The sequence below is a fragment of the Micromys minutus genome (assembly GCF_963924665.1).
Source record: "Micromys minutus genome assembly, chromosome: 18".
Taxonomy (NCBI): Eukaryota; Metazoa; Chordata; class Mammalia; order Rodentia; family Muridae; genus Micromys; species Micromys minutus.
The window spans coordinates 1,711,536-1,817,417 of record NC_137953.1 but is presented as its reverse complement, the minus strand read 5'-3'; the positions used below and the strand labels follow the sequence as shown (position 1 = coordinate 1,817,417).

Genomic DNA, 105,882 nt, shown 5'->3' with positions numbered 1-105,882 from the left:
GTAAGCCAACTGCTCCCCTCCTCTCCATTTATACTTCTGAACCTGTTTTTTTAGTATAAAAAGCCTACCCTGAGAGACTGTACTGTAATTAGCACCCCTTCCCTCTCCCCAAGTCCTTTATCTGGTTCTGGATGTCCAGTATTATGGTGTGCCTTCAATAAACTATTCTTGCTCAACTGAGATCAGTGTTTGTTTGGCTTGGGTGGTGATTCCTGGACCCCCAGCAATACTGTAAGGTGTAGTATGAAAAAGACAAAGGGAGCCTGGACAGATGGCTCCCAATTTCAACTCCCAGCAACCACATGTTGGCTCACAACCATCTATAACTCTAAAATCTGATACCCTTTTCCTGCCTCTGTAGGGAGCAGACAAACAAAAACATATACACAAAAGATAATAAACAGTTTTTTAAAAAAAGAAGTGCATTGGACCGTTCTGAGACCTCCCCTTCCTTCAGAGGGCTAACGTGTGAATCTCCTCTGCATCTCTGCCTCCTCTTCAAGTGTATTTACGCATCTCTGCATCCGGTCAGTTTCTTTACTCCCACATTTTGGCTTTATTCTTGTAGCTCCGGGTAGAACGAGCAAGTCAGGTCCGGAGTGAACAAGCTGGACCCAAGGCCACAAACTCAGCTGCTTTGGTGCCTGAGGCAGCTCCAAGTGCCAAGCTACAGAAAAGCTTGGGTGAGGGCAGGAAGCTATCCTGTAACAGCCCAAAGGGGTCAGTCTCTCTGAGCCCTCACTACCCACTACTATGCCTTCCAGCTGCGGGCGTTCCCCATGACACCAGCCAACACCTGTGATCCTCCTCCTAGCATCTGGACTGAGACTCTCCCTGGGAACTTTTCTGGCCCACTCTTTATAACACGAGCTGTGCTTACTGGGAGAAGGTTGTCAATATTCACTATCTTTCCTCTTCGAAGAATGAGCATGCTCAGTAGGTTACATCCCTCCTCCCCCATTCTGTTTTTTTTTTTTTTTTTTTTTTTTGGAAACAGGTGTTCACACTTAAGGAGGTACTTATCTATTATTATTACTACTATTATTATTATAGACAAGGTCTCAGTGTGTTGCCCTGGCTGACCTGAAACTCATGATGTAGACCAGGATAACTTTGCATTCACAGAGATCCACCTGCCTCTATATTGAACTTAAAGAGATTTGTTTGTCTCCCAAGTGCCAGGATTAAAGGCATGTGCCACTATGAGAAAGATTTTTCTCAATTTTCTTAATTTACATGAATGTGTACTTTGCCTGCAGCTCTAAATCACTGAGACAATTCTCTGGCCCACCAGCTGAGATGGCTCAGCGGTTAAGAGCACTGACTACACTTCCAGAGGTCCTGAGTTCAACTTCCAGCAACCACATGGAGGCTTACAACCATCTGTAATGGGATCTGGTGCCCTCTTAAGGCCTGTAGGCATACATAATAGGTAAAGCTTTAAAGAAAGAAAAGCCTACATATATCCTATTGCAAACCAAGTCCTCGAATGTTAGAAAGCCAGTTATCTACGATGTCCCCGCATCTGCGGCAGACCTCCCAGAGCTACGCTTGCTTTTTGCTGATCTGAAAATACTCATTGGAAAATACCAGAAAGAGCTGGTGGATGAGGGCACACACCTTTAATCCCAGGACACGGAGGCAGAAGCAGGCTGACTTCATGACTTGAGGCCTGCCAAAAAAGAAAAAATGAAAGAAAAAAGGAAAGGGCCAGAAATAAGTTGTCAGTTTTAATTGACTTCCATTATGATGAATTGTTACAATTCTTCTATTTTATAATCATTGTTGTTAATCTCTTACTGTGCCAAATTTATAAATTAAGACTTTATCACAGGTCTTTTGTACATATGGAAAATAGAATGTTGTGGGACTCACTGCTTCCCAGTTCCGGGTGCCCACAGGGGGTCATGAAACACACACCCCTCAGCTGAGGAGCCACAGTACCAAATCCACAGCAGTGTTATATTCTTAACAAACCACATTCATTAATACCACAACAGGAAAAAAATACAAATTAGAAAAAGCCAACCTTTTGATTAAACTATGGATTTAATTTGTCACTATAGCAAATATATCATGGCTGCCTTCTCCACACAGTAATTCCCACAGCCATAGCTGGGAGAAATGATTTTTAAGAATCGGGTTTTGATTTGTTTTGTTTTTTAGACCACTTTATTGAAGCAATGCTATAATCTGGTGAAGAGAGCTGGTTTTTATTCCTTGAGCTAGGGTGCCACAAGCCCAGGCTGGGTTTGAACTCTTGACCCTCTTGCTTTGTTACAAAAGTACAGATAACAGGCATGTACCACCAAAGCAGGCAAAATTGCTTTTTTTCCTCTTAATACTAGCGGCTATGACAGTCACTGGTGACCTCTCAGCGGTGGAAGAAACAGTAGATTTCCTGAGCTTGTCTACATAGGAGAAACCTGACTCCCATGTGCAGCCACATCTGAGAACCACTGTCGTAAGAGCGCAGCAAAGGCCCCTCACTGCGCATGCCCAGCATCGGCTCTAGTGCTTGTTCCCATGGAGACCACAGTTGAGTAACCACTGAGCCGGATCTGCTACGGTCATTTGTGTTGCTTTTAAGGCACTCAAAGCCCTCTATGGATGGTTTAACCCTGACACTCAGGACTTGCTCACCCTTGGCTGCATGTGAGGAACCTGACTTGACAAAGCTATAGAGTCAAGACCCCCATCCTCAACCTAGGAAATCCTATTTTCTGGACGTCGGTCCTGAAGCGCTTGAGGACCGCAATGTGGCTCAGTGGTAGAGCATTTGTCTGGGATACTCAGGGTCCTGGGTTAAGTATAGAAAAACACAGACGTGCTTGTATGAGGGCCTCGTATTACAATGCCAGTTTCTTGATTTAATAGCTTGTATTTGGTTCCCGACCACAGGATATCTCAGTTTCTATCTCTGAATCTATCTCCGATAAAACCAAGACAGAAGCAATCAAAATGTCACATTCTTAAAGTCGTGACTTCAAAAAAGTGTAAACTGCCAGGAACTGGGAAACACCTATATCCCAGCACATGGGAGGCTGAGACAGAAGGACTGCTGTGATTTAAAGACCAGCCTGGGCTAATTAGTGAGCTCCGGCCTGGGGTGCAAACTAAGACCTAGTTCTAACATCCCTCAAACAAGAAAAGAAGAATGGACTACAATCTAAGCAAACCCAGACCGACACCAGCCCATTGACCCCAACCCGGGTGTTTATCACAAGCCTGGGAAGCACTCCAACGTTTTTCCAAAAAGTTAACAGCCAGGTCTAATATGTAATCCCAGGCCCTCCGGAGGCTGAGGCAGGAGGATTCCACCTGGACAACTTAGTGAGACCCAGTCTCAAAAGAAAAAAACCACAGAAGAGGGCTCAGTAGCAGAGCTTGCCTGGCATGCACGGGGCCTTCGGTTCAATTCTCCTGCACCCCTCCCCCAAAGGAAAGCGTAAAGAACGAGTTCTCCGAGGACCGGGAAGGTTGCGTTTTCCCTGCTGACTCAGTCCTTGCAGAGCAGGGCTGCTCGGGGAGCGGCGGTGCTCGGCTACAGTTCCGTCTTCAGCTTTTCGTACAGGTCGTCCTGATCGATCATGTCCTGGTTGCCGTGCCAGCGGTGGTAGGCAAGGAGAGCTGCGTTGTAGCCGGCGATGGCGCTCATCTCCATGCAGCTGGCGGCGAACTCGATGCCGTTGAGGTAATAAAGCCGGTCGTGGAGGACGATAGAGGGACACTTCTGAGGGGGCTCGTAGTGAGGATAGGACAGCCACTGCTTCCGCACGGCATAATCGTAGGACAGGAAGAGCTTGGAAATTTGCTCTTTGGTGAGAGTGTCCCTGGAGAAGGTCTTCCACACGTGCATGCCATCCACGGCCGGCGGGGGACCCTCCTTGTGTCTTACTGAGGCCACAATGGACAGGCTGTTAATAAACATGTTTGAGTCATCAGTGACAAGAATATCAGAGAGACCAAACTGGTCCTTGGGTCTGGAGCTGAAGAGAGTAGAATTAAGTTCTCCTCTGATCAAAGTTGTCACCAGGTGCTGATACGGGGCGTTGAATTCCTCGATGGGGGGATCAAAATTTCGGAACGTTATGTTGGCCATCTTCCGGTTCAGTGGAGCAGCCACGAGGACAATGTCGTAGAAGTCAGAACGGGTCTCAGATCCTGTCTTATAAACCACCTCGTACATCTTCGTGGGGTTTCCTGGAGGGCACGGGAAAGTATGCGTTTCTTAGTGCTTCTAACACTCGACTTCAGGCCTTCTACAAACCACTCTGGAGCGGTTTTGGTCTTCTTTGTGTACATGTACAAATGTGTGAGTGTGTGTGTTGAGCACACAGGTATATGTGCGCACCTATGTATGTATGTGTATACATCTGGGTATGCACACAAAGGTTAGGGGAGTCCAATTGCTTTTTGCCTTATTCCCTTGAGACAGGGTCTCTCATTAACATGTAGCTACAGCAAGCCCCAGCATTACTCCTCTATACTCTTTACAGTACAGGGATTACAGGCACACACAAGGGACCCCTAGCTCTTCTTTAAGCATGGACACCAAGGATTTGAACTCGGGTCCTCGTGTTTGTGTAACAAGTGCTCTTACCAACGGAGCCATCTTCCCCAGGCCAGAAAAACCTTTGCTTCTGGCCTCTTCTACCAAGTTCCAAAACAGTGGAACGGTGGGAACACCATGCAGAGATATTCCCAGCTGTGTTAAAGGGCAAGGCCACAGCTCATGGGATATGGAAAACACCTTATTCTCAGAGGGAATGTTCCACATTTCATTCTTACTGATATAAACTGTGGGACTTGAGTTCAAATCCCCACTACCCATGCTTTTCTTTTCTTGGTTTGGTTTTGGTAGTGACAACTTTAATCCCAGCATTCAAGAGGCAGAGGCAGGTGGATTTCTGTAAGTTTGAGGACAATCTGGTCTACATGATGAATTCTAGGACAGCCAGATCTACTTTAGATAGAAAAGCCCTATCTTTAAAAAAAAACAAAAAGGTGTGTGGGGTGGAAGTGGGGGGTGGAGAGATGGTTCAGTGGTTAAGAGCACTGATGTCCTGGCAGAGGGCCTAAGTTTGATTTCCAGTATGTGTACGGTGGTTCATAACCATCTGTAACTCCAGTTCCAAAGCATCAGATGCCCTCTTCTGTCCTCTGAGGGTACCATAAGCCTAAGCATATACTGTAGACACATACATACAACAAACACACCCATACACACGACATGAGTTTTGGAAAGTGTGTGTCTGCATGACATGTCTTCTCCCTGATCTATCGTTGTTTGGCAGAAAAAAATGGAAGAATCAAAGTGCAGCCTCACCTGTCTGCTTGGTCCTTGTCTTCTCCTCTACTGACATTACAGAGCCAGATATGAGATTGCTGTCGGAGGCCTGAAGGAGCCCTGAGCAAACAACCTTATTACCGCCTTCCACGGCCCAAAGGTTGGAGTCAGCACCTGTCATTGATACTGCTCCTGTCAGGAAGGAGCAAAAACGTGCTTTAATTCTGTCTTGGTCAGGTCTCCTGACCACATAGAAATTCTGTCCCAGACACTGTCAGATGAGCCACAGGGGCAAAGGTCTTGCCCAGGTGAAAGCCACTGGATCTAAGAGACGCACAGGACCCTCTACTGCTAACAACTCACAGATAGAAATAAAATAAGCTGGTAAAAATGCCCGATACACTACACAGACTCCCCACCAGTGGCTAAGTCCCTTAGCCATTGGCTATCCCTGATCTCTTCCAATTCTGGCTTACCCACAAAGGCGTTGAGATCAGTGCTTTGGCCAAAATTGACCTTCATGACAGGAGCAATCATCTCGTGCAGGAACGACTCAGAGAAGCCTGCTTTCTTCAGGTTGTCACGGAGAGTTTGGTTAAGCAGTCTGAGGTAGTCATCCCCTCCGATGGCATGCATCAACTTTTCTACACTACTGAAGGCGTAGTCATGGGACTGGTAACGGTAGATCCTTGCAAAAAAAAGAGAGAGAGAGAGAGAAATGTTCATTAAACGCCACTCAGGACATGGAGCTACAAAGAGCAACAGAATGAAAGGGATACCAGGCTTTGCAAACTGTAGGACACCTTGGGATACGAAGTGAGATTCAATCTCATCATCATCACCATCACCACCATCACCACCATCACCACCATCATCATCATCACCACCATCATCATAATCATCACCACCATCATCATCACCACCATCACCACCATCATCATCATCACCACCATCACCACCATCATCATCATCACCACCATCACCATCATCATCACCATCATCACCACCATCATCACCATCATCACCATCATCATCATCACCACCATCATCATCATCACCACCATCATCACCATCATCATCACCACCACCATCATCATCATCATCATCATCATCACCATCATCACTACCATCATCACCATCATCACCATCATCACCACCATCATCACCATCATCACCATCACCACCATCATCACCATCATCACCATCATCACCATCATCATCACCACCACCATCATCATCATCATCATCGCCATCATCACCATCATCATCACCACCATCATCACCATCATCATCATCATCACCATCATCATCACCATCATCACCATCATCACCATCATCACCATCACCACCATCATCACCATCATCATCATCACCACCATCATCACCATCATCATCATCACCACCACCATCATCACCATCATCATCATCATCATCATCACCATCACCATCATCATCATCATCATCATCATCACCATCATCACCACCATCATCACCATCACCATCATCACCACCATCATCACCATCATCACCACCACCATCATCATCACCATCATCATCATCATCACCATCATCACCACCATCACCACCACCATCATCACCATCATCACCACCATCATCACCATCATCACCACCATCATCACCATCATCACCACCACCATCACCATCATCATCATCATCACCATCATCATCATCACCACCATCATCATCATCACCACCATCATCACCATCATCATCACCACCACCATCATCACCATCATCATCATCATCACCATCATCACCACCATCATCACCACCATCATCACCACCACCATCACTATCATCATCATCACCACCATCATCACCATATCATCACCACCATCACCATCACCATCACCACCATCATCACCATCATCATCATCATCACCACCATCATCACCATCATCACCATCACCACCATCATCACCACCATCATCACCATCATCATCACCACCATCATCATCATCACCACCATCATCATCATCACCACCATCACCACCATCATCACCACCATCATCACCATCATCACCATCATCATCATCACCACCATTATGGGGCTAGAAATATGGCTCAGCCAGTTAAGAGCACTTACTGCTCTTGCAGAGGACTTGGGTTCTTGCTTTGTTCTGTTTGAGACAAGAGTTTCTCTGTGTATCCCTGGATGTTCTAGAACTCCCTCTGTAGACCAAACTAGCCCCAATCTCAGAGATCGGCCTGCCTCTGCCCCCCAAGTGATAGGATTAAAGGTTTGTGCCGCCACCTCCTGATTTAGGACTAGGTTCTGTTCCCAGCACCCACATGGCAGCTCACAATCTTCTGTAACTTTTTTTTCCCCAAGAGATCTGATGCCATCTTCTGACCTCTTGGGACACTAGGCATGCATGTGATCATGGACGCACATACAGACTAAGTGCACACACAATGTTTTCTATTTTTAATCACGTTTCCTTTTGTTGAGTTCCTACTAGTCGGGTGAGGCACCGCTCAATCCCCTCTTTCTCAGCCCTCTGCCCTCCCCTCTGCCCTCCCCTCTGCCCTCCCCTCTGCCCCCCCCCAAGACATCCATGATCTTAAACATGCCCAATGGGACATTTTCAAAGAGATGTACATGTCTTGGGAATATAACTCAGCTGACAGTGCTCACCTAGCTCACACAGCATCCTGGGAGTGAAAGCCCCCCTCCCCCAGCACCACACAAAACTGCACACCTGTAATCCCTCCAGTCAGAGGAGGTGCAGATAGGACAGTCAGAAGTTTATGGTCAGCCTCGGCTACACCCAAAACTCAAGGTCAGCCTGGGCTAATGCAAGGGATACGCCTTGTTTCTATTCTTCATTCTTTATTTCTATCAGCATCAGGCCCAATCTTTTCTGTCCATCCCTCCCTACCACTGCCAAACATCACCCTCCTTGTTAGCTGCCTTCTCCCGCCAGAAGGAAAGCCTGTGGGTCTTCCTGAAGTCTGTTACTCCATTCCCAGTCCCATGATGGAAGACAGGATTTACCCCAGGCTAGTAAAGTGAATAACTGACCTATCTACCTGTTTTATTTTGTCAAAATTTTAAAAAATTTAGTGCCCTTAAGCCCTGAAAAGTTTGTCTTTGTTTTTTTTTCTATTTATAATATTAATACCAAAGATAGTTATTTCTCACTTACAAGTCTAGAATATTAACTTGACATTAAAAGAAAGATAGAGGAATGGCAAGATGGCTCAGCAAGTAAAAAAATCACTTTGCCTCACAACTTTGATGACTCGAGTTTAATGCCCAAAGCCATTGTGGAAAGAGAACAGACTCACAAAAGCCGCCTCTGGTCTCCACATGCATTCTGGGCACAAGTGTACCCACATTCCCATCAAATACAACAAACAAAAATACTAAAATTTAGAAGAAATACTTTTGTTGTACTGGGGGTCAAACTGCATCTCCAGCGTGAAAGCTCCCTAACTGTCAACTTGGGGCTCATTGGGAGTACTGACACCGAGTCTCAAGCTCACTAGGAGCTGAGGCTAGCCTTGAACTCATGATGCTCCTCCTTCCATGCCCAAGCACTGTGATTACAGGCACGAGCCACACCAGCCTCCCCAGTCAGTTTCTACTTCTTCTTAGCTGTCTAGCTTGACCTTGTCCTCGATGTTGCCCACATCACTTTGCGATGGCATCCTTAGGCCTCGGCCACCAAAGTGTCCAGGATTACAGGCCTGTGCTACTAGACCCAGCATGAGTAATAACATTTTTTTTTTCATTTCATTTTTTTTTTTTAAAGTCTCACTATGCAACCCTTGCTGGCCTGGAACTCACTATATAGACAATAACAAAGCCTCTGGAGAGGTGGTTCGCTGGTTAAGAGCACTTGCGGCTCTTGCAGAGAACCAGGGCTTGGTTCCCAGTACCTACACAGTGGTTCATGACCTTCCATAACTCCAGCCACGAGATCACACTCCCTCTTCTGAACTCTAAGGCATCGTGCACGTGATGTACATATATACATGCAGGCAAAACACTCACACGCATAAAATAAATAAACTTTCAAAACTAAAAACCCAAACTGGCCATGCTAGGTAGACCATGCCTAGAATCCCAGCACTCAGGAGCTGGCCAGCCTGAGAGTGACCACTTTCAGGTCTAGGTGATCTGATGCTCTCTCCAGGCCTCTGGGGGCTCCTGCACACACCTGTGCAAATATGCACACATGGGCTCACACATAAATCTGAAAATAAAAGAAAATCTTTTAAAAACTTTTACCAAAAGACCTTACTCTAGGAGGTGGCTCAGTGGCTGACGGTGTTGGCTATGCAAGTCTGCATACTTAAGCTCACTCCCCTGTGTGTGTGTGTGTGTGTATGTGTGTGTGTGTGTGTGCCTCTTCACACACAGAAGTGATTGAGGAAAGCAACGTATGCTGACTCCTGTGTGCACACTTATACAAAGAGGGAAATGTATGTATACATAGAAGAAATGCACACTGCACACACGCCAAAACCCACAGCCAAACTTCAGTTCACACGTCCTCTAAGCTCTTGTGCTCAGGATCTTGTTCCCCAGCATGAAGCGGGCACCGAGAAGGAGACTCCAGTCAGCCTGGTGGGAACGCCAGCTTTCACACTCCCTAGGTGGGTGGCCTTCCACACTTAGAACTTGGACATCCTCTCTGTCTTCCATATGTGCAGAAAGCAGCCAACAGCACTGGCTTTTTTTTTTTTTTTTTGTGGTTGTTCAAACTCAAACTTCCGAATCATGCTTTGCCAGTGTTTCCTTGGTGTTGCCAGACACTCTTAAATTCCCTGACAACGTCAGCTCCTTAAATGAGATGGTCGGGCACGGCAGGCAAGTGCTCTACCATCGAGCCACATCTTAGCCCACAACCGAGAAGCAAACACACAGGACATGTCCAGCTCCCAGATGGAAGGATGACCTGTATGCTTTCTGTGAAAACGTTTTGCCTAACCAGGGGGTGATGAGGGAGAGCTGGCCCAGGAAACTAATGTTCTAATGCTCCCTGACAGATCTTACGTCCAACAGAAGCTGGATAGTTACCTCATGAACTTGTCTAGCAAGTCTTCTACCCACATGTGCATTCTCAGGGACTGAAATCCGTAGCGCCACACCAGCTTAATCATGTTGACTATAAACCAGCTGCTCTCCTCAAACACCAGAGACTTCCCATTGTATACTCCCACCAGGCCACCCGAAGTGGGAACACTGGAGAGACCTGCCAAAACAGAGGAAGGGGCTTGAGAGACGGTGCGGTGGTTAAGAGCCTTTGCTGCTCTAATAGAGGACCTGGGTTCAGTTCCAAGCATCAAGTCAGGCAGCTCATAACCACCTGTAACTCTTACATGGGCATACTCCCCGCCACACACAGAGATACATAATTTAAAAAATAAAATAAATCTTAAAATGATACCAGACAAAACTAGAGGAAAGGTACCTGGTAATTTCTACATTGGCCCAATGAAAAGCGAATTTGGGAGGCCTGTCAGGGACTTTTTGGAGTGAGTGACTTAGGGGTCATTCCCAGGTCTCAGGAGACACATTAGAGTTCTACTTTTAGAACAGTGTGGACACAGTACCGACTGCTCAGTCTATAAACATACACAGTAGGAGATGTATGTACCAAGTTAAACTCAGTCGTCTTAGTCACGGAGAGGGAAGCATCTGCCAGGGTTGCTAAGGGCAACTGAGGAGTAAGGTGCATCCCATTCCTACTCAAACCTCACTTTGCAAAACTGGGAAATTCAGGTAAATGGGAAAAGGCCCAAGTTACCCAACCTTCCCTAAGAGGCTTGCAGAGGCCTGTCAGGCTTCCCCAGGACATGCCCTGCTCCTCTGCTGCCAGTGGATCAGCCACGTGTCCCTGTGAGTACGTGGCTCTGTACCCTGTTGGAATGACTTCAAGCCAAGTGCTGGAAGCTCATGGTCCTCATTTTCTCAGCAGCAGAACAAGCTAAGGTTTCTGCTAGCTCAGAACACTCTGGTTCCTTAACCAAAGTCCAGGGTCTAACAGTGGGCCAGCAAGATGGCTCAGCTCCAAATGGTACTGCTTCCAAGCCTGACCACCTGATTCAATTCCTGAGACTCACACAGGAGAAGGAAAGAACTGACTGGATCGGTTGCCCTCTGACCTCCATACACACCCTGTGGCACTCAGACCAACACCCCACCCCTCAGGTACACAAAATAAATAGCTAAAATATAACTTTTTAAAATTCAAATACACACACACACACACACACACACACATATATATATATATATATATATATATATATATATAATTTTTTTTTTAAAGAATTGACATCAACAGCCACCCTCACTCCACCCCATGGCTGTAATTCCAGAGAGCTGATACCACACAGATAGCCAGAGTCTCATTACAGGAGAGTGGCTCAAAGCTGGGACCAACTGCTAAACCCCACACACAGCAAGAAAAACAGTTTCATTAACTTCTCTGTAGAAGACAAAGCAGAAACACATCAGTTCTCTGTGTTAGCTGCTTAGTGCTATGAAATCACATACCCAGCTCTTTGACAAATCGCTTCATGTGCAAATTTAGGGGGTGAATGACTGAACCCCCTGCCTCATAGTCATGACCTTGCACCTTCAAAGTAGCCAAACGGCCCCCGACCTCTTCTCTTTCAAACACGTCAATCTTCACGTCCTTCCCAAATTTCTTCCGAAGATAATAGGCCGAGGAAGTACCACCGATTCCAGCACCGACTATTGCTATACGGAGGGGAAAAGAGGAACCGTTTGTTTCCCCTCTTAGCAGTTTTTGAAAAGCCATTAACCAATAATAGACATTGCTCAAGACTAAAACTAACAACTTGGGGAGACCTGAGGGCAGGGTTCTCTATAAAGACACACTCCCTGAATGTAGACAGGCGTTATAAATGAAGTTACAAACTGACTGTAGATCAAAAGATGCCCAAAGACCCTCACAGGTTTGCGGAGGTACCACCTGACCCACGGACCCTCCTGTGGCCAATTCCTGGGGAAGTAGAAATGGACCCCTCCAGCACGCATTTTAAATAAAGTAGCCGCCATCTTCGCTCAGCTTTGTTCTTTGTCTCTCTAAGGCCCCAACACCGTGAACGATCCCGAAAGACACGGCTTCAGAGGAGGACAGACACCCGGGAATGAAAAAACCGAGGCAACCAAAGCCACGAAGAGCCCCGGTTCTCTGGTTAGCTGCAGCAGTTGCAGCCTCGGAAGCAGAGCGCAGGTGCGGAGAGGCGGTCTCAGCCCTTCTCGGGGGAGGGGATCTGGGGGTGGGGGAGACAGACTGGTCCCTGTGCTGTGTCTGCGTGCCTCGATCTGCCGGACAGACTCCACTCCGGGGACAGCTAGAGGCGGGCTCCTATAGCCGAGGGCCTTCCAGACTGGAGCTGCACGGATATCGAGTCCCTAACTAGCACACGCCTCCAGTGCCACCGCTCCATGCTCCGGAGCGCACGGCCCGGACCCAGGCATCGCCGCGCCTCCACATTCCCCGCACCTACCGATTCTGTCCGGCGGGGCCCGGGGCTCGGCGCTCGCCAGACTGCCCAGACCACACAGCAGCAGCCCCAGCCCGAACAGCGAGCCCACCAGCGCAGCGGCGGTGCGCACCATGGTCTCCCGCAGCTGCAGACTGGCCGCGGGTCCGCTGGCAGACCCTGCTCTGTGCGTCTGCGCGCGTTCGCCCCGCCCAGGCCCCGCCCCATGGCCCCACGACCACACCCACCCTCCCCACCCAGGTTCGGGACCTTGTGAATCTCCCCGGGCCGCTGTGTGTCCACCCACCCAGCCCTGGAGGACCACTCTGGGGTCCCAGAAGCCCACGTCCAAGGCGCAGGTTGAGGCCCACCTCAGCTCTACTTTCCCGCCTCTCCTGAAAACGCATCCTTCTTCACAAATGCCCTCTCCAGTCCCGCAAACCCCATGCTTGCAGAGAATGCACTTGGCCTATCTCAGTCTAAACCAGGCAAGTCGGCCGCCGACATTTCTGAAGTGAGCACTTAGTTCCAGGGACTCAGCTGCGTGATAAGAAAAAGAAGAGAGATGGGGTATTGTGAAGTAAGGGGAGCAGAACACGGGACCCACGTTCATACGAATAGCGTTAGAACACCAAAGGGGCCTCTCACAGAAGGTCTGTTTCCAAGTTGAAGCCGACTGAGAGGACACAAAAACAAGAAATGCTGCCCACCTACCTCCAATTACCTAAAAACAAAACACTAGGTGTGGGGAGGACAGAGGGGGGGGAGGGTAGTGTGGAGACATGGCTTCGTGGTTAAGAGCACTTCCTGCTATTTTTTTCCAACAGACCTTCTTCTGGCGCACTTGTAAGCGTAACAAACATTTAAACACTGGAGAGATGACTCGGTGCCTAAGAGTGCTACTGAGTTCGCTCTCTGGGGTTGACCAACTGCTGGTAACAGCAGTGCCAGGGAGATTGTCACCCACTTTTGACCTTCCAGGGCACCAGAACACACAAACACATACATAAAAATAAGCATGCACACAAAAGCAAAGGGATCTTTCCTCCCTTCTCGACCTGGAAGGGATGTGGGTTTATCACCAAAGGCAATTTCAGACATCTTAAGTAAAATTCCTAGGAAGGCATTGGTTTGGCCTGAGCTACTGAACTGGGTGGATGAACAGCATGTCAGAATCAAAGGGGAAATCCTCATCAGAAGTTTCTGGGTACCGAGGTGAGACTAAATTTCCTGGTTGACCTTCACAGGAAAGGAAGCTGGTGGTGATACCAGAGCCAATGCCTGTTATTAGATCAGATAACAATGTCCCCTCTTCAGCCTTCCCAAAGAAAGTAACTTCGAAAGCAGCCAGCTCTTTGTTCCCAGCCTCTGCTTGCCTCTGCTCTGGGCAGTCTGGAGAGCCTGGCTTCTCCTCCAGATGTGGGAAGAGCTTCTATATGTTATAGAACAGGTGTCCCCATTCTAACTACCTGAGACCTGTCCATACCTTGTAGTTTTGGTTTTTCCACAGATTTTGTTTTCAAACAGAATCTTAAGTAACTCTTTCTACCTCCTGTGTGCTGGGATTTGACAAACGTTCATCAGCTAGAGATTCACGTAACAAGCTTGGCCCTGGGGCCTTTCTCCTGCCATGTATCCGGCTTTCCGTGGTTTCCAGCCCTAGGATTCAAACTCTTCTTCACCGTCATACACCTTATCATTTCTCTAAAACCTGACCATTCTTTGAAGACATATTGTATCCCAGGCCAGTTTCATTTCCCAGGAGCATCTTTCAATGTTCTGTTTGTTTTTCTCTTACATAATAAGACAGGGTCTTACTATGTAGCCTTGGCTGGGCTTGAACTCAAAGAGATCTGCGTGCCTCTTGTCTCCTGAGTGCTGAGATTAAAGGGCTACACCACCATTTGGGTTATTTTTTCTCTTGTTGACATAGTTTTGTTACAGAGGTCTGTCCTAAACAAGGAATCATAAAAATGAAGACAATTTATTTTTTCCTCTCCCCTAAACTGATGTGATATCACACACACACACACACACACACACACTCAAACACACACTCACACACACACACACTCACACACACACACACACTCACACACACACACACTCAAACACACACTCACACACACACACACTCACACACACACACACACTCACACACACACTCACACACACACACACTCACACATACAGTGTGTACACAGAATGGGTATTGAGGAAATGCTGCGCTCTGTAAAATACCAGGTTTGCAAGCATGAGAACCTGAGTTCAGATCCCCAGAGCCCAAGCCAAAACCTGGATTTGGAAGCGTGTAATCCTTGTGCAGGAAGACAGGATGATCCCTAGGACCTGCTGGCCCGGCAACCTAGCCAAACAGGCAAGCATCCAGTTCAGTGGGAGACCCTATCTCAAAACCTAAGGTGAAAGCTGGCTAGCTGGGGCCGTGGTGGTTCAAGCCTTTAGTCCCAGCACGTGGGAGACAGAGACAAGCAGATTTGAGTTCGAGGCTTACCTGGTCTGTTGGGACACAGTCCAGGAATGGAGCCCTGTGAAGAGAATTCTGAGTGCAGGTGAGAACGCTCCAAGAAAACGAGGCCTTGTGACCTCAGTTTCTTCAACACATGAAGTTGTTCTTGGAATGTTTTCATGCTCCTCCCAGACGTAGCAGACAGGAGTATGTGTCAGTTACTCAGTGTTGCCTGTTGTTGTTCAATTAAATGTTTAAACAGCCTTCCTATGCCTCTGTGGGAAACCATGGTTTTGCTACACGTGACTTGTCCTTGAGATTATATACGGTTTGAATTAATGAGAACTTTACTTGTATGAATTTTTTCTTAACCCTCATACGAAGTGTTGATGTTCCAAATAAAGTTAGCTATTGCATGAGACTTTAGTCTGCCTTGTTTATCAGCTCCGGTCTCTTAGGTTGTACAATGTTAGATCTGTGACACTGATCTAAAGAATGAGTTGTTCCAGGACATCTAGGGCTACATAGAGAAGCCTTGTTTCAAAAAGCCAAAAGATAAATAGATAGATAGATAGATAGATTGATTGATTGATTGATTGATGATAGGTAGATAGAGATAAGTTGAAGATGCATTTGAGGAAGATACTCAGTGTTGACTTCTGTGAGAAAAGCTATAAGCTCTAACCTGATCCCATTTTCTCTTGCCGCCCCCCCAACAAACACAAAAGAAACAGTATACGAGCATAAAGAACAGTATTAATGGAAGGACACTGAGCTGGATACAAAGTAAGATTAAACTTGGGGCTAGCAAGAGAGTTCAGCCAGTAAGGGTGCTTGTGGTCCAACCCTGGTGACCAGAGATCTATATTCTGAATCCACATAAAGATGGGAGAGAACCAACCACTTCCACAAGCGCTCTGTGGCCTGTATCTCACAGGTCTCATTGATTCTGTGGTATTTGGGCAAAAGCTGATAGGAAGTGAGGGAGCAGGCCTGTGTAGGTAATAGGGGAAAAGCAGGGAGAAAGAATGTGTGGCATGTTTGACAGGTTGGTGGGCCATTTCTAGAATGTGGGCGCGGAAGTGCTTAGAGACCAATATGCAAGATCTGCACTTAGGAGCACAGACCTCGGACTGTCTGCTCATCGCCAAGGAAACAGGGGTAAAAGCTGCGGCTGTTCCTTCACTTTCCAATGCACATTATGCCACAGGAGTTCAGTGCATTAAATGCAAATAAGCCCTTGGTAAATATTTGTTGTTTGATCAGACTTGGTCCTGTTACTGACCTTGAGCCTAGTGTCACATTTGGAAACTGACTCCCACTATCAAAGTCATGAGAAAGACTGTACAGGAAGTTCCGGGGGAGGCGGTTGAGGTGATCTGCAAAGTGGGAGCCCAGGTGTTTCCATTCGGCACCCTGGTCCTTTCAGAAGAACAATCCAGATAATAGACTGAAAAGAAAAACAACAGTGGAAAGGGCAGGCGAAGTTGTGCACCTCTGTAGTCACAGGACTTGGAAGGCCAAGAGTTCAAGTGAGTCTGTATTACATAAGAATCTGTTTTTAAAAATAACAACAGAGAGCTGGAGAGATGGCTCAGTGGTTAAGAGCACTGACTGATCTTCCAGAGGTCCTGAGTTCAATTCCCAACAACCACATGGTGGCTCACAGCCATCTGTAATGGGATTTGATGCTCCCTTCTGGTGTGTCTGAAGACAGCTACAGTGAACTCACATACATCATAAATAAACCTTTAAAAAAATAACAGAACAAATCAAAGTAACAATAAAAACAAAACTAACAGAGAAAATGTTACTGTATGCATGAAGTATAATTTTTGTTTGTTTTGGGGGTAGGGTCTCCCAATGCAACCTAAACATGCAGGCCTCAAACTTTGAATCCTCCTGCCTGAACCCAGAGAGGACTAGGGTTACTAGCACGCACCAGCATTTCCAGCCTATTACATGTAATTGTAAGGTAGCATAGCACACATCTCCTCAAAGGAATGTTGTCTGAAAAAGCAGTCTCTTTCAGAAAACACAGGACCACCAAGAATTCCCTAAAAAGATGGCTCAGTGGTTAAGAGCCTTTGTTGCTTTTCCAGAGGACGGGGTTTGATTCCTAGTACTTACATTGCAACTGTCCGTAACTCCAGTTCCAGGGGATCTGACATGCTCTTCCGGTCTCCTCAGAGACCAGGCACTTATAAAATTAGGTAATGAAAACTTAAAATTTTTAAAAAGATCCTACAGAGGCTGGGAAGGGTTACTTTAGGGCAGTTTACTCCACAGAAAGGACATTAGCAAGCACAGACAGGTTGCACGTGGACTGACTTCCTGCTTTCTCTGAGTTTCTGAATACCCTTGCCCTACTGAGCGCCTGCTCAGCTCCTCCTTCCCTGTTACCTCATTCTTGCCCTAAAATATTCCATCACCTTTATCCAAATTACGTCCAAATTGCTGGAATTTTCCCTATTGCAATAGTATCTTACTGATTAAAATCTGTCTCTATTAGTTTGTGTACTGCCATGCTTGTCTTTGAGAACACAGAGAACAAAACGTCTGCCACTGATCATAGAGACGCCTCTGCCTTTGCTATGCTGAGATTTAGCACCACACCCAGCCAAGAGTAGAATTTTAAAACTTGAAAGCATTAATAATTAGGAACAAATAAGTATTTTCTTATACTAGGACAATCATTAGGATTGTCGTTACTTTTACCCAAAAATGCAAAAGAGCTCTATCAATTGACAGGAAGCGGTAAATTGCTTCATCTTTTTGCAAATTTTTGTCCAAACATTTGTAACTACAATAGCAAGTTGGCTGCTGCAACTTGAGCAGCATGGCGCAGGTGCACAGAGTTCTGCCTTGCAGAAGATGTAGCCCTTTGAAAAAAAAAGGAAGCCCAGCCTAAATCCTCATACCTGGCTCTGAAGATCTAGGGCCTTGGTAGCATACTTCGCTATAGTGTAGACTGAGCGCCATCTGGAGGTTTCTTTTTATTAGAGCAACTCCCCCTTCAAGGGCCTCTGGCAGAGGGCAGAAACCCTTCCAGAACCTCACCCCCCAACACTGGGCATGCCTAACCATAAAGAGGCCCGCCAAACAACAGCAGCTATGGAATACGTGAAACTCATCATTTCCATCAAAATTTGAATTTTGTTGAAGCGAAGTAGCTAAAGTTAGGACACTTAGGTTGTATATATCATGAAAAAACTGTATAAGAAAATGCTGCCAGGAATGAGGCACATGCTTGCATTACAATCCCCAGCCCTTTGGTGGCAGAGACAGAGGCGGGTGGATCTCTGTGACTGGGAAGCTAGCTTGGTAGATCTACATAGCATGCCCCAGGCTAGCCAAGCTACATGTGAGACATATTTCAACATGAGGGTGAGGAAGACAGAAAGCATATGGGTGTGTGTGGGAGCACTTTTCATCTCTTATATAGCAGAAACAAATCAAATTAATAATATATCAGTATAAGACAAACAGAGGGAGTAAGGAGGCAGCTTATGACCTGACCTTGAACCACTCTTGGAGGAACCTGAATGATGACCACAACTTCTGCCTTTGTTGCTACAGATTGGTTGGTTTGATTTGTGTTTTCTGTTATTTATTTATGTGTTTATTTATTTTTGAAGTAAGATCTTAAACTGTAGCCCAGGCTGATCATAAACTCAAAATAACTCTCTCAGAACTGGAGAGGTGACTCAGTGGTTTAGAGCACCCAGCTGCTCTTCCAGAGGTCCTGAGTTCAATTCCCGGCAGCCACATGGTGGCCCACAACCATCTCTAATGGGATCTGATGCCCTCTTCTGATGTGTTGAAGATAGCGACAGTGTACTCACATATATAAAATATATCTTAAAAAAAATTATCCTCTCACCCTAATCCTTAGAATGCTGGAATTACATGTGTGAGTCCCCACAAAGGACAAGACTTTTGCCTACTATGATTTGTATACACATATGTAATACAATAATCCTATGTTTAAGAATCTATCCTGAAGAAAGTTTAAGAAAAGAAAAGGAAACAAAGAAACAACAACAACAACAACAACAACAAAAAGGAAACTAACTTTGGCCTGGTATAATGGTTGACACATGCAATCCCAAAATTTAGGAGGTTGAGGCAGGAAGGTTGGACTATGAGGAAAGTCTAGTCTACATGTCAGGGTGTCTCAAAAAATATTCCAATGTGTAAGAATATCTATACTTGGGCGGGTGGGGGAGCAGTAGAGGGGGGATGGGATAGGGCACTTCTGGAGGGGAAAACGGGAAAGGGGATAACATTTGAAATGTAAATTTAAAATATCCAATAAAAATATATCTGTACTGAAAATTTGACACTAGATGTAATTTTTTTAAAGTTGCCAGTCAGAGGAACAAGCCTTTAATCCCTGCACTCTGGAAGTAGAGGCAGGCAGATCTCTGTTGGTTCGAGGCTAGCCTGGTCTACAGTGCGAGTTCCAGGACAGCCAGAGCTACACCATAAGACCTGGTCTCCAAAAAGAGAAGACAACTGTTTCAAGAAGACACAGATTGTATGATTCTGTTTGTATGAAACACTCAGGAAGCAAAACCATAGACTCAGAAAGACCACTGGGCTGGTAATGGGTAAAGCTTATCATAGTTGAACACCTTTGTTGATAAACTAAAAGCCATTTTAAATAGATTCCCGTCTCTCCCCCAAAGGGTTCAAAATGCTTAAAACATTTAAACATTTGCCATTCTCATCCTTAAAATTACTATTTGTTTGTTTATTTATTTGAAGGGAGGAGGGTGTCCCTAAGTAGCATTGGCTGGCTTTTGAACTCTTGAATGTCCTATACCTACTTCTGCATTCAGAAATGTGGACAGATAATATTTGTTATCTGTCTATAATAGAGACTCTATATATTCTGAAAATATGACATACTCTAGAGGTAATTATAGAAATAAAAATCTCAAATATGGGGTGGTGGTGGCTCATGCTTTTAATCCCAGCATTAGGGAAGCAGAGGCAAAGAGGATCTTTGGAGTTTGAAGCTAGCTTAGTCTACAGGGCTAATTCCAGGTCAGACAGTTCTGCAGAGAACGCGTCTTGAAAAACAGAAAAGAGGAAGAAAAAGAAGAAAGGAAAGGAAGGAGGGGGGAAGGAAGGACGAAAGGAAAAAAGAAAGGGAAGGAGGGAATCCCAAATGAGGCAGAGCAAACAATTGGTTCTCAAACTGTGGGTCGCGACCCCCTCGACACCCCCCCCCCCCCCCCATCGCCGAAAGTATCTATGTTACAATTCATAACAGGAACAAAATTACAGTTGTGAAGCAGCAACAAACATAATGCTATGGTTAGGGCCACGACTGTATTAAATGGCGACTTTAGGAAGGTTGAAAACCACTAATGTAAATGAACGACATTGGATACATAAACTTTCACGTCTTTAATAAATGCTTCACATGTGTAAAGTGTAATAAGAAAGAACAAGGAGAGCGGGAGCCACATTCCAGAGCCACAATTCTGACCCTTAATCAAAGGCTGACTGTTGAGAATATTCTCACCAAATTGCAACAGTAACTGTTTCTTACAAGCTTTTCAATAACATTGAGGGCATAAAAGAAATCCAGACATAAATACGGTTCCTGCTTGCGAAGTATTGTTTATTGTCAAGTAGACATTCTTGCCTTACCGCAACTTCTAAATAATAAACAAAAATGAAAATCGAGATTTTTCCCAAATACCCACTCAACAGCACTAGGATGAGGAAGAACAAATCGTTTCATAAGGCAATCAAAAAGATACAAGTATTAATTAGTTCTTACTATCACTTCCCATCAATTAAGAATCCAGCAGTCAGAGATACACATGTACCTCCTATGAGTTTCTGGAAGCTCAGGATCTCAACAGCGCCGCTGGTGTAGTGGTATCATGCAAGATTCCCATTCTTGCGACCCGGGTTCGATTCCCGGGCGGCGCATGCTCTTTTGTTCCTTCTTAAAATAAGTAGTTTGCAAAAAAAAATTTTTTTCCCTTGCTATCTTAGTTCTATAACCTCCTCGATACTTTTTTAATCTCACTATATAATTCATAAATGAAATACTTCGCTCTGGAGCTACACAAATTCTAAACTATTGGCATTGCGCCTGCGCAGTCTGAGCTATCCCTTGCCTGGCGGAAGCGCGGCTGCTCAACAAGTAAACCCGGGACGTGAAGCCCAGCAGCTAGGAAGGTCAGCTCGCTGGCTGGCTCCGCGCATGCGCGGCGCGGGTCACTCGACTGAAGCTCTTGGGCGTCCGGCTCGCCGCCATCTTGGATCAGGGTTTCATTGTTCGCGGTGGTTTCATTTTTTTCTGTGTGTGTGTGTGTGTGTGTGTGTGTGTTTGGGTGTGTGTTTGGGTGTGTTTGTGTGTGTGTGTATAATCGCCGCCAAAGAAGAAAACGAAGTAGCCTCCAGTCAAGCGAGGAGGCCGGCTCTTCCGCAGCCATAGCTACCTCAACGATTTGGGAGGTAGCGAAGGGCAGGGAGCTGGACCCTGAGGTGCCGCCGCGACCGCAGCAGCCATGGAGGACGAGATGCCCAAGACTCTGTGAGTCTGGAGCAGCGTTGAGGGAGGCGGGATGGTGGTCGCCCCGGAGGGAGGCCGCGGCCCTGCGCCTCTCTGCAGACTATTGTTCTCCGTGGACGCCGCGCTGTGGTGGTTCCTCCCTCCCGCGCGCACGCCAGGATGCTTAGAGCCGAGACGGGCCGAGAGGACGATGGCGCAGAGGGGCTCGACCCCTGTCAGCCCTCGGCTCGCCGCACCCGCGGCCCCCAGACCTGGAGGAAGGATTTCATTCAAAGCTCTCCTCAGGACTCGGCACATCCTCCCCTAGTCCCATGCTTGCGTCCCTTTTTTCCCCGCCCCCTCTTTTCGATGAATCTTTTCCAGCTTTCCGTCAGGAACTTCCTTTCTCTTTCTCTTTTGGTGGGATTTTTCTCATTTTTAAATCTTGAGGCTGAGGTAAAAACTTTATACTTGCAGTTGAGAACTGGAAGAAAAAAAAAACAAAACAAAAAAAGCCAGACATCTTTCTCGAAGGTCTTCGGCTTTCCCTCTGTAGCACTACCCTGACCCTCGACCAAAAACCTAACTGGACACCCAAGGATGTTGAAATCGTTCTTTAAGAAAATGGAAATCTCACTCGGAGGGATGCATCTACTGAGGGAAAGTGGGTTTAATTAAAACATTTACCACCATTTGTTACTAGTGGTTGACATTTTTATTAATGGAACAACTGTAGTCAGTCAAGTCTAAGCATCTTAAGTGAGTATTTAGTAACTCGAGTTTAGGATGTTGTCTTTGTCATGTAAACTTCCCCTTGCATTCTTTGTTTTCCAATGCACGCCCTGGATGAGGTGGTCCTGCCTTTGTTGGATTTCACAGAGCAAAAAGGGAAAGCTCAAGGAATTGTGGGTTCTCGGTTTTGTTTTTGTGTTTTCCCAGTATATTTGAAGATTGCAACTTGATGCATGGTGCACACAGTTCATATAAAGGAAGTAGAGTTAACATGTGTCATGTCACACAGCTTAGCACCTCGTTCCTGACATGTCTTTTTGTTTTTAGTTTTAGAATCCTGGTACTTTTAGAGCTATGTACATTTAAGGTTCTTTTAGAAAATTTCTAGATATTAAAATTGTTATGAAGTACAGATAAATTATTATTTTTCTCCTCCCCAGTTTTCAATTTTTTTTTTTGTTTTGTTTTATTGAGACAGGGTGTCACTGTGTCCCAGATTCACTATGGCAGACCAGGTTGGCCTAGAACTCACACTTTTGCCTGCCTTTGCCTTCTGAACAGTGTGATTAAAGTCTGTGCCAAACCCTTTGCCCCAATTGAAATTTCAGGTTGCCATTTTTAATGCATATGGGAAATATAGTTTTTTTGTTGTTTTTGGAACAAGGTCTTATATGTAGCCCAGGTTATCCTTGAACTAAACCTATAATGGCTCAGAACTGTTAGTTCTGTCTCAGTCCCAAGTGCTAGAATTAAAATCTTCCATACCCAGTTTACATTTTTGTTTCTTCCTCCCTCCCAAGCTGACTGGCCTCTTGCACCACCACACCACATTTACACTTTTCTTGATATATTAAATATCTCGCTGGTTTATGGGACCGTGAAGTAGCTTTTTGGTAAGGATGCAGTACTTAGGGCATGGCCATTTGTTTTTGGGAAAATTGTTATAAGTGAATACTCCCTGAAATCTATAAAACACATATTTGTAGGAAAATTTCCCTTTTCCATCTTAGCATTTTGGAATTCACGCTGCTGTGCTTTTTGGTGTCTTTATAAGATACTTGAAAACTTCTTAAAGCTTCATTTCTGTTGTAAGAGTATTTTGCCTGCGTGTGTGTGTGTGTGTGTGTGTGTGTGTGTGTGTGTGTGTGTGTGTCTTCAGAAGTCAAAAGAAGGCATTGGATCTCCTGGAACTAGAGTGGGGGTGGTGGGTATGTGTGTGGGTACTGGGAACCAAACCAAGGCCCTCTACAAGAACAAGTGCTATTAACTGCTAAGCCATCTCTCCAGCCATGCTTTATAAAAATCTTACTTTTTTAATTTTAAAAATTTGCAGAAATATATGGATGGTAACATAACCTTTTAAGTACAATACTTGGAAATACTAATAAGGAGATGTTATCATTTCCAATGCTGGCACTTAAATAGCACTATATTGAGACCAGGAAGGTATTGATTAGAGTCGGTTCTTTTACAAAGTTGAATAAATCCTCAGTTTGTGCCAGATGCTTAACATGCTCATTTAGTCTTTATTGTAACTAAGGGAGAGGCACTTTACAATCAGGAGAGCTACGCTTACCGTTCCAACAACTTACTCGAAAGTCCTTGCCAGGTGGAACATCTTTAATTTCAGCAATGCTGAGGCAGAGAGGCCAGTCTCTGGTACAGAGTGCAGACCGGCAGGTGTACATGAGGGGAACCCTGCGACTGTGCTGTTACAGCAGTGACTATGTTCTCTGCGTTCTCCGTAAAGCATCCCATTCAGGAGTTTCCTTTGGAACGTAGTCCATGATTTAAAATTCCCCCTTATCCCTCCCCTGCTGCTCTTACCTCCTTCAGTCAAACTTCCATCCTTCCCCTCAGCCAGTATTGATTAATTATTGGTAGGTACTAACTCTAAAAATGTTCCCAATAGTGTTTTTAAGTTCTAAAACTTAAAAACTTAGTGACTCCAGAAATCAGGGTTTTGTATTTTAATGCATAGTCTTAGCCACATAGTAAGTAATCAATCACACTTGTTTTTAAAATCTGGTATAGTTCAAGAAGTCAATATTTTACTTTGAGAGTCGCCTGAACTCTCACCTGTGTTCCTAATGACTCAGGAAGCTTCGTTTGCTTAGTTTTCGGCGACAATGCCTTGTTAAGTTAGAGATTATCAGCAATACTCTGAAAATATAGTGTAAGAAAAATTAAATGTTTATTCAGCAAGATAATTTTCAGGAATATTTAAGGTATAGTTTAGAGATTTGTAGTGAGTGGTTGAATTATGCTCACATATTCTTCCCATGTATAAGTTTGAATTTGTTTATAAAAAAATAAAAATATGTACAGTAAGTTTGCATTGGCTTTGGTCACTTTAAAACTTTAAAAAGCTGTACACTAAAGTAGAAAAATATAGTGTTAGTGTTAGTGTTAGCTGATGGATTTCCTCAGATCCACCCTAACATCTTTTGTGTGATTTACTGTCAAATGCAGATGGTACTCTCTTCAGACTGCTGTGTGGTTATTGCATGGCCTTTATAGCTGCTGGGATTGTAGGTCTGTAAATCTTACCGCATCACTAACAGCCTGCAGCTAAATACCGAATGCTGATCTGGACTCTGTTTCTACCACGCTGCTGTGTTTGTAACTATCCACCCTCACTTTTCTCCAGACAGTCCGACCTTACAGTTTCTGTGAAACGGCATCTCTTTCTCTTTTTGGTTAAGTTCTATTTTCTTGTCTTTTCTCATCTCCCCCCTCTTTTGTTGAGACTGTAGCCTAGCTTGACCTTGTGCTTGTTTATTCTTAATTAAAGATTAGATTGACACCAGACAAGGTAGTTTATGCCTAATCCCAGCACTGGAAAGGCAAAGCCCATAGTATCATTGAGTTTGAGGACAGCCTTGCCTACAGAGTGAGTTCCAGGAGAACCAAGCTACACAGAGAAACTGTCTCGGGAAACCAAACCAATCCAAATAAAACCTTACATTCAAGTCTATGGTATTTTAGTTTCTTTTCTTTTGAGACAAAAATCTCACTTTTCTTTTGAAGGCTGCCTCAAACTTGTGATAGTCTTGCCTAGGCCTAAAGATGTTTTATTTGGGGTGGGAGATGGAAGTCAGAGTAGGTTCTCTAGTTCTTAAAGAAAAGAAAACTAAAAATGTCTTAAAGTTTAGTAATCAGGCAAAATAAAAAGTTCTCTAGAAAACTGCAAATGTTCAAGCATCATCAGTCCAAGGATTAAAAGTATCAGGCCCTGTTTTTCTTCCTCAGCCCTGTTTAGATAACCAAGCTTGGTGACACACTCAAACTTGGGAAGGTGGAGGGTTCAAGGCCTGCCTTGGCTACAAGAGACTTTGTCTTAAAACAATCACACGGAATTTACAAAGAACTAATAAAAATTTTAAAAGTCTTGGAGAGGGAATGATTGATATTGATCTCTTTAACACACATTTTTTACTTTATTACTTTATATGTATGGATGTTTTGCCTGAGGGTACATGTTCACATCACTAGCAGGCTTGGTGTCTCCAGAGTTCAGATGAGGACATTGGATCCCTAGAGTCTAGAGCTACAAATAATTATGAGCCACCATGTGTGTGCTGAGAATTGAACAAGTAAGTGCTTTTAACTTCTGAGCCATCTCTCTAGCTCCTCATTAGGGCTTGATATATTCCAATTAGAGTTCTTCTAGACCAGTGGTTCTCAACCTTCCTAATGCCACTACCTTTAAATGAGCCCCTCATGTTAAGGCGGCCCCCAATCATAAAATTGTTTTCATTACTACTTCAAAACTGATTTTGTTACTGTTATGAATTGTAATTAAATATCTGATGTTCAGGATATTTGGTGTTGGACCCCTATGAAAGGGTTGTTCTGTCACGAAAGGGTCATGACCCACAGGTTGAGAATCAACGTTCTAGACAGTAGTTACCCATCGCATTTTTCAAAATCTGTGCTTTTAAAGAATTTATTATTGAAGTCTACTTTTCCCTCAGAATTTCAGTTTTTCCATTATAAAATAACACATTTTAATATAATGTAGCAAAAGATAAGTCCAGTTTAATGCTCTGCTTTGTAAATTCTTTTTTAAGTTATTTTAACTAGCGCTGTATAAATAAAAACGAATATTTCAAGAGTTTTGGATTCTATTTTTATAACTCGGCCGTTAGGCATGAGTGGGGAGTGTTGAGATGGTGCCGTGTAGCTGGCGTTGTCCGTGAACTCTGGTCTTCCTGCCTCAGCCTCCCAAATGATGGGATGACAGAGTGTCCCACACTACACTGATCTTTACAGCTATCTGAAAACTTAGCTTCCCACGTCAGAACTCCATATTGCTCAGGGGATAAAGTTGCTTGTCTATCACATCCTAGCTTCAGTTGTAGTTCATTGAGTTGAACTCTGTTCTGACAGATCTGTCATGTTGTCACTTAGTATTGGTGCCCTTAGCCAAATCTAGCTTGTTAGGTGATAGTCATTTAGAAAAGCTACAGAAAAATCACAAGAAAGGTCTTTTCTGTGGAATTACCAGTTAGTTCCCATTTAGCCAGCTGTGTGCTATTTACATTTCCACATGGGTTTCCTTCTGGTTGTTTTCTTAGATTTCGTTCATTTATATGTTTGTGTGCGTGACTTGGTATGTGTTGGGTGGGGGGTGTCAAAGCACACTGGCTTGGGTCTGCTCATCATGTGGGTCCCAGGAATCAAACTTGGGCCAGACTTTATATTAGTGCCATAACTCACTGAGCCATCTTGCTAGCTCAGGTTTGGTTTTTTGAGATAGTCCTTTGTATAGCTCAGGCTGGCTTTGAAGTTCTAGAATTACTGGCATGTGCTCCCATAATCAGGCAACCATGTTTTTGTTTTATTTTCTCTCTTCCTTCCCTCCCCCTTCCTTCCTTTTTCTGTGTGTGTTTCTGTCTCTCCTTCCATCTTTCCTTTTTAACAAGAGTGTTTGTGTTAATTCAAAATGGTAACACTTAACTCTCAAATACTGTATAAGAACAAGAACATTCTCTTAGGTAACCATAGGTGACCATAATATGCTTTCACCTTGAGGTTACTTTCATACACTGGTGTGTGCATGTATGTTGTATGTATTGGTAACACTCAAAAGCAGGGGTTCCGGTATTACCTACTTTCCCAGCTTGGTTATATCTTCAGCTCTGGATACAGTGGTACCTAATACATTGTATTTTTTTATTTTTACCTAACTTACAAAGAAGATTGTGTGTGTGTGTTTTCCTCCCCTCAAAAACTTCATGCCCTGGAAGCTTGGGCGGTTGTATGATTGTGTTAGGAGATTGTAGACCTTTAAGAGGTGAGACCTATATGTGTAGGTTTAACTCCAGCACTTCAGAGGTAGAAGTAGGAAGATGAGGAATTCCAGACTAGTCTGAACTATGTCTAGCAAAACTTCGTTTCAAAAAATCAATACAAAAGAAGTGAGTCCTAGTTAAAGGTTGTGAAGTCATAGGAACACTATCTTGGGAAAATATGCCAGTGTCATGTTTGGACTTTCCAGACATCAGAATCATAGGCCAAACCAGCCGGTGGGTGTTGCCCAACCTTACATAGTTGTTATAACAGCAGAGCAGACCAAAGAGAACAATTTTCATCTCACTAACATTGGTAATTAACTTTTTCTACCCTGACTTGACTTTACAAGATTGGTGTATGATTCCAAAAGGTTACAGTAAATGCCAATGTGGCGTTTGGAGGGTGTGGAGCCAGGCCTGGTGAACAGCCAGTAGTCTTGGCTACTCTGGAAAGTGAGTTAGGGGATTGCAGGTTCAAGGCCTGCCTCTGCAACTTAACAAGACCCATCTCACGTATCAATGAAATAGTTTTAAAAGACTGGGGATGGTAAAAGCCCAGGTCCAGTTCTCATAGATAGTGGAATTGGCTTGTCACTGCTCCAGTACAGTTTTGTTGGGATAGTAAGTACAAGTCACAAGAGAAAAAAACAAGTAGTGTAATCACATGAGAAATTTGTTTAAAAGTGTCTTGAAATCAGGTATGAGGGCACCCCCACTTTAATCCCATACTTGGAAGCAGAGGTAGACAGATCTCATGCGAGTTTGAGGCTAGCTTGAGTTCCAGGACAGCTAGGGCTATATAGGGAGACCCTGTCTAACATACACACACACACACACACACACACACACACACACACACGCATAGTAAAAATAAATATGCCTATATTCACATATACAGTGTTCTGCAGGAAGAGTGTGGAACTTTGCTTAGGAAATATTTTGGAAAGAGACAACTTTTAGCCTACATTCAGAATCAAGTGATATTCTGCCTCATCCCCTCCCTGGAAGGATACTGTACCACATCTACCTCAGCACTGCTCCTGTTGTTACTTATATCCCATTGATAACTTGCCACCAGATATATTTTCTCCAGGCTTTGTTTCTGTCTCCGTTCAGGGTCTCACTAAGTAGCCCAGCCTGAGCTTTTCTCACTGTTCTCCTGCCTCAGCCTCATTAGCGCTAGGATTACAGATCTGTGCTGTTACAGCTGGCTTACGGAAACTTTTGTAAGTAAAAATTAAGAAAACATGTAAACTAAATTTTATCAAAGGCCAGGATGATAGGGCATGCCTTTCATCCTGGAAGCTTGCACACAGAAGGCTGAGGCAGGAGAATTAATAGCAGCTTGAGGACACCGTGGTCCACATTATTATAACCCTATCTTAACAAAGAAAAATGAAAAGAAAGCCAAACAAAGAACTTACTTTTTCACTCCAGCACAGGAGGGGTCTGCAGATTGCACATTTGTTTCCACTTTCTGTTGAGAGCTAGTATTTATTCAGCTAATAGACTTGAAACAGCAAACAGCATTGTTTCCAAAGTTTTGAGGGCAACTTTAGCAACTAAGCTTATTGAGACAATTGGTTTAGTCCTCAGGATGTTTGCAAAAGGAAGATTTGCCCTTTGATTTCATTGCTTTCCCTGTCCCCACATTTGAGACAGTGTTTCCTTATGTGTTCCGGACTGGCTTTGAGCATCAGCCTCACAGGGCTGAGAGTACAGGCATGTGCCGGTACATCTGGCTGCCTGCCTCCTTCCCTTCCCTTCCTCTCTTTTTCTTCCTCTCTTCTTCCCTCTCTGAAGCAAGACCTTGTATATCCCAGACTGACCTCAAATTGTGTAGACAAGGAATTTCAGATCTTTTGGCAAAAGTGGCCCTTCGGTCTCCAAGGCTTATTACCTCAACTGTTCTGAGCTCCCGCTCAAAGGCAGGAAGTGCTTCACTTTTCCCTTATAGGTCTCATTTTTGGAGTAGTCGGCTCCAGCATGACAAAATTGCCGTTAGATCTGTGGTCTCCTTCCAAGTCCACCTTCTCTACCACTTCTTAGTGTTGCTTCTCACTGCTTCTCTTTACCCTCTTCCTCCAGCATCCTCATAGTCTCAGTGGCTCTGTCCTGAACACTGGGAAAAGGGAAACCATTTTTACATTTTGCGAACATGTAGAGGTACTTGTTTTATCTTGAAAGAGTCAAAGATGTGCCTATGGCTGCCCTCAAAATTTATTTTTCAACAAGCAGAATCCAAGGGACAGGAGCTCACTCTGTAATTCTAACAGCTCAGCATGTGGACTAGACTGGCCTTGAACCTGTGCAGGTTGGGATTACAGCTATGAGGCACCATGCTTAGCAAAAAGAAAATCTAAAATGGTAAATGTCTCCCTGTGTTCCAGGTACGTTGGAAACTTGTCTCGAGATGTGACAGAGGCTCTCACCCTCCAGCTCTTCAGCCAGATTGGACCTTGTAAAAACTGCAAAATGATTATGGACGTAAGGGTGCTTTACTCGGTCACTGTTCTTCCTCCCTCCCTTCTTATACTAATGAGGCTGCTGTCACTGCAGGACTTTTTCAGCGATGTCTAGATTCATAGGGGTCTCAGTGAAATTGTAATTAACCTGTTTAGTAGGCAACCAAGCTTGTTTTGTTAAGTGAATGGTGCATGTATGTGTTGTGTGTGTGTGTGTGTGTGTGTGTGTGCTCCTGCGCTCTTAAAAGTTTTATTGAGGCATCACAATAAATTTTGGCTTCATTTTTAAAGGTTTTCTTGGATGTCTATCAGACCTTAATGTTTAGAAAAATGTAATCATATGGTTGGTGTTAACTACGAATAATATCTAGTTTGTAAAACAAAGTTGGTTGTATATGTGAGCAGGTGAGCAGACATGTATGTGAAGGCCAGACATCAGTATTGGTGGTTCTCTGTGTATACATAGTAGACAGGGTCTTATACGGTAATCCCAGATGACTTGGAACTTGCTGTGTAAGCTGTGGTCTTCCTGACTTGGCTTCTCAAATGCTAAAATTGCAATATACTATCACAGCCTAGCAATTATATGTTTGGTTTTGAGACATGGTCTATGCAATTAATTCAGACTGCCCTGAAACTTGAAATAGAATAAGAGAGTGTTTACTATATTTTATCTACATGCTTATCTCTATGCTCTGAAATTTTTAATTAGTTTCCTTTAATAATTTTTTAAAGGCGGGCTGGAGAGATGGCTCAGTGGTTAAGAGCACTGACTGCTCTTCCAGAGGACCTGAGTTCAATTCTCAGCAACCACATGGTGGCTCACAACCATCTGTAATGGAATCTGGTGCCCTTTTCTGGTGTGTCTGAAGACAGCTACAGTGTACATATATAAATATAATAAATCTTTTAAAAAAATTCTTTAAAGGCTTAGAATGAATAACATGCATTATAAAGTCATTTATTATTCTACACTGGTAAATCCAGATTATTAGAAGTATTTCTGCTTTAATTTATCATAAAATATATTGAGGCTAGGTGCCATGGTGCATGCCTGTGCTCTCAGAACTCGGTAAACAGGGAACAGAAGATCCCTGTTGGAGGCCACTCTAATCTTTATCATAAGTTCTAGACCGGCCAGGGCTCCGTAGAAAAACTGTTAATAAACACATAAACGAACAAAGAACATCTTGCTTTTTAAGCTAAAGGTTTCCTCACTGGTTGAGTACTTTCTTAGCATGTACAAGGCCCAACATTTTGGGATCCAACACTAGGGGGAGAAAAATCCAGGTTTTGTTTATTGCATCTTAGTCACCCACAGAAAAGGGTAGGTTTTTGTCTTTTGAGAAAGTCTTACTGTGCTCGCTTTGGCAGCACATATACTAAAATAGGAGCAGTACAGAGAAGATTAGCATGGCCCTGTGCGAGGAGGACATGCCGATTCATGAAGTGTTCCATATGAACTGGGATTACAGAGAGAAATTTTTTTTCCTCTCAGATTTAAATTTTTTATTTTGTATGAGTGTTTTGCATGCCTCAGCCCATAGAAGTAAGAATATGGTATCAGATCCCCTTAAATTGGAGTTTATGGATGTTTCTGAGCCACTGTAAGTACTGGGGAACAAACATTGGTCCTCTGCAAGAGCAACAAGTACTCAGTCTCTGAGCCAACTCCCTAGCTCCCAAGTGAAGACCTTCTGCAATGCGTCTTAGTAGGCAAAGAATTCTTAAACCTACTGTAAATATAACAGAACCTGTTAGAGTCCAGAGCCTAGTTTGAGAACAGTGTGGAGAAGATTAGTTAAGAGTTTCTATTGTTCCACAGATAAGAAGCAGTAAGATGTCTAAGTCTGTAGCAACAGAAAGCAGCATCAGAGTGGGAGTGTACTGTGTGGTACAGTGGAGCTGTGGCTTAACCACACTTGGTGCTTTCTTTCTTCTTCTTCTTCTTCTTCTTTTTTTTTTTTTTTGGAGATGGTTTTTCTGTGTAGCCTTGGCTGTCATGAACTCTGTAAACTACGTTGGCCTCAAACTCAGAGATCTGTCTGCCTTTGCTTCCTGAGTGTTAGGATTAAAGAACTATGCTAAATACTGGCTCTAGTATTTATTTCTAGTATTTAATCTGAAAATATACTTATAAAATGAGCGAGTCCTTCTCCATACCTTGCTAACTATAGAAATTTATATGGTGAAGGGAAATTTTTTATTTTAAATGGGAGAATAGGATCAAAATTGATTTCTGAATTTCTTCTCCAACAGACGGCAGGAAATGACCCATACTGTTTTGTGGAGTTCCATGAGCACCGTCACGCAGCTGCAGCCCTGGCTGCTATGAATGGGCGGAAGATAATGGGTAAGGTAAGCTGTCAGAATTACAGAAGGTGACTTGTGCTGGAAAAACATTTTTCTTTCTCATCTTTCTGCTTCTGCCTCCCAGGTGGGACTGCAAGTGTATGCTACCACATACAGTTTTATGCAGTGTGGGGTGGAACCAGGGCTTCAAAAAGCACTCTACAACAGAGCTACATACCCAGGTCTTGGAATAGAAAGTTTTAAATTGGATTACCTTTTAGGACCATTATATTCTCTTTGTGGCAAAGGGTCAGCTGTTTGTATTTGTATTAGAGGTAAAATAGGGCTGGAGAGATGACTTGACATTAAGAACATGTGGCTATTCCAGAGGTCTTGGGTTTGAGCCTTGCACCTGCATGGTAGCTCACAATCATCTGTAACACCAGTCATATGAGATCTAATGTCTTCTTGCCTTGAGGATAGTGCACACACATGATACATAGGTGTACATGTAGTCAAACATCCATACATAAATTAATAAAAATTTAAATTAAAAAAAGGATCTCAGCATATTGGCATGTATGGTTTTTGATTCTTTGTGAATTTCATATCATGTGCCCCAATCCCACTCACTACCCCTGTCCCTCCACACACCTTTCATACACCATACTACCCTTAGAACCTTCCCCCCAAAAGAAAACAAAACAAAAACATTAAAAGAAAGAAAATCTTGCTATGGAAGCTATGGTGTGTCACTTTTGCCCAAACTGCTTTGCTTGCAAATATTCGTTACAATGAGTCATGGGTGTGGCTCGAGGGCGCTGGCCTCTGCTATACTCTCAGTACTGGATCCTCACTGGGACTCCTGGGAGGCTCTGTTGTTGGAGATTCTGCAGCTTTGGCTCTACAGAACCAGCCCATTCGTGTCCTCGCCATGCATAGATGAGATGGGTGTGGGAGTGGGCCAACTCAAGGCTCCTAGCTAAGCCTGGTGCTGGCTATATTGTTCACCCTACCGTGTCTCCTTCACCAGGACCACCAGGGCCAGCTCTTCAGCTTGGCATGGATGAGGGGCAAGGCCAGCTCTCCTGCTTGTGGCCAATAGTCAGGACTGGCTCCCTGCTCTCACATGCTCAGGGCTGGCTCTCAGGGCCAGCTTGCCTTCCAGGTGAGGTTTGGGGCCCAGCCTTTTAATCACACAGTGAGGAAGCATAGGAAGGCAGATTTCTGAGTTCAAGGCCAGCCAATCAATGCTACATAGTGTAGCATCAAAGAAGCAAGGCTAAAGCCTCTAGAAATCAGAGACCTATGTTAAGTCCTTTTCTCCATGGTTCTGTGCACATGCTGAGTACTAGATAGTTATAGAACTATTCAAATTTAAATAAACCATAACAGTAATATGAAATACTTTACAGGAACCCATGGGGAAATGGATGGATAACGTAAATTGTGGCTGAGAGTAGTGGTGCACACCCTAATCCAGCACTAGGGAAGCAAGAGGCAGTGGATCTCTGAGTTCCAGGCCAGCTTGGTCTACAGAGAATTATAGGACTACACAGAAAAGCCCTGTCTCAAAAACAACAATAAAAATCAAAACCAAACAGGAAAACAAAGTGAAAGGTGAGCACAGTGGTGCACACCTTTAATCGAAGATTCGGGAGGCCAAGGCAGGTGGATCTCAGTGAGTTGGAAGCCAGTCTGGTCTACATAGTGAGTTTCATGACAGTAAGAACTACATAATGAGACCATGTCTCAAAAAAACAAAAACCAAAACAGAACCAAAAGGTTAAAAGTTATTTGTACATTAATAGAACTGTGCAAAGGTTAGTTGTCAGATATCCCTGAATTATCTGGCCTTGCATACTTAGGCAACAGAATTGCTGCTCAAGATTTGCTTAGGCTCTTGAGTGAATTGAAGCTTAGCCTTGCTGACTTGGTCACTCATCTTGGAGTAATATGCAGAGAGGAGCAGAGTCAAAAATGCTGCTCAGTGGCGATTGCTTACTTGTACACTATTTGTGAGGCTTTAGGGTTAGTCCCCAGACCTAGCCCACTCCCCCAAAAAAGAAAAGATGAAAAACATGTTGGTTATATCGAGAACTCCATAATTAAGAACACACTTGGTGCTCTTCCAGAGAGTGTGTATATCTCTACAGATATGTCTGTCTGGTAGTTGATACAAATGTCCATAGACATAGATTAAGGCAAACCGCCTAACACATAAATAAAATAAATCTAAAAAAGAACAGAAAGGTCTGTATTTACCAGTTAGAATTTGTCAGCTAGGCCAGAAGAATGTTGAGACTGTAGTGTGCACAGGTGTTTCCTACACTGTCTCTTTGCCGTGTCACAGGAAAATGTGATTTTGAGCTTTATCTTTATGGAATTTTTTTTTTTTTTTTTTAAGGAAGTGAAAGTGAATTGGGCAACAACCCCTAGCAGTCAAAAGAAAGATACAAGCAGTAAGTACATTTGATGTGCTGTGGGCATTTGTTGTCTTGTACCCCATAGTTCTATTGTAAAACATATAGCATCATACATGTTTGCAGTAATATTGTGATCATTATCCTGATATGATTTAATGTGTTTGTGTTAATAAATTTAAGAACAAATCTAATCTTTGTCATCAGGTAGTACCGTTGTCAGCACACAGCGTTCACAAGGTAATTGTATCTTCTTAAACATAAAATGAACTCTCTTGAAAGGGTATTCACTAACCACCTCAAGTTTTTAATTTGCTATTTGTTGGGGGGAGCGGGGAGGAAATATATAGTATTTTTATTTGTTTTTGGCAGTATTTTTTTCTTCTTCCCATTGTTGACCAAGTGTGGCTTGTCCACGACTTTGTTGCTAGTTCAAGGTCTCTGCCCACCTTGGTAGCAGCTGATGCCTTAGAAATACTTTCACTACCTAAAGGGCAAGATACCCCACTTCCCTGAGGTCACCTGGGCTTCACACCCAGATCTTCCAGTGCTCAAGTTGCTCCTGAAACAGTGTTTCCAGAAGAGCAACCCAGTGTGTTGCTTAAGGCCTGCAAATAGGGGTAACTTCCCTTTCCACATCTACTTTGTCACAGTTGATGTATGTGTCCATTGTAAAGTGTTCCCGGCAGGTTTGGCTTTTCAGAACTTCACATGTGGGATGGTTATTTCTCTCCAGTGCTTTCTTAGTGGTGCCGATGTAAAGCGAGGGATCACTGTTTGCCTTCTGTTGCCTTCAGTCTTAGTTCTCTTGCACATGGAGTCACATAAACTGAATGGTGTAATGTCTGGGCAACCAAATCTGTTGGCTTTTGAGAAAACTGTCAAATACTTTAACATCAAACTGTTGCAATGCAAGGTATTTCTTTGATTGTTCTTCCCAAAATAATGGCTAAACCAAGTATTTCATGTAGCTAGCTTCAGTAAGTTGCCTTAAATGAGGCAACTGTAGTCTTCATAACTCTCAGTACTAGTAGTTAATTGTAATTTATGAAGTCTAGCTGTAGTAATAAAATGAGTAACATTAAATAATTACTATTAGAATGGTAACTAAGTCTTAAAATTTTTTTTGCAGAACTGAAAATTGTTACTAGTTTGTTTCCTAGAGCCTTGTAATAATTGCAGTGACCGTAAATAGACCGTGACTGCCAGCTCCTCGTAGCTCTCAGTCCTTTTGGAGACTCTGTCGTTAACTTTGATTTGTTACGTTTAAGACTGATAGGATTTTATAGCGAGGATAGTACTTGATTTTAAAGTCTGTGCATTATTTTAAGAATACTTTATTAGATCAGTTGTAGTATTTAAGTTCTGAAGTTGTATTTTTCTTTTCACTCCCCGCCTTCCTTTGTAAGATCATTTCCATGTGTTTGTTGGTGACCTCAGTCCAGAAATCACAACTGAAGACATTAAAGCAGCTTTTGCACCATTTGGAAGAATTTCGTAAGTAACAAAAGATAAATATAACAATTAGCAGTGTTTTTTATGTAATAATAACTGTGACTTTGTTATGACTGTGAACCTAAACTTTAACACTTTAAATATAGCATATTCCATTGTTTAGAGATCACCCAAGGGTCTGAAAGCAAGAGTAGTCCCACTAATGAGTAATGGTTTCCATTGGTGACCTTGACCTTCCTCAGACTGCTTTAATACACATCTCAACCTCCTGTAGGCGCTGTGCTATCCTCAGAGTAGTCACAAGAAGACAGAAGGCTTAAGAGTTCTTTTCTGACCCCGGTGCTTGCTTAGATGATTCCATGCATTTTATGTTAATTTAGCAGCACAAAACCTGAGCAGTTTTGATTATAAAAAAGACGTTAAATATTAATTTCCTTGCCATTTAACCCCTCTTCCCTTTTAAAAACTTAACAATAGTGTTTTGTACTATTTTGTGAAATAAGTTATCTTCCTTAAATTTGATAGTAGTCATGCATTTTAGGCCTTTTGTCAGTATTTATTCAGGGTAGCATTTGCCACAGAAGAACTTGGAAAGTCTGAAAAGCCATGTCACAGAAAGAATGACAAGATTTTAGGACTTACTCAGGATCCGCTGCTAAGTTTAGGGAAAGTATTGTAGAGTTTCTAATTCTTTTCTTACTATGTCACTAAAACAGAAATAAGAAGGAATTCTAGCTATAGCTGTTTGAACAAAGCAGTAGATAAAGGTGAGGAGGTTGTAAAGTAGATGCTCCTAGCATTGTGGTGAGTTTTCAGTTGAGCAGTTGGCTGGTGACAGTCACCTTGAGGGTAGGACAGCTTACAAATGGCCTCTTCTGTTACAATGACATTTTTCTTTGTGAGAACTGGGTAAGAAAACAGCGAGGCTTGAATTTCCTGATTGTTTTTTATAATCTGTAGGATTTCAGTAGTGATTGGTTGCTTTCAAGTATCTAGAGTGGGCAGGTCTGACTGACTTTGTGAGAGTTCCGCTCTGCAGAATCTTGTGTGTTTTCAGTTTGGTATAGAGAGTCTTGATCAGTTTCATCCTATCCTCAGAGTAGTCACAAGAAGACAGAAGGCTTAAGAGTTCTTTTCTGACCCGTGCTGCTGCTTTCTGTGGGAGTCATTTTAGAAAGAAGCAGCGACTATACGTGAGGGCTGACACGTCAGAGGCATTGGAAAGAAACAACTTTTTATAATGTTGTGAACAGATGAAGTAACTATTTTGGTGGATTTTTAAATTTTTATTGAATTAGCCTTTTCTAATGAGAATTTTAGTTTAAGATTTAGATAAAGATTTTTGTGGACTGGAGAGATGGCCCAGAGGTTAAGAGCACTGGTTGTTCTTCCAGAGGTCCTGAGTTCAGTTCCCAGCAACCACATGGTGGTTCACAACCATCTATAATGGGATCTGATGCCCTCTTCTGGTCTGTCTTCTATGACAGTCTAGTGTGTCATAGAAGACACTGTAATGTCTTCATACATAAAATAAATACACTTTTTAAAAAAGATTGTTTAATAATTATTGAAGTTCTAATAAAGTGGTTCAGCCGATAAAGGTGTTGCTTCCAAACCTGATGACCTGAGTTCAATCCTCAAACTACATGTGGTAGGAGAAAATTGACTCCTTAAAATTGTCCTCTGACCCCTACAACACACACACATGTTTAAAACAGGGCGGGGGGACAGAGGTGGTGGCACACATCTTTAATCCCATCACTTAGGAGGCAGAGGCAGGTGGATCTCTTTACATAGTGAGTTCCAGGGTAGCCAGGGCTCCACAGAAGAAATCCTGTTTCAAAATAAAACACATCAAAAATAAAGATTAGCAAATACTTTTAGAAAGAGCCTCCATCAGTAAGATTAGAACAAAAGATGTTCAGAAAGTTCACAGGGGTTGAGGCTCACACCTTTAATGCCAGCAGGCAAAAAGAAATAGGTAAAGTTAAATGACATTCAGATTTAGCAGTTTCATGACTTTATAAACTAGTCTTTTTGTTAATATAACTACATATTTTTAGTCTGGATTTTTTTTGTACATGTGTGTGTTTTTACGTATGTGTAAGTGTATGTGTGCTCGTGTTAGACAAGAGGTTGATATCAAGTATTTTCATCTATTACTTTCCACCTAATACATTGAGGCAGAGTTTCTCCCTAGAACCTAGAGCTTGCCAGTTCTACTAGTCTAGCCAGCCTACCCTGAGTAGCCCCTGCCGCTGCTTCCCAAGCGTCCTTGCTGTCCTGGCAGTTCTGTGGGTCGTGGAGATCTGAACTTGGGTCCTTTCACTTTGCATGATGGCGCATTTTATCTGCTGAGCCATGTTCCTAGCTCCAGCATTTGGGTTTTCTTATGGGTTCAGGATTGTTAGTATATTTATTGTTTCCTTGATAAGGCCTTTTTGTTGAGTTAATATGTGTTTGAATGTTAGATTATACAGGTAATTAGCTTTCCTAATTTTAACAGAACTATTTGGCAATTGGTAACATATAACATGTTTCTAATTTGTTTGTGTGGTTGTTTCTCGTCTCTACAAAGTTTCTACAGTAGATAACTCTATAGGTGGTTTACACCATGCTTGATTTGTAGAAGGTGTGGGGTAAATGGTGGTCTATTAATTATTTAATATGAAATTAAAAATATTTTTCCTAATTGATGTAGCTTAAACCCTTTCTGTTTGAGTTTAGGGTCATATAGCAAATTTTGATACAGAAATAAATCAACTACCAAATTTAATGCATGTTTGCCATGTAGGTAATAGTTACTGAGAAGTGACTTATTGTAGCTTTACCTAATCATCAGAATCTTTTATTACACTTAATAAATCACTTCTAAACAGATCTAAAATATGCTTGTGTATACTTAAAATTACATTGCATGGATTTCTGACTTGGGTTCTTGTAAACATGCCTGTTTGGTTCATGTGTCTTGAGATAGCAAGCATTGTGACATATACTCGGCTAATTTAAAATAGATTGCCTGTGAAACGCAATTTGAGTCCAGTTCTTTTGTTTTTTGTTTTTGAGGTATGGAGTTTTAGCTATCGTGGCTGGGATTTTACTCAATCTCAAATAATAGGGCTCTGGTTATTTTGCAGAGTGTCTCTGAAGAATGGACAGAGTTGCCCTGGCTAACTACAAGCTACGGTTCACAGTGGATAAATGTTGGCGTGCTTTTTTACTTTCTGACTTTTTAAAACTTTGTTTCATATCTTGTAGTTTCCAATCAATCTTAATATGAATGCTGTTATGAAATTCAGTATAAAATCTTTTCTTACATAGTTTAAAAGTAAAATGTATTTGTGTATCCTTCAATAATTTAGCATTTCTAAAAATGTCAAATTCTCAAAATATACCCCAGTCCAGAATGGGGGTATATAGTCATCTTAGAAAAATGAAGTAATTAGCTTAGGGAATATACAGCTTTTTAATCCTTTAGTTTTCAGTTTTGTATTTTAATTTTTTTAAATGATTATGTAGCATATGGTGCCAAATAGCGAATTATAAACTGCATGGTTAAAGAAAGCCAAAGTACCTAAAAACTTTGTAATTACTGAGTGCTTCATAAGAGCATCTGCTTTCACCATGCTTAATATTTAATGTTCATAAAACATTTTGAAATGGAAAACTCTTTATAATATAGATTTATATTTAAGACATTGATTTGCATGTATATAAAATTAACCCTCATTAGCCAATAAATATGTTTAATAGAATAGAAGGTGAATTTTTATTAACGGTTTACTGTTAGTGAAGGTGAAATGTAAAAATGAATTGTATTTGGCTCTCATTTTATGCCCAGAGGACAGTTTCCAAAACTCAGTTTCTGGTGGCTTCTATTTCAGAGATGCTCGTGTGGTAAAAGACATGGCTACTGGGAAGTCTAAGGGATATGGCTTTGTCTCCTTTTTCAACAAATGGGTGAGCACGATCAGATGCATGTACAGGGCCGTAGAGGAGAATGGAAGCACTCAGGTCCTTATTCACTCCTTCACTAGAAAACAGTCTTTTATTCTGGTTGGTTCTTTAGTTATTCAGCACCAACACTTGCAACATACTGATACTATGTTTCATACTGTGCAAAATAAAAAAATCACCCCCCCCAAAAAAAACCCCAAACTGTTTTGTCAAGATATTTGGCCGTTTGTAATTGCTCAATGATGCCCAGAACTGTGAGAGCTGTGCAGCGCTGCACCCCTGTTCTCACCTCCTTAGCACCCCACACCTGTCACCCCGGAGTGAGCATTGCAGTCTGGGAAGCAGTTAGATACTGTTACACCTTCAGAAAGCATCTTTATGTAAGTTGTTGGTAATGTCAACTAATTGGACTTTCCTTGTTGTCTCTGATATGTGGAACAGGATGCAGAAAATGCCATTCAGCAGATGGGTGGCCAGTGGCTTGGTGGAAGACAAATCAGAACTAACTGGGCAACCAGAAAGCCTCCAGCTCCAAAGAGTACATATGAGTGTAGGTGCACTGGAGAAGAGAAGCAGTGTGCAATGTGGAGAGAAAATACACTAGATTTTAAATGTTAGAGCTGTTCCCGGAGACTTATTGCAGAAATAGATGAGAAGCAGATCAAGACCACTGTTCAAAATGTACTTAGTTTTCATTTTTGTGAGTTTTAATAATTATCTATCATGTCAAGTCTCCTGTTACGTAGAGCATATGGGATAATGTTTGTGCATTTTTGGGGGTGGGGGCTTAATCCTAAAGTAAAATGTAATGTATTTTATAGGCATCTCGATGAAGGAAAATGGCTATCATAGTAGTGTAGTTAATGAGTAACGAACGATTAATGGGTGATGATTTGAAGATGAAACATTAGAAAATGTTCTCTCTCCCCAGCGAACACCAAACAGTTGTCATATGATGAGGTTGTGGGTCAGTCTAGTCCCAGCAACTGCACTGTGTACTGTGGAGGGGTGACATCGGGACTGACAGGTAGGGCAGTTTGCCTGGGTAGCACCTTGAAACTCGCTTAAACTGAAAAGCTTCATATTTATAGGTTTTAACAGTGTGAATTCTTTTCATGTTCTTTGTTTTTGTTTTCTAACAGAACAACTAATGCGTCAGACTTTTTCTCCATTTGGACAGATAATGGAAATTCGAGTCTTCCCAGATAAAGGATATTCATTTGTTCGGTAGGGGTAGTCTCTTTCAAAGCTTTTCTTTTCCTTCAGAAATAATTTTGAACATTTAATATAGTGGTTTTCTTAAGAATTTGTCTTGATCACTTGAGACCCAGCTCAGGTATACACACCTGGGTACCACTAAAACCTAAGGGGGTCCGGGGGTGTCTCTAGCAGACAGCTGTGTACTCATTTTTACTATTCACTCTTATTAACAGGGTCTCACTGCTGCCCAGGCTGGCCTTGAACCCAATATCAACAAAACATACCCACTATTAAGACAAATTTCCTATGCCAGGTGTGGCGGTTCAGAGCTATAATCACAGTACTTGAGAAACTGATGATCAGAAGAAGTTCATGATCATCCTTGGCTTCATTAAAGAAGTGAAGGTCAGCTTGGACTACATGAGACCCTGTCTTTTTATTTAAAAAAAAAAAAAAGAAGAAGAAGAAGAAGAAAAAAAGAAAATTCTCCAATCTCTACAGCTGTAAGGTCGTTGTAAAAACATAGCAAAGGAAATAGGCCATTTTTTTGGTGGGTAGGTTGAGATTATTTCAGAATCCTCTATTTCTTCCATGTTTGCTTTGCTTTTTTTTTCTCCCGAAATGGGCCAATTAATTTGTCTTGATTTTTAAAATCGTGTTCATAAATAAATAAAAGAGAATTTACATTGGTAATTCTTAATATTGTTTCCAATAGGTTCGGTTCCCATGAAAGTGCAGCACACGCGATTGTGTCTGTTAACGGTACTACCATTGAAGGGCATGTGGTGAAATGCTACTGGGGCAAAGAGACTCTTGATATGATAAACCCCGTGCAGCAGGTGAGCAGGTCCTTGACGGTGGGACGGAATTGTGAGCTTCACAGTGCCCCTCACTGCTAATCCTCGTTAGCGAGTGTCGAGCTTACTTCATGGTCTAAGGGCTCTTCCTGCGTGGGTCATGGTTCCAAGTGGAGTGTCATGGACTGCGGTGGTGACGTGGTGAGATAACCACCTCAGTTGACCCATGCTCCGCCAAACCTGATAGGGTATCAGACATTTTCTTAACACTTGGTAGATATATCCACACTGACTTTCAAAGACTATCCCACGTAGTTACAGTAGCATAATGGCCCCTTTTTCAGTCGTCTTTCTCTGTGGGATGCCGCGCTCCTCAGGCCTGTCCTGTTATGTCAGTTGTGGGAATGGCCCTGTGCTCTGGCCGTGTGGTGTATTAAGACTGTATATAAAAAGGACTTCAAGTAATACTAAATTATCTGTTGTAATTTTAATTGATAGCAAAGTCAAGTTGGATACCCACCAGCATATGGCCAGTGGGGCCAGTGGTATGGAAATGCACAGCAGATTGGCCAGTATGTGCCTAATGGTTGGCAAGTGCCTGCCTATGGGATGTATGGCCAGCCGTGGAGCCAGCAGGGATTCAAGTAAGCACATTTGCTCTTTGCCTTCCTTAACCTTGGGGAACATTAGAAAGAAACTTGTAAGCATTGAGCAGATCACGTGGCCCAGCATTAAGCTATGATAGCTTTGAAGAACTTTACCTAAGGTTTACCTCTGACCTCCACATCTTTTGTTGTGCTTGCACATCTTCCCCTACACAGCCCACACCCACGCAAACAAAATAAGATATTTTGCCTAGAAATATTTTGCCTTAAAATGTCATTACAACAGTACAGATTTTGGTAAATGATAATAATAAATTAACTTTTTAAAGATTACATTTTATTTATTTGTGTGGCACACACTGTATATTCACAGTGGCCAGGGGAAAACTTGTGGGAGTTCTTTCCTTCATCATATGAGGACTGAGTGTCAAGCTCAGGTTGTCAGCCTTAATGGAACCTTGACCCAGTGAACCATCTTACCCAGTCCCCATTTTTGTTTTCTGAGGCAGATGAAGCCCATGCTGGCCTTGAACTCTTAATCCTCCTGCTTCTACTTCCGTCCCAGTGCTAGGGGTTCAGTACCACATCACACTTCAGTCAACTTTCTAGTGAAAGGTACTTGATAGTTTCTTTTTTTCTTTTTTTTTTTTTTCTTTTTTTTTTTTTTCTTCAGAGCTGAGGACCGAACCCAGGGCCTCTCGATTGCTAGGCAAGCACTCTACCACTGAGCTAAATCCCCAACCTGATAGTTTCTTTTTACGTAGCCGTACCTGCTTATTGTCTATGAGTTTCTTTCCTGCATGTATGTTTTTCACCCTGGTACCTTGCAGTGGTCAGGAGGGGACGTCAAACCCCTTGGATCTGGAGTTACAGATGGTTGTGAGCCACCATGTGGTTCCTGAGAATTGAACCTGGTCTTCTAGAGAAGAAAAAAAAAAGTAGAAAAGAAAGAAAAACATTGTGTAGGTGTCCTGTTAAAGATAGTTTGTAAGGGAGCGGAGAGGATGGCTAAGTAGTTAACGTCACTGGCTGTCCTACAGAGGACCAGGCTTCGGTTCTCAGCACCCACGTGATGGCTGTAGCTCCAGTTCCAGGAGGTCTAGCACCCTTTTCTGCCCTACTTACATACTTACGTATGTACATACAGGCAAACTCATAACACATAAAAATAAATCATAAATAAAAACTAAAAGTAAACCCTTAAATATTCTTTTGAGCTGAAGAGATGCTCAGTGGTTAAGAGCACTGACTGCTCTTCCAGAGGTTCGGAGTTCAATTCCTAGTAACCACATGGCGACTCACAACCATTTGTAATGGGATCTGATGCCCTCTTCTCGTGTGTCTGAAGAGAGCGACAGTGTACTCATATACATAAAATAAATAAATCTTAAAAAAAAGAAAGAAAGAAAAGAAATATTCTTTTTAAAAACTACTTTCTAATTTTTCCTTGGGCATTAGAGATGATAGCTCTCACTATACCTGTGTCCAAGTTTGTGTGTGTGTGTTTAGCTTAGAGACAGGGTCTCAATGAGTCACTCTGAGTGCCTGGAGTTCATTGCCACAAGCTCACAGAGACTGGCTGCCTCTGCTTCCAGAGTGCTGCAAGCAAAGGGAGTGACTTGTCAGTGTGCAGCCAGCCTCAGAGGGATGACAGTTTTCTGAGTCTGAAGAGATGACTTTCTAGTGTTATCTTAGCTATAATTTCTAGAGAAACTACCCAGTGATGTATGGTGTTTGTTTGGTTGGGTTTTTGTTTTTTTTTTTTTTTTTTTTTTAGCTCCCTGTATAGTCCTGGCTCCAGCTTTGTATACCAGGCTGGCCTCCCAGCCTGGACTCAGGAACCTGCCCACCTCTGTCTCTAAGTGTTGTTGTTAAAGGCTTGTGCCAACACTCCTGATTGAGGATCCATTATTTTTAAGAGAAAATACTTTTGTGTTTGTTTTCCCTGTCCTAACAGTTTTCCTCATATTTGGGTTAAGTCAAGTATGTCTTTGCGTATGTGTGTGTTACCCACTTCTAGCCTGACATTGTCTTAACAATGGATTCCCGTCCCCTCTGCTTCTCTTGCTTTCTCCAACAGTCAGACCCAGTCCTCTGCACCGTGGATGGGACCCAATTACAGTGTGCCGCCACCTCAAGGGCAGAATGGCAGCATGCTGCCTACTCAGCCTGCTGGGTATCGAGTGGCAGGGTATGAAACCCAGTGACAACAGATGACAGAATGGAAGCCAGTGGCCAGGAGCCACAGGGAGGGTAGGCAAGCTGTTGTTTACTTAAAGATCATCAAATCAGTCAGTACAAATGTCTGATACAATGTTTTTATTTAAAAGATTCATCTTTTTTAATCATGACATTACTTTTCATCCACATTGTTTTTAACAGGAACAAGATGGTGGATGTCTGCCAATTTTTGCCTTTATTATCTTTTTTGATAAAGTTTCTCAAATCCTTGTTTCAAAGACAAATGCAGGGATTGCTGCCACTTTTTAAAAAGTAAGAGGCAGAAAATTGCAGAATCGAACCTTTTTCCACTGAAATAGTGTGCAGTTTAAGTTTGCATTCCTGATATGATTTAAAACATGTAATATAGATGTAAAAAAAAGCCAAACTTGTGCAAAGTCTAGAAGTTGTTTATGACTTTCAGCGTGTGCACAGTGGTCTTAGGTTTAAAAAGTAGGCATTGCGTGAGCTGTACCATCTCCACTATTATCCCTTTGGAGTTTTTAAATGTAAATGATTAGTTTTTATCATTTTTATCCACATTTTTTCACAAATTTGTCCTGCCTTATGAAAAAGCTGTAAAATATTCTTAAATGGGAAAAAAATGATGTTCACTTAGATTGAAAACTTTTCTCAGATGGACTTATAATTACATTCATCTTGTTTTTATATGAGAAGGTGCCTCAAGGATTTCCTGTTGGATTTGTTTAAAAGGACTTTTTATCTTCTGTAATAACCTTTGCCATGTACCAGGAACTAGGAAAACAAGAAACTTGTTACTAAAGAGAACCTGCAATGTGATAAGTTCTAACCCACATCAGTTCCGAGTGTCCACGTCCACGTTTACATGTGTTGTTTTCTAAGATAATATTTTGCAGTTAGCAACTTTGTATGTCATTTTCTTCCTACAGGTGTCATGAAGAGTTGAAGTAAGACAGATTTTACATTTGCATGTGAATACCACATATATACTTTGGCAGTCTTTGATACAAACTTATTTGCTCTTGTTTTTCAAGAACTTTGAGACACAAAGTTGTATGTACTGGAATATATTAATTAGATGTTTTTAGTTAGATTTACTTAAAAACTGAGTCTACTTTGGTATGTAAGATGATGGCTGTGAAACTGTGGACTGTCCCTCTGTCTGGCTCAGGGTCCGTTCAGAACTCAAAACTAGCCTGAAGGACCAGCCAGCAAGACAGTTCTAACTATTCACAGGCCAAAATATGAACAAACAAAAACCCTTAAAAGTCCTACCTCCTTAAATAGCCTTCAAGGAAAAAGCTCCTCAGCACAGGTGTGACTTTGGGTCTTTGGTACCAGATCTCTTGGAGCTCTCATATTACAGTTTTTGAGGTTTGCTGTATGCTGGCATTGTTCTAGCCTTGGGGTTTCTAATATATTTCAAAGTCTCTTGGTTTGGTGTGGTTTCAGTGATGACCACAACCTTCTCCTTGACAGCAGAGAGGAAGGAGCCCCTGTGCACTGTGGGTTTTGAGACCTGTGGAGAGCTCCCGGCATTTTACTTAGGCCTGTGGAATTGGGAGCATTCCCTGGCCTGTATCTTTCAGGTAGGAGCACACAACTCTAACCTGTTTTCTAAGCCAGTCTCAACTGTGTGCTTCTCTGCAGCTCAGCTCTATGCAGTTGTGCTAATGTTTCATTAAGTCACTGTGTATTTTTAAGTACTAAAACATTGAAACATTACTTTATGGAAGATGAATAAATTTTTTAAATACTTGGAAATTTTATTTCTTTCTAAACTTCTACAGATCGGGACAGGTAATAAAAGCAGCTTAAATAAAATAGTAAAAACAAAAAGACATCACACATCAAGAAGCTATTTTCAGTTTTTTTCTGGATTTGTCTCTATTTTAGCATCCTCAATATATCTGTTTAAGAATTTTGCTTCCTTTGTAACTACACTGCAGGATCTTTTGGGCACAAGTAATTTATTTTGTGCAAAAGTGTAGTGTTTCTCTCTTTCCCTTCCTCCCTCCCTCCCAACCTCCCTCCCCCCCCCCCCGGTAGCATATTCTTGTTGCACAGATCTTCAAATTCATGTTGATTTGCTGTTGAGAAGGTGGTGGTGCTGTGTTCCTGATGAAAAACTGACATTTCAGGAACATAGCTGTTGTTAGTTTAAATGAGTCATTTAAATAATTTCTCGACCTAAAACACTTCATCCTGGTATAAGTATCAGGTAAGGGAATGGAGGCTTTTAAAGTGAACTTCCTTGCAATATGCATTCAGGTTTTACTCTCTGGTACTGTAAAGAACCTGAGTGAGTCTCAGTGGGTCCTGGAGCCAGTATTCTTTATTCTGACTGTTTGGATATTAAAATTCCTTTATGTTTTATATGACCTGTGGGGTCTTCTTGCAGTGATTATTGTGTGTGAGGTTTTTTCCTCCCTGGCGTATTCATGTTAACACTCAGGCTCACCTTGTCCCAGAGGGTCTGCACTTTGCAGATGTAGGAACTGAAGCCAGAGTTTGGTCCTCCTGGTGAAAATAAGACTCACTGTCTGGCTTTTTCTTCTCTTGTTTTATCCCTGTGCTCATCTTCCTTTTAGGCTTGTGCTAGAGTTCCCCTTTCATTTTCAGAAGACTAGGTTACATCTACAGGAGGAGTAGATAGATTTAATAAGGGCCATCCATGCTGAGATTATACTTTAGTTACATCCACAAAATATGTTCATAGGAAGATTTAAGAAGCAAAACTTTGAAATGAGCACTGATTTCTAAGAACTAATTTTTACTGGTCTGGTGACCTGGTTTAGCAGATAAAGGTGACTGCCACCAAGCCTGATGACCTGCGTATGAACATACTCAGTGGAAGTAGAGAATTAACTCTTAACAGTTATCCTCCTGCCTCCACATGTGTACATCTGCCCACCACAGCCACACACATAAAAGTCTCTAAAGCTGTTGTTTCTTAACGTTCTTTTATATATATATATGTTGTGTGTGTGTGTGTGTGTGTGTGTGCGAGCGCTTGTGGGTGCAGGTGCCTATGGATGCCAGAGAGAGAGTTGAGTTGCTGGAGTTGCAAGTGGTTGGAAGCTACTTGACATTATAGATAAGAACTGAACTATTCAAAAGGAGTATATGCTCTTAACCACTGAGCCTTCTTTCTGACCTCTCTTTTCTGTCTCTAGTTTATTTAGTTTTGAGATGGGCTCTTACTATACATATGAGTCCTGGCTTGCTTGGAATGCAGAACTCTCCCTGCCTCTGCTTCTCAGTGCTGGGACTAAAGGCCTGTCTTAGTTGTTCTGCTGCTGTGAGGAGACTCCATAGCCAAGGCAGTTTACAGCAGAAAACGTTTTATTGGAGCTGCTTCCCAAGCGCTAGGTTCGTTATCACGCCAGACAGTGTGGGGGCCACTGGGCATGCTGCTGGAGCAGTACTGAGAGGAGAGAGCCTAGCATGGGCTTCTGAACATCAGAGCTCATCCTCCAGAGTCACACCTCCAACAAGGCCTCCAGCAAATCCAAACAGCCAGATATGTGCACCTATGGGGGCCAGTCTCATTCCATTTTATTTTTAGGGTTTCACAAGCATCTTCCAAAACCCTGAGTATTCAGTCTTAATAAAATGTTCTTATACTTGCAGTATACTTTCTTCCTGTATACTGTTAATAGAAATCTTTCCATGGTTTCCTCCAAAAGCAGGGAAGTGTCCTTCAGCCCTCACATAAATCTCCATGTCCTGCCCTTTGTAGTCCTGAGAATCCAATGTCTTTGCATGCTAAAAAAGAAGTGAACCAACTGAGCTACGTTCCAGCCAGCCCTTACGGCATGTATCTGTTGGGGTGGTTTCACTGTGCTGCCTGCCATACAGTTGTCAGTGTGTCTCTGTACAAGTGCTCTTCGTTGCCATCTCTTTACTCCTACTTGGAAACTGGCTTACCTTGACCAGGTTCCAGCAGAAGTATGAGTGGGAAGGTGCTGCCATAGCTCTGGGGATTAAAACTTACGGGGTTGCAAGGGAATGAAGAACAGACAAACACACGGATGCACAGAAAAGCTGGTTGTCCTGTGGGCTGGACTTACAAATTAACCTCAGCTCCCCAGAAGCTTGGGTATTTATTATATACAGGTGACCAGAAAGGCATGGTTTATGGCTACAGGGATGTCAAGGAGACAGGTTTAGCTCATATTGGTAGGAGCAGTCTCTATAGGGAACAGATTAAGCAGTGAAGTTGGGGAATAGCTGTGGTGTGTATTTTCTGTGCACCGTTGCACTCACATCCCTGAAGAGAGCTTTGCCATCCTGAACCTCACTGGATTGGGGAGATCGCTCTACCTTTTTTCCATGTGTCTATGGGGCCCTTGGCATTACCATGTCACCAGATTATTTATTCAGGCCTTCCTTCACTCCCTTCGAAGGAGGGGCCTTCTCCAGATTTCACAGTTCCTTCCTTTTAGGGTATAATAATGAATTCTTGCTAGCTGTCCTGGAGCTTAAGCTGTAGACCAGGCTTGCCTCAAACTCAAAAATTGGTCTGTTTTCCCACATGTTGGAATTAAAGGAGTGTATATCACCACCCCATGCTTTCATTAATGAATTCTTAAAGAAGCTAGATGAAGAAGAGAGAGATGGAGAGCTGGCTCAGCAATTAAGAGTACTTGCTGGTTTTGGAGCACCCACAAGGCAGTACACATCAAACCTGTTCTCCCCTGTTTTATGACATCTGGCGGCCTGTGCAGACCTTGCAAGCATGTGTGCTAGTACATGCAGGCAAAGCACTCATAAAATAAGTGATCCTAAAAACCAAGGAGCTGAGTTCACTCCCTAGCAATATGGTATCAGAGATTAACCTCACAGTGTTGTGCCTACTTGGAAAGACTTCTGTGCTAGTCCTGAACTCCCTTTACTCTCTCATATGCTACACAGGGGCTCCAACTCCTGCCTTCCAACTTGCTTCCTAAAATGTGTCTGAACCCCTGGACTGATGTCACACCACCTATCTCTGCTCTTCCGGCCCTCTAACAGGTTTGGGCTACATTTAACTTTTCCCAATGGCACATAACTGAATGGAGATAAACTCCAACAAGCTGTACAGTGTCTGTCCTGGCTTAGGTTTCACCCAGTATCATAGAATCTCATCTCCATTCTGTAAATCCTTCGGTGCCACACTGACTTGTTTCTGCATGAACAATTTATTATCAGGATGGAGACCGATCAAAGGGAAATGTTGGGGCTGGAACAGTAGCTCAGCTGTTAAATAACTTGGTTCCAAGCACTCAAGTAGTAGCTCATATCCATCTGTAATTCCAGTTCCAGCATCTGATGCACTCTGTCCTCCACAAGCACCATGCATGTGCGTGCAGGCATAATACCCGTGTGCATTTTTGACAGTTGTTTAATATTAAGGAAAATGACAAAAGATTTGTTAACTAATAAAGGTTGGGACATTGATTAATGACTAGTAAGTTGACAATAGTCAAAAAGTCCAGTGTACAGAAAGCAGCTACTATGTGTGGACAGAGTAGGGAGAGAAGGAAAGGGGGTAAAGAAAACAAACTTGCAATCACTGCCGAACTCCTGATTCTTAGAAGCAGCCCAGGTCCCAGAGGAACAGGAATATGCAGGCCTGTGAGGAAACACCTAAGGGAGAAGCATTCCAAGTAGGGAGTCAGCTGGTAATGGACGGCTTAGCTCAATACCCTGCATTTTATGTCAGTGAAAGTTGTAGGCTGGCACAGCCTCGGGTTTTTAATATTATGCATATTTGTGAGGATGCAGCTGGCAGGTTCTAAGGACAGGGAGGTGACATCACATGGTCGTTCATGAACCACTGTGCACTAAATGAGAAAGGAGAAAAGCAGTACCCAGAAAAGATGTCCGCATGTCTCTTTACTGGAGGCCTGACATTGAACTGTAGAACAAAGGAGAAACACTTCCCAATGCCAGGCAGAGAAATGAGGATTGGGGCTCTCTGGTCACCACTTGAGCCAATTGTTAGGAACTAGCCATGGAAAAATCCACGGTTTTGTTGGAAGGTGACCATCCAGATGATCCAAGCATAAATATGAATTGACAGCAAATGAAAATTTCAGAGAGGGGGAGTATCTCTTCTTTAATTCCTTCAGTTTCAGAAACAATATTAGAAAATCTGATCCCAGAAAAAGGCCACTAAAGCCAAGAAAAGTAAAATGTGGCCAGAATAAAGCAGTTGTACCTACAGTGCTACTACCAGTAGGTGTCCTAGCTAGACACTCAGGCCTCAGCTAAAGCACCATTGCTTCATGGAGATAACTGAGTGATTCTGAAGATCTGCAGGGCGGTGGTGTCTTTAGTCCCAGCACCTGGGAAGGAAGAGGCTGGAGGAGGATCTGAATTTGAGACCATTCTGGTATACAGAAATACAGAAAGAGTTCCAAGAAAGTGTGTGTGTGTGTGTACAGAAAGAGTTCCAAGAAAACGTGTGTGTTGGGGGGTTACGTTCTAAAGATCAAATCTACAGGAAATCTATTTCGGCTGTTTCCAAGAGAAAAACGTTCAAATAATGTGCGTGTGCGAAGGGAGAGGACCATATAAGCTCAGGCGAGCTTTGCTTCTGTGTCCAGTAGAACTGTTCTCAGCAGAGTTGTTCCGCTTGGAGTACTCGGGACTATCGGGAAGTCCTGCAGGTGTTTTCTGTACCTTTAGCTAAAGCTATGAAGCGACTGCGCCCTGAGAAGTCTGCATTATATTGTCCGAAAGAGAGCACTCTGAAAATACTACAAATCCCATCGTGTCACTTCAGCGGGGGGGGGAGGGGGGGGTGAGCGAGCCCTTGGCGCACGTGGGCGGATCTGACCAATAACGACTGTCGTTACAGCGAACAGTTTGCACGGGTTTGTAAAAGGCCGCGGCAGGCAAAGAGAGACGCGGCGAGGGTAGTCACCAACGAGAAGTCCCTAGAGTTGTGAGGCAGGTAAGGGGCAAGGTGGGAGAGGCGGAGCACCGGCAGGGCACGGCTTAGGGCGGAAATAGAGGCGGAAAACGTGTTCGGGGAACTGTGTGTTGGACAGATGACATTTCTGCTGGGCCCGCACTTGGTGCCGGAAGTGAGCGTCTCGCCGAGGATGCCGGGAAGCGGGTCGCACGGGAAGCGCGTTTTCCAGCCGGCTGTTCCCGGAAGCTGAGCTTAGGCGCGTTCCCCTAAACAACACAGAAGGATTGTGGCCCAGACTGTTATTTGACAGCAACCGAGCCGATTCTACAATCAGTAAATGTCTGCGGGCCGTGACGTTCCGATTTAACCCGACAGTTGTATTCCTAAAATGGGTAAATAGCGCCTCCGCTGGGTCCCTTGAGTGAATGCGTGTACTCGAGTAATTCTTTCTCACTTGGGGCGGTGTTCACTTGCCCAAAACAGCATCCACACACCGACCAGCTCAGCGGCCGGATGGAACCAGGGGGCAACCTATCGCGTCCAGGGTTCCCTCTCCCAGCGCCAGGCGCTGTTCATCCTCGTACTGAGAAGAGATTACCATCGGGAGACCCTTCAGGTTTCCAACGAAGCTCCTTCACAAGTCGTGTTCCTTGTGTATCCTTTTTTAAGACAGAGTCTGCAAGCCGGGCGTGGTGGCGCAGCCTGTCATCCCAGCACTCGGGAGGCGAAGGCAAGAAGAGCTCAAATTCCGGGACAGCTAGGCTACATAACAGACCCTGTATCAGAAAGAAAAGAACAAACTGGGTATGGTGGCGAGCTCCTTTAATTCCAGAACTGGAGGCAGGACAGCCGGGGCTATACAAAGAAACCCTACTCCCCACCTCCCGCCGCACCCCAAAAAAGGAAAATAAGAAAACAGTAATAATTCGTTTTCATGTTTTCAAATTTGAATAGTAAAAAAATGAAATTAAAATCTCCACTTCTCGGGTCTTAAATCACTGCTGAGGGAATTGACATCTATACTGTGTCCTTAAAGTCTTTTTAAAAAAGGATTTGTGTGTATGTGTTCCCAGTGTGTCAAAGAAGTTGGATTTCCCAGAATTAAGAGTTATTGGCAGTTGAGCCCGGGATGTTGGTTCTTGGGACCAAACTTGGATTCTCTATAAGAGTAATACACACTCTTAACCACTAAACCATCTCTCCAGCCCCATTTGCCCTTTTACTTTTCTAAACTAAACATAGCATACATAAAGCACTAAGCTTTTGTCACTCCACCATGTATGTTGAGACTTACTTGTTACTGGTACACAGATCTCAATTCACATTACTCAGCACCCTGTACCTCGTTCTTTAGTGGAAGTCCTTTTCCTAGTCTGCAGTTATAAACTATCACAGGGGGTGTCTCTGTGATTTGGACAGCCAGGTGTACGTAGTAAGACCCTATCCTCAGAAAAGAGGAAGAAGAGGTGGGAGCTGGAAAGATGACCCAGTGGTTAAGAGCACATACTGCTCTTGCAGAGGATCTGAGTTGAGTTCCCAGCACCCATGTCCTGTAGCTCACAAGCACCTGTAACTACAGACCCAGACGGATGCAGTGTGTATCCAATGTGTCTATACCCTATACCCATGCAGACTCTGACACAAGGAATAGGTTCCAGCCCCTTTGGAAACAGTTTTTCAGGTTCTGGAAATGTTAACTGTACAGAGGAAATAGCCATATTTACTATGATGTTTATACACTTATTGAAATATATGGCCCAGCACTATGGTCCATATATGTAGCCCTACCACTTAGGAGGTTGAGACATCAAGAGTTCAAGGCCTACCTCAAGTACATAATAAGTTCCAGGTCACAGAGTAAAACCTTATCTTAAATAAAAGAAATAGTATATGGCACTCAATAAATATATACTTGTGGGGGAGCTCTTACTTAAGATCAAGGGTCTTCTACATGCTAGCGAGTTTTCTACAACTCTGCTCTACTGCCTTCAACCCCATGTAAGTTTATGGGAAGACAGTTGTCTACACAAATACTTGTCCCAATATTATGTTTTACCATTCAGGAAGGTGAATGGGTCCAGTTCTGTACTGTGGCTTCTGTTCCTGTCAGCCTTGTAAAGTGACATTACTGGCACTTTATTACTTTCTTGTTGAAAGTATAAATGTTAAATTTCCACAGCAATATCTGACAAATATTTCTTAATTGTCAAATTTTTAGATATAGACCTCATGGGGGCCTTTGCTTGTGTTGATGCTCTGGCATTGTGGACTGGCCCCAAGTATCTCTCATGGACTAGCATGTCACCAGCTAATGAGCTATCCTAGCTCCTACTCTGCCTGTTTCTAAGCAGAAAGATCCATTTTTGTCATATGACAACTATTTTCTCTTGTTTTACTTTAGGCTGCCAAGAGTTCTACCTAGAGGAGCTGGAATCTGACTGGAACCCTGAGCAAGAGCTTTGTTAGTGGGGATGGAATGTCTGCAATGTTACATCAGAGTTCAGCCTTCAGAGGACTTAGGCCAAGTGGCATACCTCACTGCCGATGAGCATGCCTGACTTTGTGCTGTCTGATCATCACAGACTAATGAGGCGCACAGTAGGTCTTATGGACACAGGCTCCACGGCTCTCCAGGTGCCCTGGCTGCTGGCACAGGTAGGACTGGGAAGGACTGCGCTATGTTTCAGGAGATCAGTAAAAGTGAAGTAACCTGTCTTTCCTGTGCTCTGGTCCTTTCCGAGGCAGGTTCTCATGTAGCCCAGGTTTGCCTTGAATACCTTTGTAGCTGGGAAGGACACTGAATTCATGATTCTTTTGCTTTACCTCCTGAGTGCTGGGGCTGCAGGCATGTACCACAGTCTCCATGCTGAAGCACCATCCTAGTCCTAACAGTTGGGAGCCTAAGGCAGGGGGATCTGTGAGAATTTGAGACTAGCCTGGGCTACTTACTGCTTAGTTATGGTTACTACTGCTATGACAAAATACATGACCAAAAAGCAAGTCAGGAAGAAAAGGGTTTATTTGACTTACACTTCCAGATGACTGTTAATTTTCTGAAGAAAGTCAGGACAGAAATTCAAACAGGGCAGGAACCTGGAGTCAGGAGCTGATACGGAGTTAAGAGAGTGATGCTGCTTGCCCAGCTTGCTCATCCTGCTCTCTTAGCCCCATCAATCACTAATTAAGAAAATGCTTTACAGCCATGTCTTAGGTGTTACTGCTGTGAAGAGACATCGGGACTATGGCAGCTCTTTAAAGGAGGAGATTTAAATAGTTTCAGAGGTTCAGTCCATTTTCATCATGGTGGGAAGCATGGCAGCATGCAGGCAGGTGTGGTGCTGGAGAAGCTGGGAGTTCTACATCTGGATCTGCAGGCCTTTAAGAGAAGACTGACTCAATACAAGGTGTAGCTTTAGCATATACAGCTATATATAAAATTTTATATATATATATGAGAGCTTGAAGCCTGCCTCCACAGTGACACACTTCCTCCAACAAGGCCACGCCTTCTCCAACAAGGCCACATCTAATAGTGCCACTTCCTATGAGCTAAACATTCAAATACGTAAGTCTATTCAAACCACCAGAAGCCACATCTTATAAAGGCATTTTCTCAATTAAGGTTCCCTCTCATCAGATAACTGTAGCTTTCGTCAAACTGACATAAAACTAGCCAGGACAGGTACATTTTTACAATCTAATCTGAACTACAAATTGAAAACCTATTCCAAAATAAGTAAATGCAGATCTGTCCCTCACCTTTTCTTTCTCTGAATGTTAACTCTGTGTGAATGTGTTCTCTTGCTGATGGTCTCATCTTTCTTAGGGGCTGTGAACAATGGAACCAACCTCTCAGAGGACTAAAGTCCCAGCTTTCTTATCTGACTTGGGGAAGGCCACATTGAGGGGAATCAGGAAGTGTCCCCGCTGTGGTACGTACAATGGAACCCGTGGGTTGAGCTGTAAGAACAAGACATGTGGAACCATATTTCGTTATGGTGCCCGAAAGCAGCCTAGCATTGAAGCTGTCAAAATCATCACAGGCTCTGATCTACAGGTCTACTCTGTGCGGCAAAGAGACCGAGGCCCTGACTACCGATGCTTTGTGGAGCTAGGTGTTTCAGAGACCGCGATCCAGACCGTGGATGGTACAATCATCACTCAGCTGAGCTCTGGCCGGTGTTATGTTCCTTCATGCTTGAAAGCTGCCACTCAAGGCCTGGTGGAAAACCAATGTCAACACATCAAGCTAGCGGTGAACTGCCAGGCGGAGGCCACCCCTCTGACTCTGAAGAGTTCAGTCCTGAATGCTATGCAGGCTTCCCCAGAAACCAAACAGACCATATGGCAGTTGGCCACAGAACCTACGGGTCCCCTGGTACAGAGAGTCACTAAAAACATTATGGTAGTGAAATGCAAAGCCAGCCAAAAGCACAACTTGGGCTATTTGCACACGTCCTTCATGCAGAAAATCAGCTCCAGAAGTTTGCCAGAGCGCCGCTTCTTCTGCTCCTGCCAGACTCTGAAGTCACACAAGTCTAGCGTCCCCAAGGCTGAGGCAGCCCCAAAGTGCATCCACGTCTTTGCTTGCCTCTGTGCCTTTGCCAGTGATGAGGCATTGGCTCAGGAATTCTCGGACTTCCTAAATTTCGATGCCAGCGGTATGTGGGGAGATAGACAGTTATTTAGGTGTTCTAAAGTGGCAGTGAAGGCGTTCCGTTGATACATTTGGGAATTGTCCTAATAGCCCTTAGATTCTGGTATCTAGAAACTACAGGTGAAGAGAACTGTCTTTTTATTAATTGTGTGCATGTAGGTGTGTATGTACTGTGTGCATGTACTGTGGCATACATATACACACCTCAGACAATTCTGTGGTGTCACTTCTCGCCATGTGCATTTACAAGGGCTCCAGGGTTTGAACTCTGGTCCACAGCAAGTGCTTTTACCTTCTGAGCCATCACACTAATGCACCTTTAAAAAGCCTGATAGATAGGCGGTGGTGGTGTGAACCTTTAATCCCAGCATTCAAGAGGCAGAGACAGGCAGATCTCAGAGCTTGGGGCCATCCTGCTCTTCAGAGTGAGCTCCAGGACTGACAGAGCTACACAGAGAAACCCTGCCTCCTTAAAAAAAATCCCCAAACATAATATTTTGGTAATATAATCAGCTGACCTCAAAATGAGTCAGTCCTATTGCCTCTCCTACATACTGGGATTACAGCCAGACCACTCCTGACTGGCCTGTCTCCTTTAGATTCAGCACATGTACTGAAAGGTTTGGTTAGATGACCGAAATTAATAATCTAGAGAGATGAACATACTGTTTTAGACATTGAATTTAGTAAGTGTGTGTGTGTGTGTGTGTGTGTGTGTGTTTGAGAGAGAGATCTTTTTGGCACTTGAATGTACGCCCAGCTTTTTACATGAGTTCTGGGTATTTGAACTCAGGGTCTCATCCTTTTATATCAAATGCACTTACCCACATCAGTCTTCTCAGCCTGTAGCTAGATTTTTTTTTCTAAGAGTACAGATAACCTAAGTTGACCAAAATTACACATACACACACACACATAAAAATACTTGATTGTAGCTTTTTTTTTTTATCTCCAAAAATGAAGGTGCCTTGTTTTTTTGTTTTTTTTTTTTTTGTTGTTGTTGTTGTTGACATTTTTAACTTAAGCTAATTTATTTAGTTAGTTGATTTAATGTGTATGTGTGTGTGTTTCGTTGTATATCCGTGCCTTGTCAGAGGTCAGGGAAGGCTTCAGATTTGCTGGAAGTGGAGTTATAGTTGAATGTGAGCTGCCATGTGGTTGCTGGGAGCCAAATCCATATCCTCTGCAAGAGCTTCAGACCTCTGTTGTGAAAATATTTTCATCTGTTTGTTTTTTAAATGTGTTTGTATCTGTGTGGGTGTGCGTGGTGCACATGTGGAGGTCAGAGGCACCCTCAGCTTTCGGTCATTGCCTTACTTCCCCACGACCTAAGGACTGAGCGCAGAAGCTTCACCCCTCGCTTGCTCCTTGTTCCATACTCCATACTCCAAGCATTTCACATAGGCCTTTACATTTTTTAAAAATTATTTTTTATATATGAGTTTTTTGCTTGCATGTACACATGTGCCAGGTAACCCACAGAGGCCAGAAGAATGTATTGGATACCTTTTAATTGAGTTACAGACAGTTGTGAACTGCCGTGTGGGTGCTAGGAATCAAACCCAGGTCCTCTGAAAGAGAAGGCAGTGCTCTGAAGGACTGAGCTATCTCCTTAGCTCCACTGACTTTTCTTAAAATTTGTATTTTCTGTGTGTGAGTGACTGCCTGCACGTATATGTGTATGTGCACCACTGTGTGCCTGCTGCCCATAGGCCTGAGGACTTACAGGGTGGTTTTGAACCACCACGTAGGTGCTGGGAACCAGTTCTGGGTCCTCTGCCAGAACAGTAATTGCTTTAACTGCCCTGCATTCTCTCCGGCCTCGTGTCTAAATGTTTACGTGGGTTTTGGGTGAAGTGTATCTGTGTGGGCATCAGGTTCCTGTAAGGCCAGAGGCATGAAACTAGAGGAGCTCAAGAGCAAGTGGTGATGAGCCAGCCATCATGGATGCTTGTGGCTGTACACACTCAAGTGCATGGATGCTGGTACCCAGGAGGCCAGAGCTGTCAGATATTTCCTTGACCTGTGGTTGCAGGTAGCCGTGACCGATGCATGTGACAGAGCAGCACATGCTCTGAACTCCTGAGCCATCTCTCCAGCCCAGCCCCCAACTTTTATTTCTTAATGATTGTTAGCTGCCAACAGCTACTAGCATTTTAGTTTCCATTTTTCTATATAAGTACAGGTGTGTGTGTGTGTGTGTGCGCATGCTGGAGATAGAACCCAGAGTCTTATGTATTCTAGGCAGGTCCTCTGCTCCCAAACCACTTCCCCATTCCTAACTAGAGCAAAATGTTGGGGGAATATTTTCAAGTAACTTATTTTACATCAAGCAACTGGTCTTTTTTTTTTTTTTTTTTTTTTTCTGGAGTCAGACTTTTATAGATTACTTTTTCTGTAGTTAGGGGTCCAAACTTTCTCTTGAATAGTAGTGGTAACTCAGAAACCTTCTTTTTCTAAGGTCTTAAAGAGATGATTGTGCCCCAGTTAGGCTGCCATGCAGAACCCTCTGTCTCTGCCCGAGAGTCTGCTGCCTCTAAGCCCCGGAAGAGGAAGAAGGATGACATGTCTGGTGAGATGATTTTACTCACTTCTTTAGTGTGTAGTGATTGTCTTTTGTTTTTCACTGAGTCTGAGGAATCATGAGAAAAGACTCTTGTTCCTGAATTTTTAATAACTTTTTTTTTTAAGTAAGAGATAGGTCAGGTGGTGTACTTCAGAAACAGAGGCAGGTTTGAGGTTTAGAACCTAAAGAGTTTAAGCCAGTGAGGATGAAAGAAAGAGGGAGGGGGAGGGAGGGAGGGAGAGAAGGAAAGGGAGAACTTCAGGTCCAGGGAGAAGCCCTATCTTATGGGAACAAGGTAGAGAGCAATACAAGAAGATGCCCAACATCCTGTTCTGGCTCCACCACCACCTCACTTACAGACACACCAAGCAGAGTAAATGAGCTGGCTGTAGAGGTGTGTGCAAGCAAACCCAACACCTGGAGAGCCTGGAGGGTCAGCATCCGAAATCAGTCTTAGCTGCATACCAAGATTGAGGCCATCTTAGGCTGTCCTGTATGAAACACAAAAACAAAAAACCAAACAAATATCATAAAGTTATGCATAAGAAGAAAATGGAAGAGAACTCACAAGAAGGCATGTTGGTTATCAGACAGGTAAAAACAGTGGGCAGCTTTCTTTCTTCCACCTCTGTTTTTCATCCAAATCTCTTATAAACAGCAGAAAAAGTTTAAATGTTATGTTTAATAATTAATACTGGTTTGTTCTAGAAACTAATGCTATCCTGGATATTTCCAAAGACTATTTTTGTTTTAGGAATTGACTATCAAGTCAATTTTTATAATTTTACAGAATTAAAAATGATTATTTTATGTGTGTCTTGTCTATGTATATATGCACATGCATGTATGTATATTCATGTGTGTTTGTGTACCATGTGTGTTCCTAGGGAATATGGAATCCCCCAGAACTGGAGTGACAGGAGGTGTGAGCTACTGTGTGGGTGCTGGGAAACTAAACCCTGCTCCTCTGCAAAGGAGTCAGTGTTCTTAACTGCTAAGCCATTACTCTAGCTCCTGTTTGCAGACTTCTTTTAGGATTATTTATTCTCTGGGCTGGAAAGAGCTCAGTGGGTAGACTCTTGCTGTCAAGTTTGAAGATGTGAGTAATTGGGGACTATCCTGGGACCCCCCCCCCATGGTGGAAAGAAAGAACTAACTCCCACAGATTGTCCTCTGACCTCTGTGTGCCTTGTGGCACACCTACATACACATGAAATGAAAATGTCAGGAGACATGGCCCAGTGGTTAAGAGCACTGAATGCTCTTCCAGAAGACTCTGCTGATTTCAATTCCCTGTAGCCACCTGGCAGCTCACAACTGTCTCTAATGCTAGTTCCAGGGATCTGGCACCCTCACATGTAGGCAAAAACAGTAATAAACATAGTATAAAAATAAATTAAAGTGTAACAACAAAATTACTTTGTCTTATATGTTGGTAAGATTACCTTTAACTCCTGGTCCTGTCTCTACCTCCCATCTGCTAGATTACATGCCAGGCTATAGATACCTCATTTCGTGTTGTGTGTTTTGTCTTGGAGACAGGATCTCCCACACCCCACGCCTGGGGCTCCTTGCTGTGGAGGACAACCATGAACATATTGCACCTCCACTCCCTGCTGGCACTGCAGGCTTGGGCCATTGCCCGTAGTTTATGGGGTGCAGGGCTCAGACATGACAGGCAGCAGCAGAACCATCTCATGCCCTAGGCATGCCTTAAGTGTGGGAACCTATCTGTGATCTAGGTGCACAGGTGAACAGCTCACTGGTGCCACAGGACGCAGTAAGCAGCAATCTAAGGAAGAGTGGCCTGAAAAAGCCTGTGGTTACACCGTCACTGAAAAGGCAGGGTAAGTCTCCCTTCCTAGAAGGGGTTCCAGGGGTGGATACCATCCAGGGTGGTCAGGAGTATTCACAAGAAGTGCTGCATGTGGGTGGAGTCCCGGCAGCTGAGGTCTCTCCTGTTCCCCAGGTTCAGTCATGCTCAGAATTCTGCTAGAACAGCCAGGCAGTGCACAGACACCTGTAACTCCAGCATAAGAAGTAAAACAAATCCAAAAATAAATTGATGGCTCCGTGGTTTAGAGCACTTTCTGCTCTTTCAGGGGACCTGGGTTCAATTCATAGCACCTACATCCAGCAGCTCACAGCTGTAACTCAGTGTGTAGACCTGGCTGTTTTGAACTGTGGCTCAGCTCTGCAGGTAACTCCATCTCTAAGCAATATAGTACCCTCTCTGGCCTTCAGGATCACAGAGAAGACACATGCTACATATACATTCTGGCAAAACACCCATACATACAAAATAAATCAAATGAATCTCTAAATTATTATTTTGTTTGTCTATGTCTGAATACACCTGTTGTTTTGCCTGCATGTATGTCTGTGCACCACTTACATTTTGTGCCCTCAGGCCAAAAGAGGTTTTTGGACCTCCTGAGACTGGAGTTATAGACAGCTGCCGTGTGTAGATTTACGTTAAGGTGGAGAGGTAGCAGGGAAAGAGTCTGGAAGAGCGGAAGAGAGGGAGAGGAGGGGGATTCACAGAGGAAGATGGAGGCAGATGTGTATGTTTCTCTCATCATATCTCTAGCTTGATGAGGTTATGATTATTTCTAAGGGTTTCTAGGTGTCTAATTTATCTCACATAGAAGGGCAGTTTATATATCTTTGTCCATTGGTTGTAAGCTTATTATGTAGAGGGTTTGTGGATTGAGAATTTAACATATAAGCCTGTTTGATAAGTTAATGGATATGGAGTCATGTTTGTACCAGGCGGTGGAGGAACACGCGGGGTGGCCGTATCCACCCGGGACAGAAGCAGCAGGGGCAGTGGAGTGAACCTCACCTGAGTTCTCAGAGGAGGCATGGAACGCCAAGTTGGAGATCCCAGCAGTGCCATATGGTCCCTGGGTGCCAGCACTAGTATGGGTTAAAGGTTTCCACCTTTTCTATGGGTGCTAGGAACTGAACCAGCTCCTTTTGAAGAACAGCCAGTGCTCCTAACTGCAGAGCCATCTGTCCCGCCTCTAAAGTAAAAGCAGACAGTGATGCACCACACTGCCTGTGTCCTGCAGTGCCAGTGCTCAGGAAGCAGAGGCAGAGGCATGACCATGGCCAACAGCCATTGAGTCTGCACACTGCACAGGCCAGGGAGGGCTGCATGCAAGGCCTTGTGTTAAAGAACTGAGATGAAATAAGGACACTGTGTAATCAGAGACAGATCAGAGTAGGGCAGTGTCTTGCAATGGAAGTGTTTCTGTCTCGCCCGTGGCTGCACATATGATAAAACACAGAACTGTGTGCGTGCATGCAAGTATGTGCAAAAGGGGCAAAGGCAAATGGGCCCTTAGGTTGTGTCCATAGCATTTTCCCAGGTGAGTATTTGTTCTGGGTGACTTAAAACTTTCTTCTGGGAAGTCTCGGCAAAGGGTATACAAGTCCTCATTTTATTTTTTGAGATTGGGTCTTACTAGGTAGGTCAGTATGGCTTCAACCTTAGCCTCCTGGGTGAACATTCAGGTTGTTGGCGTTCACTATCACCAGGGAAATTTTGTATTTCATACACCTGTATAAGAATATACATTTATATCAAAAAGTTCTAAATACTCTTTAAAGAAAAGAAACTTTAAAATTACTGAAAACAAAAATTTTAAAGTCCAAAAATTTTTGCATGTTTTGTAATACAAAAAGTTGAACCAGGGCCTCAAGATATCAGGTATGCTCACTACACTGAGTCCCTGCTGTTACATTAGCCTCCATCCCTTGTTACTTTATTTCTCATTAGTTTATTCCAGGGTTTTCAGATTTTTGGCTTTTCTATTTTATTTGATGATAAATCTTCATTCCTTTTGCATTTCTAAATACAAACATTTACAGTTACATGTAAAGATACTATAGCAATTCATAATGGATAACCTCCCTTTTTATTTTTATTTTGTTGTTGTTGTTTTTTTCAAGACAGGGTTTCTCTGTGTATTCCTGGCTGTCCTGGAACTCTGTAGACCAGGCTGGCCTCGAACTCACAGAGACCCACCTGCCTCAGCCTCTTAAGCAGTGGGATTAAAGGCATGCGCCATCACTGCCTAGCCAATATCTCCCTGCCTTTAATTACTAATTATTATAATGTGAAGAGCAGTTTTGCCTGTATGTTTGTCTGTCTACTATATCTTATGCACGCCTCACTGGAACTAGAGTTGTGAGCTGAACAAGTGTGAGCTGCTGTGGTTCTGAAAATCAACCCAGGTCTTCAAGAGAAGCCACTGGCTTTTTAAAATTATTATTATAATTATTAATGAGTACACTGTAGCTGTCTTCAGACACACCAGAAGAGGGCATCAGATCTCATTACAGATGGTTGTGAGCCACCATGTGGTTGCTGGGAATTGAACTCAGGACCTTTGGAAGAGCAGTCAGTGCCCTTAACCACTGAGCCATCTCTCTAGACCCTGTTTTACTGTGCTTTGGTTTGTGTTGCCCTTGGCTGCCCTGGACCTTGATGTGTAGACCAGGGTGGCCTTGAACTCACAGCAGTCCACTAGCTTCTGCCTCCTGACTGCTAGAACTAAAGGCGTGCACCACCACACCTGGCTGTTCAACCTGTCTTTTCCAAAATTCCCTGAGTAGCCACAGATGGCCCTGGACTCCTGCTCCTCCTGCCTCTGTTTCCCAGGTGCTGGCACAGGCAGATGTCCTCCTCTGTGCTACAGACACTGTAGTGTGAGCATGCACCATTACGCTCAGCACACATGGACTTTTAAGTTTTATGAAGCTGGAGAGATGGCTCAGCAGGTAAGAGCTCTTGGTACTCTTGCAGAGGACCCAAGTTCAATACCCAGAATTCACATTGGGTGGCCTTGCTGGCCTCAGAGGCCACTGCATGCACGTGATATATAAGAGAGATATGTAGTTACCTATGTATATATGTAAGTAAAAATTAATATTAAAACACATCTGTTATCACACTGGATATCGTATAATGTATAGTTGTTATATGTCAGTTAAAAAGAAAAACCCTCAAACCTATTTCACTTAGTTTCTTTTCTCTGTATTTAATTTTTATGTTATTTTTTCTGTATAAACTACTTGACTATTTCAAGCTTCAGTTAATTGTTTATTTTGAAAGAAAAGTAAAGTTTATGAAAAAAATTGCTGTGTTTTTTTTTCCTTTTTCTAGTCTGTGGTCAGCTGTTAGATGAGGCACAAGTAACCTTGTCCTTCCAAGATTGGCTGGCCAGTGTCACAGAGCGTATCCACCAAACCATGCACTATCAGTTTGACGGTAAGTCCTGCCGGAAGTGGAGACATCACAGTGGTAGGTAGCAGCTCTGCTCTGATTTGCAGGGAAACTGATCGTGGGTTCCGAGAGCACTGAGCCACAAGAAAGTAAACGTCAAGCTGGTGTGGCAGTACAGAGCTGGAGGATTGCCCTAAGTCAGCCTGGGTTGCAGACAGATTTGTTCTGTTGTTTTAAAGGACACTGACGTAGAGGTGTGGTTCAATGTGAAAGCATGTTTCCTGTGTGCACAAGTCTCCGAGTTCTTTCCCAATACTAAGAAAAAAAATAAGCTAACCAGATGGCTTAGTGGTAAAGGCACTTGCTCTCAAGCCTAACAACCTGATTTTGATCTCCAGGACTGCTAAGGGTAAAGGAGAAAGCCAATTCCCACAAGTTGTCCTTTGACCTATACATGTATGATGTGGCCCATGTTCTTTTCTCCCCCATGAGTAAACAAATGTAATACAAAAACAGCAAACAAGCAAACGAAGAAGAGTTTGGGGGGGGTGGGGGGGTTGAAACTGTAAGCACTGTACCAGCTTTCACCTCTCTGCTTCCTGACACTGGTTGTGATGGAGCCAGCCACTTCACACTCCTGCTGTCCAGGGTTCGAACCTCTCTGACTACAATGCCTTCCCTGTTGCAAACCTATACCCTTAACCTGTGAGACACATAGACCCTTTTATTTTTACACTACTTTCATTAGTATTGTGTCCAGCAGAATTCTTAATACAGGTCTCCTGATTTGTTAGGTGATGAAAAGCTCCATGCTTTTTTGAAGCATTTTGACTATATGACCCCCAGAACCCACCTAAAAATGTTTCACTCTGGGTTTAGGAGATGTGAAACTGTAATCTCAATGCTAAATGGCCCCTTGCTCTCTAGTCTAATTGGCAGGCGTCAAGTTTGGATGAGAGAGCTTGTCTCAGTTGCAGGTGGGCAGTGAGATGTTCAATAAGGAAAGGCACCTTCCCACCAAACCTGATGATCTGAGTGTAATCACTGAACTCATGGTAGACAGACAAAACTGGCTTCTATAGGTTATCCTCTGACACCACACACACACTTTAAATTAAAACAAATCAGGACTGGAGTGATAGCTCAGCAGTTAAGAGCATTTATTGCGTTCAGAGGACCTGAGTTTGGTTCCCAGCATCCACATGATGACTCCATATCCCCAGTTCCACGGGATCTAACCCCTTCTGACTTCTTCATATACATACTTATTTCACATACAAACATGCAGGCAAAATATTGATATACATAAAACAATTCTTATTCTTTTTTAATTAAAATGTTTTAATAAGCAAAAAGTCATGCAAACAACAAAGACAGAAATATAGTCCTAAGAAAGCCTGTAAGTTCACCTCTGACCTCTACACCACTTTCAAATATGTCTGTGTGTACTGTGCACACATGAACCCATAACACATCTGTACACAGTAAGCACTGAGTTTTGACATTCGCATTCTGAATCAATCAAAGTAGGCAAAGCCAGCTGTGTGGGGTGACCTGCACCTAGAATCTCACAGGAGAATCCATTCAAGGTCTCACTCCCAATGAGTGAGGGGCCAGCCAACTACTTAAGAGTATCAGTAACATAGGTGGTGGTGGTGTACATCTCTAATCCTAGGACTAGGAAAACAGGCAGTTGATCTCTGTGTTCCAGGACAGCCAGGGATACACAGAGAAACCCTGACTCAAAACACATTTAAAAAAAAAAAAAAAAAGAGTAACACTTGGACATCTGTGAGTCCCAGGCCAAGGAAAGCTATATATAGTGACTCTGTCTCAAAAACAAGCAAAACAGAAATATCAAGAAAAAGAGAATATAAAGATATAAAGTAGCAGTCTTTTTCTAGTTCTTTAAAAAAAAAGTCTTTATTTATTTTACTTGTTTGGAGTTTCTATTTTTTGTTTTGTTCTGTTTACATGTATCTTTGTGACTGTGTGTGCCTCAGACTCTAAAAATTCTAGGATTATAGAGTGCCCCACCTTGTCTAACAACTTGTTCAATATGTATTATTAAACATTTTAGAAATAAAATAGATTTATTTTATTTGAATGGGTATTTTACCTACAGGTATGTATACATACCACAAGCATCCCTGGTATCTGCAAAAATCAGGAGAGGTAGTCAGACCTCGTGAAACTAGAGTCATGGATGGTTGTGAGCCCCACCCCACCCCACCAGGTCCTCTGTGAGAGCAACAAGCACTGTAACTATTGAACTAATTGTTTGTCAAGTTAACCCATGGCCTTCCTCTCAGAGCCGTGCTCACTGTTACGGTAATGCTAGCACATGGGAAGGAGGAAGACAGCCCTGAGGTTTGAGGTCAGTCTGGTCTACGAACTGACTTAAATCCAGACCCTACCTGGTTACAGAATAAGACTGTGTCTAAAAAATGTCCAAAGCTCTGCGCTTCTCCACGGAGCTCTAGATGTTTCCTTCTACTAGAATGAAGAAAAACCCTGAGCTCAGTTGTCTCCCGTCAAAATTCTGTTGACTTTTTCTTCATCCAAATTACTTTAAGAGATTAGGATGTTTTCTTCTATTTTATGTGCCCTGAAGTCATAGTTAGACTGATGCTGACCGGACCTGCAGCGACCTCATCCTGTAATCTTAGCACTCACGGTCCTGACTGAGCCGGTGAGAGCAGCCTTTCCTTTGCTTAGACATGAATACAGCCAGCAAGTGCCCGGGCACAGAGGCTGGAACTCAGTCAAGTGCCCGGACACGGAGGCCAGTGAGAGGCTCCTTCACTCTGCTTACGTGTTCTCATTACACATGGCCTTCAAGGAGAGACGTCTGCTCTGGTGGTGGTTACACAACTGGGGCTCTGCAATGTCAACCTTGGTGGAGGATAGGGATGAAGGAAGGATCAGATGCCGCCCTTGGCTTGTGAGGTCCCATCAATCTTTTTACCTTTGAGTAAAGAAACCTCGAGGGGTGGTGGTGGTGGTGCTACATCTTATTTTGCTGGGAGAGGGACACCTACATGCCATGGCCAATGTGTGACAGTAGAAAACAACCTGCAGGAATTGGATCTCCCTTTCCTTTCCACCAGACACTTAGGGTCACATCCCCATTCATTCCTTCCCCTTTCCCTGTTTATTTAAATGACGCCCTTCTCTTTTCTGCAGGCAAACCAGAGCCCCTGGTGTTCCACATTCCTCAGTCCTTTTTTGATGCCTTGCAACAGAGAATATCCATAGGAAGTGCAAAAAAGCGGCTCCCCAACTCTACCACAGGTGCGGATCCCCAACTCCACCTCAGGTGCGGGTCCCCAACTCCACCACAGGTGCGGGTCCCCAACTCCGCCACAGGTGCGGGTCCCCAACTCCGCCACAGGTGCGGGTCCCCAACTCCGCCACAGGTGCGGGTCCCCAACTCCGCCACAGGTGCGGGTCCCCAACTCCACCACAGGTGCCGGGGGTCCCCCAGTTGTGACCTAAAGAACTATGTGTAGAAAAATATCTGTGGGACTTTCAGAGTTACCATGTCTGGGTAGGTTATGAGGACATGAAACTTGTGGATATTAACTTTTAGAACAGTGACTATCCCTCCAAAGACAGATAGATACTCCTCGCAGGAAGAGTGAATTGAAACATCCAGGAGGTGTAAACCTGGTAAATGATAGCAAAGACTGTTTAATACTTCTAGGTGTGGTATCGTTTCCACAAAATTAATTACCTGAAGCCCCAGCGGCCATCAGTAGATACACCATCCATCCTGTCGGTATGCAGATGGACTGGGATCACTCTCTCAGCAGAGCCCTAACTCTGATAACAAGACATGATTGTTCGCTAGCATCTTCAAGGATATTTGTGTCAAACTGACTGAAGTCCAGAGGGGGCTTTCCAGAGACTTTGGTCTGGAGGAAGCATTTCCAGCCGTCTTAAGAACACGCTTCCAGCTGGGCAGTGTAGGAGGGACTGGTCACATGGCTTCCACAGGAAGCAGAGGGAGATGAGTGGGGACGCTCATCTTGCTGTCTCCTTTTTGTTCTGTCCAGGTCTCTAATATAGAATGGTACAGCTCATATTTACATGTGGTCTTCACCCCTAGTTAATCTATACATTCCCTGAAAAACATAGACTTGTTTCCGTGGTGATTGTATATCTCATCAAGTTGACAGTATTATCAGTCACAAGACATCCATTGGTAACGTGACGCCAAAGCACATCACTGTAAATCTTGACATTGGTGTCTAGTTCCCATGGGAGCATGGCCCTCTCAAAATACAGAATGCTTTAGGTTCAACATCATAAGTTTCCATAGGCTCTTAACAGCCCCAGGTCTCATCTAAGACTCAAGCCAGTCTTAACTGGGAACACTACAACATGAGAGATAGCCTACACTGAATAGCACAGGGTGAACATCCCTATTCCAAAGTGGAAGAGTTAGGGCCTAGCGAGGGATAATTGGATCAAAGCAAGACTGAAGCTCACCAGGGCAACGCCAAATCCTGTTCTTTCATGTTGGCATCTAGGGCACCAAAGGGCCTAGGGAGCCTCACCCTCCAGCTCTGTTGCCTGAGGACTCAGCCTCTCTTGAGCCAGCCCCACTGCATGTCTGCAGCTTTCCTCCACAAACATTGGATGGCACTGCTGTCAGTGACCTCCTGGGTCTCCTACTGCAGCTCAGGCGTCACCTTCACACCTCTGCTCAGCAGCCTCAGAATACCAGTCATGCCGCGCTTTGCCCCGCAACAGTGCCCTCCGGAACTGTGGCACAAGGCTCCATGATTCCCTCAGTCTCACATCTTAATACCTGCAGAACCAATATCTGTGGACAGTGCTGCTAGCTCAGGCTAGACCTAACGTTCCAATCACAGCTGCGGTGGCTGTTGTGTGCTGACTCTTGGGGAGCACTTCCTAGGCAGGTGTTTGTGAGCAGGGAACCCTTTCCTTGCCATCCTCAGTTTAGACTGTTCTTTCTAGTGAGGTTTTACTTTTACAATTGGAGGCGTTGATGTGTGGGGTCTTCCCTCATCCCTCAGGACCCCTTTCCTGTTATCCCAGTGCAGGGTGCCATGTTTCTCTTAGTGGCTCTAACCTGACCTAACGGTTACAGATGCTTTCAGTCCTGCATTGACTCTAACGTTCAACTTGCTCGTGCTCTTTTGTTTGACAAAGTGCAAACTTTGACACCTTTTCTGCTCCTTTTGTTCTTTCTCCTTGGGACCTGAGTGAGCAGTGAGCCATAGTCGCTGTGTGAGTGCCATGTGTCTTAAGATGAACATGCAGTCCACTCCTTCATAATGCAGCTCTACCCAGGCTCTGGCACAGGCAAAACAGGTCTCCTTTGGATAGCATGAGTCTCTGCCGGCCTGGTTCCTGGGTGCTGTCATTCCTCTCTGAAGGCACATGAACCAGGCCTCTCAGCACTTCGGTCTCCCATGACCTCATCAGCGTGCCCACTGGGCTCTACTTAGAGGACTTTAGGCGTTTCCAGCCCATGGAGCCAAACTCTTCTACGTTCCTCCCATAAACCAGTTCCAAAAGTCCATTAACCAAATAGTCAGGATTATCAGAGCAACCGCCCCACTTAATAATTCTGTGTTAGTTACTTGTTACCGTGATAAAATACCTGACAGGAAGTACCTTACAGAAGGAAGTGTGTGTGTTGGCTCACTGTTGGGATACACATGATAGAGAAGAAAGGACAGCAGGAAAATGAGGCAGCCATTACACAGTCTACAGCTAGGGAGCAAAGAGATGGATCCTGGAACTTAGCTTGAATCCTTTTCATTCAGTTTGGAACCCCAGCCCATGGAGTGATGCCACCCACAGTTAGGATGGGTCTTCCCACCTCAATCTCATACACTTGCCTAGAGATGTGTGTTGTCTTGTTGATTCTAAGTCCAAACAAGTTGATCATCAAGATTAACCATTATGCCAGTCATGATCGCAAATACGCTTAATCAAAGCATTCAGGAGGTAGAGGCAGGTAGAGCTCTGGGTGTTTGTGGCCAGCCTGATCTACAAAATGAGTTCCAGCTCAGTCAAGGATACACAGGGAAACCCCATCTTAAAAGACACCAACAAACATAAAGACTAATCATCACAAATTTTGGAAAAGGGAGATTTTATTTTTAGAGTAACTTTAGAAATAAAGATGGGGGAGGAGAGCCATCAGGTGGCCAACAACCAAAAGTGATTACAACCAGAAAGCAATGGTGTCTTGTCAGTAAGTTGTCAGGTGGTACAACAGTGACTCTGTGAGTTCACAATGCTTTGAGACACGAAGACCTTTCCGTTCATAGCTTATCTGTGTAATTTTGAGACCATCAAACTAGAGGCCTCTCATACAGTAATGTTAATCCTCAGATGAACTGTGAGCCGCTGGTGGAGCTGTTTAATTTCACATGCAGGTGCTGGGTAGGTGTCACTTTAATTCCTTTCAGAATGGAATTCTGTGCACATAGCTCTACCAGACATAGGAACAGTAGCCCAGGGGCCTGGGTTTGCCCTAGCACTACAGAAAAGCAGTGACTACAAGATACGTAAACGAGTCTCCAAGGTCTAAAAAGGACCATTGGAAGGCCTCAGCCTTCTACGTTATACATCCATTTCCTGAGCCCAGGCGGTACCTGCCAGACTGACATGCTTGCAGAGGTGGGAATTGGAGGATGACTGCACTGCAGTGAGCTGGAGCCGGGTAGTGCGCACCCTGGGAGGACACTGCTTCCATACTCACGTTTGTCCTTCTCACCACAGCTTTTGTTCGGAAAGACGCCTTGCCACTGGGAACCTTCTCCAAGTACACCTGGCATATCACTAATATTCTGCAAGTCAAACAAATCTTAGATACCCCAGAGGTAAGGGCTTATTCCTCAGGAGCCGTTTGTGCGTGCCTGTGTGTGTGTACGTGTGTGTGTGTGTGTGTGTGTGTGTGTGTGTGTGTGTAGGCACACGTGCACACTTGTACGTCTGGATGTGAAAGCTAGAGGTTCACATTAGGTATCTTTTTCAACCACCCTTAACCTTATTTTTTGAGACATGGTCTTTTGTCATTGTTTTGTTTTTTTTGAGACAAGAGTTTCTGGCTGTCTTGGAACTTGCTCTGTAGACCAGGCTGGCCTCAAACTCAAAGAGATGCACCTGCTTCGACTCCCAAGTACTGAGATTAAATGCATGTGTCACCACCACCTGGTGTTTCATTGCTCAGTTTAGTCTGACTAACTGGCCAGCAAGCCCAGGACCCAGCTGTCTCTCCTGCACCACTTTGTTTTTGAGGCAGTGTCTGTGTACAGCTCGGCTCCCCCCTTCTGTTGGTTCTCGGGGTTGAACACAGATGGTCACCCTTGCCCAAGCACTGTTACCTACTCAGCCATCTCACAGGCCAACACTATGCATTTTAAAATAATTTGTTGATGTAGATGTGAAGTAGTGTGACAGATCACACCCTTCCTACAGAAGTAGAATATTCCAGAAAACTCAGCAGTGTGACTCTGATACATGGAGGTTAAAGTAACCAAGCTTACCACCTCATGCTAAGGCAGAAATTTGGAATTTCAGGGGTATGCAGTGAGACTGTCTCAGACACAAACACAAAAAGATTAGATTAGAGGCATAGCATCATTGCATTCAGAAGTAAGGTTTAGATGGCTACACATCTTACATGTGAGTCCTAGAAGACAGGGTCAGGGAGAGAACATGTCTTGAGGTTAAGTGTGATAAAGTAGCGCTCTTTGTCCTCCTCTAGTCTCTCTGTGTGCATATATAGGCACATGTATCTGTACACATGTTCACATATACAACACATACATACATGGAATACAAAACTTTTTTAAAGAAAGTTTATTGACTTGCCTGCACTAATATAAGAAGATCATCATGGGGTTGGAGATGTGGATCTGTGATTAAAAGCACTGGTTGTGCTTCCAGAGGACCCAGGTTCAATTCTTAGCACCTCCATGGCCGCTCACAAGTGCCATGTAACTGTAACTACTTCAGCTCCATGGTGTCTAACACTCTTCCTCTGACTTCTCAACACCCACATACATGACAGGCATATATACATACACAGTCAGGTCCCAAAGAAGCCTGGGGCAAGCCTCAATACCTGTGGCTCCTCCCTGCCCCTCCCAGCTCACCCTAAATTCTCCAGCCCAGGGCTGGGATTCTCTTTTCTGTGTAAGGCAGCCATTTAGGCTACAACACTGTTAGTTCTGCTATTGATTCTCTTAGATCTGTGTGCTGTCTGAACCTCATCCCCACACCCTCTTTCTTTTCCTCTCCTGCTCCTCACCCCCTCCTCTCATGGCCTCCTTCAGTCTGTTTGGATTCTTCCAGATGCCTCTGACTGTTCTCTCCCTCATATCTACAGTAAAACCTTCTCAACAGTACCTAGGAGCAGCCGTGTCCTTGTTTTTATTCACACACATGTACATGAGTGATAAAATTAATATTTTGAAAAGGTAGAATCATAAGTGACCTAGTGGCACCCAAGATATATGTGTATCAAGTTTTCTGTGTCCTCTTTCTTACTGTCTGTACCCAGATGCCCCTTGAAATCACACGTAGCTTTATCCAGAACCGGGACGGGACTTATGAGCTGTTTAAATGCCCAAAAGTGGAAGTAGAGAGCATAGCAGAGGCCTACAGCCGCACAGAGAAGCAGCCTGTGCTGAGACCTCTGGAGCTGAAAACCTTCCTCAAAGTTGGTAAGTGACATTCAGAAGTGTCTCTGCCTGAGGGTCACCTGTTCCTGAGGCTCTGGATCTTGTCCTTAATCAAAGCATATGCACTCATTTTGTAAGAAACATGTTTGTCTCTTTTGAACCAGTGTACAGAGACAGGCAGGTAGATCAATGGAATAGAATTGAAGATCTAGAAATGAACCCACACACCTATGATCACTTGATCGTTGACAAAGGAGCTAAAACCATCCAGTGGGGGAAAAAAGACAGCATTTTCAACAAATGGTGCTGGTTCAGCTGTTGGTCAGCATGTAGAAGAAGGCAAATCGATCCATTCTTACTGCCCTGTACAAAGCTCAACTCCAAGTGGATCAAGATCCTCCACATAAAACAGATACACTGAAACTAATAGAAATGAAAGTGGGAAGAGCCTGGAACTCAGAGGCACAGGGAAAATCCTCCTTAACAGAACACAATGGCTTATGCTCTAAGATCAAGAGTTGACAAATGGGACCTCATGAAACTGGTGATTTCTGAACAGTAGCTGAATGTGTGTATGTACGGTGGAGAGATCATGAAAGAATTAGTGAACCCCTCCTCACAGAAACATCACGCCACAATCTCACTGTCTATTCTGACTGGTCTAAAATTCACTGTGTAGACTGAAGAAGGAAGTGTGGGGAAGAGGAGCTAGAGAGATGGCTCAGTGGTTAAGAGCACTGACTGTTCTTCCAAAGGTCCTGAGTTCAGTTCCCAGCAACCATCTGTAATGAGGTCCGATGCCTCTGCTGGTGTGTCTGGAGATAATTACCATGTATCATATGCTTAAAATAAATAAATCTAAAGAAGGAAAAAGGAAGGATGTGACTGCTCCCAAGTATGAAGGTTTATTGTAGATAAGAGGAAGAACATAGCCAGAGGATACTCTGCATATTTTGTCACATGTAAATGTTTGATCCTCTGAAGTTTATTATGTATGTTGTTAATATACCAACCATTTTCTCCTTTCTTCCAGATTGTTATTGGTTGGTGTCCAATATTTGATATAAGAAATTTTTACTAAGTCAGATGAAGTGGGATTTGCTTTTAATCAGATGCATTCAGATGGCAGAGGCAGGCAGACCTGTGAGTTCCGGGACAGCCAATGTTACAGAGACCCTGTCTCAAAAAATAAAACATGCTTGTGTTTTTGTTACTGGTCGGAAACCCCATTCATCTGTATCCTCAGGCCAGTGCCGTGGTGCTGGGGAACCAAATGCAGATTTGGCTTTGTCTAAGCTCGAGCCTCTCTTGCTGGCTTCTCTTCCCAGTGCTGCCCGGCTGTCACTGAGCATTTAGAGAGGGGTCAGAGAGCAAACTGTGGGAGTCGTTCTCCCCTTGTACCATGAGGGTCAGGTCATCAAGCTTGGAAGCAAGTCCTTTAACCTAGCCACCTCACTGGCCCTTGAAGTCTTCTTCTGAATGGTTTCAGCAGCACTGGCTGCTCTGCCTTCATTCCTCTACTCCTCTTATTCTCAGCTTGGTGCAAGTTCCACCTGGGCAGTTAATCCCTGGGCACTTGTTTCTAATTTGTTATTTCCTTTACATTTAATATATTTGGGGGTGGGGTAAAGAGTACTGTGGAACACGGATAGGGGACAGCTTGCAAAGGTCGGCTCTCTCCTTCCACCAAGAGCTCCCTGAAAGTGCCCTCAGCCACTAAAGCACCTTGTTGGCCCTGTTCTGTCTGTTTCTTCTGCAGCATTTGCTTGTGACAGGGTCTCACTTTGTAACCCTGGCTGGTCTCCAGCTCACAGAGATCCATCTGTCTCTGCATCCAAAGACTGCTGGGATTACAGTTGTGGGCTACTAAGCCCAGTCTTGGCTTCTTATTTAAAGCTGATCAGAATAAAATGTTCTGCATTAGAATTTTGGTAACGCTGCCTCCTCCTTTGTTAAGAATGTGTTACAAACTGAGGGTGATGGTAAATGCTTTCAAACCCAGCACTCTAGAAGCAGAGAGGTGAGCCTGGTCCACAGAGGCAGTTCCAGAACAGTGAGGGCAACACAGAAAACAAGTCACAAAAATAGGGGGAAAGGTAAGGGGGTGTCTCAGTCAGGGTCTCTACTCCTGCACAAACATCATGACCAAGAACAAGCTGGGGAGGAAAGGGTTTATTCAGCTTACACTTCCACGTTGCTGTTCATCACCAAAGGAAGTCAGGACTGGAACCCAAGCAGGTCAGGAAGCAGGAGCTGATGCAGAGGCCATGGATGGTTGTTTGTTACTGGCTTGCTTCCCCTGGCTTGCTCAGCTTGCTTTCTTATAGAACCCAGGTCTACCAGCCCAGGGATGGCACCACCCACAATGGGCTGGGCCAGGGATGGCTCCACCCACAATGGGCGGGGCCCTCCCTCCTTGATCACTAGTTGAGAAAATGCCTTCCAGCTGGATCTCATGGAGGCATTTCCTCAACTGAGGCTCCTTTCTCTGTGATAACTCCAGCTTGTGTCAAGTTGACACAAAACCAGTCAGTACAGGGGGGTTACAAAACTCAGACTCCAAGCATGTAGGTTTGTTGGTTCTTCTTATTTTTATTTCATCCATATGGCTTTCCTCATGCAGACTATCTTTCTGAAAGTTCGGGCATTGTTAGTTAGCTTTACCAGGCTTTTTCAGTCATAAGTTGAGCTTTCCCAGTTTTCTGTTTTCACTGATAGTCAAGTGAAGTCCTAGCAGCTCTCTCTCTTGAAGCGGGAGCTGTGATGTCTGTCAAATGAGCCAGGCAGTACCTTGACCACACAGCTCTGCAGCCCCATGTCACAAGCCTCAGGTTCCTGGGACTAGTTCCTTGCTGACCACTAAGAAGAGAATAGTGTGAGGTAGAGGAGTTGCATGTGTGCCACAGCATGTATATAGAGCTCAGAGGACAACTTGGTGGAGTTGATTCTTTATGTAGGTTCGGAAAATTGAACTCAGGTTGCCAGGCTTGCGTTCCCAATGCCTTTTTTTTTATTGAACCATCTTGCCAGCCATATCTAGTGTTATTATATTACTACACAGTAAATATGAGGACATCCTTAGTTCCAGTGAAGACCCTGTCAAAAAAATTTTTTTAAAGCAAACACAAATAGTCAGGTGGACCCATACTAATTGGCCTGCCCCTTTCCCTCTGTAGGTAACACTTCCCCAGATCAAAAGGAACCAACACCCTTTATCATTGAGTGGATCCCAGATATCCTCCCGCAATCCAAGATTGGTGAGCTTCGAATCAAGTTTGAGTATGGTCACCACCGGAATGGACACGTGGCTGACTACCAGGACCCAAGGCCACCCATGGACCAACCCCTGGAGCTGGCCCCTCTAACTACTATCACTTTCCCTTGAGGCAAATCAAGAGTATTTTGCAGAGTTTGCACATCCCAACCCCTGAGGACTGTAAATCCTAATAGCACTTATATGATCCTGCTAATGAACAGCACTTGGCTAAGTAAGATACAGTTACGAAGCCCATGCATGTGTGTTCTGCAGAAGAGACTTTCTAATAGCCCTGTGCACAGTCGTCATTGAACATTGGGCCTGTGTGCACAGTCGTCATTGAACATTGGGCACTGGTTTCTGACCAGGGTTTTAGAAGAAACAAAGTCCAGCTCATTGGCTTCTCATGGATTCATGAATCTGCAGCTTGTTTTTCTGTAACTCTCCAAAAGTTGCAGCACTGGATCTTGGCCAACAGTGTTAGAAAGTTAATGAGGCCCTGGCCAAGCAGAATCCTCTCTCTACCTGAGAGCTCCAATCATACTCTATCCTGATAACAAATAAAGTACAATGTCACTAGTTTTCCCAAATGGTGTCATCGATGTCATGATTTTATATTTAGAACCTTTGGGAGAATTTATCTTGTAGTAAACAGGAAAGAGTGGGCAGTGCCAGGGGATCAGCAACCCGTAGTCACCACCACTTCCACCCACCCACTCCACAAGGTTTCTTGTGTAGCCTTGGCTGTCCTGGAACTCAGTGGACCAGGCTGGTCTCGAACTCAGATTCATCTGTCTCTGCCTTCCTCTGGGATTAAAATCATTTTATTATTATTATTATTGTGTTGTTATTAAAAATTGAGAACAGCTGAGCACTCGGGAGGTAGAGGCAGCCAATCTGAGTTTGAGGCCAGCCTGTTCCACATAGTGAGTTCCCGGACAGCAAGAGCTACAAAATGAGAACCTGTTTGTTGTTATTTTGTTTTTTTTAAGCTGGTAAAATTCAAAACCTAGTTCTGGGTTCACTCATCACAGAACGGAGATGGTGGAGGAAGTGATGATTTGCCTTCTAGGAGAGAAGGAAACATTTCCTGCACACCTTCTGTTTACACTTCGGTTGGTTTTCTCACCGAGTCTTAATTTTTCCCTGGGTTATAGGCAGTCTCACTGGGGCTGTATACAGATTGAGTTCTATATAGTACTAAAATTATGTTTATTTCTATGAGTATATTCTGTCAACTTGAAATACATTGGTTTGATATGCATGATTTTCTTGCATGCTTTGCCTATATGTATGTATGAACACATGGGTGCCTGGTGCCCTGGGAGTACAGAAAAGGTTGGAGCACCTGCAGCTAGAGTTAGGGATGACTGTGAGCCATCATGTAGGTGCTGGGAACCCAGGTTCCTCTGCAAGAGCAGCCAGTACTCTTAACTGCTGAATTATCTCTCTCCGGCCCTTTGATAGGAGTGTCTTATAACTTACAACTCTCTTTTAATTGCAAATGTCAGAAACATACAGCTCCAACCTGCTTGGTTAGGGGGGAAAAAGGAATGCCTTGTGTTTACAGAGATAAGGCTAGAACAGCACCTTCTGAAAGTGGCCAGGCCATACAAGCCCTTGAGGCCAGGCTTGTCAAACTATCCATTCAGTTGGGGGCTCAACTTGGGGCAGGCCTATGGCTCTAATGTTACAGCTTTCACGTTAAGGCCTGATGCACAGTAACCTGCCAAACCAGTATATATAGGACTCACTCGGGGATCTTGTTGAAACATGCATATTGTAGTTGGTCACGATGGTGCAGAGGGCAACCTTGTCTACATAGTACCAGATCCTGTCTCAACGAAAGTGTTTATCTGAACTGTAAGGATCAGGGAAAGGACCAAGACCTGCATTTCTAGGAGGCACCCAGGCACTGGATGAAGTGCTATGTGGAAAACTGCACTTCAAAAAACAAGGTTTGTTCCCAACGGGGTGCATGACTTACTTCCTGCCTGCCTCTCTTGGTATGGGTCCAGCAGCTCTGGCTGTGGCCTGGACTGCGCTCCTGAGGGACTCGGGATACTCTACAAATGGACTAGTTCGTGAATTCTTCGTCTGCATAAAGACACAGAGCGTCACATGCGATCTGCCCATGTTGGAGACGGTGCTTCCCGTACCGTCCTAAGACACGACTTCAGTCGATGACAAAGGCACTGGATGAGTTCGCAGTCGCTGTCTTTATGTTTCCTGGTCCTCAAACTTCCCATGACCCGCAGCGGGACGTGGCCAAGCTGTTCCAGGAGACCAAGTCAAGCTAGGACTGAAGCCACGTTTCCGCCCACACTGGCAGAGGGGAGGCCGAAGCAGCCCGGGGTCACGTGGGCCCGCGTGATGACATCACGCGCTGCTGACGCACGTCGCTTCCAGCTACACCGCCGCCGTTCTTCCACCAGGCGGCGCCGCAGGTTGGACACGCGCCTGGTGCGCAGCCGCGCTGGCGCTCCGTACACGTCACCGCCTTCGCGTCCTTTCTGGAGAGCGCGGGAAGGAGGACGCTGCGGGTGGTGACGTCACCGGGGTTCCCCGCGAAGCTCGCGTGGGCGGGGCTGGGGACGTGGCATCCGCCGAGTGCGGAGCTGGAGGGGAGGAGACGAGGGGGGAGAGGGGGATGGGCAGGGGAGATGGGCCCTAGGGAGTAGGAAGGTGTGGAAGGCTTTAGGGGGAAAGGGGAGTGAGGCAAGTGGCTGGAGATTGGGACGGGGTTAGAAAGTGGGGGTTGGGGAAAGCCGAGAAGGAAGTGTGGAGGCCAGGGGGAGGCCGGAAGAGCTGGGGGAGGGGGATCGTCTTAGGGGAGAGGGTAGGAGAGGGATGGGAGAGAAAGGAGGATATTGTAGGAGGGACTTAGAAGGCCTGCCCTGCTCGCCCCTCCAACACACACCTTACTCCAGGCTCAGCCCTGAGGCCTCCGAGGTGTGTCTGTGGCTCCTTCCTGCAGTGGGGTTTTCACCAGGTCAGCAGCCACGTCCCGCCTTCTTTAACCACTATCACCTCGGGAACAAAAGGCATGGCACCTCACAGACTTGGTAGTACAGTGGGTTTGTTTCTTCTGTTTCGAAGGGCAGTCGTTCCCTAATCTTAACCAAACCCAGGAAGGCTCTGTGTTCTGTTCCCCGGCTGCTGACAGAAGCTTCTCCCCATTACCACCCAAGTAAGCCCCAGCCCTCTGCGTGGCAAAGGGGTTAAAAGTGGGACCTGCTTCAGAACTCAAACACCAGCCTAGTTCTTTGTCCCTAGGTACACAAAACACACGGTGATCTTAAGACACCTTTCTGTCCCACAGTCCTTGACGCGGTCTGGGAACCATCCTTGGAGCTGAGAAAAGTGGATTCTCCTCATGGAGTCGCAGTGAGCTGCGGATGCTTCTCCAGCTCTCTGATTAGGATTTGGGTCTTCTGTAGAGCACCCGGGACCTCCTGGAGGTGTAAGGGATGCTGTGGCCACTCCTGTCATGTTTATTAGGACAAGACTGCTTTCTTAGATGAAAGAACCTAGAGGCAATCCAGTCCTTCCATGGCCTTCAGCAAGGGTGGGCTGATGGAAGGGCTCTGTATTCGAGTCCTTAGTTATTGAGGTTTAGCAGTAGTCACCCTTTCTGTACCTGCTATTCCTACAAACCCACAGTGCCTGTTCTCCATGTACAGAGGTCTCACTAGAGTCAACAGAAGCTACAGGCACGGCTTTTTACCCCTAATTGTCTGGTTTTTAAGACAGGGCCTCATCAGCCCAAGCTAGCCTCAAACACAGGATGCCTGGTCCTTCTAGAACTGGAATTACAGGTATGCACTGTCCTGATCTCCCCCCACTCCACCCCCAGATCAAGAACTTGGCAGAAGTGTGGGGCCAGAGAAAGACCCAGCGTAAGGCAGACAGTTAAATGTGTGGATGTTTTTGTAGTGGTTCTTTGGATCCCAAGCTTTTTAAGTAGATGCTGCCTGACAGGCAGCTTGTTTCATGTCCAGAGACACTCTGAGCCTGGATGGTGGAATCCGTGAGGATAGAAAAGACCTTTCCTCCCACCTTAGCAGGAAAAGCAATGGTTCCTGTCCTAGATCAGCCATCATGCCCTTGAGGCCTATAGGCACGGGCCCACAGCTGCAGACTGGTGAGGGAAGGCCTGGGCAGTGCTCGGGATGCAGCTCAGCTGGTGGAAGGCTTGCCCGACATACACCATGTAAACTGTGCCTCCTGCATGGAATCCCAGCATTCAGGAGATAGAGAAAAGAGCATCAAACTCTTCAGGGTCTGTCCCAGCTACTTAGGCATTTCAATTTCAGAACCAGCCTGAGCTACGGGTAACCCTGGTTTTAAAAATAAAGGGGAGGGTGGGGGGACTACAGAGCTGACTCGGCAGTTAGGAATGCCTAATACCCGCAGCTCTTGCACAGGACCTGACTTCAGTTCCCAGAACCCACATGGTGACTCACAACCATCTGCTTCTCCAATTCCTGGCTTCAGACTCCCTCTTCTGATAGGCACTAGGCACACAGATACAAATGCAAGCAAAACTCCACACAACACTTTTCAGATATTAAAAGGGAACCAGGAAGAACCGAAGGGGGTTTGGTCATCCTGAGACAGAAACAAGTGCTGCCCAGGCCTAACCAGGTGTCTCTCGGAGGTTTGAATTTGACGATTTCCTTTTCTTGGTGGCTTTGCGGCAGGGAAGAGGAGCTCCGGTCCCCTCTCAGTATGTCACCAACAGCCACTGTTTAGTTTACATACTCTCAGCTCTGTGAACCAGCTACTAGATACTTTCTCACCTCAGACCAGCATGAAGGGCCATATGAGGCCCTTCAAATCGGCCCTGGCTGGGGAACTGTGGAAAAGGACGCAGAGGGAAAAGCAGAATGCCTCCCAGGACTAGCCAGTGTCTACTGTCAGCCTCTTGTAGATATGTTCAGGAACATGATAGCACAGGCAGAGGGTAGGAAATTCTAGATGAAGGAACAGGCTGACTTCTCTGGGTCAGGGAGGGAAAGCTGATTGGGGGATGGGCAGGAATTACAGATGAACACAGTACCTTGTGGTGGAGAGCAAACTTTACTGCCACACTGGGAAGGTTGCCCGATACAGACCCGTGGTCATCTGAGCTCTGACTGCTAAGTCCATGGGAAGGCACAACCGTAGTGAGAGAGGGAACATGGCCCTCACTGAGCTTTCCTGCAGCACTGGACTGGACATTGGCTACAGCAAAGAAAACTTTGTTCCCAGAATGTTTCTATCCTTGGTGAGGAGGAAAAGGGGACAGAATTTGAAGGTGAGATGCACTGTGTCAGAAGGTGACAGGTGCTGCTGAGAAAGTTGTACCGTGGGGGCGCAGGTGTAGAGCTGGTTCCCTCGTCTTTGCTTTAAAGCAGGAATGTGGGCCTTCTTAGTGGGCTGGACACCAAAGGGCAGCACACCACAAGCCCTCAGTCTCTTGTCCAGGTAGCTGTGATTGGAGATCCGTTTGGTCCTACCAACTTCTCAGCCACCATGGTTTCAAATTAAGCTGGGTATGACGGCTTACAGATGATCTCAATGCTCTGGAGGCTAGGGCGGGAGAACCAGAGTCCGAGGTCAGCCCAGGCAACAGAGTAGGGGGCAGGGATGTAGCTCAGTCGGCAGTAGTGCTTGCTTGACACACACAGTGCCCTAGGTTAGATTCCCAGCACCCTATAAACTACACAGTGGCACACACCTTTAATCCCCACTCAGAGGGGTCAGAGGCTCAAGGTCATCTTTAGCTTCATCCTTAACCTAGTTTAAAGCAAATCCATCAACATTTGTAAGCCCGTTCTTTTGAAATAAGGATCTTCTAGCCAACAGGAAACCTTTGCCTTTCTTTGCAGTGCTAGAGGATGAACCCAGGCCTCCTACGTGCTCCATACCTGCTCTTCTCAGCCACCTCCCCAGCTCAGGATAGGGAGCTTGGACAGATGCTGAGAACCACAGCTGCAAGCTCCTGGTTCTGCAACTCAATATGGGTAGACATGGTAACATGGCCACAGTATCTTCCAGTTTCTCAAAGGTACCCTGACTGCAGCCTCCGAAAGTCAGAGGCAGACATGGATGTCACCTGGGGAGGGCCAGCTCCCACATGCCTTAAGGCAGCTCCTATAAGCAGCTAGCTGTGTGCAGGACACACACTCAGCTCCTTAGACTTTATTTCAGTTTTTTCTTTTTTGGGGGAGGTGAGGTGGTGGATGGTTCTGGAACTAACACTGTAGACCAGGCTGGCCCCTAACACTCAGAGATCCACCTGCCTCTGGAATGTTGGCATTAGGTGTACCACCACCACTCAACTGATTCCAAACTTCAAATAAATTTTGCTTGAGAAAATATAGAAGTCCCATGGCCTTTGTGAGTTGTGGAGCTGACCATGTTGTCTCTCGAGATAAATTTATAAGGATGACTCACTGAGGAAAAAATAAGCCATGATCTCCAGCTGGAGCTCAATTCTCTGAAAGCTAGGTGTGGTGACAGGAAATGGAGTCTCCACCCTGAGTATAGGAGTGTCACCTGTGGGCTGTGACAGAAGCGAGCAGAAGAGCTCTGAAGCACATTCCCTCCACTGTCCTGCCTACGGCATGGCAATGAGACCGACAGGGAGGGACCGGCAAGATCAACACCAGAGGCTTCCCACCAACATTCACCACCTACTCACCACCAAGGAAGCCATTTGTGGTCAAAGCAGGAAAAGTCAAATACAAGATCATGTGAATCCTAGTGTCAACAGATCCTGTGAGGCACTCCACCAGCAGCGGGTGTCTACACTAACACGCACGGCCTCTGAACAGATGCTCTCCTCAAAGCCGAGGAGACGGAGTGGGCATGAGACTGCACGACACGTTAGGAGTTCTGTCTGCCGAACTCTGCCCAGTAACTTACAATCCTGAGGTATTGGTGACATCCTTATGTAAACAGGACTCCCCTGCTTGCTTCCTGGGGATTCCATGATGTGCAGGAAACTGCAAGTGTGGTGCCTGCCCCCGCCCCTACACGCAGTAACATGCAGGGTAGCTAGTACTTTAAACCAGTGCCCAGGCAGCACTCATTAGAAGCCCTCACACCTATACTTGCCTAAACTAGCATCTGCCCCTCTGTAGCACACTGCCGGCATGACAACGGCCGTGATCCATGTTCTTCCCACTTCCCACTGGCACTACATTTTTAAAGTATGTATGTGAGTACACTGTAGCTGTCTTCAGACACAGCAGAAGAGGGCATCAGATCCCATTACAGATGGTTGTGAGCCACCATGTAGAAATTGAACTCAGGACCTCTGGAAGAGGTTAGTGCTCTTAACCACTGAGCCATCTCCCCAGCCCAACACTGGAACTACCCTAATTCATCAGCTCTATCCTTTTTCTGGACTCGTGTGTAGCTGATAGCTGGTCTTCCTGTGTCCGCCCTTCCCTTACCATAACTATCTACTCCGTAGATCTGAGGTGTTAGACTTTGAACTTACGCTATCCTGTAACCAGATGATGCTCTCTTGCTTAAATTAAACCCCTTTTGGGATAGGGCTGCACCACAGAGTGTTTTCCTAGCCTGCATGAAGCCTAGGAGCTGAGGCAAAAGGACCAGAAGTTTGAGGTCATCCTTAGCTACATAGTGAGTTTGAGGCTGGTCTGAGTAACAGTAGACTGTCTCAGAAACAAGAATGAATCTTTCAAAGGCTCCTCCAGGTTTTACTGATAACAGTACCTGTTACTTTAAAGTTATTGTTGATACACATAAGATCCCAGCTCCTAAGGGATGCAGCTAACAGGTACAGTGCTTGCACTATGTACTCAATAGCCAGGGTTTGAACCCTCACAGCACAAATGAGCACAAACAACTCCTCAGCAGGCTTTACTCCGCTCCTTCTCCAGCCACCCTCCTCACGCCATGCTCCCTTACCTCAGCACTCAGGATGAGGAGGCAGGCAGACCTTTGGGAGTTTGAGGCCAGCTTGATTAATATATTGAGTTCTAGAACAGTCAGAGCTACATAGTGAGGCCCTGTCTCAACAACACACCACCTTTGCATTTCCTATAGAACTCTTTAAGTCTAGGTGTGTTTGCTGGTGTTGTGGTTTGTGACTAGGTAAATCAGTAGGTGAGCCCTGTCTGCTCCTGCACTTCACTGACAAGCCAAAGTAGATGGCCCTTGGTCCCAACACCCCAAGGCTCACTGTATCCTGCATAGCGAATCACCCAGACATGCAGATAGGAAATTACCACTTGTACAGGGAGGCTTGGATCCAGGTTTTCCACATCCTCAGGTCAAATGTGGTCCGTGACTGTTTAGCACAGAGTCGGTTCTAGAATGTACCCAAATGTCACTGTGGAAGCAATTTGGATTGGTTTTTGTTGGTTTCGTTTTATTTTTGCTTTTGTTTTTTGGTTGGTTGTTTGGTTGGTTTAGTTTTTGTTTATTTGATTTTGGGTTAGTTGGCTTGTAGACAGTCTCATTGTGTAGTGCAGCTTGTCCTAGAACTCAGTCCTCCCACCCCGTCTTCCTCAGTGCTGGAATTAGCATTGGATGCCACACCCGAAAAGCCAGAAGGGGTTAGGGATGGAGCTGAGGGTTAACACCTGCTGTTGAACTGTATTTTGCAAACATGACAGTCTCTGTGTCTTAAGGCCACCTTCTGGCATCTTCCAGTCTTTCAAGTGTCTCAAGCCAGGATGTCCTGACAGGAAACCTGAGTAGCACCAGGCTTGCTCTTTCTGTGGGTGAGTTGAGTTGTGTGTGGGTGAGTGCAAGTCATTTCCTTGCTGCTCTGACAGGCTTTGCTAGGCCCTGCACGCGTGCTGGGGAGTGACCAGCCTCCATGGTCGGTCTTCTGCTGTTTGTCCTCAGCAGTCTGGGGCACTCGGGAAGGAAAGGCTGGGTGCATCCTCTCCGGAGAGGAATGGATTGTTCCAGTGTCTGAGGTCTGGCCATACTTAGCGTCTGTGGAAGCAACTTGCTCTCAGACCACATGCATTAGCTGAGGGTTTGTAGCTAAAGAAAGCTAAAAGCTATATGCTATGGTTGTCAGGGATAAGTTAATGAATTACCGAGGTGTGATGTTTTATACTTAAGCCATCTGTGATCTTTTCGGTATAAAAGCTATTTCCCCAAAAATACTTCAGGAGATGTACAGAAGGACAGAGGCAGGCAGATTTCTGTGAGTTCTAGGCCAGCCCTGTCTACATAGTGACAGGCGGAATTGCATAGTGATACTTAGAAAGAGATGGGGGGAGGGGGAGAAAGCAAAGGATTCCGGGCAGTGATAGCCAACGGACAGCCCCCTAACAACCCTCACAGATGTCAGGGCAGGAATCTGGTCTCCTTTTCTGTCCCCACCTCTAGGCCTCAGACAGCTGCAGATACATATTCCATGTAGCTCCAGTCTCTGAAATATCAAGTGGAAATTTACTGGGGCTCTCTACACAACCAAACTCTCACACAAACTGGCCTGCCCCATGGGGCTCTCCACAGGGCCAGATATTTTATGCAAATGGGCATTCCCAGTTGATAGAGTCGACAAACCGAAACCAGGGAACTGTGTCTTAAAACTGATGTATCTTGTTTAATTGTACACAGGGGACACTCCACTCCAAAGCAGGAGTTGGACAAACCTGAGGGAGGCTTTTGAGTAGCCTTGTTTTCTTTAGAGGTGGATGACCAGCTGGCAGGGGGCTGGATGCTGTCCTTTAGAGGAGGACACCAGCAGAGGAGAGAGGGGGAACTGTCCCAGGACTGTGGAGAGCTTTCAGAAGGAGATCCAAGAACAAGCGGCCGGCTGGTAGACTGCTGCCTCAAAAAGGCGGCCAGTGCCTCTGCCTCTGCAGTTTCCCAGGTCAGAGAAGAAAACCCGCTGCTGGTGGTCCTTCAAGTGTGGGCTGTCCTGAAATGGCCATGCTAAGAACAGCAAGAGTTCAGAGACCACCACTGGCTGCATAGAAGGGGCACCCTCCAAGATGTGTGTCTAACAACACAAGAGCTTGCACTAAGTGTGCTTTTGAATGTTTGTGTATGTTCCCATCTTTGTTTACGTGACTCAAAACTTAAAAGCAACAACAACAAACAAATGAGCATATGTCCCCGTCCCCACCTTTCCTTTGGGAATGGTTGGTTATACAGGAAAATTTCCTGTACCACAGCATATTCTGCAGCTACAGATAACGAATGTACTGTGTATTTCGAAAATAGCTCTGAGAAAGATTTTTGGTGTTGTTACTGTGTTTTGAGTCAGGGTCTCACTGTGTATCGCTAGCTGGCCTGGAGCTCACACGATCCTCCTGCTCTTGAACGTCGTGATTAAACCACTGTGCCCAGCAAAGCACAGTGCTGTCGGTGGTTTTGGAGACAGAGTTTCATTATAACTCTGGCTGTCCTAGCCTGGATTTTCAGAGATCTGCCTGCCTTCCCTCTACCCCCCTAGTGTTGGAATAAAAGGAAGCTGTTAGAGACCATGCCTGCCTGGCTTTTGTTTTGTTTTGTTTTGTTTTGTTTTTTGTTTTTTGTTTTTTGTAGCCCAGGCTGACCTTGAACTTAACAGGTAGCTGTGGGTAACCTTGAACCCTTCAAGCCTTCTTCCTTAATCACCTAGGTGTTAGAATAGGTTTGGGCCACCCTTGGTTTATGCGTTTATGGGGGTAGAACTCCAGCTTCCAGTATTAAAGACAAGTATTCTATCAGCCAAGCAACATCTGCTTAAAAGAAAGGAGTCAGGGGCTAGAAAGATGGCTCAGAAGTTATGAGCACTACCAAATGCTCTACCAGAGATCCTGAGTTCAAATCCCAGCAATCACATGATGGCTCACAACCATCTATAACAGGATCCAAACCCTCTGCTGGTGTGTCTGAAGACAGCTACAGTGTACTCATATACATTAAATAAATATATCTGAAGAAGAGGAAGAAGAAGGAAGGAGAAGAAGAAGAGGAGGAGAGTCAGAAAAGTACACTTGGGGGGATAGATATGCTGACCCTGATCTGAACATTATACTCTGTGGGAAGGGGTCCAGGGGTCTCAACAGAACCTGAGTTTATTGACTTGGCTGGCCAGCAAACTACAGAGCTCTGCTGGTCTTTTTTCTCACCAGCACTGGCCTACAGATTCCATACACACCACCCTACATCATTCACATGGGTTGGGTCATAGCCGGGGCCTCCTGCTCCATAGAAAGTACTTTACCAACAGCCATCTCTGATTTTTTTTTTTTTTTTTTTAAGATCTCCCTCTGTAGCATTGGCTGACCTGAAACTGACTTTGGAGGCCACTTAGGCCTTGAACTCCAACTGTCTTCCTACCTCTGCCTCCTAACTGATGAGACTGCAGTATTCACTGCAGGCCACCAGGGTCTGTGTTTGCGTGTCTGTATGTGTATCTGTGTGTTAGAGGCTCACTCTACCTTGTTTTCCTGGATCTATAGGGTAGGAGTCCCCTACCCTGGACTCCTGAGTGCCATTGTGATAATTCTTGAGCCACAATGCCTAGTTAATATGTACAACTTATTTTTTTTTATTTTATTCACTATTTTGTGAATTTGGGAGTGGGATGGTGTGTGTGAACAGGTGTGTTCCTGCTGTGGGATGTGTGCTGATATCCAAGGACAACTCTCGGCAGCTGGTCCTCTCCTCCCATGGGGTCTCCAGGACCAAACTTAAGTTGTCAAACTTACATGGATAGCACTTGCACCTACTGAGCGTCTCACTGGCCCCAATATGTACAAATTTTATGTCTCAACTAAATGTCATAGTCAGGCAGTGGTGGCCCTCACCTTTAGTCCCAGCAGAGGGAGGCAGAGGAAGAAGGATCTCAATGCATTTGAGTTCAACCTGGTCTGCACAACAAGTTCTGGAACATTCTTAGCTATGCAGTAAGACACTGTCTCAAAAAATCACAAACAACAACAAAATACATTGAGTTAATTTTGATGCCCATTACATAATTTGGGGTAGATGATATATTTTTTTTTACAAATGTCATTAATAGCTTGTCTAATATCCCTTACACAATAAGATCTTTACTGACCCTGCAAGCCATGAATGGTGGTGCGAGCCTTCAGTCCCAGCACTTGGGAGGCAGTTTCAGAAAGACCTCTGTAAGTTCAAGGTCAGCCTAGTCTCCAGGCTAGCCAGAGCTACATAGTAAGACCCAGTCTCAAAAAAAAAAAAAAAAAAAAAAAGGTTGAGTTGGACCCTGTCTCAGCGCACATTAGAAGGGGTCCTAATTTAGGCCAACATGCTTATCACGTGGATTTCATTCCTCTAAGTCTTCCCAATGTCTAGGATTCTCAGCCCTTTCTCCCTTTCAGATTTTTTTAGGACTGGGGACTGAACCCTGGGCTTGGATATACAAGGCAAGCACCTTACCAACTCAGTGTTCTTCCAGAAAACCCAGGTTAGACTCCCAGTATAAACATGGAAGCTCACAACTATTTGTAACTCCCGTTCCAGGGGATCAGACCCCCTCACACAGACATATGTGTAAGCAACATACCAGTACATATAAATAAATCATTAAAAATAAAAGGTATTTGATGACTAAGTTGCATTCATTTCATTTACTTCATTGATCTAATTACTTCTTTAATATTAATCCTAAGTTACCAAGACTGCCTTTGACATTACTATGTAGCCCAGGCTGGCCTCTCTCTTGCTATGAACCCCGGGGTCCTTCTGACTGCATCTCCGGAGTGCTGGGATCTCAGGTAGTCATGCAGATTGGGAGTTGAGGCATTCAACCAACTGAGCTATTTCCCCAGCCAAATCCTGCTTTTGAAAACAAAACCACTTCACATGCAGGTCACTTGTTTTGAATTCCCACTCATACTGTAGTATCTGTTCCCTACCTACTAGAAAGAATGGTAGCATTTTGTTGTGTGGCTCTGTGACTGGCAGTCTCCTTGGCTTGTACACTGCCTGCTGACTTGTCTAGGATGTTTCCAAGCTGCCTCATGTGATGGGAATGAGCTGATATAGCTCTAACCTAGTAGCAAAATCTTATTAATCCACCTTAACAACAATTTACTAGTAATCTTGACAATTCACTTGGCATGCACTAAGTGTGTTGGGTGTTACCTTCAGAATTGATTGCCCTATAAAGTGAGTACTATTATTTCTATTTTGTTGATCAAAACATGGAAACAGCTGGGAATGCAACATCCTTGGAAGCATTGGTGGAGCTCACTGCAAAAGCCTGGCATAGTGGTGCACACGAGTAGTCCCAGGACTTTGGAAGTGGAGGCAGGAGGACCAAGAGTTCACAGTCATCCTCAGCTGTGATGGGTTTGAAACTTGTTTGGAATACTTGAGACATTGTCTCAAAAGCAAATCAACAACAGAGTAACAAGAAATGGGCGGGCAGATAGGAATGGTGCTTGCTTCGTTCCCAGTACCATACAAAAAGAAAAAGAGAGGCGAAGAAACGGGGGGAGGGGGGTCCATGGTCCGTCCTCAGACTTACATAGGCAGGGTGGGTAGCTGTGGCCTCTACTGGAGTCTGCACCCAAAGAAACTCCACCAAGGTTTTAGCTCCTGCCACAGCCGTTGAAACTCTCGGGCTGAACGTGCGTTGACAGGGTTTCCACGGGCACTGGAAGGGCAGAGGCTTCATTAAGCTTGAGGAAGACGAAGCCACCTATCTTGATTGGATTATTCGAGACCGTTCACCCAGTAAATGGAGACTGTGCTAGTCTTCAGACACAGAGAGGTAAGGAAAGAGAAAGGAAGAAGAGGAGGGTGTGCCCTGCAGGGTCACAAAACCTAGCAAGGGATAGAGGAATATGTGAGTTAGGACTCCAGATGTGCCCAGCGTCCTCCACATTCTAGCCTCCAGCCCTGTTCAGTCCAGTTCTCACATGTGGCCACTGAGCACTTGAAATTTTACTGAACCAAGCACAAGAAATAACACATAACATGTTGGTTTTGCATTTGGATTAATTACATGTTAAAATAAGTTTGGGGTACCAAGTGAAATATTTTTTAAAACTAATTTTATTTTTACGGTTATTATGATGTGCGGCTGAATGCGTGGGTGCCGCAGCAGGGATGAGAAAGAGGACAACGTCTCGCCTTTTCCCTTTACATGAGCGTCCGGAATCGAGCTCAGGTTGTTTTAGCCTGTAGTTCTGCAAGTTCCTTTACCCACCAAGCCACCTTGGGGGTGCTAAGGGAAAGATTTTATCCTCATCTTTTGTCCTTACATTATTCATTCACTTATTTCTTTTTCCCATACTGGGAATTAAAACCAGGGCCCTTCTTCTCTACCCCCTCAGCCTTCCTTCTTACTCTTTTTGTTTGCCTTTTGAGACAGGGTCTCATGGTAACCAGGGCTGGCCCTCAACTTCTGGAGCAGGAATTTGAACTCTAGGTCTGCCTGTCTCTGCCTCCCAAGTGCTGGAATTTCTGGCCTGTGCCCACATCAGGTTCGCCACTTTTTTTTTTTTTTTTTTTTTAAGGGATGTTCTTATCAAATGTCACAACATAGATAAAACATTAGACTAAGCAAGATGAGCCTGCGCAAGTATTCAAGCTCCTCTTACACATGCTGTGTAGACATTCTAGAGGTCGAGGCAAGAGCAAAAAAGGGAAGTGGGCAACCTATGGTTAAGGAGGAGAGGAGGGGTGCAGGGCTGGGGCGGGCCCGGGAGAGCACAGCGCAGGCGCAAACGTCTTTGTCTGCTTACAGGCGGAGTTGCTGGGTCCCAGACTTAACTCCACAGAACCTGCCTGGCTGGCTTTGTACTAGCCTGTTTACTCAGGGAGCGTTGAGAACCCCACTGCCTCTTCCTCCGCTGTCCCACCGTGAGCACAGTAAACATCAGTGTCTGCACATCTTCTGTGAGACGGAATACACACACGAACACTGCGCACAGGCACACACCACACAGTGCACACAACTCACACACCACCCGGTTTCTCACGCACACCACAGGAACACGCGGTGTTGACGTTAGCTTGCACTCTGCCCACTGCCTTCTGCTCTTAGCTTACCAACTAGCTGTAGAGAGCACGGAGGCCACTGGTGTCCCAATCCTTTTGTTTCCTGGTCTTGCCTGTCTCCAACCCGCTGCCAGAGTACCCCTAGTGCTACTTGGCCAGACACGCTCCCCTGCAGGCTCTGGCCTCACTCTTACAGGAGCACCAACCTGGACCACTTGCTGACCTGCTTGGGCCCTAACCTTCTGCTCTTGCAGAACCTGGGTTAGCTGAGCCTCTCACACTCCAGTTTCGTTCTTGGAGGGTGCCGGAGAGAAGCTCAGCTTCTTCCTAATGCTACACAGTTCAGCAGTCCTTTGTAACTGGTTACTGTGTGCCCAGATGAAGGGAGAGACAGAAGTCCTGTTTGCTAACCACTAGCTTCCCTCCTCAGGGACCGCAGCAGAAAAGATAAAGCTTGCTTGGCAGTGGCTGCAGCGTCGCAGAGGCACCTGCTCTCTCTGGCTGTCCTCTGCAGGTTCTGCTGCCAAACTACCTTGACTAAGGGATCCTTTGGGACTCACGTGTCACCTTGCCAGGTCAAAGCGCCAGCCTGACTGTCCCTCACAAGCTTCTGCCCACCCCTTATCACACCTGTGGTTGTTGAGCAAACAATGTTCTAAGGAAGAGCCCCTAGATTTCAGCAAATGGACTGTTTTTAATATTTATTTTATTTATTTATTACATATGAATACACTGTAGCTGTCTTCAGACACACCAGGAGAGGGCATCAGATCCCATTACAGATGGTTGTGAGTCACCATGTGGTTGCTGGGATTTGAACTCAGGACCTTTGGAAAAGCAGTCAGTTCTCTTAACCACTGAGCCATTGCCCCAGCCCCATATTTCATTTCTGATTTTTGGTTTTGATTTATTTCCTTGTTTTTGTTTTTCATCCTGCTGGGGTTTGTTGAGGTTGCTGTTGTTGATTTTGTTTGTTTGGTTTGGTTTTTTGAGACAGGGTTTCTCTGTGTAACAACCCTGGCTGGCCTCGAACTCACTCTGTAGATCAGACTGGTCTTGACCTCGCAGAGATTTGCCTGCCTCTGCCTCCCAAGTGCTGGGGTTAAAGGCATACACTACCAATGCCTAGTTTAAAAATAAATAATTTTAAATAAGAAAGTAAAACAAAACAGAGGGACAAGGAGGTTCACGCCTTTAACCCCAGCACTCAGAAGGCAGAGAGAGACAGGCAGAGCTCTGAGCTCAAGACCAGCCGACTTTACAGAGTTCCAGCATACCCAGGGCTACACAGAGAAACCCTGTCTTAAAAATAAATAAATAGATAGATACAATAATAAAATTATTTATTATTGCGGGTGGGTACCAATACGGGTGGGGGTCAGAGGATATCTCTGGAGTTGGTTCCCCCGCCTGTGCATTGGTCTGGGGCCTGAGTTCAGTTTTCCAGGCTTGCTCAGCAAGCCCCTTTTACCCACTGAGCCACCTTGCTGGCCCTGCTTTGTTTTGTTATTAATTTCAAGTATCCATTTTTAAAATCACATATTTATTTAGATAGGAATACAATATATGTAGCCCTGACTGACCAGGACTTACTATGCCACCGCGGCTGGTCTTGACCTTAAAGACAAATGCGTGGCTCTGCCTATTTTTCTTTTCTTTTTTCTTTTTTCTGGCTTGGTGTCAGGGTCTTTTACCCAGTGAGTTGTCTTGTCTTCCTCTTCTGCTTTTGGCCTGGTTGTTTAATGCCACCTTCACCAGCCAGCAGGTGTTGAACCAGGGGCTGCCCAACTGTGTAACACTGGTTCCAGGGCTCAGCTGCTAACCAAGCAGCAGGGTCCTTGACTGCACACTTCCTGGGCTCAGCAAGTTCTGCTTCCAAAAGAGGAAGCCTGTCAGAGACCTGAGCCTCTGCCACCCCAGAGAGGGGGAGCTTACCTTGGCCTTCTGTATCTGCTCACTCCTGTGGCACACACCTCTAATCCCAGAGTTTGAGAGGCAGAGACAGGAGGTTTTCTGTGAGGTCAGGACAGACGTAGTGAATATATCGAGTTCCAAGCAAGCCAACATTCATAATCACACACACACACACATACACACACACACACACACACACACACACACACACACATGCCTGTCTTTAAAATCTTTTCCTATTCCTGAGTCAGGAAGCTGGAAGAAGGTGTTAGAACTACCGCAGCTGAACTCACAGATTCTCTCACACTGCAGATCGGGTGTGGAGAACCGGCATTTATGGCACCCAGTGCCGTTAACCACTGAGCTGTCTCTGTAACCCCTGTGGACAGCATTTCTAAGACTCAGTTTGTCCAAAATGGGAAATGCAGGTACTAACCTGCTTAGCAGGGTGTCTGGGCTGATGAAAGGCAATGCCGTCAGGACTGTGTGAATGTTCACCCCACTCACACGTCAACCACTGGAGTCCCACCCCTCCTCCTCCCTCCTGCTGTCCTGATACTCCCACAGTAGGCCAGGCTGGCCTTGAACTCAGATCCACCTGCCCTTGAGCCACCACCAGGCAGCTTTGTTTCTGTTGTTTTTTGAGGCAGCATCTTCCGGAGTAGCGGCTTTTTGCTTTGTTTGGTGGGCTAGATACAAGCCAGGATCATCTCGGAAGATGAAACTTCAGTTGAGAAAATGTCTCAAATGTTAGATTAGCCCGTGGGGTATTTTATTGATGATTGATGTAGGTGGTACCACAGGCAGGTAGTATTAGAAAGCTGCCTGAGGGGGCTGAAGGGATGGTTTAGTGGTTAGAGCACTGACTGCTCTTCCAGAGGTCCTGAGTTCAAATTCCAGTGACCACATGGTGGCTCACAACCATCTGCAATAGAATTTGATGCCCTCTTCTGGTGTGTCTGAGGATAGCTACAGTATACTTATGGATGAAAAAAAACTTTAAAAAAGAAAAAGAAAGCTGCCTGGCAAGCAATGATTCCCCATGGCCTCTGTCTGCTTCCGTTCTTGCCTTGATGGAGTGTATCCTGTGAACCAAATAACCTTCTCCTCCCCAAGGTGTTTTTGGTCATGGTCTTTATTACAGCAATAGAAAGCAAACTAAAATAACCAGCAACGAGTCAGGGCATGCCTTTAATCCCAGCACTGGAAGGCAAGCATGGTGGGTCTCTGTAAGGCTGAGGCCATCCTGGTCTACACAGTAGGCTTCGGGACAGCCAGAGCTACACAGTGAGACCCTGTCTCGAAAAAGCCAAAATAACAAAAAAAAAAAAATTCTACCTGGAGCTGGAGTGGCTCAGAGTTAGTAGCAGTGGTTGTTCCTGCAGCAGACCTGGGTTTGATTCCCAGCATCTACATGGTGGTTCACAACCATCTGTGACTCGTTCTAGGGTGTACAAGTGCTACACAGACATAATGTAGGTCTCTTACACACAAAGTAGATACATGTTTACACAGTAGTACTGACTGTATAGCTCATAGCTGTGCCCTCTGCCTCCTGAGCTGAAACTAAGTGTGGGGATACAGACTCTACTCTTCAGACAGATGCTGTTGTGGTTGAAGCTGGGAAAAGGTGGAGTAAAGAGCTTCCTAATTCCCTGTGCAATACCAAGGTTTGAACTCAGGGTCTGACAAGCTCTGCAGCTAAACTCCAATCCCAGCTCCACCTCTTATTCTGAGCCAAGGTCTGCTGTGTGGCCCTGGTGGGCTTGGAACTCAACAGATCCCCCTGCCTCTGTCTCTCCATGCTGGGGATAAAGGTGCACATACCATGCCCGGCTTTCTCTTTTTTTCTTGCATTTTATTTTGTTATGACAGGGTCTTGTTTGATTCAGGCTGACTCAGATTGCCACGTGTTATGTCACTGAGGAGGCATGCCGGGACTGCAGGTATGGGCCACCATGCCCAGTTTTTATGTAATGCTGAAGATAGAAGCCAGGGCTTCAGGGACCCTCTGTCAGGGTTCCTCCCTGGTTCTAGGATTAAATATGTGGGCCACCACTGCCCAGCTGTAATTTTTAAAGACGAGTTTAATATTTTAATTTTAATTTTATTATATTTTAATTATGTGTTTGCATGTGTGGGTGTGTGCACAAGAGTGCAGGTGTCAGACATACCACAGGCACTGGATTCTTCGGAGCCAGAGGTATAGGCAGTTTTGAACTGTTTAGATCCTCTGTAGTCTGCCCCCACCCCCAGCTTCGAGAGCTCAGCATCATCTGCTTTCTCTGTAGAACTTCTAGTCAGACTCCATGGCGGCACACACCTGTAATCTCAGGCGTCTCAGATCCTGAGGTGAGAGAACCCCAGGCTCCTCTCTCCTCTGAGTTCCAAAAGAGGAAACAAATAACAGAAACCCAACCTTTAGCCAAGTGTGAGAGCTCACGCCTGTTGTCCCAGCATTCGGGAGGCTGCCACAGAAGGGCCAAGAGTTGTAAACCAACGTAGGCTCCAGATTGAGATCCTGGCCCAAAACAAATGAAAAAACACACCTTTAGAGCTGAGGGTGTAGTTCAGTTTCAAAGACCCTGAGTTTGGCCACCATTGCTTCAAAAGCAAAGGCAAGACTGTTACTGAAGTGTGAAAAAGAAAAATAAAGCATTAATTGTAGTGTCCCATGCCTTTAATCCCAGCACTCAGGAGGCAGAGGCAGGAGGATTTCTTTGAATTAGAGGCCAGCCTGGTCTACAGAGTAAGTTCCAGGACAACCAGGGTTACACAGAGCAACCCCTGTCTCAAAAAACAAAAAGAAAAACAGAAGGTAAGAAGGATTAGAATGTGTTCTTCCTTTAACCTCGCAGTCTGCAGCCGTGGTTCTCAGCTTTGGCCACACACACATCAGGGATCTTCCTGGAGCCTCCAAGAAATGTGGCAAACGAGGCTGGAGCTCAGTGGGTACAAAGCAAGCAAGAGACCCTGGGCTCTGACCCCAGCCCAGCACACACCAGGTACAGTGGCAAGTCTGTGATCTCAGCACTCAAGAGCTGGGGTTCCACATGGCACATTGCTGCCTCAGGGCCTTTGCATCTCCTGGTCCCTTTCCTTTCCATCTCTCCCCTCTCCTTCCTCCCTCCTTTCCCTTTCTCCCTCTCTCCCCCTTCACTTATAGTTCCTTTTCTGCCCCTATTCACTCCCCCCACCCCCGGTTTTCTGAAATAGGGTATCACTTCTGTTATCTCAGATGACATCAAGAATACTGTGTAGCCCAGGCTGGCCTCCAATTTGCAGTAATCCTCCTGCCTGAGTGTAGGGATTACAGGCTTTAGATTTCTCATCTTTCCCTCAGATCTCCAAATACTCTTGGTTCCTTGCAGGGTTCCCCAGCAACCCTTGGTAACTCTCCAGAGTTTTCCCAGACTGCATTCCCACACGCTTCCCAGCTATTCTCTTACAGCCACACTCTTGGTTTGTTTGTTTGCTTGGTTTGGTTTTTCAAGACAAACTGTCTTTATGTAGCCCTGGCTGTCTTGGAACCACTATCTAGACCAGGTTGGCCTCGAACTCAGAGATATGCCTGCCTCTGCCTCCTGAGTTCTGGGATTAAGGACATGAGCCACCATGTCTGGTCCCTTTATTTTATTTTTTTAATACTTGCTCATGTGTAGTGTGAGTAGCGAGCATCACAGAACAGCTCATAGGAGCAGCTTCTCTCCTCCCACCATGTAAGTCCTGGAAATTGAACTCAGGTTGCGGACGGCGAGTACCTTTGTCAACTGAGCCATCTTGCCTGTCAGTCATCTATTTTGTGAACCTGAGGCCCAGACTTAGAACCCAAGTCCGCCTCAGTCTCCAGTGTCTTTCCTGATGAGATTAAGCAAACTGGAGTCCCCAGGGACTTCAAGAGGCCTAAGTCCCTGGACTGGCTTTGTGAGAGATCTGCTTAACTTCCCTTTTCTAAAGCTCAGAGGAAACCCTCACATTCCTACAGAGACAGTCAGGGAGTTTCCATGTTTTCACACTGCGGACAGCTGCCTTCTACAGACCACTGATTGTTTCTTCCTGATAATGCATGAGAAGAGGAAGGACTGTCAGGCCGCTTACAGTGGACCAACCGCCCTGCGCTGAACCTTCTGCAACTTTGCAACTTTGACAAACGGGGATTTAAAATACACTGAGAGACCACAAAAAAAAAAAAAAAGTATTTGCTTTTGCTAACAAAACTAAAAAAGTTTAAGAACATGGCTCAGGGATTGTTTCTGCACCTTTTACAATGTTACACTTTCCTCTTGGGTTTGTTTGTTTTTCCAGACAGGGTCTCTCTGTGTAGCCCTGGATACCCCAGAACTTGACTGTAGATCAGGCTGGCCACAAACTCAGAGATCCATCAGCCTTTGCCTCCCAAGTGCTAGGATTAAAACTATGTATCAGGGGCTGCAGAGATGGCTCAGTGGTTAAGAGCACTGACTGCTCTTCCAGAGGTCCTGAGTTCAAGTCCCAGAAAACACATGGTGGCTCACAACCATCTGTAATGGGATCTGAAGCCCTCTTCTGGTGTGTCTGAAGGCAGCTACAGTGTGCTCCTATATATAAAATAAATAAAATCTTAAAAAAAAAAAAAACTATGTATTAATACCTCTTGGCCCTCTGGTTTATTTTTTAGGTTCTTCTTTATTATTACTATCTTTTTTTAATGCCAGCACTCAGGAAGCAGAGGTAGGCAGATCACTGAGTTCAAGGACAGCCAGGTCTACATAGTGAGGCCCTGTCTCAAAAAAATCTAGTGTGTGTGTGTTTTACTTGTATGCGTCATAAGTATACAGTGCCCTCAGAGGCAAGAAAGCATCAGGTCCTTTGAAACTGGAGTTAGAGACAGTTCTGAGCCACCATGTGGGTGCTGGGAATCAAACCAGAGTCCTCTGCAAGGAGACACACACACACACACACACACACACACACACACACACACCACTTCTGTGAGGAGACAGAATCTCTATCTCTTGGGACCTTGCTACTTCCTGTCTTTTCCCCTTTTCGCAGCATATGCATTTCCCATGGCAAAGGGGTGATGGAGAGCTTGGATGTGTAGAGGCACTGGGGGAGCGGGAGGATAAGGCTGAATTAACCTTTGATTGACAGGTAACGGCCAGAAGCCAAGCTGTGGTTTCAATCCTAAAGTTCCCTGTGAGGAGGCAGGGGCAGGGGGCTCTTGCCCCAACCTTGAGTTTGTGTGACCTGAGAGAGAGACTGTCACCATGGGCTCCAGCTTGGGTATTCTTGCAGCCGGAGCTCACTTAAAAGGAACATTATTACCCTGGCCAGAGAAACTAACCTGATACATTCCTTACAAGTACATGAAGGCTGGCTGGAAGCAGGAGGACAGATGGACGGACTGGCAGTAGGCCGAGACTGGAGACTCCTCAGGCGACTTTATCCTCTCACTGAGTACAGGTGACTTTCCTGAGTTCAGGAAAAGGTGACTCAAGGGGAGAGACCCCTGACAGGTTAAGAATGTTTACTGCTCTTCCAGAAGACCCCAGTTCAGTTCCCAGCATGCATGTCAGGTAGCACACAACCTCCTGTAACACCGGCTCCAGATGAACCGATGCCCCCTTCCGACCTCCGAGGGCAACTGGACTCATTTGCATACACATGCACATCGATCGTTTCAAATAAAGTAAAGGGAAGTGATAAATAAAACAGATTGGGGGGCAAACATCTGCAGTCTCAGGACTCACAAGCAGGAGGATAAAGAGTTCAAGGTCTCAGTTGGTGGAGTGCTTGCCTAGCACTAAGCACTGGGCTACATCCCCAGTGCCGACCACATCAAACGGTCATCTTCAGCTACATAGCAAATTCAAGGCCAGCTTGGGATACATGAGATCCTGTCTCAAGACAAGACAAAAATCCCCTCTACCCTGCTCCCATCCTCACCAAAAAGGAAGAAAAGAAGCAGTTAAAACCCATGACAGTAGAAGCAACAGGCTTCCATGTCTACTTTGGTGACCTTCCCGACTTTAAAAGGTTGTTGACCTACTGGCCAGTACATCTGGGCAGTGCTGGATTAACACCTGTGGTTTAACTGGTACCTCTGCTTCTTGTTCACTGGGACTGTCCACACACATGTGCAGTGAGTTGCCAGACACAGCTCCACCAGGTCAAGTGCATGCACTTGGTTTTGTTCTGAATTGTATTTGTGTATTGTGTGTATAGGAAAATGGGGATCGGTTCTGTTTCACCACCAGAGGCCGAGGGATGAATCTGAGGCAGGTTTTGAAGAAGCATCTTCACACAGTAAGCCATCTCAATGGTCTCTGGTGTTGGCTCTTTATTTCCTTTAGGAAGAGCCCTCAGGGTTCTAGAAAGCGGTGCAGCCCCGCCCTGAGCAGCCCCTCACCAACGGGCTACTAGGGTTTGAATTCCTCTGGGACACACTGTGATGGACACTGCAGATTAGTCCGCCTCTTTTGAAACTGCTGACAGTGAGGGGACGCCATGGACAGCCAGAACTCCAGGATGAATCTATAGCCAAGACCCTTCCACTCACCCTCCGGAATGACAGCACACTCCTGTCGACTTTCCCACCAGAAAATATCCTTCTGGAGGATTGCTTTGACCACAAAGGACTTCCCTACAAAGTCTCAGGAGGGCAGAGATCTGGGCTCAGGGCGGAGCTCAGTCTGTGCAACTTGCCTGGCATGTCTGGCTTGCCTAGTTACACAGAAACTGGGCTTGGTGGGACATGCCTATGATCTCAGCTCCAGGGAGGTAGGGGCAGGAGGATCACAAGTTCAAGGTCATCCTGGGCTACTAAGAGAGTAAGGGAAGCTGGTCTGGAATACATTAGAACCAGCAAGTGGGGGAGGGAGGAAGAAAAAGAGAAGGGAGGAGAGGAGGGGAGGGGAGGGAGGGAGGAGAAGAGAAGGCAGGACAGAGGAGATAGAGAGGAGGAGGGGAAGAAAAGAGACAGGGTTGCAGACACCTGACCCAGGCGGACAACTCAGATTCTCTTGGGAATTTGAAACCTGAACGCAAAGACAGCCTAGTGGCTGGTGGTGCGGCGGCGGCGGCGGCGGCAGCCGCATCTAAGCCAGTGTTTTAGAAAGGAGTTCGGGCTGCCCCGTTCCTGCCTGTCTGCTGTAGTAGCTCTTCCCCTTGTCCTCTGTGCCACCCCAGTGTCCTTCCAATACGTTGCTCTTGGTCTTGGTAGGCAGAGTCGCTTCCCAGCCCGAAAATCAAACAAAACACTAAGCCCCAAACAAAGTAAGCCAGAGGAAACCACTCAAAAGGGACTTGGGAGGAGTGGAGGTTGGGGGTGGGAGAAGGCACTTCGGGCTTGAGGTTTTAACTCTTTTTATACCTAAGTAGTGTTTTACACGGCTTGATTTTAGTTTTGGTTTTGACTCAGAGTCTGGCTTTGTAATCCAGGCCAGCCCTAGGTGCAGGTATTACAGGCAGTGCCCCAACTCCAGAGCGCACTCTGTCTTCTCTCTCCCAAACCTTTTTCTGACAGGGACCCATGTAGCTCAGGTTGGGTCTGAACTATTTAGCCAAAGCCAAAGACGACTTTGACTCCTGATCTTCCCGCTTTCATCTCCCACACACTGGGAGATCTCCCACCATGCCTGACTCCTTGTTCCTAAAAAGACAGCCAAGCTAATTCTGAGTTCCCTGTGTAGCTGAGGCTGGCTTTGAACTCTTGACCCTCCCTCCCTCCTGATGCCAGGTTAACAGCGTGGAACTCCATGGCAAACACCAAAGCAATTTTGAATCTTTGTTTTCATGACAAACTGTAGAGCCTTGGAAAAGCTCAACCATAAGCATTAACTTCCTGGACTTTCTTTTTTTTTTTTCTTTTAAGATTTATTTATTATATATATAAGTACACTGTAGCTGTCTTCAGACATATCAGAAGAGGGTATCAGATCCCATTACAGATGGCTGTGAGCCACCATGTGATTGCTGGGATTTGAACTCAGAACCTCAGGAAGAGCAGTCAGTGCTCTTAACCATTGAGCCATCTCTCCAGCTAATTTTCTGGACTTTAACACAGTCATGGCTCGCCCATGAGGCTGGTTTGTTAGTTGTAATTGGCCGGGTTTGGTTTGGTGTTGGTTTAGTTTTTGGCTGTGCTAGGCAGTATCACAGTCTTGCAGGTACTAAGCCAGGACTGACTGGGGTCTAGGCTAAAACACACGCCCGTCCTCCTGCCTCAGCCTCTGCAGTGTGTTGGGATAACAAGAGTGAGCTATCACCCTGAGCTCTTTTTTGGGGGCGTACGGGGGGGGGGACTGGAGGAGGGTGGTGGTGGTAGGGGGTAGGGGTTAAGACAGGGTTTTACTTTGTAGACCAGGCTGGCCTCAACTTCATAGAGATCTGCCCAGTTCTGCCTCCTGAATGCAGGAATTAAAGGCCAGCACTGTTGGCTTTAGGATAGTCCCTTCCCCCTGCGATGGCTCCACCCACAGGTGACAGAAACCTGGCACATTCATCGCCTTGGAAACAGCTGAAGTATTCCCAGAAGACATCAGTTCAAAATCCCACCTTCACCTGGGAGCAAGTGATGTCACTACCCCTACAAAAAACCGAAACCCCTCCTCCTCTTCCCCTTTTTTCTCTTCTCTTCCCTTGACCCTGACCACTGTCCCTTCCCCAATCTATTAAACCTCTCCACGTGGAACCATGTTCCTTTGGTGTAGTTTGTCTGGGCATAAGCCGAGAAACCTAATTAGCAAGCACCACTACCTCTGACAAATTAATTAACTAATATGTGTATGTTTCTATTTGTGCATTCAATCTTAGGGACAAAACCCAGCACCTTATGTATACTGTCGTGAAAAGATGACGTCCAGGGGAAGGATGAAGAGTGGGGGGCATATGGCCCATGGAGGTGCGGCAAGGCCTGGGGGCAAGGGAGATGCCTCTGGGGGGCCCATGTTGGGAACTCCTTCCCCCTGAGGGACCAGTCACACAACGGTATAGTACAGAATAGAGTTTATTTAGGTCATGAGAGAGTTAAGAGGGTGGTAGAGGCAGAGAGAGAAGTAGAGGCCGGCCATGAGCACGTGGAGGGAAGGGGGGAAGGGAAGGGGAAGAGGAGGGATGGGATGGGAGGGCAAGAGAGCCAGGAGGCAAGAGAGGAGGGGGCAAGCAGCCAGCCCCTTTTATAGTGTCAGGTCACTGGGGCAGAGCATGCCTGGCTACTGCCAGGTAATTGAGGGGTGGGGTTTACAGAATCCCAACACATACTACTTAAGTATACTACCATTGAATATACTCTCAGCCCCAGCCAAGTATATATTGAGGGCTAGAGAGATGACTCAGTGAGTAAAAACACTTCTTGCAAGCCAGGCATGGTGGTGCACACTTTTAATCCTATCACTGGGGAGCTGAGGCAGGTGGATCTCTAAGTTGGAGGCCAACCTGGTCTACAGAGAGTGTGTGTGTGTGTGTTCTAAGACAGCCAGGGCTACACAGAGAAATCCTATCTCCAAAAAGAAGTAGAAGAGGAGGAGGAAGAAGAAGGGAAGCAGGGAGAGGAGGAGGGGAAAACGGGAGGGGAGGAAGAGGAGGGGGAAGTGTTGCTGTTCTAGAGGACTTTGGTTCTGTTCTCAACATCGATGCTCACAAGGGTCTGTAACTCTAGTTGTAGGGGAACCTCTTCTGGTGAGCAGACATAGACACCAGCAAAACACCCACATGTATTGAAAAAAGAAAGTTTCCTCTCTATTAGTCTCCTGTATCAGAAACTGACCTTAAACTTTGCCTCTGCCTCTTCAGTGCTGGGATTGTGGGGCTGAGCACAAGCCCTGGGCCTCAGTCAGCTGGGTCCCTCGCCTTAAGGGTCTTTTCACTTACACAGTAAGAAGTGCTCAACCCATGCAGGTTTTTTTTCCTGGGGTGGATTTTTCCAAACCCTTTGTGCTAGTTCCTTCCAAAGACCTTCCCCCAATTCCCACCCCTTGTCATTTTCCCTGCAGCCTTTCTATGGGCAAGGTCCTACTTAGCCGGATAGAAACGTCAGAAAAATGCAGAGCATTCCCAAACACTCCCAAGCACCGAGTTCACAGGCCTCAGGCTCTGCAGGCCCATCTTTCTGCCTTCCAGATAAAGAGATCAAAGTTCCTCAACCACTCACCCTCCAGAAGGCCAGGAGGGGGCGGGGTGTGTGCCAGGAGGGGGCGGGGTGGGGAGGAAGACAGGATGATCCACTAAAAGGCAGGCTGGGAAATTCTGGAAACTGAGGTCTCCTCCCCATACCCAAGCTGGAAGGACCCCCTGAGGTCAGAGCTCTGAGTGGGAGTGGGAGAGTCCCTGGGGGCAGCAGACAAACCTTGCTGTTCAGTTTCTTGCTCTTTCACTATGAGTTTTGTGTGTGTGTTTGTGTGTGTGTGTGTGTGTGTGTGTGTGTGTGTGTGTGTGTGTGTGTAAACAAGGGAAACAGAATGCCCCCTTAAGTACCTCTATTTCTTAAAAAGAAATTAAGAAAAAGCCCACGACTTTTCTTGCAGAGGAACTGGGTTTGGGTCCCAAAACCCACATGGCAATTCATAACTACCCACAACTCTAGTTCCATGGGATCCCAGACCCTCTTCTGGTCTCCTTAGATACGAGGCACATACATGTGCAGATTACATGTAGGCAAACACTCATATACATAAAAAATTTTTAAATAAAGTTAAAAAGAACAAGGTAGTGGTGGCTCATGCCTTTAATCTCAGCACTTGAGAGGCAGAGGCAGGAGGATCTCTGCGAGTTTCAGGGCAGCCAGGGCTACACAGCCTGTCTTGTAAAACAAAACAACAACAACAAAGAATTAAAAAGGAAAGAAATGTTAATGTCTTTAATCCCCACTGGAGGAGGTAGAATCAGTCTGGTCCCCCTGAGTTCCAGGACAGCCAGGGCTATGCAGTGACCTCTCCCCACAACAACAGACATCCACAAGGAGTCAAGCCAGGAATGGTAAGAATATTCGCACTCCCAGCTGTCAGGAGGCTGCCTTCAGAGCCCCTGAAGGCAGGACCATAGGTGGTTGTAAGCAACCATACCAAACCAGAGTCCTCTGGAAGAGGGGGACACCCCTCTTCACCCCCAAGCAGAAGCATGGCTCTTCATTCCCCCTTCCCAGGCTTGACTCCTTGTGGACCACTAACCTTTCTAACCTTTCACTTCCGCCAACCTAGGAAACTGCAGGCATTTGGGAAGGGGAGGACTGCAGTGAACTGTGACAGGTGACCCAACCAGTTGCCTGGGTAAGGCGGATGTCTTTCCAGATGCTGGGAAGATACATCTGCTAGGTTCACAGTCCAAGTCCAGAGCCCTGGCTGCCTGACCTTGTCTGGAGTCTCTGTCCTACACCACGAGTTCAAGGCCACACTAACCAATTTAACAAGATGAGTTTCAAACTAAAAGAGCTGGCTTCAACCTTAGAGAAATCCTCCTGCCTCTGCCTCCTCAGAGCTGGGATTAAAATCACTTGCCACCACCCTGGGCTTCCTGTGCATTATTTGGGGTGTTTCTTTTTTCTTATTTATTTATTTGATTTGATTTTGTGGTTAGATGGCGCTGAGGATCAACCCAGGGCCTAAAAGTGTCAGGTTTGTGTAGCTCCACTAACAGGGTCCCTCAGGTGTTGGCTCATTGTTCATGGCTTCCTTGTTTGGTCTCAAGACAGGGTTTCTCTGTGTAGCTTTGACTACATGCTGTATTCCTGGAACTTTCTCTGTAGACCAGGCTGGCCCTATACTCACAGACATCTGCTCGCCTCTGCCTCCCCAGTGCTTGGATTAAAGGTGAGAGCCACTGCACTTTTACTTACATACTTGTGAAAGACAGGTCCCTGCAGGCCACTGTGGCCATGGACTTGCTATATAGCTGAGGATGTCCTTGTTCTTCTCATGGAGTGCTGGGATTACAGGCATGGTCACCGTGACTAGATTCTTTTGTTGTTGTTTTGACACGAGGTTTCCCTGTGTAGCCCCGGCTATCCTGGAACTCACTCTATAGATCAGGCTGGTTTCAAACTCAGTGATCCTCCTGCCTGAGCCTCCAGAATGCTGGGATGACAGGCGTGTGCCACCATAGCTGGCTTGTTTGGTTATTCCACAGTAAAAGTGAAATCACCTTTGGGCTGTGATGAAGATGGCTGTATGGAGCTCAGACCCAGTATTTGGCTGCCACTGAGGTGTGGGTTCTCCTTGAGACAAGATCACCTGAGGTTTTTTTAGGATAGTCTTGAAGCTACCCAGCACTCAGGAGGAAGAACAGGCAGATCCCTGTGAGTTCAAGGCCAGTCTGGTCTATGGACCGAGTTCTAGGACACCCAAGGCTATACAGAGAAACCCTGTCTTAGAGGGGGAAAAGCAAAACAAACAAAACAGGATAGCGTTCGAATTCTATCATTTGTCAAATATCTAGCATTGATATTCTATAACCCCAGCCTCCTGAGTGCTCCGCTCACAAATGTGACCACCAAGCCCAGTTTAAGGCAATTTTTTGTTTTGTTATTGTTTTATTTTCCTGAACAGAGTCTTATTACCCTCTT

The 105,882-nt window shown here is 45.0% G+C and overlaps 3 protein-coding genes across 14 annotated transcripts; 2 read left to right on the top strand and 1 right to left on the bottom strand.

The window, feature by feature from the left end:
- Positions 1 to 1,717: 1,717 nt before the first annotated feature.
- On the bottom strand, positions 1,718 to 12,956 carry PCYOX1 (prenylcysteine oxidase 1). Its single transcript, XM_080932273.1, has 6 exons — positions 12,806 to 12,956; positions 11,823 to 12,029; positions 10,341 to 10,515; positions 5,767 to 5,978; positions 5,330 to 5,482; positions 1,718 to 4,203 (listed from the first exon to the last, which is right to left on the bottom strand). The coding sequence occupies exons 1-6, from the start codon at positions 12,915 to 12,917 to the stop codon at positions 3,545 to 3,547; spliced, it is 1,518 nt and encodes a 505-aa protein (XP_080788399.1). The 5' UTR covers positions 12,918 to 12,956; the 3' UTR covers positions 1,718 to 3,544.
- Positions 12,957 to 21,571: 8,615 nt separating this feature from the next.
- Positions 21,572 to 47,504, top strand: TIA1 (TIA1 cytotoxic granule associated RNA binding protein). 8 transcript variants are annotated; one of them, XM_080931874.1, is made up of 13 exons: positions 21,572 to 21,810; positions 30,188 to 30,284; positions 32,522 to 32,620; positions 34,962 to 35,016; positions 35,185 to 35,217; positions 36,387 to 36,474; positions 40,317 to 40,392; positions 40,831 to 40,939; positions 41,321 to 41,416; positions 41,532 to 41,616; positions 42,305 to 42,428; positions 42,885 to 43,030; positions 45,076 to 47,504. In XM_080931874.1, exons 1-13 carry the CDS (start codon positions 21,785 to 21,787, stop codon positions 45,206 to 45,208), a joined length of 1,167 nt encoding a protein of 388 aa, XP_080788000.1. In that variant the 5' UTR covers positions 21,572 to 21,784; the 3' UTR covers positions 45,209 to 47,504. The 8 variants fall into 8 exon arrangements, 7 of the variants coding, with proteins under 7 accessions (XP_080788000.1, XP_080787994.1, XP_080787996.1 ...); XM_080931868.1 differs by having other exon boundaries at positions 45,072 to 47,504; XM_080931870.1 differs by lacking the exons at positions 42,305 to 42,428; positions 42,885 to 43,030; positions 45,076 to 47,504 and adding an exon at positions 41,903 to 41,938.
- A 4,549-nt stretch (positions 47,505 to 52,053) lies between these two features.
- On the top strand, positions 52,054 to 77,019 carry LOC308432763 (uncharacterized protein C2orf42 homolog). Of its 5 annotated transcripts, none has more exons than XM_080932559.1 (10): positions 52,054 to 52,136; positions 54,499 to 54,752; positions 55,924 to 56,758; positions 59,216 to 59,326; positions 61,063 to 61,167; positions 64,494 to 64,598; positions 67,740 to 67,847; positions 71,319 to 71,419; positions 73,105 to 73,267; positions 76,402 to 77,019. In XM_080932559.1, the coding sequence occupies exons 3-10, from the start codon at positions 55,936 to 55,938 to the stop codon at positions 76,608 to 76,610; spliced, it is 1,725 nt and encodes a 574-aa protein (XP_080788685.1). In that variant the 5' UTR covers positions 52,054 to 52,136; positions 54,499 to 54,752; positions 55,924 to 55,935; the 3' UTR covers positions 76,611 to 77,019. The 5 variants fall into 5 exon arrangements, with proteins under 5 accessions (XP_080788685.1, XP_080788686.1, XP_080788684.1 ...); XM_080932560.1 differs by lacking the exon at positions 52,054 to 52,136 and adding an exon at positions 52,208 to 52,489; XM_080932558.1 differs by lacking the exon at positions 52,054 to 52,136 and adding an exon at positions 52,208 to 52,901.
- The last annotated feature ends 28,863 nt before the right edge of the window (positions 77,020 to 105,882 follow it).

What these genes read in the sequence shown, in the direction of transcription:
- PCYOX1 (XM_080932273.1), bottom strand. Translation starts at nt 12,917, where the DNA reads ATGGTGCGCACCGCCGCTGCGCTGGTGGGCTCGCTGTTCGGGCTGGGG. An exon ending in TGATCTCAACGCCTTTGTGG is followed by an intron (nt 5,483 to 5,766) that starts GTAAGCCAGAAT and finishes CCTTCCTGACAG; the next exon opens with GAGCAGTATCAATGACAGGT. An exon ending in GACAAGGACCAAGCAGACAG is followed by an intron (nt 4,204 to 5,329) that starts GTGAGGCTGCAC and finishes CGTGCCCTCCAG; the next exon opens with GAAACCCCACGAAGATGTAC.
- TIA1 (XM_080931874.1), top strand. Translation starts at nt 21,785, where the DNA reads ATGGAGGACGAGATGCCCAAGACTCT. An exon ending in CAGCACACAGCGTTCACAAG is followed by an intron (nt 35,218 to 36,386) that starts GTAATTGTATCT and finishes TTCCTTTGTAAG; the next exon opens with ATCATTTCCATGTGTTTGTT. An exon ending in TGGAGCCAGCAGGGATTCAA is followed by an intron (nt 43,031 to 45,075) that starts GTAAGCACATTT and finishes TCCAACAGTCAG; the next exon opens with ACCCAGTCCTCTGCACCGTG.
- LOC308432763 (XM_080932559.1), top strand. Translation starts at nt 55,936, where the DNA reads ATGGAACCAACCTCTCAGAGGACTAAAGTCCCAGCTTTCTTATCTGAC. An exon ending in GCTCCCCAACTCTACCACAG is followed by an intron (nt 67,848 to 71,318) that starts GTGCGGATCCCC and finishes TTCTCACCACAG; the next exon opens with CTTTTGTTCGGAAAGACGCC. An exon ending in AAATCTTAGATACCCCAGAG is followed by an intron (nt 71,420 to 73,104) that starts GTAAGGGCTTAT and finishes GTCTGTACCCAG; the next exon opens with ATGCCCCTTGAAATCACACG.